The 144179-nt window shown below is 44.0% G+C and overlaps 2 protein-coding genes and 3 pseudogenes across 2 annotated transcripts; 4 read left to right on the forward strand and 1 right to left on the reverse strand.

The window, feature by feature from the left end:
• The first annotated feature begins 10332 nt into the window (after positions 1-10332).
• LOC136550809 (uncharacterized) lies at positions 10333-15087 on the forward strand. The gene is made up of 7 exons (XM_066542395.1): positions 10333-10867; positions 10969-11064; positions 12153-12193; positions 13188-13299; positions 13714-13794; positions 14480-14690; positions 14835-15087. Exons 1-6 carry the CDS (start codon positions 10613-10615, stop codon positions 14543-14545), a joined length of 651 nt encoding a protein of 216 aa, XP_066398492.1. The 5' UTR covers positions 10333-10612; the 3' UTR covers positions 14546-14690; positions 14835-15087.
• A 9340-nt stretch (positions 15088-24427) lies between these two features.
• On the forward strand, positions 24428-26771 carry LOC136550810 (putative F-box/FBD/LRR-repeat protein At4g00315). The gene is made up of 3 exons (XM_066542396.1): positions 24428-25531; positions 25641-25784; positions 25942-26771. Exons 1-3 carry the CDS (start codon positions 24467-24469, stop codon positions 26380-26382), a joined length of 1650 nt encoding a protein of 549 aa, XP_066398493.1. The 5' UTR covers positions 24428-24466; the 3' UTR covers positions 26383-26771.
• Positions 26772-35483: 8712 nt separating this feature from the next.
• Positions 35484-79775, forward strand: LOC136550811 (uncharacterized; annotated as a pseudogene).
• Positions 79776-84817: 5042 nt separating this feature from the next.
• On the reverse strand, positions 84818-87410 carry LOC136547906 (uncharacterized; annotated as a pseudogene).
• A 30342-nt stretch (positions 87411-117752) lies between these two features.
• Positions 117753-127428, forward strand: LOC136547907 (ABC transporter G family member 48-like; annotated as a pseudogene).
• Positions 127429-144179: the final 16751 nt, after the last annotated feature.

Raw genomic sequence — 144179 nt, forward strand, 5'->3', positions numbered from 1 at the left:
TTGTAAGTTGGGAACTCTGTGGTGGCACCTGTATACTCATCCATCATACCTGGAGGCTTATCAAGCACTACTCTGCGGATGAGAAACATGATCCAGTGAGCATAGGGAAGCTGCCTGTGACCCTTGAATCCCTCAGCTATTGTATCCTCCATCTCTGAAAGAAGGAGGTCCCAGATATCAAATACAGTCTGCTGCATCAGGGCATTGAGAAGCTAGAGCTATAAGCGAGTCAGGCCCTCCCTGTATCCCAACCTAGGAAGCAGTGTCCTCCTGATAATGGCCTCTAGCACTCTCACTGTAGGAGTCAAGTCACTAGGGTTCCTGCTCGACCCCTCACCAAAGGGCTCTTTGAAGCAATGTCACACTAAATCTGTAGGGGGCACCAACCCTCCATGAGGACGCCTGGGAGGCTCCTGCTGTCCATAACAAACCTCATGCATCCTGACAGGCTGATCCTGTAGCCTCAGTATCTCTCTGGCCCTCCCACTTGTCACTCTGTAGTCTCTGCCTCTGAAAGCAAAGTGAATAAATCTGTGATGTGGATCGATGAAGAGTGAAGCATAAAACTGACGAACCCAAGATGGTACATATATTCCAGTCCGTCCAATCAAATCTGTCAACCCTGGCAAATATGATAAGTAAGGCCGAATGTGCTCTCCGGCTGCTGCCATAATAGACTCTATGCGACAGACTCTCTGTGATCTAAACACTGCCCCACTGTTGAGATAAGCATTGTAGAAATCTTCCTGCAATGGCGTGTAGAAACCCTCAGCTGCTCTCTCATCCCTCCTCGGAGGAAACCAAACCTTAAACTCTACAAATCGCAGCCGCTGAACCTGTCTGGCCGTGGCGGCCCTCAAGTTAAGATGCACCACTGGAGGTGGACCCTGTGGTCTAGGTGGTGGACGTGATCCCCTCCGCTGTGTCGGCGGCCTCGGCGAGACTAGTACACGGGTCCGTCCAGAGCGGCGAAGCTGGGGTGCCAGCTCTGTCCCCTTGGCCTCCTGGGTCTGTTGTGCCTGCTCGCCCTCCTGAGTCTGCTGAACTGGCTCCTGCTCTGCTGACTGACCCTCCTCAATGGCAACCCGTCGTCCTGCAAACGTGGCGGTCCCAGCTGGACTACTGTGACGATGCTCAACCTCCTCAATCGTAGCTCTTACTGCTGGTGAAACCGGCTGATCTACAATGACAACTCCACTGCGGGCACCACCTCTCTCGGCATGGTCTGCTGCCTCTGCAACTGCTGCTGCTCTGGCTGTCTCTCTATCTGGGTACTTCCTCTTCTTGGATGTAGTCTTCTTTGTTGCCTTGCCTTTTGGATCTATAGGCTAGCGAGGCAGGGGCCTCCGATCATCATAGCCTGGACCACCTCCGACATTCTTGGTGCGAGCCATTTGATCTAACAAGATGATGAGCTATCACTGACCAAGATTAACTGTCAAACTGCCGCTTTCGAGGCTTAGCCTCGGTCCGTACTCGTGAGCTTGGCCCCGAGTTATCTGACAACTATCACACGAAACACAGTGGCACGACACGCTGCACGATAGAATAGATGGATATACAAATAAATACAATATATCTAATAGATGCGAAACCCTAATAGAGAAAGCAATGTAGATACGAACTTGAATCGAATGGCTTTCTACCTGACGAACGGCGATCCGAGAAAAGATGAGATGTCACGCGGGGGATCCTCGGAACCAAGCTAGGGTTAGGGTAAGCAGTGAATCAATGGCCCTGGCATAATGTGAAATCAATGCTTGATGAACTCAATCTAGGTCATGGGCAACTAAATGCGGGTTCAAAGGCACGTCCTTACTGAAGAAAACGACGGCGAGGAAGGCACTGCCTGGTGATGACCTGGAGAGGCGGCGCTCTGCTCGGGCTAGGGCACGATGACTTCGGCAAGAGGCGGAGCAGGGGCGCGGATAGGGCAGTGCGGCGGCACGGAGGGCGCAGTGCTACGATGGCACGGTGGCGTGCGGGGAGGCTCGGGCGGAGCTTGCTGCGCGGCGGCTGGCAGTGGAGGCAGGTGCTCGACGCGGGCTGTGCGGTGGCGAGCTGTGGAGGCGCAGGATGCGGCGGCAATGGCAGCTTGGGCTAGGTCATGGGGAAACAGGCATGGTACGGCCGAAATAAATAGATCCCCTGACGCGATAGAGAAGGAAACGAAAAAAGAGTCCTAAAGTCGCGCGAGATCCACTGACCGGACGCTCTGGTGGTAGCGACCGGACGCTACCACCCAGCGTCCGGTCGATTCTAGAGAGGTCCAATTCCTCTGGAATCGGGACCGGACGCGTCCGGTGGTCCATGACCGGACGCAGGCAGGGTCCAGTCAGTACTGCCTATTCTTCCTTCGATCGACCGGATGTTGAATCCCCTCCTGACCGGACGCACAAATGCAGCGTCCGGTCACTCCTTCGGCAGCAGTTCACCTCCTGTGAACTGACCGAACGCTGGACAGCAGCGTCCGGTGCAGCGTCCGGTGCACCTTTTCCAGTAAATCTTCAAACTTCCTTAGCGCTGCCTGTTCCCAATCAAGTCCCAACTTGAATAAGATCCAAATAAGCACCAATTGGGACTGATGTGAGTGACCTCTCTCAAACCCTCATATTTTTCAAAATATCTTGCCTTAGGCTATAATTCTTTTTAAGAAAATAGACAACAAGAGGGCAAATGGAACAAAATGATATAACAACATTCATGCATATGCAGTACTTGTAAGTAAATTTAGTTGCTTGTCAAGTTTGATCCAAGGTTAAGCTTCTTCACACGCTTTTTGGCGGTTATCTTAACCATGTTAGACAAGCCCTATATGCATTGCCACAAATCAAGCATGTTGTATATTACAATGAATGCAAGGGACAACACAAGCTCAGTTTTTAGTAAAGTTACTAAAATCAAGTACATTGAGCTCATTCCGCAATCTACAAAATGTAACCTCATCTAGCGGTTTAGTGAAGATATCCGCTAATTGATCTTCGGATCTTACACCTTCTAGTGATATATCATTTTTAGCAACATGATCTCTTAGAAAGTGATGGCGGATATCTATGTGCTTGGTGCGAGAGTGTTGAACCAGATTATTTGCAAGTTTTACCGCACTTTATTGTCGCACAAAAGAGGTACCTTTTCTAGAACTACACCATAGTCTAGCAAAGTTTGTTTCATGTATAGTATTTGTGCACAACAAGCACCCGCGGCAATGTATTCCGCTTCGGCGGTGGACAAAGCCATACTATTTTATTTCTTGGAGGACCAAGACACAAGTTATCTACCAAGCAAATGGCACCCTCCGGATGTGCTCTTTCTATCAACTTTGCATCCGGCGTAATCCGAATCGGAATAGCCAATTAATTCAAATAAAGCTCCTTTAGGATACCAAAGGCCAATACTTGGTGTGTGCTTAAGATACCTAAGGATTCTTTTTACGGCAATTAAATGTGTTTCCTTAGGACTAGCTTGAAATCTAGCACATATACACACACTAAACATGATGTCGGGCCTAGATGCGGTTAAATATAACAAGCTACCAATCATAGAACGGTATAGAGTTTGATCAACCGGGTTACCTCCCTCATCTAGGTCTAGATATCCATTTGTAGGCATTGGTATCTTGATTGGCTTACATTCATCCATCTTGAATCTCTTGAGAAGATCTTTTGTATATTTCTCTTGAGAGATGAAGATGCCTTCTTTCATTTGCTTGACTTGAAAACTAAGAAAGAATGTAAGCTCACCAATCATTGACATCTCGAACTCCTTCGACATCAATTCACCAAATTCTTTGCATGAGTCTTCATTTGATGATCCAAAGATGATATCATCAACATATACTTGACAAATGAAGATATGCCCATCAAGCTTCTTGGTGAATAGTGTGGTGTCGACCTTTCCAATGATGAAGCCCTTCTCAATAAGGAAGTCCCGAAGGCGCTCATACCAAGCTCTTGGGGCTTGCTTAAGCCTATATAGTGCCTTGGACAACCTATAAACATGATTAGGGTATCTAGGGTCTTCAAACCCGGGAGGTTGATCAACATAGACTAGTTCATTAATAAAACCATTTAAAAAGGCACTTTTCACATCCATTAGATATAGTTTCATTTCATAATGTGATGCATATACAAGAAGGATACGGATGGCTTCTAATCTTGCAACCGGTGCAAAGGTCTCTCCAAAATCCAAACCTTCAACTTGAGAGAACCCTTTTGCAACTAGTCTTGCCTTGTTCCTCACAACAACACCTTGATTATCTTGCTTGTTGCGGAACACCCACTTCGTTCCAATGACTCTTGCACCTTTTGGTCGCTCTTTAAGAGTCCAAACTTCATTGCGAGTGAAGTTGTTCAACTCTTTATGCATGGCATTGATCCAATCCGGATCTTTAAGAGCTTCTTCTACCTTTGTAGGCTCATAGCAAGAGACAAAAGAGTGATGGGCAATAAATGAAGTAAGTTTTTGAGATCGAGTCATTACACCCTTTGATGGACTCCCTATGATAAGATCTTGTGGATGATCTTATAGGAGAGGTGTATTTCTTTTATTGACCACTTGAGGAGGAGGTTGTGGAGCATCAACATCTTGTGCTTGTACCACCATTTGCTCATGGGAGATATGAGTATCTTCATTTTCTACTCTCCCATCTTTTTCACCATCTTGTGGCACACTTGATGAAGAAGGTTGGTTAATGACTTGTATATCATCTTCATCATCTTTTGGCTTGATGTCTCCTACCGGAATATTTTTCATAGCCTCCCTCAATGGTTCATCACCTACATCATCAAGATTCTCATGTGCTCCTTGGGAGCCGTTAGATTCATCAAATTCCACATCATATGTTTCTTCAACCAAGCTGGTTGCATGATTAAATACTCTATATACTTTGGACTTCAATGAGTAACCAATAAGAAAACATATATCACAACATCTTTGAAACTTCCCTAGGTGTTGCCACTTCTTGTAGATATAGCATTTGCAACCAAACACCCTAAAGAAGGAGACGTCCGGCTTCTTCCCATTGAGCAACTCATAAGGTGTCTTAACAAGGAACTTTTGAAGAAATAGGCGGTTGGATGCATAACATGCGGTGTTGATTGCTTCCGCCCATAGAGCTTCGGGGGTGTTGTACTCATCTAGCATTGTCCCTGCAAGAGTGATCAAAGTCCGGTTCTTCCTCTCAACTACACCATTTTGTTGAGGAGTATAGGTTGCGGAGACTTCATGTTTGATTCCAACTTCATTACAATAGGATTCAATATTTGTGTTGTCAAATTCTTTCCCATTGTCACTTCTAATCTTCTTGAGCTTCACTTCAAATTCATTTTGAGCTCTCTTGGCAAACTTCTTCAAGCAAGATGCAACTTCAGATTTGTCATGAAGAAAGAACACCCATGTATACCTTGAATAGTCATCCACAATCACAAGACAATAGAGATTTCCTCCCAAACTCTTGTATGTTGTTGGTCCAAATAAATCCATGTGTAGGAGTTCTAGCACTCTTGTGGTTGACATGAAAACTTTAGTTGGATGAGTGTTTGCAACTTGCTTGTCGGCTTAACATGCACTACAAAGCTTGTCCTTCTCAAACTTCATATCCTTCAACCCTCTCACCAAATCATTCTTCATAAGCTTCTTGAGTGAGCTCATCCCAACATGAGCAAGTCTTCTATGCCATAGCCACCCAAGTGTTGTTTTGGTGAATAGGCAAGTCTTCAAGTTTGCATCTTCGGAGGTGAAGTCAACTAGATATAAGTTGTTGTATCTAAATCTATTGAATATCACTTGATTGTCATCTACCTTGGATACAACAACTTCCTTCTCGGTGAATAAGCATTGAAAGCCAAGATCATACAATTGCCCAACGGATAGCAAGTTGAAGCTTAATGAAGCAACATAGAGCACATTGGAGATGGAATGATCATTTGATATTGCCACTTTGCCCAATCCTTTAACCTTGCCTTTTGAATTATCTCCAAATATTATTTTCTCTTGTCCATCTACCTCTTCATCTAGTGAGGTGAACATACGAGGATCACCGGTCATATGTTGAGTGCAACCACTATCAATAACCCAATGACTTCCACCGGTCTTGTAGTTCACCTACACACATGAGATTCAAACTTTAGGAATCCAAACTTATTGAGGGCCCTTCACCTTCTCAACAAGTGACTTAGCCACCCAAATCTTCTTAGGCCTACTTTTGTTGGGGGGTCCTAAGAACATGACTTTCATCTTTCCACTAGAATCTTTTCTAAGCATGTAGTGAGTATTGAAAGCAAAGGGTCTAGCATGCTTGGGCAAGGGTTGTGGTGGTGGAGTTTGACACTCATGAGCAAAGTGGCCTTCTTGTCCACACTCAAAACATCTCTTTGGCTTTGGCTTTGGCTTTGATTGTTGATTTTGAGCTTGGGCCTTCTTCTTCTCTACACTTGCCATATATCCAATGCCACTTCTATCCATCTTCATGACGGTATTCATGAGTAGCTCACTTTGAAGATGCTTGCCTCTAGCAAACTTGCTTAATCCCACCTTGAGATGCTCTTTCTTCATCTTGAGCTTCTTGTTCTCTTCCTTGAGAATATCATTGTTCTTCTCTTCCTTGAGTTTCTTGTTTTCTTCTTTGAGCTTCTCATTCTCAAGGATCAACTCTTTGTCATGATCAAGAGTTTCTAGCACAATGGTGTTGTGATTTTTCATCTCTTCAAGATCTTTCATGAGCTTCTCATTGTCACTCTTGAGCTTGACATACTCATCATAGTCATTACACTCAACCACTTACTTGCCTTTGCTACTAGATCTATGCTCAATGCTTTCATCAATTAAATCATCACATGAAGTAGCTATATCAATCTTGACAATATGGTTAGTAGCATCATGTGGCTCATTTGGTAAAAATTCTTGAGCAATAACAAGAGTATCATGATTGATCTTAAGAGTAGTGTATTCATCTTTTAGCTTGTTGTGGCTAGTGATGAGTTCATTGTGCACCCACTCAAGTTTATCATATTTGTCTTTAAGCTCTTTCTTGGAGAATTTGAGCTCCTTGAGTTTGGATGATATAGCATCATTAGTTTCTCAAAGCTCATCATTAGTCTTTTCCAATGTATCACACTTAGCTAAGAGTGAATCATTTTTAGCATCAAGCTTTTCATTTGTAGCTCTACTCTTTCTAATGATCTTAGTGTATTTTCTTAATATTTTGACAAGATCATCATATGTAGGTGAGTCATCATCATCGCTATCGCTATCATCATCACTAGCATGTTCATCATCACTACTATCATCACTTTTAGTTACCTTGCGTTCACCTTTGGCCATAAAGCATAGGTGTGTAGAGGATGATAGCGATGGTGGCGGTGAAGATACCAGATCAATAGCAATGGCGGCCGCCTTTTCATCGTCACTATCTTCATCGGATGATCCACTTGATGAATCTATGTCCATGAGCCAATCACCGACAATGTAGGCCTTTCCACCTTTCTTCTTCTTGTAGAAGTCCCTCTTTTTGCCATCTCTCTTCTTGTATGGCTTGTTCTTTTTCTTCTCATCTTCATCTTCATTGCTTGAGTCATCTTTCTTGCCCTTGTTCTTATTCTTGAACTTGTCTTTCTTGGGCTTTGTACATTGATGAGCTAGATGTCCAAGTTCGCCATAATTGTAGCAATCCATCTCGGAGATTGGCTTTCTTCTTGAGCTAGTGAAGAACTTCTTCTTCTTGCCGTCAAACTTGATGCCACTCTTGTTTAGCCTTTTTAGCATCTTGGCGGTCTTCTTCACCATGAGAGTAAGGCTTTCTTCATCATCTTCATCATTTGAGCTCTCATACTCAAGTCTTGATTTGTCCTTATCTTGGCTAGCTTTGAATGCTAAGTCCTTCTCTTTTTTCTTTGTAGAGGATGAGCCATCTTGTGGGGTGATGTGCATGTACATCTCATGAGCATTGATCTTTCTCAAGATTTGTGTCGGTGTAGCGGTAGAAAGATCATATTGGTGTAGCACGGTCACAATATGGCCATATTTGTCAATGGGGATGACACTTAAGATCTTTCTCACAACGTCGGATGACGACATTTGAGTAAGTCCAAGCCCATTGACTTTCTCTACAAGAACATTCAAACGTGAATACATCTCATTAGCACATTCTTTGAGAAGCATCTCAAATGAATTTAGCTTTTTAATCACAAGATGATAGCGTTTCTCACGCTCACTCTTAGTTCCCTCATGGAGCGCACAAACGTCCGACCATAGTGCATGTGCGTCTTTATGGTTCCTTACGCGGTTGAACACATCTTTGCAAAGACCTCTAAAGATGGTGTTGCGAGCCTTTGCATTCCATTTTTCATAGTTCACTTCATCGCCTTGAAGTTATGCGGGATTCTTAGGTGTTGGGAACCCTTGAGAGGCGGCTCTAAGTATTCCAACGTCTAGAGCTTCTAGGTATGCCTCCATGCGAATTTTCCAATATGGAAAATCATCCCCCTCGAAGATAGAAGGAGGTCCATCCCCATGAGACATCTTACTCTAAGCGGTTAAGCTTAAAAACATGAGTACGAGACTCTGATACCAATTGAAAGGATCAAGATGCCCAAGAGAGGGGGTGAATTGGGCTAATTCTAAATTTTCTTGCAATAATCAAATCCTACGGATAGCCCAATTAACCCCTTGTGCCTAGAAAAGTGTTTCTATCAAATTAACGCACAAAAGACTTGCAACCTATGTTCCAAACTTACTCTAGCATGACAATTCTATGAATGTAAAGACAAGTATTAAATTGCTCAAAGTAAATACTTAAAGTAAATGCTCAAAGTAAATGGAGAGAGAAACGCGGCGATGTTTTACCGAGGTATCGGAGAGTCGCCACTCCTCACTAGTCCTCGTTGAAGCACCCGCGCAAGGGTGTAGCTCCCCCTTGATCCGCGCAAGGATCAAGTGCTCTCTACGGGTTGATTCTTCGACACTCCGTCGCGGCAAATCACCCAAAGCCGCTCACAACTTGAGTTGGGTCACCCACAAGCTCCGCCGGGTGAACACCAAGCTCCCAATCACCACCAAGCCGTCTAGGTGATGGCGATCACCAAGAGTAACAAGCACGAACTCTCACTTGACCATGCGAAGCCTAATGTGAAGATGGATGCACACTTGTCTACTCTTGATTCACTAATGAGGTTTCACTCTTGGATTCTCAAATCACAAACACCTCACTAGGACCTTGCTCTTCTTGGCACTCACAAACTTGTTTCTCAGCTGTTGAAATAAGCAAAAGTACCTCCACACACGAGTGGAGCTTCTATTTATAAGGCAGCCTGAAAAACGAACCGTTATGAGCTTCTGCGGGGTGACCGGACGCTCCGGTCATGCTGACCGGACGCTCCGGTCAGTTCAACCCACGCAACAGTTTTCAAGTGATGACCGAACGCTGTCAGGGTCCGGTCAGTAATGACCGGACGCGTCCGGTCGCTCTTGGATGCTTACTGTACTCGACCGGACGTTGGATACTCAGGGTCCGGTCAGTATTGACCGGACGCGTCCGGTCACACTTTCTCAAGTCTGGACCCTTACTGGAGTCGACCGGACGCTGGCCCTCAGCGTTCGGTCACATTGACCTTTCAGCGTCCGGTCACACCAGACTTGTTCTCCTCGGTCAAATGAACTGACCGGACCCTGCGGCCAGCGTCCGGTCGCACCGGAGCCAACGTCCGGTCAGTATTTGACCCTCATTCACTTCCAACTCTCGATCATTTGTGAATGAAGTTTGCTCCATGAGATCAAACGGCTTCATAGGAGCTACCTAGAGCTAGTTTTAAACAAGTGTGCACCACACCTAACTCACTAGACTCAACTAGATCAAGCTACCCGTCCATACCCCCTTAATAGTACGACCAAAGGAAAAACAAAGTCCTAAACTAATCTAAGTGTCTCTCCAACTCCAATCGACACTTAGAAGTAGTCATACTTAACCTTGTCGTCCATCCTTTGAAAACCGAAACGATTTTCATCGTAGGGGCATGACCAACTCGATTGCCCAATCGATCTCCATTACCATGACCTCACTTAATTGCCTCTGCAAAACACACGTTAGTTATAGTAATATTGTATTGTCATTAATTACCGAAACCCTACTAGGGGCCTAGATGCTTTCAATCATGAGACGAACGTTTTAAGCCTAATTAGACCATGATTAAACACTAATTGCCAAATAAAAACAAAAGTGCTACAGTAGCCTAAAATCCAAAATTCACCCAACTAAACACCCTCTGATACCTTGTACCAACAGGCATTAGCGCTCGTGCAGTGGCCACGAGGCGAGCTCCCATCGGCTCTCCCCACTCCACCTCACCTCCTCACGTGTCCAACGTCTGGCCCCACGCCCTCACATTCTCTCACTCCCCTGCACCAGGTCCACCAGCACCGCAAGCTCCAGCCACCCAGCCAGCCCGTCTCCGTCCGTGCGCGCGGTCCACGGCAAAAACGCTTCGTTCTCCTCCGCTGCCCTTTATGCGCCGCGGCTGCCACGGCCCCCACCCTCCCCGTCGATTCCCCCCACGCCACTCGCCGTCCCGTGTTGGGCTCACCGAATCCAAGCCCACCGGAAGCGTCCAAACCCTAGCCCATGGCGAATGCGGCCTCCTCCGCGTCGTCGCCGGGGGCCGGGCCCTCCTCCTCCACCTCCACCTCCTCGCCGCATGCCAGCGGAGGCGGGGACGCGCACACGCCACGGCAGCGGCAGGGCCGGCCCGTGCGCGCCGGCTCCGACCCGATCCTCATCGTCTGCGGCTGCTTCAGCGTCGTCACGGCCGCCACCGCGCTGCTCTGCGTCGCCGTCAACGTCGTCTCCGCCGTCCAGTCCTTCCGCGCCGGCTCCGACGTGCGTGGCCCGCACGCCCCAGTGCTACTTTCCCCTTCTCCTCGTCGTCGCCCGCCCGCCCTGGGGGCTGCTGATTCGTTTGTTGAATTGCCCCTCCGCAGATATTCGGGGGCATATTCCGGTGCTACGCCGTCGTCTTCTCGCTCTTCGTCGCCGTCCTCGAGACCGAGTGGGGCTTCATCATCCGCTTCTGGAAGGTTGGTTGGTTGCTCCGCTTTCTGTCTCCGCCGTACAACCTACCGCTGGCTTGATTTGGATTGTGAGATACCGCGAATTCGTTGTGGTGTTGTTACCGACACGACAGGATTATTCAATTGCAGCCTGCTTGGTTGCTATCTGACTGATTGTGGAACTTTAGGTGATGTATACAATTCTACACAATTTAGTCAGGCACTTGGTACTGGTAGACTGCACTAAAGCAGTGAGCTTAGTATGCTACTCTGCTTCTCTCGTTACTGTGTTTGATATGAACATTTCCGTTCATTTGATATGAGTTGTCAATTGGAGCCTGATTGGTCGCTATCTGATTGATTTTGAAATGTTAGGTGATGTACAATTCTACACAATTTAGTCAATCGGGGCACTTGGTAGACTGCACCACTGTAGGGAGGTTTCTAGTAGTTTGCTACTCTGTTTGCCTAATTACTGTAAAAAGGGGCGTACCCAGTGCAGAGAGCTCCCGCTCTGTGCGGGGCCTGGGGAAGGGTGTCAGTGGCAAGCCTTACCCTCGCCTGTGCAATGCGAGGAGACCGCGACTCGAACCTGGGACCTTCCGGTCACAGGCGGTAAGACTCTGCCGCTTGCACCAGGCCCGCCCTAATTACTGTGTTTCATATAAAACATTTCCAATCATTTTGGTTAATTTATAAATCTTTAGTCAGTTAACATTTGCACTATCCTATTTGAGATGCTGCACATGTCTGATTTCTATGTGTAGTGCAACATAGGATTCGTTTTGGTTCAGTTTCCATGTCATGCTTACGATAATATTATTTGCTTCGTGTCAAGGAGCATACGGATGCCCAGCGTTTCACAAGATTTTAGGCAACTATTGTGTTTACCATTTATCAAAAAAAAAGTTGTGTTTACCAGGAAAGATAATTTTTATAAGTTTATTAGGTAGCAGTTTCTTCTGTTATGATGTTTTCATAATCGGCTTTTTACTGTTTCAGTCAATAAATGCATTTTGGTCCTTAGGTTCTGCAAATTAGTGAGGCTAGCTTAGTATTTTCTTGATTTTACTGCCTCGTTGATTTAGTGATGCCTTTAATTGTTATGTGATCAGATATTTGAATACTGGCCTGCACGGGGAATGCTCCAGATCTTGTAAGTATTCTTTATGACCATATGTTTCTGTTTCCTCTAATTTTGTTTCCAAAACTCGGCAATCAATCTGTGTATATTCATTTCAATGCACAATTGAGTAAACCACTTATGCTTGGTGCTCATCCAAATATAGGAAGTGTTTGTTATCCTTTTTTCTTTGGCAAGTAATACAACAAAATAGGCATCAGAGAAAGTTACAGATGTGACAGTGAGGCATTGATTTGTATTGTTCAGTTTAGTTGTTTTGTGAAATAAAAATTTATTTGCTTCCAATATCAACCAAAAACTTGGTTTCTCCATAAACCTGGACCAAGATTTGATGAGCAACAATGATCTTCATACATACATTAGTTTGGTATTAAGGCTAGTTCTGTGTTAATGTCAGTTGTGAGCAATTCCAACATTCATACAGTATTTCATCACTCTTATGCCATGTAAGTGCTATATCAATGTCAGTTTCATTCTTCTGTGGATGCATTATTATCCTCACATGTTCAGACCTCTCCTATCATTGTTAGCGTGCGCTGTTGTGAGAATACTTTTCTGGTTAATCGAATGTGCAATATCATCTTGGTTTTTCCTGAACCATGAAATGTCTCTCCTTTAATTCTAGGTTTTCGAAACATAACATAGTTTTCGACCTGGGTGATTACAAATGAAAGAATAATGTTACATGTACACACTTGGTTCGATGTTTGACAATACTGGGATGGAAAATTTTGGCAATCCAGTGTCCGGACCATAAGCTCAGAGCAATACTCTTGTTATCTAGCTTCTGTTAACCGGATTGACCTCTCCACATTCACATTACGTGCACCAAGTACTTGTGTCAATTACATGCAGCTGCATAACTGTTGAGATCATGAGCATTTTAGATTTTAAATTCCTTGCCTGCAAGAAGTGTCAAGAATACTGAGATTTGTTCTTGCACATGCTGAATTGTTCACATTCCTATTCCTCTGTTGATTTCCACCCTTTTTTTCGTTCCTGGCAGTGTTGCTGTCATGACGAAGGCATACCCAAGTATTGAAAGGAATGATCTGATTTTGCTCCAGGAGATTGCTAGCTACATGCTTCTTGCATGTGGAGCTGTCTATGTGATCTCGGTAATAGAAAATTTTGGATGTTCATGTGTTGAAAGACTGTAACTGCATTAATAATTCTGAAAGTTTGGGCATAACAATGTAAAATGGCTAAACATTAAAGCTCTTAGGACATTGATGCATTTATAATTTTCAGTCATCTTTGTTGGGGAAAAGTAGTACAGTTACTACCCAACCTGATTTCACAGGCTGCATAGCATTATGAACCTGTTGAATGCTTGTAGCACAGGCTAAAAATTTTAATACAAACACTCCCCAAAATATTATCATGATTATTCATGAAGTCCCTACCAGCTGTGTCTATCATAGGTTCATACCGCAGTATGATCTTATGATGTTATGAAACAAATTGTCAACATTGCCTTCTTTTATTGCATCGTCACAAATGTAGTTAACTGGAAAACTTTGAATATGTAGGGGATATTGTGCATTGGTGTCCTAAAACGTTCTAGGCAGCAGAAAGCGACATCACGGGATCAAGCAATCAAGGATCTGCAGGTAAGTATTCATACTTTTAAATGTGATAGCATGAAATCCAGTGATTGGATATTTCTGTGTTTTGGCCCATTGTCTTTCAGTCTGTAAGACCCCCTTTCTGCAGCTTGTAACTAAACTTACTCAGTGTGGCTTAGTTTGATCTTCAGTAGTTCAGTTACTCCACTTTTAGTGACTGCCATAAGATTATTCTTTTCCTGCAGTCCTGCTTGTTTTGCTTCCCATGGATAGTTCAGGAGAATCTGTAGCTGTAGCTTAAAACCAATTGTAGCTCGTTAGAAATATAAAAACCTGACTTATATAAAGATGGTGCCCCCTTTATCCCCTCAAAACAGCTGATCACCCTGTTTTGCAGTGTTTATCTTTGTTTAATTTAGAATACTATGTTATAAGTATTACCGAGCCATATGGCATCAAGTAAAGTATGTGTTCACCAGGGAACTGCTTCTGTTTTCTAAAAGAAAGTATACACAGCCAGACAGCCTGCAAAAAGGAAAATGAGGCTATAGACGACTATTCTTTTGTTGTTCATAGCCAGGCACTGTCTATTGGATAGTGTATTGCCAAAATCACTGCTTAGTTTTGATGTTAAGGGTACAGCCTAAATGGTACAGGCATAATCTGTGTTGTGTACACCATCACTGCCAGCTCATCTTTCCGCTTTTCCTCAATCTGTATGGTGTTTCAGGAGCTGGAGAAACGGAGAGAAGAACTTGAGGCCTTGTTACATGCTGAGCGGTCCGAGTTGGTCTGAAGGCTGACCACAGTGATCTAACAAGTTCTCTTCCAGTGTAGATAAATGTTTTTTTCCCCTGACGATAGCATACTGCTTGGTCCGGGCCATGAGTCATTCATCAGAAGTCACTTTGTTGTAGTGTATCTTCTTCTTTAGATCCTCTGTAAGTATGGATTCTTTGTTATGTTTATATCAAAGTTAACAGATTTGAAACTTATTATCTCTATTCTATTTTGCAGTTGCATGTTCCTCATATTTGACAGTTTGCATCATAGTGACATCTATCTTTTTTTTATTACTGATACAGGATCACAGATGTTTCTGTTGTTAATTAACGTCATGCTTTTAACGGTCAGGCCTTGCAGCTATCCTCATGGTTTCAGCTGAGTTGTGGGCTTCTGGTTTCAGAGCATTGTATTGATTTATCGTATGGGAATGTGTTGTTTCAGTTAGATCACAGCATGAGTTTGATGTAGAATGCTGACCTGCTGTTAAGCTTGTCTTGTATGTATTGCTGAATAATTCACCTGAATTTTACCCTTAATATTTGTTTTGACAGATGCACTGTAGTAACTCAATCCTAGCGCTATAAGTATGACATGTTTTCCTGTATATTATTTTCCCCAATTATTAGTGGGTGCTAAAATATTCTCATTTTCTATTAGAGGAACATGTTCTCATATACTTTCTCCGTCCCAAATTATAAGATATTTTGGCATTTCTAGATTCAGAGCTTTTACAATGCATCTAGACATAATATATATCTAGGTGCATAGCAAAAAGTTATGAATCTAGAAAAGTTAAAACGTCTTAGAAAAGCTAAAACGTCTTACAATTTGGAACGGAGGAAATAATTCTTATCTAAACCAAATTTGATGGCTGGCATCCGGTTCCTGTGAACTTGATCCAACGGCACATGGTCTACCCTACCCGACGCGATGGATCTGCCGAGCGACAACCTCCTGCTGTTGTCGACGCCACCTCTCCCTTGTTCGGCGCAGCTGGCCCTCACGGCTTGATGTTTCCCCGGCGTGGCAGCCCTGGCCGTTCTTGGCTCTTCGCCGGTGCGGGGGCGTGTGGGCCCTGCCTCCTTGCGTGCGCTGCCTCCCGCCACCGGCTCTCGTCTATTCAGCATGGGCAGACCTCTCCTAGTGGGGGCGTAGCTCTGCCCAAGGCGACGCGGTGGCCTTGCCCAGGCGGATCTCCCGACACCGCCGACACACCTCCCTGTCACGAGTTGGCTGGCCGAGTTCATCCGAGTTCGTTTGTGATGGAGAAAGAGAGGATGACTATGGGTCATATATGTCATTCTCTCCTATAATGGATTTGGGTGGCTTTGTTTTAGATAGTGCTGCCGGAGAAAACATCAAAAACTTGGTATTATCCTGATGGTTGGCTACCTAAACAGAAAAGTATGAGTCTATTTTAGGTAGCGTTGCTAGAGATGCTCTTATGCCTTACGTTGATGGTGTGTTTAATTTGGTCGACCTTACAGCTTTTTCAAAAGATCTTTCTTCCGTGATTTTGTCATGTCAGGATCTGTCAATCCCAAGAGGAAAAAAAAACACCACTAGAAATATCTAGGCGTGCATCTTTAGTACCATCCAAAATGTCAACCTATTTGGTTGTGCTTCACAGCAAATGGTTTACTTGGTTTAGCTATCTCAATTTCTTCCTTTTGGCTTTTGACTATGAAGAGGTAGCATGTATAAACCTGACAAAGTAACTATGCACTTTATATGGAATTTTCCCATCGTTATTAGACCCCAACAAATAGATCAGTTGAGAACAAAGACTCACGACAATTTCAGTTCATCAGAGATTGAGTTACAGGGAAAGACCATTTGCTTATGGTTTTGTCGTAAGTTCAAGAGGGAGGGACCCACCCACTGTTCTCTGACTGCCAAACCCTTAGCAGTGAATGATGTGAAATGATTCCTCACGCGGAGAGAATAGCAAAAACACCTTTAGTGCCGTCACCACAAGGATAGCTGAAACTCACTTTCGCTATGAATCGAATGGATGGCTATGGAGGTTTTGCTGTAAGCTCAAGAGGGAGGGACCCACTATCTCCACTCAACCCAGTACTGTGGTGGCAGTCTGAATCTCACGTACAGGGTGTTCGGCTGGTATGAACCGGCTGGTGCCGGAAACCAGCTGGCACAGGGAAAACCAGCCAGTACACATGCAGCCAACAGCACACCCAGCTCATTTCAAACACATGGCGCCAACAGCACATCCAGCCCAGGCAAAAAAAAAAAAAAATGGCGCCAACAGCTCTTCCATTCAATGGCGCCAAACCCAGCATCCATTCAAATAAAAATACAACATCTTGAATAACAGTCAACTTGGGGGCTACTAACAGTTCATTAGAAGCTAATCCATTACAAGTTCATTACACATAACTGATGCCTGCAAGCACTTATACAATAGTTCAAATTACACACAACAATTCAAATTACAATTCTTGCTCACAAATCATATAGACTGCAGGTTTCACAAAAATGAAGACTCGAATTCCGTCTTCTTGCCACCTCTGTCCTCCAAGGCAGGCAATCAACATTCCAACGAGATAGAGAACTTGCAGGAACCATGGCCTGAAGGAAATCAGGAGTAAAACAAGAATCCATGAGCACGACGTGTTAACCGATCAAGATGCATGGCACAAACAAGATGCTCAATTGGTTGCAAGGAAAGAACTGAGCAATGCATTATGATTGCAAAGGTGTTTGTCGAAGAACTGAGCAATGCATTATCACTGCTTTGTGACCCAACCTATGCAATTGCCACAAATGGTTTACATCTTATATTTCATGAACAATGTATGCTTAGCAAGTAGCGGTATAATTTCCAAACTTTAACATGGGAACAATAAACAAAACCTTTAACATGTCCATGAAAAGATGCTAATTATGTTCAGCAGATTCAGGTCATTGTAATATAGCAAAAAAAAACACACATGCAAACACAAACTACAATGTTTCAATTAATGGCTACCACTGCCAAAGCCAAGGTAGGATTGGTCGAAAACTAAGTCAAACATGCATCTAATTTACCGTGGTGCCAAAAAAACAACTCAAAACAACCTTGCATTTAGACAGACTTGTTTTCTCAAGGACGAGATAATTCCTTTGGATGTAGCAGCATATTCCACCCACTGAACTATGATACAATGAACATGCGTGGATAAACACATGCCTGTCTGTACTCAGTAATGCCCTAAGGACGAAGAGAGCAAAATCCCAGAAATGTAATTACTTTTTATATGAATTACCATTATGTACAAGAAATGCTAGGATAATTTTATATAATTATGGACAAAAACATATTACATTGAGTAAAGTCACAATGGCAAACAAACATGACAGTGGCAAAAAACAAAAGAGCTGGTACACTCAAAGATGATACATTGATAAAGTAAAGGTTAACAGTCCACTTGGGTACGTCAATGATAACAAAGATTTGGCAAAACAAAGCACCCATATTTTCCACTTCTTTTAATAGACTTCATTTCACCCAAATTCGTATCAATGCAACAAACAGGAGAATATTCACACTCACAAACACAACATAGTTGATAGTTAAATGGGCGCTGCCTCATGTTGAAAAGTAACATATACAAGAACCACGAATAATGCACCACCTATCAACACTGGTAACTAAACCTTTAACCCCCTCTTTAGACATGCATTCGAATCGAATTAATTAAACCATGAAACACCGAAAGTGTACAAAATGCAACTACACAGCCAAAAAGGAAACTATTCACAGAATGAGGATCACCTTTGCAAAGTAGCCTATGCAGCACCACAAGTGTCTCCTGGGCAACCTAAAACAAAAGAAGAACCCATCCTATATTAATGGCCACTAAGGGCAGCTGAAAGGTCCTTGTTTGGTTTTGGTAATTGAGTGACAACCTAGGTGGACTAATTGTGTTTATGTGAGATACACAGGTGATTAGTCCACAGGTACATGTGTGTGAGCAACATATGCCATGAAGGTGAAAATGGCTTGGAGATGTTACAAAGCTCACACATGTGATGATGAAGGAGCTTAAATGCACATGAGACATGACATTGAGTCATGTGATCAAGGTGGAGAAGATCAAGACAAGACTTGGCTTGATGGACCGGTTGCAAGCGTGAAGGGCAAGTCAAAGGCTTTGGAGTGATGGACCGCGTGGCGGTGAAGCTTGAGCAAGACTTGGCGCCGATGGACGATGGCAACGGTGAAGAGCAAGTAGAGTTAAGATCAATGAACCAATATGATCATGTGATGATATGAAGTGGATCATATCATTGTTGATCGTGTTGGTGCATGTGTTGCATCGACATTGAAGGAGATGGAATGGAATGCGCAAGGCAAAGGTATAACCTAGGGCATTTCATTTCACCGGTCATAGGTGTGTAGAGAAGTTTATGACCGGGTTTAGGATAGATGGCCGTACTATCAAGAGGGGCAAACTTGTTTGCATATTGGTCATCTAGTGCCACTCGAGTGATCTAACTTTGCATTGTCGCTAGGATCGAGTGGGGTGGCAAGTTGAGTGGCTAACATCCTTTGGGAAATGATTGTGAAAATGCTAACACATATACACATGGTGGTGTACACTTGGTGGTGTTGGCACATTTACAAAGGAAGTGGTGTTTGCAGGGTTGAGATGGGTTTGGGTTGGCGGGATTCGGCGCTTTCGCGAAAATGGAATGCCTATTTTCTATTGCGCCGGATGCAAATTCTTGTGGTTAGCACACTTGAGCAAGGGTGAAGAGAATGGAGAAGATGCTGGCGTCGGTCAACTGACCGGACGCTGGATCTGAATGCACCGGATGTTGGCAGGCTACGTCCGGTCGCGCTGACGTGGAGTGTAGCAGAAGCTGGAGTGTGATCGGACGCTGGCTGCGTCCGATCGCGTTCGATCGGACGCGTCCGGTCATGCTTGGGAGCTTACTGGAAACGACCGGACGCTGGGGGTCCAGCGTCCGGTCAGTTGAAGTTGCTGCGTCCAGTCAGGTCAAGTGACCGTTGGAATCGGGACACGTGGTCGTCTGCGAGCGACCGGACGCTGAGGTCCAGCGTCCGGTCAACACGACCGGAGTGTCTGGTCGGCCCGACCGTTGCCCAGTGAAGGGGTAACGGCTAGTTTAGCCCTTGGGGCTATAAATAGAAGTGGCCTTCGGTCATGGCTGGTGCTGAGCACCTCAAGGGACTTAGTGTCCATGCTTGTGAGTATTTGGGAGCCCTCCATCACACATATACTTGATAGTGATCATCCGATTGTGTGCGTGAGCGATTCTAGTGCGATTGCATCGTGAGGTTGCATCGAGTGGCACTAGGTGATCGAGTTGCAAGCCGGTGGTGCTTGTTACTCTTGGAGGTTGCCACCTCCTAGACGGCTTGGTGGTGGTCTTCGTCGAAGCGCGCAAGAAGCTTGTGCGGCGCTCTAGAGAAGTGCTTGTGAGGGGCATTGTGCTCGCCCCGCGGGAGCCGCGAAGAGCAACTCTAGTAAAGCGTGTCATTGAGCTACCCTCACTCAAGGGGTAGGTTCTTGCGGCGCCCGACGTGCGGGCTTAGCGAGTGATGCTAATTAGCCGCCGAACCACCAAGTGAGCGGTCGACACAACGGGAACTAGCGTGTTGGCAAACACGTAAACCTCGGGAGAAAAATCATCGTGTCAACCTTATTCTTCCCATTGGTTTGCATCCCCATTACACAAGCTTGCCATTACTTTTATACATATTAAGCTTGTGTAGTTGCTCTTGTAATTAGATAGCTTATGTAGCTTGCTAATTACCTTCTTGCTTGTGTAGCATAGAAGTAGCTCCCTTGCGTGGCTAATTTGGTTTTAGTAACCTTGTTAGTCACATTGCTTAGTTTGTGTAGCTAAGTATTTGCGCTCTCTAATTAGGCATTGGTTGCCTTATTATTGAGCATTGCTAGTGAGCTTAGTTTTCTTTGTGCTTTTGCTTACTAGCATGTGTAGGAGCTCCCTTGTTGCTTAAAGTACTAGTGACATATGTTTGTGTAACCTTGCTCCTAGAATTGTTTAGGAGAGCTCTAGCTAGCCCGGCACCTTTGTTGCATAATTGTTATCTTTGCAAGGTGCTAGTGAACATATATAGTGGGGTGTAGTCTTGGCTAGACCGTTAGTTTAAATTCCGCATTTGTATCGGTTAGCCGACGCGTTTAAGTTTTAGAAAAGACTATTCACCCCCCCTCTAGTCGCCATCTCGACCCTTCAGCAGCATAACCCAGTCTTTATGAATGGCACAAATACATGGGATGACACAAATTACCTTTGTTGCATCATTGCCCCTAGAGAGCCACATATATGTACTCCCTCACTAATGACATGGTGGAATTAGCATTGATCTGAACCCAATCCGACGGTGGGTATGTAGGCGAACCAACTCCAATCTCATGATTGCGTAAAAAATTGTGCAATACAAAGCATGACATAATAATCATCTTTTGCTTTTCCCTATGATAGAACGGTACTCCATTCAATATGTGCCAACGGGCTTTGAGAACCCCAAATGACCTTTCAACGACATTATGCAGGCTTGAATGAGTGAAGTTAAATTTCTCTTGTCTAGATAATGTGTCCATGTCTACACCCCTAAAATCATCCAGATGGTACCTTGTATTTTTGAATGGAGCCAAGTAGCCAGTGTCCAGCGCATATCCAGCGCCCACCAAATAGTAGCGTCCACGAACAAGATTTTCTCAACATAAAGCTAAATTTGCCACAAAATCTAAATCACTGCCAATATTGAAAGGGATAACATTAAGTAAAAGGGAGAACAATAAATTTAGATTTAACTGGCCTTATTGACTACTGAATCTTTCTGTAAATTTAAGCATGTTTAAATTGTCAGGCTCCTCTTTGGTGCACCCCTCACAGCTCCCACTGGTGGCACATTCTCCTTGTTGCTTGACGGTAACAGGGCCTGTCAAGCCAGCGGCTTGACAACACCTTTCCACAAGCATTCTATTGCTAAGCATATTCCTTCAACAAGTGTGAATGAAGACTCCTTGAGCTAGCATATTCCTTCAAATTCTTACATATGACACATGGACAGCACATGAAACCATCGCGTTTGTTTGCCTCGGCCACACGTAAGAAAGAATGCACGCCCTCAATGAACTCTTAGGAGCGACGATCAGCATTGTACATCCAATATCGTCTCATCTGCATTACATAACATACATACCATATTAAAACCTAGAACATAATTAGTTAATTATACGACATGCATGCCACCACACAAGGTATTAATTTATGAAAGTCTCGCTACAATGTAGATAATCCCAACTATCACTAAAAAACTAAAGCTAAAATGCACTTCAGCAGCATAAGGATTTCGCGACCAATCCCAACTAAAATAGACAAATCATGCGTTTGTTCAACATCTATGGGCTTCTTCCGCAGAATCACTGCCTCATCAGCCGCCGTAACCGCCTGTGCAAGAGAGTTTTGCACGTGTTCAACATACTCTTTCTCTCAGTACCAGCCTAAACATCCAGTGCCATCCCACTGAAATTAATCATCATGAAAATAAGTATAAATTAACCATAATCATCAAATGCGACAAAATAACTCACATTGCGATCCGGACACTTGTAGAAGATACAGCCCTTGTTGGGACACTCCTTCCTCACCCGGTACTCCATCACAATCTTCTCCTCACACTTGCCATATGCAATGAGAGAGAGGTCCGGCCTCAGTCGCTTTGTAACCCGATGAGAGGCTGAGGACCCGGAAGTAGTTGCCATCTACTCTCTATACTTATTTTTAATATAATATAAATTTCTCATTTTATAAACAAATAAAATTAAAAAAAACTCTAAAATTCTCTATATCTCTAAAGCATGAAGTGGGCTATGCATGCTAGAAATGAAAGGTCAATACTAGTTTTGAATAACTATTTTAACCTTCCTTCATCCAAATATACAAACTTTAAAGTGATTTTGAGCTTAAATGGCTTACAAATAAAAAAAAATCTACCATAAAAAACCCACATATATCTAGTCCACAAAATGAAATAAGCTACCGATGAAACATGAGAGTATAAAGTTGGTAACCTTTAGAACCAAAGAATCGATGGAGGAATGGAAGAAATCTTATGATCACCGAAGAAGAGAGGCCGGCGATGAAGCAAGAACACTGAGCTCGAAGTGGCTTGGACTCGGGGAGGAACAAGGGGTATATAGGAGGGGAACTGTAGTCCCAATTGTATACAGAAACTAGGACTAAATGTTCTTTTCTAGTCCCGGACGGAGCCTCCAGCCGGGAGTAGACTTTTACTCCCGGTTGGAAGTACAAACCGGGAGTAAAAGTGAACCTTTAGTCCCGGTTGGTAGCTCCAACCGGGACTAAAGGTCCCCTGCAGCAAAAGCCTGCCGCAGTAGCCGTTGGGCAGGGACCTTTAGTCCCGGTTGAAGCTACAAACCGGGACTAAAGGTCTGTCTACTCCCAGGCACGGAAAATACCGGGACTAAAGCCAAATTTCGAGGTGGGATCAAAGGTCGTTTCTCTACTAGTGCAAGAAGCTGATGCATGAGGCTTGGGATGTCACAATGAAGATCCAGTGCTTGGGTGTGAACCATGTCTAGACGAGTGCATAATCGTGGTCAAGGAGTTCTGAACAATCTTGTTCAAGGAGGGTGACTACGTTGTTCACTTCTCGATACGTCAGTGCAGGCTTGTCATGAACTTTGAAAGCCCTTTGGTTTTAGTAATTGAGTGACAACTAGTGGACTAATGTTTTCAATGGAGATGATTGAGCTAGGTCCACACAAGGAGTTGAGCAGGGCTAGGAGCATGGTGAAAGTTATCATGACAATGATGCAAGTCCTCAACCTTGGAGAGAAGAGAAAGAAATGGAGTTAGGAGCAAGCCTAAAGGCAAAGGTATATCAATAGAACTTTGTTTTTGCCGACCAATGTGCAATAGAGTGCACGATCAGGTTTAGAATAGACTCTTGTAATAATATTAAGAGGGAAACTCTAAAGCGGTTATGGTTGTCTAGTGCCACTTGGTGATATGCATGTGAATTAGACATAGTGACGGGGTTAGGAAGAAAGTGAAAATGCTTTGAAAATGTTTGAAAAAGCTAACTCATGTGCTTAAGGTGTTTGTGGTCCTTTGGGACAGGTAAATATCTCAAGAATCAAAAGCTTTTAGTTTAGACTAAAGACTTTTTTTTTATCTTAGATCGTGGACTTTAAAAATTTTCAACTTAAAACCACCAATGTGGAATTTGGTGGCGTCATCTGATTTTTGATAATTTCAAATATTAAATACAATTCCGAGTCTAAGTTGTACCAAGACGGCTTTCAAATAAAAACATACGAGTAAATGTTAATATTTGTTAGATTTAATTTTTGAAGCTGAACAATTGGCTATTAAAAAATTACAAAATCAACTAAAAGGTACAAGTAGTTCTTTCACAAAAGGTACAAGGTTATTAATCACTCAATGCTGAAAATACAAGTAATTCTTCTTTCCAAAATTCGTTGAAAATGCCACTGCATCTTTAAAGATGTAAAGTTACCTCCATAACCATGTTTTCTGTTGCTTTATGTTTCATTTCTTACATCTAACACAACAATAGTTCATTTCACACGGCGAAAATGTACGAGATCCTAATGCTTGTATCGCCTTATGTTTTTCTTTAATCTTTTTGCTCCCTTAAACTAACTTATCGAAATGGTTTTTTGAATGAACAAGACGTTTCCAGTATAAAAGACGAATTTATGAAGCCTGCTTTTGCACAAAAATAGCCTTGTGGATCGTCCAGTGCGTGATGGGCCTGATAGCGGTTGGTTTGGACATTTGGCCCAGCAACGCATGACCCTAGATACTTCCCTGCCACTCCGATCTAATCCACGCGTGGCTGTGCCCCTCCACTCCGCTCCGCTCCAGCGCGGCGGCGACCATGGAGGAGCAGCAGTTTCTCACGAGCATGGGCGTTAGCGTGAGCAACATGCGGAGCCACCTCCAGCGCGACGGCGTGGACGTCGACGTTCCCGACCCGGTGATGCTGGGCGCGGCCATGTTTCTCACGGCTGCGTACGACGCCATCCCCAACCCACCCGTGTCTCCCGCCGCGCCGCTCGCCTCCGCCGTCGCCGCGCAGGCCCCAGCCGACGGCGTCGACCGCATCAGCCTCCTCCCCGACGCGCTGCTCCGGATCGTCGTGTCGCGCCTCCCCGCCAAGGACGCCGCGCGCACCGCCGCGCTCGCCACGCGCTGGCGCGGCCTCTGGCGCTCCGCGCCTCTCGCCGTCGTCGACGCCCACATTCTCCCGCGCTGGATCTCGGCCGACCACATGATGCCCGGAGGCGAAGACGCCCTGTCCAGGGCCGTCGCCGTCGCGGTGTCCCGCGTCCTGGACGCGCACCCGGGCCCGTTCCACTGCGTCCACCTCTCCCGCTGCCACATGGCGTCGCACCAGGCCGAGATCGAGCGCTGGCTGGAGCTCCTCGGCGCCAAGGGCGTCCAAGAGCTCGTCTTTATCAACCGCCCGTGGCCGCTCGACCACCCTCTTCCACGTGCGCTCTTCGGCTGCGCCGCCATCACCCGCCTGCACCTGGGCTTGTGCAGGATCCCCAGCACCGTCGGGCTCCCGCGCGCCACGCGCTTCCCCCACCTCCAGGAGCTTGTCCTCAGCACGGTCGTCATCGAGGACCGAGACCTCCACTTCCTAATCGACCGGAGCCCTGTCCTGGAGGTCCTCACCATCACCACAAACCTGACCGGGAAGGCTCGAGTCCGGCTGATCAGCCGCAGCCTGCGGTGCGTGCAGGTGAGGATGTCTGCCCAAGTGGACATCACTGTGGTGGACGCTCCTCGTCTGGAGAGGCTGCTCATGTGGATGTTATCACCTGCCATAACCGGCAAGAGATGCTCAAGGATCAAGATTGGCCACGCACCCAACCTGTGCATGCTGGGACATTGCCAGCCGGGATTCGAACTGGAGATTGGCAACACCATCCTCAAGGTCCTAGTTTCAGCTTTTGCTTGTATATTTGTGTCAATAGAGTGTGCCATTTTTTGTTCTGATCTAAATTTCTGTTCCGGTGCTTTTTATTGCACATTTTGCATTGCAGGTGGGTACTAAAATGACCCCAAGCACCATGGTCCCAAGCGTCAAGATCTTGGCTCTGGAGGTGGGATTTGAAGTCCGCAATGAAGTCAAAATGATGCCTTGCTTTCTCAAATGTTTTCCCAACGTGGAGACGCTCCATGTCTTTGTAAGACTTGCCAGCCCTATCTCGTTTATTTGGCATCTAGCATTAATGGCACCAAAGCCAGCTTGCTAGCTTGTTTTAATAGGTTCTAGTTGTGTAACTATTGACTCAGAACAATAGTTAACTGACCTATCTATGCTTTGATTTGATCCGAATGCAGTCAGTGAATGATGACTCCAGTGGCAAGGTTGATCCCAAGTTCTGGAAGGGGAAGGAGGCTGGCTGTATTGATTGCGTCCAGAGGCATGTGAAGAAATTTGTCTTCCAAGAGTTTCGGGGTAAGAGAAGTGAGCTAGCGTTCCTCAAGTTCATTGCTGAGAGAGCGCAGGTCCTAGAGAAGATGGTGGTTATGGTGGCCTCAAAATGTTTCTCTTCACCAGATGCTGTCAATGCCAAGCTGAAGCCTCTGACTTCTGCAATATGGGCCAGTAAAGACTGTAAAGTGATTGTCGTCAAGAGTCCATCCTCTGATGGGGCATCCCCTGCTTGGTCTTTCAAAATAGCATCTAATTTTTCATGTAGAGACCCTTTTGATCTTCTGACCGCTAATGCTGAGCTCTACAGTGGTGCTTTTGTGCTTCAACATTCCAGCACTCTCTGAGTCTGCAGCCAACAACACGCAAGCTAAGCCAATGAAGATCGGGAAGGTTTCTGGTAGTATGATCGATGTAGGTGTTGAAATTAATTAGCAGTACTATTTCTCTTGCAAAAGCCTACTGTTGCCTGGAATTCTTTCTATCTGTGTGACATCAGCTGATATCTGCACTTTATTCTGATTTCTCTAGCAACATGTGGCCTTTTTTTTTGTGATACTATATTCAGTTCTGCAAAATTTGTTTCCGGATGTTTGTGGGAGTAATGGATATTTGGATAAATCTAAGCTTAACTATTGTGGTAGCCTCCGGCACTGGGTCTGCCCCTAAGCTTAACTATTGCTTCCTATCTAACTAGATTCCTGTGGAGAATTTTTTGAATCAGACATCCTGTATCCAGATTTATTCTGCCACAAGTTTCTTATATCATGCATTTATTGAAGCTAGGTTGATTAATTTTCCATGCATTTATGTTGTGATGTCGGTGTTCCTTAATTTGGTCAAGGCTTATATCAAAACTTTATGTTACCTTGCGATACGACAATGTAGTGTGTTTGTCCCCTTTTGTTCCTCTTGGTATGATACTTAGTCTGATACTAATGTTTTCCTATGTCATTTGCTTATGGCTACCATAGTTACAGATCTGTACAGTGAACTGAAACATGTTTACCGTGAAACTGCTGCATATGTAGTTTGCTGGCTCTGTGCATCCACAAGGCAGAGGTTGGCTACTGTATTCCAATTTCTAAAAAGAAATGGTTGCAGGAAGTGGATGAATGTGAAATCATTGGTTGCTTTGTTAATTCATTATTTGTGTAGTCCAGAGTCAGTCAAGTTCACATTTAAAAAATGCATTTTGCCATTGTTTCATGACATACTAATTTCCATCTGGAATCCTGCTTGATCTTTCACATTTCTTTGCAAGCCAATTGTCATAAGAGTTATCTATGTGCCGTTTTCCTGGTTCATTCTACAATGAATCCCATGATATTTCACAGCTGTCAAGTGTCACCGTCATATTGATTTTTTTTTTCATGATCATGTTGTGGCCCTGTGATAGCGATGCTAAATCTTTTATTCTTCTACTTTCAACTTTCAAGTGCATGAGATACATGGACCTGCTTAACCAGTTGCCGAGCCTTTTTTATTCCTTTTGCAGTTTTGCTTTGCATTAAATATTTAACCTCGAGTCAAATATTTTGGTTTGCCGTAGTGCAAAGCGCCAATGAGTAAAGACTGTGTTGTTCGTAAACTCAGGGCCTAGTCTCTGAGTTTTCTATTCAAGACTGTCAAGTCCTAAGACTTGTAAACAAGCTGTACAAGCTTCAAATTGGGTTCGTGTGACATTCAGAAGGTTGTAGGTGACAATCAGAACTTTCAGTTGAGATGGACTGGTGAACTTTCAGATGTTTGACAGAACTCAAAGACAATTTGGAAGTCACTGAGATCTTTAATTTTGAATAGATGAATACCAATTCAAGAACCGTGCACCACTGTAGTCATTTTTCTTTTCCTTTTCCTCTAACACATGGTTTATACTGCCGTATGTCCCTAGCCTGGCTGCAAGGCTGTTGGGTTCGTCCGTTTGTTTTCTCTAGCTGCCCGAACCATGTACGTCTAACCACTTACAATTTTCATTTCAAGCCAATGATTCAATTGAGTTCCAATAGTTTCAGCTGAAAGCTTAGAACTTTTAAGCAAGATCCAAAATCGTTCAACTTCGAATCAAGAGCTACTTATGGAGGTAAAAAACCTTTTGCTGCGGATCACGGACTTCCAAAATAACCACCAAAGTGGAATTTTGTGCTCAAGTGATTTTTTTTAGTTTCAAATATAAAACGATTATGATACTAGGTAGGATTGAGACGGTGGGGCGATGGTGGCGGCAGCTATGTCGGTCAAGCATAGCGTAGAGTAGAGGTTGATACGCGCCAATGAATAGCTGCTGAAGCCTGAAGGCCAAGCCCAATCGCTCGATGTCTCTTTGAGCGAACGTGTGCTACGCTGCGCGTGAACGCGTTGGGCTACTCACTGGCTCTCGCTGTGGTGGCTGTCAACTAAAAAGTTCGGTTTCCTAAAAGAAAAAACTAAAAAAGTTCGATAAATTCTTTAAAAAACTGTACCAGTAATTGGTGGAGGATATAGTGAGGAATCCCTCCATGCTCAAAAGACCCTAGAGTTTTAATTGTTTGGTGTCATTGAATTTTTTTTTGCTTCTCTCTCTTTTTTAAAGGGTAATTTGTTTTATCAACGATGTGTGGGTTCTGTAGGCTTTATTGCCACTGGTTTGTTTTGAGAGTGTTTGTTTCCAATTAAAAACGGATTTGTGGTCGTTCCACCGCAAAAATCGAAAAATCCCACCAAACGCCTTGCGAGAATTGACGATTCTTTTCATGGTGCGAGAAACAACCACCGTGAGAATGAACTACCACTCATGTTTTCTGTGCCATGGGCAGGAGTCCATGGTCACGGGCGGTAGACCGCGCGGCCACTAAACTATGGTAGACTTTGTATGTGCAGTTTCTGCTGATTTCGGCTGATTTAATAGTATTCTGTGTGAGAGAATAAGTTGAAACAAGCTGAAACAAGCTGTGAATGGAGCAGCCGAACACTCACATTAGTATCCATATGAAATGTACCATATCCAAATCCATAGATATGGTATCCACATCCGGACACTCAAATGTGGATATTATGATGTTGATATCCCTTCAAATCTTATCTGAAATATCTGTAACCAAATCCAAACAAGAGGTTACTGTAGTTATCCGTAGGTATCCAGTCTGTTTACACCCCTAGTGTTGGGGATTATTTTAATTTTTCTACTTTTTATCTTTTAATTTTTTTCTGTAGAATATATACCACTTGAAAAATTCCCATAAAGAATCGAGGAATCATGTACTGCCAACTTAATCGTCAAATCCATATGGACCTCCTAAAGAGTGAAGAATGATGTATCGCACATTTAATCGCCAAAACATATGTTCCTCCTAGTCTCCCACTCCGTGGTGAATTTATTTCACCCTCTGAGTGGGTGATTTATTCCTCAACCACGAAGTACAATCTAAAAGTCCATAACTTTCTTATTCGACCATGGATGTAGAAAAAATATATAAAGGGGGCTTGACCCGGTGGAGCTATAGGAGAGAGAGAGAGCGCAACAATAGGGTGAGAATATGGAAGAAGAGAGGAGAGAGAGATAAGTTGAGATGAAGACATGTCAACTATTTTTTGAAAGAGACTTCAATTTTTTGCAAAATTTATAGAAAATAGAAATAAAAGAATGTTGGCATGGGTTTATGACGGTGAAAGAAGGCCATTTATATGAGCAGTTGATAGAAATGCCGGCACCCAAGAAAGAAAAATGGGCCGTTATGGGCCATCCAAGCTTCACATGGAAATCAAGATGGGGACGCTGAGCTACCTGTATCGGTTTAGCCACTAAAGTCCTCCATTGCACTTCCTCGGTTATGCCTGTTCGGGCCCATGGCCCACAAGAAAGAGTCATGTACGCTTTCTCAATTAGGATAGCTTTTGGGCTAGCATCCCATAAGAAGACAAAACGAATGAAGAGATCCTAGGAAGCAACAAGACCTCAAAGGAAAAAAATGATTAAAGCACACAAAGGAAATAAATATGAGTTAATAGATAATAAGAAAAAATTGTCCTACAAAATAGAAATCAAATATTTTTTCTATGAAAAAAATTATATAAAAACATTGTGAAGAATGTTCTAGCTTGAAAATAAAAATGTTCCGGTCTAAATAGCAAGTATTCTAGAACTTCTAGACAAAAGTAGCTTAAAAAGATGATTCAACTTTAAGAGAAAAAACTTCTAAATTGTTTTTTTAGTTTAGGAGGAAAAAATGTTTGTTTTGGTTGTTACGCTGAACTGAGACAGGCTGAAGCCGGTTCTTGTTTGGTTTCGTGGATTTTTCTAGCCTGGGCGTGCAAACTGAGTGAGGGGGGGCGTCCGTGTGGGCCGCGCGCTGGCCCAGCTAAGCCAGGCTCGGCAGCCACCGAATCCTGCGTGCCCCTCCAACCAGGCCGTGGGCTGCATCTGCACGCACGGAGCTAGGCCGTGAGCGCAGCGCAGGCAACCAAACAAAACTTCTTGCAAATTGGAATGGAAAGAGTAAATAGAAAAATGATAGGTAGCGCTCTCCATGTGAAAAAGAATAGAAACATAAGAAAAAGTAGAAAAAAGAACCAGCATCACCAAGAAATAAAGAAACTCACCAAAAATTAGCAAATGCGCCTATATCTTTACGTCTCCACCTTGATGACAAAATAATTTATACAACGTTTAGACCTACAACAATACATATGAATATTTTACTAATTATTTTGGACCCAAAATGGTTCCAAAGGAAAAAAAAAAATCATAAATTACCAACTTTTAGATCACATTATGCTCGACAATTTTTTGTATAAATTTATCTTAAACCTAGTTCATATGAAATAGTTATGATCTTTTTTAAATGATGTGCATTAGGTGGATAAATTGCCCCTTCAGAGATTAACTCATATAAATCATCCATTGAATGAGCTTATCATTTCTCAAACCCCTCATCTTCCTCCTATCAGTGTGGGAGCACGCGGGCTTAACCCAACTCAAAGTAGACAACATGAGCAATAGACAACATTTTTCAATTTTTTTGGGGGAGTTGAAAATTTCGGAGCTTCCAGTATATCTCACACTATCATCTAGCCCACTTTTTTTTTTCTGAGAGCATTTCTTCCATTTTAATTTATTTGGTAGCCCGAATGGGCATAATATAAATTTCTATGTATACCATTTATAGGAGGACTAAAAAAATTACCCTTTTTGGTTCTATTAAAAATGCTACGCGTACAAGATGCATACAATACAACTATCATCGATCATCTATATCTATATCTATATCTATATCTATATCTATATCTATAATCATAAATCCCACTATAATTCTATCTTGACATGCAAGCCATCCACTATCACATCATTCACTAAAATTCATTGCGATCCTGTTGCCATGGCATGTATTGTACCTGATGACCCCCCAATCACTAGTAATTGACAACAAGAACACTATGACCACACATGCCACCATGGACCACAAGAATGTAGATACATCAGGGCTAAATCATAGATAAAGTGGGTCGATTAGTGAGCGGGAAAAGAGTGGGGGCTGTCACCACCACTAAAGGCCGATGGCAGCGACTGCCAACAATGCTGGGTACAGTAGCAATGAAAGGCTAGTGGAGATCTCACTTCACCGCTCTGTTCGCTTGAGCTTATTTGGCTGATAAGCCATGACTGAAAGTACTGTTGGTTGATTTGGTGTAAGAGAAAAATAATGTTCGTTGGCTAAAAAAGTACGGCTTATAAGCCAAACAAGCCCAAGCGAACAGGGTGCACACTCTCCAAGTAGCTAGTAACCAAATGACAACCAAAGCTATATCGAATGACCAAAGATGGCTCAAAATTGCAAAATGCTACTACCGCATGAAATGCTACTATCACTACTGAAACTAGGAGGCACTCGGCAAAGCTCCAAAAACACTCGGCAAAGGGTTTGCCGAGTGTAACACTCGGCAAACACAACTTGGCGTAGGTTTTAATGGCAAAGAGCTGTTTGCCAAGTGTCAATCGTCGAGCACTCGGCAAAGGCTTCGACGAGTGCCCCAAAAACACTCAGCAAACATTTTTTGAAAAAAATAAAAAAAACAAGCACCCTGCTCCGTCGGCCACCACCACCGCCCATGCCACTGCCTCCACCACCGCCGGCACGCCGCCGGGGAAGGAGGGGTTGCCGGGGAAAGGAGGGGGCGCCGGATCTGCGCCGCCACGCCTCCGGGAAAGGAGGGGCTGCCGGGGAAAGGAGGGGCGCCAGATCCGCGTCGCCACGCCGCCGGGAAAGGAGGGGGCGCCGGATCCGGGGAGTGGGCATCGGATCTGGTGAGGGGGGGCGCCGGGGAAAGGAGGGGCCGCCGAGGATGGAGGGGGCGCCGGGGAAAGGAGGGGCCGCCGGGGAAAGGAGGGGTCGCCGGGGAAGGAGGGGGCGCCGGGGAAAGGAGGGGCCGCAGGGGAAAGGAGGGGCGGTGGATCCGACGAGGGGGCCGCCGGGGAAAGGAGGAGCGGCCAGGAGAGTAGGAGAGGGAGGCGGCGCCGGCGGGAGGAGGGGCGCTGGGGGCCGGGAGGAGAGGGGGCGCTAGGCGCCGGGAGGAGAGGGGAAGAAGGGGTGGGGACGGGAGCGGGGTGGGGCGCTGGTGGGTTAAGTAGGATATTTTTTGTTTGCCAAGTGTCCTAGATCTGAGCACTCGGCAAAGTTTTTTTTTCATTTTTTTCTTCTCCTTCTTTCCTAGAAAAAAATATTTTATTTCTTTACCGATTGCAAAAAAGAAAACACTCGGCAAACCCTCTCTTTGCCGAGTTTTTTTTGACACTCGGCAAACCTCCTCTTTACCGAGTGCTTTTTTTGCCTAGTGTTTTTAGTGCAGCACTCGGCAAAGAACTTGTTCGCCGAGTGCCCGAAGGAATACATTCAACAAACATAAAAACACTCGGCAAATTTGACATTTCCGGTAGTGTATCATTCTGATTCAACAAACTTTTTCACAGCCCGTTGTGCTATATTGTTACTCTGGGAGTGGTCACCAGGGTGAATACGAGGAGACAAGAAGAAGAGTAAGATTTTGTGTGGAACACACCAATCGCCTCCATTATGGTGTCCTCTGCTGCGATATCGTCTCTCTCCTGCCACTTGAGACCACAGTGTCCCGTGTTAGTCATCTCTACAAGCCCCTGTCGCCTGTGCCGCCCCTCTAGTCGTGGGATCTCCTGCATCCTTTGCATGCATGCACCCGGCTCTATCCACTGCTTATATGTCCCCATGGACTAATTAATTACTCTAGTAAAGCTTGGTGACCGCTCCATTGTAGTCATGGATGAATGGCTCCGGTCCACCGCTATCGACAACCTCTAGGAGGAGCACGACTTTGAATTAGGGTTTCTGCCTTAGAGGAAAATAACAAAAACAATTTGAGGGTAGTGTGGGCCTAAAGTTATATATATATGGCCCTTTGATAATAGTTGTCAACTGATAGTTGAGGGCAGATGTAGAGCTCATTATTGATGGTGGCACTACTAGAGAACAGACTTTAGAACGATGTCCCAATTTAGCATTAGCTTCGGCATTTTTTGCCCCCGGGACTAAAGGACCCTTTAGTCCCGGTTGGTAATACCAACCGGGACTAAAGGTCCCTGCCCAACGGTCGTCCGCGGGGCAGGGGCCTTTAGTCCCGGCTGGTATTACCAACCGGGACTAAAGGTATGGTAATACCAGCCGGGACTAAAGCTTTTAGTCCCGGTTTGGGTGATGCCCCGGGAATAAAGATTAATCTTTAGTCCCGGTTTGGACCCCTAACCGGGACTAATAATCCCGGCCTATAATTCAGCTTATTTCTTCCTCCCCGAGCCTGAGCCATTCCATTCAAACTCACTGCCTCTGTTTTTCAGCTTGCTGTTGTTCTTGCTCTCTCCCCCTCCATTGGTGTTGCTCTTCGATTTTGGAGGTAACAAACTTAATCCTCTTATGTTTTATCAGTAGCTTATCTCATTTTGCGATGTAGATGCATGTGTAACTTTATATGTTGGACTTTATTATGATTTTATATGTAAACTTAGAAAATTGTAGAAAATCCGTACTAGTTGAACTTGCGGACCGTGTTCAAGTCGGCGAGCATGTTCTCTGCCGAGCGGTAACGGACGTCAAGGAGGAGCTTTGATTCTACGAGGGAGAGCGGCAACGGTCGTGGAAGACCGTGTTCCCTTTCTCGTAGAATCGGAGCTCTTCCTTGGCCTAGTACGGTGCCGTCTGGTGGAGAAATGCTCGCCGAGTTGATCACGTAAGCAAGGTCAACTAGTACGGATGGTTATTTATTGAAACATGTTTTTGAGCTATAATTTGATGGATATTTGATAACTTCAGACCTACAAATGTCATCTACAAATGTTACTATCCTCGGCAACCTAAACGTCCGCGAGCTCGCCGATATCGAGCAGGTCACTTAGAATTATTTTTTCCATGAAATGAACTACTTAGAAATCATGCCTTTTTTTAGAATTAAATTTTCCATGAAATGAAAAACTTAGTAAATAGTTAGAAAATTATAGAAAATCCGTACTAGTTGAACTTGCGGACCGTGTTCAGCTCGGCCAACATGTTCTCTGCCGAGCGGTAACGGACGTCAAGGAGGAACTTTGATGCTACGGGGGAGAGCTGCAACGGTCGTGGAAGACCATGTTCTCTTTCTCGTAGAATCGGAGCTCTTCCTTGGCCAAGTACGGTGCCGTCCGGTGGAGAAATGCTGGCCGAGATGATCACGTAAGCAAGGTCAACTAGTACGGGTGGTTATTTATTGAAACATGTGAAATCCGTACTAGTTTTGTTTAAATATATCATTTTAGAAAATATGAAATTTACACTAGTTTGCAAAAATAAGTATAGAAAGTAGATGACAACTGGTACCGGATCATCGGCCTCTTGTTCGGTTGCGAAACGACTGAGGCCAGAACTCCCTCTCATTATCTGCGGCAAGTGTAAGCAGAAGATTGTGATGGAGTACCGAGTCAAGAGACAGGGACCCAACAAGGGCCGTGTTTTCTACAAGTGCCCGGATCGCGATGTGAGTTTCTTACGCATTTTATCTTTATGGCTAATTGACCTGCTTTTCTTGAATATTTTTGACTAAATATTTTTTGGCTTTAATTACAGTGGGAGGGCAATGGATGCGATGGTTGGTACTGGGAGGAAGATTATGCTACATACGTGCAGAATTTGGGTGCGCTTGAGGTAGCGGCTGCTGCTGATGAGGCAGTGAGCCAGCAGGAGAAGCTTATTGATATTCAACAGAAGAATGATTTGTCTGTTTTAGTTGCGTACGATCACGAAATAATTATGTTACTGAAGTGCATTGTAGTTTTAGTTTGTTTAGTGATAGTTGGGATTGCTTACGTTGTAGCCAGACTTAGTTAATTAATCAACCGTGTGTGTGTCATTTATGTTGTGTAATAAAATACTAAATTATGTTCAAGGTTTTCATAATTTGTCGTATAATACAGATTATGTCACGCCATTGGATGTACAATGCCGATCGCCGCTCCCAAGACTTTATTGAGGGCTTGCACTATTTCTTAGGTGTGGCCGAGGCAAATAAGCGGGATGGTTTCATGTGCTGTCCATGTGCCCTATGTAAGAATTTAAAGGAATATTCAAGCTCAATGAGTCTTCATTCACATTTGCTTAAGTCAGGTTTCATGTCAAACTATATATGTTGGACTAAGCATGGAGAAAGCGGGGTCATGATGGAAGAAGGTGAAGGAGAAGATTTAGACATTGATGACATTATTGCTCAGTATGGTGCCTTTGATGATACTACAATGGGGGGAGATGAAGAAGAGGTAGCGGTAGAAGATGATCTCGGTGATGCTCTTGGCGATGCCATTCGTGATGCACAACAAGAATGGGAAAGTGAAAAAGAGAAAGTTAAGTTCGAGCGCATGCTTGAGGATCATAGGAAGTTGCTATACCCGACGGCCGAAGAGGGGCAAAAAAAGCTGGGTACAACACTAGAATTGCTACAATGGAAGGCAAAGAATGGTATATCCGACAAGGCATTTGGGAATTTATTGAACCTCATAAAGAAGATGCTTCCGAAGCCAAATGAATTGCCCACCACTACGTACGAAGCAAAAAAGGTTGTCTGCCCATTGGGATTAAAAATCCAGAAGATACATGCATGTCCTAATGACTGCATCCTCTACCATGGCAATGAATACGAGAATTTGGATGAATGCCCGGTATGTAAAGCATCGCGGTATAAGATCAGGCGCGATGATCCTGGTGACGTCGAGGGTGAACAACGTCCTAGAAAGAAAATCCCTGCCAAGGTTATGTGGTATGCTCCTATAATACCACGCTTAAAATGTTTGTTCAGAAATAAAGACCATGCAAAGTTGTTGCGGTGGTATAAAGAAGACCGTAAGGTAGACAATATGCTGAGACACCCAGCTGATGGATCCCAGTAGAGAGCGATAGACAGGGAATTTCCAGAGTTTGCAAATGAGGCTAGAAACTTAAGGTTCGCCTTAAGTACAGATGGTATGAATCCTTTTGGAGAGTAGAGCACTAGTCATAGCACTTGGCCAGTTACTCTATGTATCTACAACCTTCCTCCATGGTTATGTATGAAGCGGAAGTTCATTATGATGCCGATCCTCATCCAAGGTCCGAGGCAACCTGGCAACGATATTGATGTCTATCTGAAGCCATTAGTTGAAGAACTTCTAGTTTTATGGAACAAACCAGGTGTACGTGTCTGGGATGAGTACAAACAAGAACACTTTGACCTACGAGCAATGTTGTTCGTAACAATCAATGATTGGCCTGCTTTAAGTAATCTTTTAGGTCAGACAAACAAAGGATATAATGCATGCACACATTGTTTTGATGACCTTGACAGTATATATTTGAAAAGATGTCGAAAGGTCGTGTACCTTGGCCATCGTCGATTCCTTCCGTTGAATCACCAAGTAAGAAAGAAAGGGAAGCATTTTAAAGGTAAGCCAGACCATCGGAAGAAGCCTCATAACCGAACCGGGGAAGATGTACTCGCAATGGTCAAGGATGTGAAAGTAGTATTTGGAAAGGGACAAGGCAGTGAATCTGTTCCCAAAGATGCTAAGGGACACGCACCCATGTGGAAGAAGAAGTCCATCTTTTGGGAGCTACCCTATTGGCAAGTCCTAGAGGTCCGCAACGCAATCGACGTGATGCACCTAACAAAGAATCTTTGTGTGAACCTGTTAGGATTCATGGGTGTGTACGGGAAGCCAAAGGATTCACTTGAAGCACGCCAGGACTTGCAGGGCATGAAAGAACGAGACAATCTTCATCCAGAGAAGACAGATGATGGACGTCATTACTTAAGTCCTGCTAGCTACACGCTTAGCAAAGAAGAGAGGGACAACATGTTCGAATGTCTAAGCAGCATCAAGGTCCCATCGGGATTCTCCTCCAATATAAAGGGTATAATAAATGTGCCAGATAAGAAATTCCTAAACTTAAAGTCCCATGACTGCCACGTGCTTATGACGCAATTGCTTCCAGTTGCTTTAAGAGGAATTCTACCTCCACATGTACGTCTAGCCACCGTGAAGCTATGTGCATTCCTCAATGCAATTTCTCAGAAGGCAATCAATCCAGTGGAACTAGCTACTCTACAGAATGATGTGGTTCAATGTCTTGTCAGCTTTGAGTTGGTGTTCCCTCCATCCTTCTTTAATATCATGACACACATCCTAGTTCATTTGGTGAAGGAGATTAGTATTCTTGGACCTGTGTTCTTACATAACATGTTCCCCTTCGAGAGGTTTATGGGAGTCTTGAAGAAATATGTGAAAGTCCGTTCTAAGCCTGAAGGAAGCATTGCCCAGGGCTATGGAACAGAGGAGGTCATTGAGTTCTGTGTTGACTTTATTCCTGACCTTGCCCCGATTGGTGTTCCCGAATCACGACACGAGGGGCGACTTAGTGGTAAAGGAACTTTAGGGAAGAAAACATATATCGGCATGGAAGACGATTATTTCAATAAAGCACACTACACAGTTCTTCAGAACTCGTCATTGGTGTATCCGTACATCGAGATACATAAGGAGTTCTTACGATCCAAATTTCCAGGGAAGACTGAAGCTTGGATTAGGCGTCAGCACATGGAAAGTTTCAGTGGTTGGTTGCGAAAAGAATGTCAAGGCGATGACAATATTGATGAGCAACTGTATTTGTTGGCTAGGCAGCCATCGTGGCATATCCTCACATACCAAGAGTACGAGATAAATGGGAATACATTTTACACAGTTGCCCAAGATAAAAGGAGCACCAATCAAAATAGTGGTGTTCGCATAGATGGAACAGATCCAAATGGGAATATACAAACATATTATGGCCGCATAGAAGAGATATGGGAACTAGACTACGCACCTAATTTTAAAGTCCCTTTGTTCCGGTGCCAATGGGTGAAGCTGACCGGAGGAGGGGTAACAGTCGACAAAGAGTATGGAATGACAACAGTGGACCTCAACAATATTGGGTACAAAGAGGAACCATTCATCCTTGCTGCCGATGTGAGTCAGATGTTCTATGTGAAAGACATGTCTACAAAATCAAAGAGAGGAAAAAACGAAGACATCAACTCAATGATCAATGAGCCAAAGCGCCACATAATTCTTTCTGGGAAAATAAATATAGTGGGAATTGAAGACAAGTCAGACATGTCAGAAGATTACGAAAGAAATGTCCGAATTCCACCCTTCATAGTGAAGAAAGATCCAAGCATCATGTTAAATGATGAAGACACTCCATGGTTACGACAAGATCATAACCAAGGGTCATACGTCAAGAAGAAATTCACTGTTGTGCCCGCATGATACAACGATGCATGTTTAATATATTATGTTTTAGAGACGGATATTATGTAATATGTTATGACTTCACAATTGTAGATCTTGCTGAGATGATCAAACTTGGTATTCAGAGTTTTCGGGACCCTAGATTGTCTCAAATTGAAAAGTTTTGAATACCGAGTTTGTTAAGCTCATCAATATATACAATCCTTATATAGGCCATTTTTCATTTGAGAAAGCTTGAACAAAATGTAGTTCAAATTTCACAAGTGTGTGACATAGTTTTAGAAAGTATATATGAGATTCAAGAAGTTGTGACTAGTGTTTGATAAAAATTTCTCAAATGGGAAAATGAGCTATGTAACAATTGTAGATCTTTCTGAGATGATCAAACTTGGTATTCAGAGTTTTTTCATCTGAGGTCATTTAGTGTCTCATTTGAGCAAGTTTGACCAAGTCAAATTTGGTCAAATAAAAAAACAACACTTTGACTCTAGTATTATGAACTCTAAATGACTTCAAATTGAAAAGTTTTGAATACCAAGTTTGTTAAACTCAAAAATATCTACAATTGTTGTTTTGGTCAACTTTCCATTTGAGAAAGTTTGGACGGTTCAAATTTGTGATTTTTAAATTTCAACGCCTACAAACTAGTTTTCGGGACCCTAGATTGTCTCAAATTGAAAAGTTTTGAATACCGAGTTTGTTAAGCTCATCAATATATACAATCCTTATATAGGCCATTTTTCATTTGAGAAAGCTGTAGAACAAAAAATACTACATTTTCTCTATTTTTATAGGTTCAACAAAAAATTCCTGTCAATTTTGGTCAAAAACCGAGAAAAAATTGAAACATTGACGTTACAATAATGTGATAATAAATTTCCTATCGAATAATATTAGTTTTATTAATTTTAAGTTAGAAATATATTTTTGCATTAACAAAATACTTAGTATTAGTAACATTTATATTCTATATTCATAAAAGAAATTAAAAACTTTAGGTTACAAAATTTTCCTATTTACAATAAATAATTAGTTAATCAATAGTATTTTTTAAAATAAATATTGCAAAGTATTGAAGTTGCTATGGAATTAATTGATTAACCTAGTATTAAACAAAAACAAAATCCCAGGCCTTTCCAATTACGCTGGCGGGTTGGCAAATTTTTCAGGGCTTCAGTCCCGGCCCAGACCAAGAACCGGGACTAAAGGGTGGGCGGCAATTTCGGTGCCCGCTAAAAAATACCTTTAGTCCCGGCTGGCAACACGAGCCGAGACTAAAGGACATTTAGTCCCGGCTGGTAAGACCAACCGGGACTAAAGGGTTGGACCTTTAGTCCCGGTTGGTATTACCAGCCGGGACTAAATGCCCTTTAGTCCCGGCTGGTGTTACCAGCCGGGACTAAAGGGTCGCAGGCTATATATATCGAAGTCTGTTCTGTTCATCTTCGATCTCGCCTCCGTCGCTCAGCCGCCCGCCTGGCCGCGCCATCCGCCGTCGTCGAGCTCGTCTCTGCCGCGCCGCCGTCGTCGTCTACCCCCGCCCGGCCGCGCCATTCTCCAGGCCCGCATCGCGCATCCCGTCTCCGCCGCCGCACCCGACCCCACCATCCGTCGCCGACGCTTCCCGCGCGCCCACGCCGTACGGCCTCCGTCGATCGAACTCGATATGATCTGCTGCTCTCGATCGGCTTTTTTTTTAGATTTTTTTTACAAAGTCTCGGCTGTATGTTAGATTAAAATAAGTACATGTAGTTTATTGTTAGTTTTTAGTTATTTTTAGATAGTTTTTGATATATTAGATTTAAATGTATTAAAATTTAATTAGTATTTTATTTAGATAGTTTTTTTAGATAGTTTTTTATTATAGTTTTTGATATATGTTAGATTAAAATGTATTATCTTACTAGTTTATCTAATTTCATGTTAGATTTATTTAATTGGATTTAGTAATTATATATTCTATCTCTCTATATATATTATATCTAGAGATAGATTCTATATGTATACATATGTACTTAATTATTTCTATATGTATATATACATGTACTTATTTTCATGTGTTGAGAGAGAGAAAATTGTATCTAGAGAGACATTCTATGTGTATCACATGCATATCTAGAGATATATAGACATATGCACTTATTTCTATGTGTTGAGAGAGAGAGAAAATATATTGTATCATTCTATGTGTATATATATACATGTACTTATTTCCATGTTGATGAAATATTATGTGTTATTATATTTAATTGGATTTAGTAATTCTATATGTGTTATCACATGTACTTATATTATGTACCATAGTAATTCTATCTATGTGTTATCTTGAAGATACAAATGGCTGCTCCGAATGATAACTTGAGTGATGACATAATGGCGGATATTATCAACGCCGGCACCAATGTGGATGTAGATGACACGAGTCAGTACTTTGCTGATTATGAGGATATCCTGAATATGCCGGTGGTTGAAGATCAACAAATTGTCGCGCAAGAAAATACTGGCGAGGTATATTCGATTATCTATCATCTCTTATAGATGCATGCGTACGTATATTTGTTGTTAATCGTTGTGTTTCTACTCATGTAGCCGGTCTCTGGATCTACATCAACCACCGACAAAAGTAGGAAAGTCCGAGGGCCAAAAAAGCCATTAGAGGGCCGTTTCATAATATCAGAATTCGACACCGACACCGGCAAACCATTGGGACCACATGCTCAGACATATGTCAATCAATGTGGGTTCGTTGTAAGGGATAGGATCCCAGTTAGTGCTCGTAAATGGAAGCAGAAGATATCCGCTCCTAATGTTAGTTTTGTATCTGATCGTGACAAGAACCTAGCTTGGAGAGATATCACTCAACATTTCACATTACAAGCAGATGATGCTTTGAAGGAGCTAGTGAGGGATTGGACAATGAAGAAGATGGCAACATTGTTCCAGAGTTGGAAGAAGACATTGTATAAAAAGTTTATCTTGAAGAATGCTACGCCGAATTTCAATGCTAAGGCGTTTGTCAAGTTGGAGTCCCATTGGGATGCCTTTGTAGAATACAAGACATCCCAAGACAGTGAGGAACGTGTGATGAGGAATCGGCAGAATGCCCGACAGAAGCAATACCATCATCGCATGGGATCAGGTGGTTATAAGAGTGCTATTCCCAAGTGGCAGAACCTAGAAGCAGAGATTACTGCCAAGGGAATCATACCTGAAACAATAGAGAAGAACTGGCCTCAACGCGCGAAGAATTGGTTCTACGCTCATGGGGGAAGCCTAGACCTAGACACTAGCAAGCTAATTTTCGGCCAAAAAATTGAGAGAGCAACACAGAGACTAGCTCGTGCTAGGGAAGAAGCTGATAGTGGTGTTTTCAAGCCCAACAGAGAGAAGGATGAATTGACATATGCACTAGAGAATCCCGAACACGGTGGTCGAACAAGAGGCTATGGGGCGGTTCCGTGGCTACACGCATTCCCAGCAGACAAGGATACCTACAGAAGCCGCCAAAGAAAGAAGGATGAGGAGGCAGAACGAATCCGTGCATTGGAGCAATTTGTTGACGAGTCACGACAAGCATTGCTTGAATCACGTGAACGAGAAAAATCTCTTGAGGCAAGAATGCAGGAGGAGATCAAGAGGCAAGTGCAGCTAGCAATGAGTCAAATGCAATCGCAATCAACGCCAGGGAGTCACCATTAGCCCCGTTGGTTAGATGAAAAGTAGTTGTGCTTCTACGGAGCTGCCAGTTATTCAAGATGACGCTGGGTTGCGCTTCCCTGTTGATGACATTACCGAGCCTCTAACAACATGTGAGCTGCACATTCCAGATGGTAATAATGCATCAATCATGGTGGCTGTCGGGGTTGTATCTCCAATAGACCGAACGAAGACACCAAGAATCCATGGGTCAGTTATTCAACCTGGATATGCTAGCGTCTCGGTCGATAGAGTGCTCAAAGGTTACAGCAATGTTCCTCTTGACATTGAAGGCGGTGATGGGGAGAAGACACTAGGAGAAGCAGAAAAGACATTTATTCAATGGCGCAAACGCTTCATCATCATTCCTGGGGCGCCACCGCTTCCCCTACCTCACCCTAGGTACGAATGAAAGTGAATGAAATATTATTTTCCATTAATTTTCTATTGGCTTAAAAAATAATTGACACACAACTTGTTTTTGTAGCAGGGTCTCCCCCCAGCCTAGCCTAATCATTCATTCCCCATCTCATCACAGCGTCGCGGGGGGCGAGACGACTTCATCCCCACGACGATCGCCAACTCCTACACCGGCCCCATCGCCTCCACGACGATCTCCAACTCCTACACCGGCCCCACCGCCTCCACAACGATCTCCAACGCCTCCACGCCGGTCTCCACCAACACCGGCCACATCGCCTCCACGTCGGTCTCCAACACCGTCCCCACCCCCTCCACAACGACGCACTACAAAGATGTCTAAGGTCCCGGCGGCAAAGAAGACCCCGAGAAAAAGAGTTATTTCTCAAGAAATACTTTCTGAAAAAACTGATGAGCAAATAGCAGCTGAAGAAGACAAAAAAGTGAAAGATTTTTTTATAGATACCAAAAAGAAGAGTCAAGCGAAGCTTAAGGAGAAGCCGTACTTTTACCTACCACGAGAGGTGCTGAGGCAGAAGGTCGATGCTCACAAGAAAAAGATGATTGAACTTCGTAAGCCTTCGCCACTATCAGACTATGACCGCTCCCTCGTGAAGTCACATGATGCAGATAAGAAAAGGAAAAGAGCATCAGGGAAGGATGTCCCACAGCTCGGACAACAGAAGCAACCAATGCAAAATCTTGTTGTTGCTAATCAATATGGTTCCAACATAGAAGTCTATCGACCAGACAACTCTGGAGAAGTGTTGGTTCAAGCCCTTAATGCTTTTTTTCAAGATACTGGTTTAACCTTGGATCAATTGACGGGCAAAGCTCCAATCCAGAACCTGGAAGTTGATACCTGGAAGACTTATAAATATGGCAAAAGTCTGTACAACCCTGCGGCTCTGAATGAATTGGGTACGCAAATGTACTTGCTCAACAAGTGGTACATGCAGGCGTGTGGCAGGGGTGAGCAGTGGATCTTTGTCAGATTTAGAGACCATCATTACTTCCGTGGCGATGACATCTTACATATTAGTTTTGAAGAATTGCATCAACTATACCACATGGACGCTCTGGATAAATCAATCATTAGCTCCTTTTGTTTGTAAGTGATTCTTACTTTTATTTAATAAACTCACTTCCATGCGTACGTGTATATAATTATCCTCACATGTAACTTATATTTATATACAGATTCCAGATGTCAGAGCTCCAAAGAATACAAGACACCAGTGTTGGCTTCATTGATCCTTATATCATATTCAAAACCGGTATTATTGTCAAGGAGCGATGGGTATCTGAAGCACAGGAGAATATCATGATGTTCTTCGTGAAGCAGCACGACAAGACAACAATACTTTTCCCGTACAACTTTGAGTAAGTGTTAATAATAATGTAGTCTACACATTTTATGTAATATCAATACAACTTATATGCATGTACGTGTGTGTATAAACCAATGCAGTTTTCACTGGATACTCATTGTCATTGAGTTAAACTCAAGTCGGTTACTAATCTTTGACTCGTTGAGAAAAGAACAAGCACTATACCAAGATATGATAGACATTATCCAAGGGTAATTTTGATCTCTCGCGCACAACTATTATTGAATAGACTTTGCCATAATTTATTAACGATCGTACATTATTGGTCGCACAGGGTTTGGAAAGAGTTTATTCGGCAACATCGTAAGGATTGCAAGGCACCACTTAATGTAGTTGAAATACCAGTAAGTTGTACTATATACACTTCCCCACGTGTTTAATTACTATATCGTACTTCAATTTACGTGTGAGATGATGAGAATAATCTTCTTCTCGTACAGTGGTGTTTGCGGCAGGAACCAGGAAATAACTTGTGTGGATACTACGTTTGTGAATTTATCACTGCGCACATAAGAAGAACTCCTAAAGATGTCCTCAGAGTACGTATATATCAATTTTTATTTATTTTTAAATGAATATATATACATATATGTGTATTAATACTTTTCCTTTTATTTCAAATGCAAGACTGAATGGTTGAAACGAAGGGTCATGCAAAAAGACCATCTGAAAGCAGTTCAAGAGTCAATAGCAGGATATCTTCTAGAAAAAGTGCTAAATCCCAACGGCGAGTTCTACTTTGATCTTAAGGAAAAAATGATGTAAATTAAATGTTTATTGATATCGTTATTTTCGAGAACAAGATTATGAAAGTGTTGTATATATACATATATATATATCTATAATATATATAGTTTCATACTTTATTCGAATATAATAATGCTCAAGATGAGAATTAGATGTAATTATACGCATGCGTGTATTTATATTAGCAGCGTAGAATACGTACATAAAAACATATTATATATTAAACAAATACGTGTAACTGAACTGAAAACAAATTAAACAAAAAAAAAAGAAAAAGAAAAGGAACCTTTAGTCCCGGTTGGTGTTACCAACCGGGACTAAAGGATGCGCCAGGTTCGCTCGGCTAGAGGGCCTTTAGTCCCGGTTGGCGTTACCAACCAGGACTAAAGGTCCCTCTTTAGTCCCGGCTCGATGACCCGGGACTGAAGGTTCCACCTTTAGTCCCGGGATCGTTGTCCCGGCGCGGTAACTGGGACTAAAGGCTGTTACCGCCCGGGACAACAAGTCCATTCTGTAGTAGTGTGGCGACAAAAAGGTACGACGAGAGGGGACAAAATCTCCTACAACAAAAAAGAATAAAGCGTGGACACTTTTTGGTGCAACATTTATTTTGGGTCTACCTCTCCACGTGCGATCCCATGACATCTCCCGTATGTTGCGTCCTTTTGGTGCGATACCGCACCCCTCACTCTATCCCGTCCACCCTCACCACTGCCACCACCGCACGCACCCGCCCGGCTCCCGCGCTCGATCGTAACTTTCTTCGTGCCCGCGCGTTGATGCAGTTGCTACGGGATACACCGGTGACGAGGCTGGCTCCCTAAAAGCGCGCCTCGCCGACGCCGATCCAGGATGCCCGTGCCTCCGAGATCTTCACGGGCCACCGCGCCGCTTGGATGGATGCCGAGCATCGCCTCCAAGTCCACGCCGCCGTCGCCGCCGCCGGGGATGAGGCCACCTCCCTCCACGCGCGCCTTGCCGATGACGAGGCCGCGCCGCGCATCCCGCCTACGTCGCACAACACCAGGCTCAAAACCAAGGTACACACCATGTCACATTCCCTGCGTTCAACAAAAATATCTAATCAATTCGCCCATCTCAGCTTAACCCTATGCGAATCGCAGACTAATTGTGCTTCCGTTTCCTATTGCCCAGGCAGAATCGTTGATCGAGATGTTGCGGAAGCCGCGGAGCCTGAGCCTCCGCGCGCGACCAGCGGCTGTTGTTGCGGCGGAGTGACGGCCCCCTCCCAATCCCCCGTCCCCCACCTTGGTCGTGCGTGCCTGCATCCTTCTCTTCTTCAGCGAGATGAGCCGGCGCCGGTCGGCCGGCCACCAGCAAGGTTCACGAGCGATCGCTTGAGGAGGGCATTGTTGCGACAAGGTGGTGCGTTCTTGCTCTCAGCTCGCCTATTTTCCGTGCCAGTCTTCACCTAGGCATTTAGTGCAATTGGTTGGTCAGTTATGTGTGTTCTTTTTTACATTAGTGCTGGTGGAATTGCAGAATAGTGTATTTGAATGTTCGACCATGTGAATAAGAGAATCACTAACTAATGAAATATTACGCATCCGAAGCTATGTTTTGGGGGTTGAGACACAAAATAAGGTTGGGCACTTAATTATGGATCAAGGGTACCCAGCTTATATATTTCTGAATCTAAATTGTAGGTTCATATGTCAGTGTCATGAAATTGAAAACTGATAGTTGTAGCATAGGAGTAGGGCAGAATCATTTTCTAACTTTTCCGCTGCTATAGGTCACTTGATTATTTCTCCGTGGCATTATCCGGGCACACATATTTGTTTATTGGTTCCATTTTTGCCATGTAGGCAGATTGATGGCAATGGAGGGGACCTGTTTTATGCCATCCTTCGATGCAAGCGGAACTGCTTGCTGCTGTGCTGATCAACAACTCCCTGACCAAATCTTGGTAGCTTGGGACTGCATTGTTTGGTGCCATTTCAAAATACAGGAACATTTCAAGATTCATTTCTCCCATCACAGCCATCTACAAAGAACATAGGTCCATGTTGGAGCTTCAGCTCGTCTTCTGATGGCAATGGATACATGGCTGGGAACTTTAGCAAGAGTGACGAAGATTAGTTAATTCTACTGTGCTAGAAGCAGGTAATTCTTCACACAAGGTGGTCTGCTTTTATGTCACACCCAATTTTAAGGATAAAATGGGGTGCATAACCTTATGTGCGCCCAGAGATCAGTCACACACATAAGCCGACAAATTATGAATAGTATCATCTCCAATGTTTATTACATCACGAACAAGACAGAGTTATTACATAAGTATAGCACAAATAATATAAAGATCTATCGCGGAAGCTCCAATTCACAGGGACGTCGACTGGTTGACCACAAGTCTAGTAGTCCTCAGGGAAATCATCATTCTCTGGGTCATCTGTTACCCATCCGGGATTTTTATCCAAATAGTGAAAATAAACAAGCGTAAGTACATATCGTACTCAACAAGTGTAACACGGGGTTCATGAGGCTTAAAAGGCTAGACATAGGCTTAACAGCGGTCAGCTTTTAGTTGTCACAATTTTAGCTTATGAGTAGCATCAAAGTGTTTCAGTCCCCAAAGTAGAACACATGATCAAATGTAAACATGAGTAATGAATAGCATAAACAGATATTACTTAGTGATCATCTATTCCATAAATGTTCCAAGGCCGCTCGTGACCGTGAGCACGGTTGATATACCAGTTTTACACTCTGCAGAGGTTGTACACTTTCACTGTGAGTCATGATTCCCATATGCCCGGGTTTATAACTCCCAAAACACTTCCAAGGTGAGAAGGCAGGGGTCACTATGAAGCCTTTCAAAGGTTCGTCTAATAAGTTAGGGCCATTAGATTCACTCGGCAAACAGATATAGAGCCCCCCTTCCCGATGGCATATTAACACGCAGCCTATACACATAAGGCCAGAGGCCGCTCTATACCTAATTCGGCAAGCCATTCTTACGCCAATGAAGGTAACCACTAACAAGCTAGAAAAGGTCCTTATACTGAGCTAAAGCCAGAGCCATGTAGCTCTCACAGCTGTACTGTAAGTCTCGGATGATCACTTACAGATAAGTCCTTAGGGAGAGAAATCTGAAGCATTTAGAAAGTAGCTAAACACTCCAGCCCCCTGTTTCCATGTTGCTAAAAAATCACATTTTATGTTTATTGCATATACCATTAGTCAAGTTACAAGATCATGGTTTAACTGAGCTCTAGCAAAGCTACCCATATGCATAACCCATAGGTGACAAGGCAATAGTCCAATTCTAGGAAATTCCTGACAAGAAGACACATGCAATATGAATTTAATGATTTAAAGTGAATAGGAAACAAGGATGATCCCATGCTATACTTGCCTTGAGCAATGTACACCTGCTGGTCCTGCTCGGCAAAGTCGTACCCTTGATCCTCCGAGAACTGCTCACCGTCTATACTCGATAACCACAGCAACATACACGCATCCAGGAGCAATCATACAAAGCAAACAAGGCTACAGATTAGAATAGTACACCAACAGCAAAGAATCAAGATGAAAAGTTTAGAAAACGAATCTACGTCTCGCTATGAACACACAGACGCGAAGATCACAAAAATCGGATCTAAAACGGAAAAGTTATGGTTTAAACAAGATTTCCTATAGACAAATAATAGATTAGATCTAAGCTCGAATTATAAAAGTTGGAAACCTACTTTACAGTAGCATAAATGTGTAGATTACTTAATTACGAACCCAATGCAACTTGAACAGATGTAATCGGAGTTAAAACGAAGATTTTACGACTAAAACAAATTGAATGGCAAATCTGTAAATAATTGAAAACGTATTTCAGCCCATCCGAAAGAAAATACGCTTTCGAAAGAAAGAAACGTAAACTGTAAAATGCGCAAAGGACCGCGGGTTGAATCTGGAATATTTATAAGGGCGTATTTGAAAGATAGGCAGCGAAGGGGTATCTTCATTTATGAGCCGTTGGATTAGAAACCGACGGATGAGAATCGATCCAGCGGAAATAAATAAATAAAAAAAAGAAATCACCGGCACAGTACCGACGGCGGCTGGAATCACGGCGGCGCCATGGCTAGCTTGCTGGAGCTCACGGTACACGGCTTGCAGCGCACTCCACGTCGAAAGAAAAAGACAAAGGGAGAGAGGAAGGAACGGCGAACTCACCGGACCCGAGCACCGAGAGCGAGATGCAGTTGAGGCGGTCCGGCGCGAGTTGACAGCGGAGGTCGGCGACGGCGCTGGATCAGAGCTCGGCTGCAGCTGTTTGGCGAAGAAAACGGACGCTAGATGAGATAGGGGAGAGAGGAGGGGCGTGGCCGCTATTTATGGGGCGCGGGATGACTTGAGAATCATGGCACCGAGGCGTGGCAGGGTCGGACACGACGGCATCGACAGAGATGGTGTCCGGCTCAGCTATGACGCGAGGAAGAAGAGCCTAACCAGCGGGCCTGGCTGGTCAGCGGTGGGGAACGACACTTGCGCGATCAGCGGGAGCGGCAGGGAACGACGCTTGCGCGGAGCGATGCGTGGGCCGGCGGCAGCAGCGCTGGGCCGCGCGCTTCGCCAGGGAGAAAAGGAAAGCAGCGGCCTGGAAAGAAAATGGGCCACGCGGAAAGAAATGGAATGGGCCGTGGCAGTAGGCCTTCGGGCCGAAAAGAAGGAGGAGAAGAAAATTATTCTTTTCTTTTTCGGATTTTTCTTCAAAACAAATTCGAAATGCAATTTCAACTCAATTCAAAATCCGACTTCAACCAAGAAATTCAAAATAGTATGCAGTGGCATGTATGCACATTCATGGTTGTCAACCTATATTTGATTTTATTCCTAATAAAATTATTATTTCCTGAATTCAAATACCCATAAAATGCTTAACAAATCAATTTCCCCTATTTAAAAATGTTGTAAAATTTAGGGTGTTACAATTCTACCCCCCTTAAAATGAATCTCGTCCTCGAGATTCGGACGATGCTTACTCAAATAACTGTGGATATGTTTTCCTTAGATCATCTTCTCTTTCCCAAGTAGCCTCATCTACTGTATACCGATTCCACTGAACCTTGCACATCTTTATGACTCGGCTCCTTGTAACTCTTTCTGCTGTCTCCAAAATCCTTACTGGAAACTCCTCATAAGTGAGATCTTCCTTAACTGTAAGCTCTTCTAATGGTATCTGTTCCTTAGGTACACGCAAACACTTCTTTAGCTGAGATACATGGAACACATCGTGCACACCTGACAAACTCTCAGGCAATTCCAACTGATAAGCTACCTCTCCACGTCTCTCTAAAACCTTGAAAGGTCCAATATACCTTGGTGCTAACTTTTCCTTCATGTTAAACCTTCTCACACTTCTCATAGGTGACACCTTCAAGTACACATAATCACCTACTTCAAAAACCAATGCTCTTCTTCTAGTGTCGGCATAGCTCTTTTGTCGAGACTAAGCCACTCTCAAGTTATCCTGATCATCCTTACTTGCTCTTCTGCATCTCTCAAAACATCTGGTCCAAACACTTGAGTTTCTCCCGTTTGATTCCAAAACAACGAGGTTCTACACTTTCGTCCATACAAAGCTTCGAAAGGTGCCATATTGAGACTTTTCTGATAACTGTTGTTGTACGAGAACTCTACATAAGGCAAACTCTTGTCCCAACTTGTTCCATACTGCAACGCACAAGCCCTCAACATATCCTCCAATATCTGATTAATTCTCTTAGTTTGCCCATCTGTCTGAGGATGATATGCTGTACTAAAATTCAACTTGGTTCCCAACGAACTATGTACTTGCTGCCAAAAATGAGATGTAAATTGGGTACCTCGATCAGACACAATTTTCTTGGGAACCCCATGTAGACAAACTATTCTCTCCATATATAGCGCAGCCAATTGGGGTCCAGTATAGGTAGTCTTAACCAGTAAGAAGTGGGCAACCTTAGTTAACCGATCTACTATTACCCAGATTGAATCATAACCTCTCTGAGTACGTGGTAACCCAACTATAAAATCCATACCAACTTCTTCCCACTTCCACTCAGGTATCTTCATTGGTTGTAACAATCCTGCAGGTCTTTGATGTTCAGCCTTGACTCTCTGACAGGTATCACACAAAGCAACATATTCAGCAACATCTCTTTTGAGTCCGTACCACCAATACTTCTCTTTTAAATCCAAATACATCTTGGTACTTCCAGGATGAATAGAATAAGCACACTCATGGGCCTCACGAAGAATTGCCTCTCGTATAGCCTTATCCTCAAGCACACACAACCTTTTCCCAAACCACAGAGTTCCATTGTCATCCATACTAAAACCTGGTGCCTTACCAATCACTATGTTTTCTGCTATCTCCTTCAACTTTGCATCCTGTAACTGTCCCTTACGTATTTCTTGCTCCAATTTAGGCTCCAACACCAACTCCACTGCATTGGTAACAAAGCCTAAATTCAGTCGCTCAAATTCAGCACACAACTCACTTGACATCGATGTCACTTGCACCTCATTGACATAACTCTTCCTACTAAGAGCATCGGCAACAACGTTTGCCTTCCCAGGATGATAGTGTATCTCCAAATCATAATCTTTGATCAACTCTAACCATCGACGCTGTCTCATATTCAGATCTGTCTGAGTGAAAATGTACTTCAGACTTTTGTGATCAGTATAGATGTCACTCTTATGTCCAACGAGATAATGCCTTCATATCTTCAAAGCATGAACCACTGCTGCTAACTCCAAATCATGAGTAGGATAATTTAACTCATGCTTTTTCAACTGCCGAGATGCATAAGCCACTACTCTGCCTTCTTGCATAAGAACATATCCAAGTCCCTGACGGGATGCATCACAATAGATCAAAAAGCTTTTATTCAGGTCTGGCAAAGTTAACACTGGGGCTGTAGTCAACCTCTTCTTCAACTCTTTGAAGTTAGCCTGGCACTTCTCGGACCACACGAACTTAGCATTTTTCTCCAATAAGGCTGTCATTGGCTTAGCAAGCTTAGAGAAACCTTCAATGAACCTTCTGTAGTATCCGGCTAATCCCAAGAAACTACGTATCTATCCCACATCTGTTGGTGGCTTCCAATTCAGCACATCCTTCACCTTACCGGGATCTACTGCAATTCCACCGTTGGAGACAACATGACCCAGAAAAGAAACTTCCTTCAACTAAAATTCACACTTGCTTCGCTTGGCATACAACTTGTGTTCTCTGAGCTTCTGCAGCACCAACCTCAGATGTTCAGCGTGCTCTTCTTCTGTTTTGGAGAATATCAATATATCATCGATGAACACCACCACAAACTTATCCAAAAACTCCATGAACACCTTGTTCATCATGTACATAAAGTAGGCAGGTGCATTGGTCAAACCAAATGACATAACAGTGTACTCATATAAACCATACCTCGTAGTAAAAGCTGTCTTGGGTATATCTGTTGCACGAATCCTTAATTGATGGTAGCCAGAATGAAGATCAATCTTAGAGAAAACACAGGCACCTCTCAACTGATCAAACAAATCATCAATTCTAGGCAACGGATACTTGTTCTTGATAGTAACCTCATTGAGTGACCGATAATCAACACACATCCTCTGAGTACCATCCTTCTTGTCAACAAATATAACTGGTGCTCCCCAATGTGACGAACTAGGACGAATAAAACCTTTCTCCTGTAACTCCGTAATTTGTTTCTTAAGTTCTTCTAATTCTTTAACCCCCATTCTATATGGACGCTTAGCTATAGGTGCAGTTCCAGGTAATAATTCAATAATAAACTCAATATCACGGTCAGGCGGCATACCTGGCAAATCATCGGGGAACACATCTGGAAATTCATCCACCACTGGGTCCTCCTTGTTGCCGCTATCATCAAGCTGGTTCACTGTGGTGGTTGACTGTGCTTGTATTACAACATCAACACTGATTCTTTCTCCACTGGGTGCGGTCACAACAACTACCTTTTCTTTACACTGGATTACTGCTTGTTGTTGCTTCATCCAGTCCATACCCAAAATCACATCTATACCAGATGCTCTCAACACAATGGGGCTCACTTTAAACTCTACCCCCCTTAAGGATAGACTAGTCGGAAGACAACGATATGCAGCTTGCATACTTCCACCCGGTGAGTTTACTAACATGGGATTTTGCATGGCACATAATGGTATGCTATGGTTTCTAACAAATGCTTGTGATATGAATAAATGCGAAGCTCCAGAATCGAAAAGAACAGAAGCGGGGGTTGAGTTGACATTGAACATACCGAGCATGACTTCCGGTTCAGCAAGCGTCATCTCGGTAGACACATGATTCACCTTTCCCGTGTTGGGTGCTGGCTTCTGATAGCTGTTCTGCCTTTGAGGGGTTTGCTGATTGGGCTTCTCAGGGCAATTGTAAGAGAGGTGACCTTCTTTGCCACAACAGAAACACTTGCTGGGGGTGCTAGGGGCACTAGTCTTCATAGGAGTGTTGTTGGGCGCTCCCTGTCGTGGTGTCTGCTGACCACTCTGTTACTGAGGACGTTGATTGGCATTCTGCTGCTGGTTCTGGTTGCGCTGAGGATACTGACCACGATTCCATTGACTGGGTGGTCCCTAAAACCTCTGCTGGAAGCCTTGTTGAGAATTGGCACGTGGACGAGTATTGCTCCCAGAGGCCTATCCCTGAAGCCTCCTCTTCTTGGCCTCCATCTCCTTGCGCTTGTTGTCAATAACAATAGCGCGATTCACCAACGTCTAAAAGTTGGGGTAGGTGTTTGACATAAGCTGGAGCTGCAGACCATCATACAGACCTTTGAGAAAGCGGCGTTGCTTATCAGCATCATCAGCCACTTCATTCGGAGCATAACATGACAACTGAGCAAACTTGTCCCGGTACTCAGCGATAGACATGGATCCCTGCTTCAAAGCTCTAAATTCCTCTTGCTTGAGCTCTATCAGTCCCTCTGGTATGTGATAAGATCTGAAATTCTCTTTGAACTCCTGCCAGGTAACAGGAGGAGCGTTGGTAGGACGCCCATACTCGAATGACTCCCACCAGTCCTGAGCTTCTCCCTGAAGTTGTCCCGAAGCGTACAACACCTTCTGCTGATTATCACATTGAGCTATGTTGAGCTGCCTCTCTATTGCACGAAGCCAATCATCTGCTTCCAGTGGATCAGTGGCACGAGAGAACACCGGGGGACGGCCCTTCAAGAATTCACCACGCTTATCACGCGGTGCTCCACCACCCGGTTGATTCTGCTGATTCTGCACCAACATTTGCATGAGCTGCGTCTGTATTGCCAAGAGTTGTTCAATAGTCGGTGGTGGTGGTGTTGGATGTTGGGGAACACCTCCTCGACCTCGGCCTCTTCCTCTTCCAGACATCTGCTTATCAAATATTCAAAATTCAGAAACCCTCAAGTTATAATACATTCTGAAAATTTTCTGGACGAGTCTCAACAACAGCAGCTCTGTAAAACAGTCATATCTCGAGTTCTAGGAATCCAAATAGAGTGTACTTTATATGGTTGGAAAGCTTACGAAATTTTCTACAACTTTTATTCAGACCACTTTCCCAGATTCTGTCGTTAGGTTACTCAAAAACAGGATACAACCAAAACTGTTCCCAGATTCCAGACTGTGCAGTAACTTTAACTTGAAACAGAGATATCTCCCGAACCAGATCAGATATGGGGGTGATTCCAGAGGCATTGGAAAGGTAATTAAGTCTAGTTATTCCCACAACAATTTCATAATTTTTGGTCTTGCATATTTTATTCGGCATTAAGATAAAGGCAGACTGCTCCAAAAAACAGATTCCGAAAGAGCGAGATGTAAAAAACTCAACTATTTATTTATTGACTCAAACTTTAATATTCTTAAATACAAAACTTGCGGATATGCCCACAAAGTTCCAGCACACATTACAAAGATCCAACTCATGCATAAACAAAAGAACAAATCAACTAAACACGCAATGTCCACACCGCACTAAAAACTCGACCCAACTCGACTCACTCGTTCTACTATCGTGCTATTACATAAAGAGGGACTCCAACATCTAGGGGCGATACTTATGAGGAAGTTCCTCATACATCTTGGGCAAATTGAGGCACACCCTTTGTTCGTCTATCACTTGCTAGTGCCTCTTGATTGCTTTCTGCTGAGCCTTCAATTGATCCTCCAATCGGTGAATCCTTGACACAGACTCATAACCAAAGTGTACCATCGCTTCCGTGGTTGGATCCGTGCCCTGCGGGTCCATCATCGCCCAACCCAATTCTGGGTGTTGATGAGGAAGGAATCGATATTGATCATCCTTCATGACCTCGAATCGGCGACCACGGAGGCCTATGCAAGCTTCAGCGGCTGCATCTTCTATGTCGTCCTCCATGGTAGCGCGGTGACCATGGTGTGCGTAGTTTGAATCCAGCTAATATGCACCTTTCTGCTCATCCTTGATGGTGATGCACACCCTAACCTTCCAGTAGGTGTCTTCAAGAGGGTGGGTATGCTCTTCGCAAGCGTATTCTACAGCTGCATCCCAGTCACTGTAGTATGTCTGAAGCAGGCTCATGAGTCGGTGATGTGAAACGGAGTATTCACATCCCGGCTTATACCACACCTTTATTGTCCAACCCAATGGCGGGATCGGCTCATCCTCTTCAACAATGTCTTCATCTTCGTTTTCGGACAAGTCAACGATCTCAACTTCTTGAGGGTCATCCTGGGCTGGCTTAGGTGTGGACTTAGGCGTTGGCGGTGTTGGCGAATCTAATTCCTGTTCCTAAGGTTCTTCCTCCTCAGGATCCATGGACAAACCTTGTGGCGGGTAATACCCTCCAGTGCTCATGCGGGCAGTCTTGTGGGCACGAGGCATCTACAGAATTAGATTTAGTTAGGTCAGATTAGAAGCAGTAATTTTCATAATAGAATAAGGCAAAAGAAGCATAAAACTTTAGCAAATAACAAGGGTGAGATAGAAAGCATGAAATGAGTGAAGCAAAAGAAGCTAAAACGACCATTGCTAACTAGGCTTGCGTCCTACAGTCAACACGGCTCTGATACCAATCTGTCACACCCAATTTTAAGGATAAAATGGGGTGCATAACCTTATGTGCGCCCAGAGATCAGTCACACACATAAGCCGACAAATTATGAATAGTATCATCTCCAATGTTACATCACAAATATGACAGAGTTATTACATAAGTATAGCACAAATAATATAAAGATCTATCGCGGAAGCTCCAATTCACAGGGACGTCGACTGGTTGACCACAAGTCTAGTAGTCCTCAGGGAAATCATCATTCTCAGGGTCATCTGTTACCCATCCGGGATTTTTATCCAAATAGTGAAAATAAACAAGCGTAAGTACATGTCGTACTCAACAAGTGTAACACGGGGTTCATGAGGCTTAAAAGGCTAGACACAGGCTTAACAGCGGTCAACTTTTAGTTGTCACAATTTTAGCTTATGAGTAGCATCAAAGTGTTTCAGTCCCCAAAGTAGAACACATGATCAAATGTAAACATGAGTAATGAATAGCATAAACAGATATTACTTAGTGATCATCTATTCCATAAATGTTCCAAGGCCGCTCGTGACCGTGAGCACGGTTGATATACCAGTTTTACACTCTGCAGAGGTTGTACACTTTCACTGTGAGTCGTGATTCCCATATGCCCGGGTTTATAACTCCCAAAACACTTCCAAGGTGAGCAGGCAGGGGTCACTATGAAGCCTTTCAAAGGTTCGTCTAACAAGTTAGGGCCATTAGATTCACTCGGCAAACAGATATAGAGCCCCCCTTCCCGATGGCACATTGACACGCAGCCTATACACATAAGGCTAGAGGCCGCTCTATACTTGATTCGGCAAGCCATTCTTACGCCAATGAAGGTAACCACTAACAAGCTAGAAAAGGTCCTTATACTGAGCTAAAGCCAGAGCCATATAGCTCTCACAGCTGTACTGTAAGTCCCGGATGATCACTTACAGATAAGTCCTTAGGGAGAGGAATCTGAAGCATTTAGAAAGTAGCTAAACACTCCAGCCCCCTGTTTCCATGTTGCTAAAAAGTCACATTTTATGTTTATTGCATATACCATTAGTCAAGTTACAAGATCATGGTTTAACTGAGCTCTAGCAAAGCTACCCATATGCATAACCCATAGGTGACAAGGCAATAGTCCAATTCTAGGAAATTCCTGACAAGAAGACACATGCAATATGAATTTAATGATTTAAAGTGAATAGGAAACAAGGATGATCCCATGCTATACTTGCCTTGAGCAATATACACCTGCTGGTCCTGCTCGGCAAAGTCGTACCCTTGATCCTCCGAGAACTGCTCACCGTCTATACTCGATAACCACAGCAACATACACGCATCCAGGAGCAATCATACAAAGCAAACAAGGCTACAGATTAGAATAGTACACCAACAGCAAAGAATCAAGATGAAAAGTTTGGAAAACGAATCTACGTCTCGCTATGAACACACAGACGCGAAGATCACAAAAATCGGATCTAAAACGGAAAAGTTATGGTTTAAACAAGATTTCCTATAGACAAATAATAGATTAGATCTAAGCTCGAATTATAAAAGTTGGAAACCTACTTTACAGTAGCATAAATGTGTAGATTACTTAATTATGAACCCAACGCAACTTGAACGGATGTAATCGGAGTTAAAACGAAGATTTTACGACTAAAACAAATTGAATGGCAAATCTGTAAATAATTGAAAACGTATTTCAGCCCATCCGAAAGAAAATACGCTTTCAAAAGAAAGAAACGTAAACTGTAAAATGCGCAAAGGACCGCGGGTTGAATCTGGAATATTTATAAGGGCGTATTTGAAAGATAGGCAGCGAAGGGGTATCTTCATTTATGAGCCGTCAGATTAGAAACCGACGGATGAGAATCAATCCAGCGGAAAAAAAAAGAAATCGCCGGCACAGTACCGACGGCGGCTGGAATCACGGCGGCGCCATGGCTAGCTTGCTGGAGCTCATGGTACACGGCTTGCAGCGCACTCCACGTCGAAAGAAATAGACAAAGGGAGAGAGGAAGGAACGGCGAACTCACCGGACCCGAGCACCGAGAGCGAGAGGTAGTTGAGGCGGCCCGACGCGAGTTGACAGCGGAGGTCAGCGACGGCGCTGGATCGGAGCTCGGCTACGGCTGTTTGGCGAAGAAAACGGACGCTAGATGAGATAGGGGAGAGAGGAGGGGCGCGACCGCTATTTATGGGGCGCGGGATGACTTGAGAATCACGGCACCGAGGCGTGGCAGGGTCGGACATGACGGCATCGACGGAGATGGTGTCCGGCTCAGCTACGATGCGAGGAAGAAGAGCCTGACCAGTGGGCCCGGCTGGTCAGCGGCGGGGAACGACGCTTGCGCGATCAGCGGGAGCGGCTGGGCCGAGCGATGCGTGGGCCGGCGGCAGCAGCGCTGGGCCGCGCGCTTCGCCAGGGAGAAAAGGAAAGCAGCGGCCTGGAAAGAAAATGGGCCGCGCGAAAAGAAATGGAATGGGCCGCGGCCGTAGGCCTTCGGGCCGAAAAGAAGGAGAAGAAAATTATTCTTTTCTTTTTCGGATTTTTCTTCAAAACAAATTCGAAATGCAATTTCAACTCAATTCAAAATCCGACTTCAACCAAGAAATTCAAAATAGTATGCAGTGGCATGTATGCACATTCATGGTTGTCAACCTATATTTGATTTTGTTCCTAATAAAATTATTATTTCCTGAATTCAAATACCCATAAAATGCTTAACAAATCAATTTCCCCTATTTAAAAATGTTGTAAAATTTAGGGTGTTATATTTTATATGGAGAATGCCATGCTACATTCAAGTTTTACTTAGGCTTTGTTTATTTGCTACGCTGGACTTAATTTTTCGATGCGATCAGTTGCTTGACTTCTATGTTCTGCTCGTTTAGCACAAGTATCTTACTACGTGAATAAAAAATCTAAATGCTTCCCATTGCAGTTTGTAGTTTATATTGTAACTGTACTGAAATTTGAAGCCATTTTTTTATTGGTTTGTATTTCAAAATCCACTATTTTTTTCTCAAGAGTTGGAAATGACAAATGTATTTGAGCTGGATTTGGAATTCTCATATTTGGATATGGCAAGGACTCAGTTCGTTTGGATATGGCCTATCCGATTCTTTATTTGGTGTCCTTTCTAGATGCAGTAGATACCAAACCAATAGAACAACAATTTTTGAAAGAACGATTGGAGTAGTCAGTCAAACACAAATATTTTGCCACCCAAATTTAACATGGTGATTCAGCTAACTCAAAAAAAAAAAGAGCCTGACAATTGATGATTCCTATATTGCTGATGGTTTACAACTATTTAATGGGAGTACATCATTTTCTTTAACTACTATGTATCAGCCATCTCGAATATCACTAAGGCACTGGTCACCACTCACCAGTATTTGATCTCTAAAACTATTGCCTTTCAAACTTCAAATGGAAGGCACAAGCAGAGAACATTTGTGTTAGGTCATTCTTTTTTTAAGACCACAAGACATGTCATTCAACTGCAAGTGCAGTGAGTTATATTAGGATGTACTCCCTCTGTCCCAAAATAGATGACAATTGTCTAGATTGTAGATTCATAGCTAAAGTGTCATTTATTTTGAGACGGAGCGAGTAACTTAGTTGTCTGGTAGCTTGCACTTGAGTTAAAACTATACTTTGCAAGTATCATGAGGGCATGTTTCAAAAATCTGACATGCCATTGTTTCTGAATTACAGGCTACTCCCAGGGCTGGAGGATGACCATGCAGTTTCTTTGCACCCATACAACTTCCATGAAGCAGTGGGGTCCTAGGATCGTGTGACTAGGATGTCATATAGTGTGGAGGGGATGATCAAGGAGCAGAGCTTGTTTACGAGCGAGTGGTCGAGCATGGGATGATGCTTTGATGGTGTTGAAAATTTTAGACATGTAGAGGTTCACTGGAACTGGATAGTGCTCGAGAGGTAGTAAATTTGACAGCCATCAACCTCAATGAAGAGTTGATGCTTTTCTTTGCCAAGCAAATTTAAAAACATGTGTTATAAGGTGGACAAAACTTGATTTTGTGGTCTCCTGAGAAGATAGTTTTCCTTGTGATATGGTTTGAAGTTTACCCCAGAAAATTTCCCCTGAAATGGCATTATTTACTCTACTTGTGCGTTTATTTCCATGTGTATTAACATTTGCTTCTATTTTTATTGTAATTCATTTATCTGAACAATGTTTGAGGTGAGGGCACGGTTAAAGTTTTTAGTAGCTTTGCGATATTATCCGAAGCTATGAGATGATTAATGGCTTCCAATGATCCTTTCATTAATTTATTTTTCTATCTATGTTTAATTGTTTATTCAGTCTATTTTATAGGCACGCTGGTAGATAATGGATGACAAAATTCAAGCATCCATAATTTATCTCTTTGACTTTGAGCATGAGTTTTGTTTTATTTTTTAATTGATATATTGTCCTTTTGTTTTTACCGTAGCGTTAGCACGGGCATGCACGAAAAACGAAGATGTCTTTACACTACATAAATCTTTCAAGAACAACATGCATAGATTATTCTTGTATTGAATATTATATATATACAATCACCTAAATATTCTGATTAAACTACAAAATTTTTAATTAGGATACGAGGCAAGACATGCAAACAGATATTTCAAAACTACCTGTAGAGTCCAAAGAACTTAATAAATAAATCCTTCTGGAGGCTATGCAAATTCTCTTTAATCTTTCATTTAGTGTAGTTAGTGTTATCATAGTACCTGCATGTATTCATAGAAAATAAATCATATTATTAGGGCAGTACAAGGATTCCTCCAAAGATCAGGCAACTCCTTCAACCCTAGAAATTATATCAATTGATTGCTGAAGAGAACGATGTAAGGTAGAGATGCCAATATCCTTGAGGCAGATCATATAAAGGATGAGAGTCCCTCTATGAGATTGCTCATAAGAGACTCAAACTTATATCTGATCATGGTAATGTTGAATTGCTTTGCATCAAAAGCATCGACAATGATAAACGGGGATGTAGGTTTTATTATGCCTAGTGAAGGAAAACTCAACCTTGGCCTTCTCAGCTGCTTTTCTGAGCCTTTGCAGTGCTAACTTGTCCTTACTTAGATAGTCAAGAGGTGCACCATAAAATTATGCACCACTAAGAAAAAGTGTCACCATTGGTTGCCTTGACCTGAAAAATATGTCAAAATTAAGAATTACAACACCTAATTCAACATCTTGAAACATACACTCAAGTGGATACCTTATTCTACAATATATGTCTGTGTGGAATAGTCCCAAAGCCACACATATTTATACGGTGAGTATAACATACTTTGTTTTAAGATTTTGTGAGAGATTTTTTAAGGCGCGCAGTATTATCCATGTGACAGGTATTAATATTTACATATATACTCGAACCTGTGTGTACATAATTATATGGAGATGCAACGGAAATTATTCATGGATTTATTGGCGCATGAAAGAAATAGATATCAGAGAATTCTTTCTGCCGATACAAAATATTATCTTAGCCGTATCACGGAAAAATCTATACAGTAGAGTTTGCTCTCTGTGACTGTGTTAATTTTACGAACTTTGCTTTTTGAATTAAATGTCACTTTAACGTCGGTATTTAGGGCCTTTTTGGCACGGCACATGCCGGCTTCGGCTTCATCTATTTTGCTCAAATTGAGGCACTGTAGCATGAAGCCATTTTGTAAGCCGGGGTTAAAATAAACTAGAAGCCGGGAAAAGCCAGTTTTTCTGGCTTCACCGGCTTTGGCTTTACCGGTGAAGCCGTTTTGGATGAGCCGTGTCAAAGAGGGCTTTAATTTCACAATATTATTATCTTATCGTGTGATCCGTATGTTTTTAGTAAAAAAAAAAATTAGTTACCCCGTAGAAAAGCACGAGCACGCTAGCTGGTTGACATTAAAAGACCGTGTCACATTGAGAGTGACGGCGGCTCTTATTAAAGACCGAATAGGTAGTGCGTACTTGATACGCTATCAAACCGATGAAATGACCATGAAACCCTTACGTAGAAGCTGTCCTTTTCTGGGAGGCCATGTATCTGTAGTATGCCTTGTTTAGTAAGAGTACTAATATTATACAACTTCAGAGGCTCCTAGCTATACTGATGGAATGACTGCAGTCAGAGCTGTGTCAAAACGGCATATATACCATATGGCTTACAGCTCACGACATTCTATATCTACCGAGAAATAAATGTGAAATGGTACCGTGAGAGCCTGACCTGTCATCCCCCGATCCAGCAGCCTGTTCGCTTGCTCGTAAACGATCGTAAATTTCCAGCTAGGAACAGTGTTTTCCTCTCACACCAAACCAGCCTGCAGTAAATAATCCACGATCGTTTACGGCCTCCCGAACAGGCTGATCGCCCTCCCACCAGTCCCCACCTCTCGGCCTCTCAGCTCCGACTCCGATCCATGGACCCAGCGGCTCCGGCGACATCTCCGCCGTGAAGCGCACGCGCGCGAAGGACCCGTCCGACAACTCCGACTCAGCCGAGGACATGGATCGCCTCAGCCCGCTGCACGACGACATCCTCGCCAAGATCCTCTTGTCCGTCGACAGCTCTCCCGACGCCGTCCGGACTTGCGTTCTCTCCCGGCGCTGGCGCCCCCTGTGGAAGCTCCTCCCGGAGCTCCGCTTCCCCTTCTTCCCCGAGCCGGCCAGCATGTTCCGCGGCGCCCTCGACCGCCATGAGGTGCCTCACCGCCACCTCCAAGTCGAGGGCCACGGCCAAGGCGCCCTACCCAAGTCCATCGCGACCTGGCTCCCCGCCGCCGCGCGCCGCGTCTGCGCTGGGTAGCCTACTCAAACATATGATTGGTTGACTGCACTGTAGTAAGTGATAGTCCACTTTTGTGTAATGGAGGGAGTATGGAATACTTGAGCTGCTAGGGGAATAATGGAATGAAATATACTCTTGCATTTCTTGTCACACCAAGAGACTAACGAGCTGTTAGTTGCTCTAGGTTGCACTCAGCAAAGACCCTATTTTTTAGCCCTCGACAAAGAAAGTTGCACTCGGCAAAGACCCTGTTTCCGTAGTGTTTTATACTTGTTTGTTTCATTTAATGCATGTTTAACCATTGCAAATATATTTTATACGAGTGTCCTTATCAACACACTTTTCTTTAGTACCTGGGCTGGGAATATGTGTTGTCTCTTTTGGGTAACCGGCCTGTTTGAAGTATATGACAGTGGACAACAAGTTGAATGACATCCATTTGTCCAGACCCTAGGCTTATGACATCCATTTGTGCAGACCCTAGGCTTAATGACCTGGCATTGAAGCGATATCTCATCTGCCGGCTCAGGCACACCCGACACAGGTGAGCCAGCGGGGATTCTTTTAGTAGTGTTGACAACCTCTAGGACCAGTAGGGATTTTGATTATATGTGGCCTTGACTATATAATAACACTAACTGAAAAGTTTTGCAAAAGATAGGTATGGTGAGAGGGGACAATGACAAAAAAATGGCAAAAAAGCATTTGTGAGCAATGTGACCATAAGAGTGACAATAACACTACTACAACAATTTTAACCGAGGCGGGCAAAACAGATTAACCGAGGTGGGCATCACAACCGCCTCGGCCCAAAGGTCACGGTAAATCACTTTTTAATGAGGTGGTTATCCTGACTGCCTCGGTAAATCGTTTTAAAAAAATAAAAAATGAAAGCCACCGGCTAGCCTATTTTGGAGCCCACCGGTGAGCCCGCCTACTTCGCTCGACTGCCACTGCCGCCACATTCCGTGCGCCGCCGACGCGAGCTGGATCCGGCATCCCCGCACCGAGCAGCCGCCAGATCTGGCGTCCCCGCACCGCGCCGTCGCCAGGGGGAGGAGGGAGGGGGATCTCCCGTGCTGCCATCGTCGGAGGGAGGAGAGAGGGGGATCCCCCGCGCCGCCACCGGATCTGGCCAGGGAAGGAGGTCCCTTCCCCCGCGCCGCCGCCGCCGCTGGGACCGGATTTGGGGAGAGTCGGGCCAGGGGAGGAGGCCCCGTCCGCCGCGCCCCTCGCTCGCCTATCGTTGCTCTGCCACCATGACCCCGACCGGATCCAAGCGATTGAGAGAGGCCGCTAGAGGAGGTCACGCTGCCGCTCCACCGACGGGTGGCCGCGTCGCCGCTCCGCCCCTGTGCCCCCGTCGGGCCATGTCTCTGAGCCCTCACTGCTGTGTGAGAAGAGAGGTGAGGGAGAGAAGAGAGAGAGGCCAGTGAGGGGGAGAAGAGAGAGAGAGGCCGCGGAGGAGGCCGCGAGTGGCGCGCACTGAGGGTTGTGAGCGGTGGTGAGAAGAGAGAAAATTGAGCGGATTTGGGGGGCTAGGGTTTTGACCTGGCTTATATAATGTGACCGAGTTTTGGGCCCAGATGGGCTTCTAACTGGGCTCGGCCACATTAAAGGAGGCGGGCTTTTTAAGTGGTCCGCCTCCGAAAATGTAGTAGTGTAACCTTAACCATTACGATAATAATAGGCCCCGAGCGTCCGGATGGATGGACACTCCATCCCGAAACACGCGTGCTCCTGTCTTCTATGGCCCACTTCTGCCTCCCCACCCATCTTCTGCATAGTCGCTGCGCCCCATCCCGCCTTCTACGCGTCGCTGCGGCTGCCCCCACCTGTCCTCTACATCACTGCCACTCTCCACCCTACATTCTGCGTGTATAGCCCCGATCCATGGTTCGTCGCCTTCTACGCACCACCGAGCTCCACGTTGCTAGCGAGATCTGTGCCACCGGCGAGCACTGCCAGTGACCTCCACACACCGCCATCGAATTCTATGTGCCAACGAGCCTCCATTCGCCCAAGCAGAAGGAGGCATTGCTCTGAAAGCCAATGTTTCAAATATTTGAGGTGTTTCAAGCGCACGTTACAGGTGCTTCAGGAGCATGCTGCAGGTGTTGTGTTTATGGATGTTGCAACAATGATATTCTACATTTCAACAGTAATCCGAGCAAGTTTCATTAGTACATCGTCGGTGTTGCAGCGGTGGGCCCTAAGGGTGTTCGGATGGAAGCCAACGTCCTCTGCGCCCCACCCCCACCCCACGTCCTCTGCGTCATTGTCGCGCCTACCCCGCCCTTTGCACGCCTATGCCACCACTCCCACCCATCCTCTACGTTGCCACCGCAACCCACCCTGCCCTCTATGCGAGGTTGCCTACCTCCGTGCAGCGTCACATTCTACGCGATGCCGAGCACCGCATTGTCGGCGAGCTCCACGCCACCGAGATCAACGCCCGGACGCTCCGTCCTGAAAAGCACGTGCTCCTATCCTCGATGCGCCGCTGCCGCCGTCCCCACACATCCTCTACGTTGTGGATGGCCGCAAGGGTGTCCGGACGGAAACCAATGTCCGGATGTCCGGGCGCTAGTTCTTCCGTAACCATTAACGACTAAAAGTGTAGTACTTGATAGTTGATATGCAGTATAGATGAAATGACCATCACTACCGGAAACCGGCACTTTGCCGAGTGCCGGAAGCTTTGCCGAGTGTATTTTATCGGGCACTCGGCAAAGACGGCTTTGCCGAGTGTTTTTTTCGGCACTCGGCAAAGATGGCTTTGCCGAGTGTTTTTTTAGCACTCGGCAAAAATGTATTTTGCCGAGTGCCATTTTTCGGCACTCGGCAAAATGCGTCTTTGCCGAGTGCCTTTTTTCTAGCACTCGGCAAAGATGTATTTTGCCGAATGCCATTTTTTGGCACTCGGCAAAATACGTCTTTGCCGAGTGCCTTTTTTTGGCACTCGGCAAAGAGGCATTTTGCCGTGTGCATTTTTTTTTGCCCTCGGCAAATTATTTTTTCAAAGCAATTTTTGAGGCCTGAAATGAATTCAAATGAAAAACTTTTCAACTACAAAGTTTCATAACTTCTCAAGATCTACAAAGTTTATTTTTGTCATTTCTTCATTTGACAAAACGACAATAACGTTGTTCATAAAATCTACATCTCTCTCATATGTCTCATATTAGTTTCATGAAAATAGAAGAGGGATATATAAGATTTGTGAATAATGTTACTACCACTATGTCGGATGAACAAATGACCAAAATAAACTTTATAGATCTTGAGAAGTTATGAAATTTTGTAGTTGGCAACATTTTGATTTGAAACCATCTTGTCATGCAAAAACGACGTTTGAATTTGAAAATTTGAAAATTTGAATTTTTCAAAAGACCTCGGATGGAAAAACTTCCTAAACAAAAATTGTAGATCTCCAAAAGTTATGAAACTATGTAGTTGACAACTTTTTGATTTGAAATTATCTTATCATGCAAAACTACGTTTGAATCTCTCAAATTTAAAATTCGAATTTTTCAAACGACCTCGGATGGAAAAACTTTCTAAATTAAAATTGTAGATCTCGAAAAGTTATGAAACTTTATAGTTGACCGTTTTTTGATTTGAATTCGTTTAGGGCCTCAAACAAGCAATTTACTCTCGGTTTAGTATAATATATGAGGATAGATAACGGAATTTAGACACAAGTGACAGTGTAGTGCAGTGGTAGAGCAGCAGACACGCGAGGGAGAGGTCGTGAGTTCGAATCCCACCGGCCGCGTTAGCCGCGAATTTTGCGCAAAAAATGCAGCGACTTCGATGGCCGGTGGCGGCCTTCCCTGAATTTTTTTTTTGCTATTAGTTTTGGGTTTTTTTTTCACATTTTCATTTTGCCGAGTATAAATCCTTGCCGAGTGCTTTTCCGGCACTCGGCAAAGGCTTTGCCGAGTGCCCGACAAAAAGCACTCGGCAAAGGCTTCTTTGCCGATTAATGCTTTGCCGAGTGCCCTTTGTCGAGTGCGGCACTCGGCAAAGCCTTTGCCGAGTGTATTTCGGGCTTTGCCGAGTGCCGCAGACACTCGGCAAAGTGCCGGTTTCCAGTAGTGCATGAAACCCTTGACGTGTAAGGTGGCCAGGCGGCCATCTATCTCTAGACCATGAAACCTTGGATGTAGTAGCCCTTGTTGAAGCAATAGTAGTATTACAACTTCACAGCCTCCTACCTACTACTAGCTATAAACGGAATGACGATAGCAGCCAGATGGCTGACACAGCTCACTGCACAGCTCAGGCTTGTACTGTGAAATAATGGTAACCCGCGTGACTGACATGTGAGCCCACCACACCCAGCCCTAGCCAGATGGCTCACACAGCTCACACACCATCTGTCGTCTGGCAGCTTCTACTGCCGTGTGTGAACTGTGAACTTGTGAGCCCACCACTCCCAGCCCTAGCAGATCCAAATTGTCCCAACCTCTCCTGCTCTGGACCATGGAACCCAGCGGCGCCGGCGAGATCGCCGCCGCGAAGCCCCCGTCGGACACCGCCACGGGCGTCGATCGCCTCAGCACGCTGCCAGACGAAATCCTCGCCGAGATCCTCTTCTGCGTCAGCTCCCCCGACGCCGTCCGGACATGCGTCCTCTCCAAGCGTTGGCGCTCCGTGTGGAAGCTCCTCCCGGATCTGCACTTCCCCTTCTTCCCCGAGCCGGCCGGCAGCTTCCGCGAGGCCCTCCACGGCCATCGGGATCAGGTACCTGTCCGCCTCCGCGACCTCAAAGTCGAGGGCCACGGCCACGGCCTAGGCGGCCTACCCAGGTCCCTCGCGACCTGGCTCCCGGCCGCCGCGCGCTGCGTCTCCGGCTGCTTCACGCTGCTCATCAACGATGCTCCGACGAGAAACGCGCCGCATGAGGATGAGGCGGTGGCGATTGAGCTGCCCTGCTTCAAGCAAGCCACCTCGATCTCGATTGCCCTATGGTTCCGCGGCAGACTCGCCTTTCTTCCACCAGCCGTCGCTGGCGTATTCTCCCGCCTCACCGACCTCTGGCTTGAAGGCGTCCGGTTCCAGGACCCGTCAGCGCTCGGCGACGCCATCTCCTCGGCGTGGTGCCCGTGCCTGAAAACATTTCACATCTGCCACGGCCGTGGCCTGGAGAAGCTCGCCGTGAGCTCCACGTCTCTAGTGAAGCTGGACCTTCAGCGACTCCATGGCTTGAGGGAGCTCACCGTGGAGGCGCCGGAGCTCAAGGAGTTACAAGTGGTGGACTGCTTCACTCCGCCAGGGGCGAGGCAACTACCACCGCCGGTTATTTCCATTACAGCGCCTGGGCTGGTGGTGCTGGATTGGAAAGACACGATTACTCAAGACGCTATTGGTTTCGGCCACCGGTTGCCGCATCTCCGCTCACTGGGAACCTTCTTATTCTTTGTCTATGGAGATGATGACGCTGATAGATACAACCGTGATTGTCTGAGGATCTTGCAGGGCTTTCGGTCCATCCAAACTCTGACATTGATCCTGGCTGTGCTGGTTAGTTCGCTAATTAATCTTTTATTTGTTGGAATTGTGTTAATTTGTTATTATATATATAATATTGCAAACATGAAAGCATGATATAGCATTCTGGTGTACAGGTTCGAAAGAATTTTTGGATGCATGTGATACAAATATACAATAACTCCTAGAGCTAGCAGAATCCTAGCTATAGGGGGGAATATTTGATGGTGGTATTTGAGAATCAACCCAAGAATCCTCACCTTTAGCGCTTTCCTGCAGTCCCCTGCTGCTATCATGCATATTACACTACAGTTTATATGCCTTGAGATGGTTAGGGTTTTGTGGAAGCAAGTGAGCCACTGTTTCCTCAGCTAACAACAACGGCGTCTGTGAATTTAGCCTATATAGTTGGTTCTTTTTGTAAAATAATATTCCAGAAATAATAAACATATGTTAAAAAAAACTATTTCTGGAATTGACCACTATATAGCATTATTGAGCCGCCAATGCTTTTTGGCACCAATACAACGTTCAACCTAAGCACCCATCATTGAGCCTGCACTAACCCTGTGGTGTCAAAAATTAGTAATAGTTCCAGGGTGTGGTATATATGTATTCTTCTAGAAATACTTCTTGGTATTATAAGTTGTTTCTTGAAATATATTTGATTCGGCTTTTTAGTCTGATTAATTAATATGGACACACAGGACATAGATGACGACTATGAATATTTGATGGAAGGAATAACCATGCTCCCGGACCTTACAACTCTGCACCTCATTGTAATGTCATGTGGACATTGCTTTGGGGATAGCTCATTACATGTTCTCAGGATTTGTACTGGTATAAGAAAGCTGGTCCTGGAATTATCAAGTTTTCCCGAATTGAAGGTAAAGATGTGCTTTGCCTCTCTCTAGTTAGTCAAAAGAAGAAAAATATAGCCCCAGATGTACAACTTGTGTGGTAGGTGCTAGTAGGTCACAGATATCGTAAAATGCTCAGCTTGGTCAATTAAATTTCTTTAGATTGTATGTAATGATGACATGGATTGATTCAGCGTGACTAATGATCTTGAAGTAATTTGGTTGTCTCATAATTTGTTTTTAGATTCCTCTACTTTCATGGCATCCAAATTTTTAGTTGATCTCATCATGTTAATATGCTTTGTTGTTGTGTCAGGAACCATGCCTATCAGGCTGTATTTGTGGGCAGCAGTCAAACTGGCAAACTGAGGAGCTTGTGTTGGTTTTCCTACAAGAAATAGAAATCCAAGGATTTGGACAATCTGAACATGATATTGGATTTGTGGAGCAGCTATTTGGTTGGGCGACATCACTGACAAAGGCAACAATATTTTTTGATGAATCTGTCACTGAAGGCGTGGCCAAGGAGTTGTGCTGGATGTTTCAGTTCTTCCGTATGCCTAAATTACATATAGACTTTAGGTATCATAACAACAAGAAGGTGCTGTATGCTGCTGAAGAATAGGGCAAAGCCCGACGTTTATGAGAACCTTAATCAGCTTTTGCTTGTAGTATATGGACCATGGAGTATGCATGGAACGACTTATGTATAATACCTGTAGTGTAATTTTATTTCATCTTGGTACCAGCTCCAATGAATGCGAACAAGGTTGTAATGTCGATGTGTTGAGACTAGAAACAATCAGTATTATTTGAAATGATTCCAATCCTGAGAAGAATCTATTCTACTATCTGTTAGCTTTTGGCAGCCGGACAGATAGTAGAATAGTTATCAGTCTGTATAGTTGGGCTGTAAATATGTATCTTTTCTGCATAGTTATCAGTCTGTTTGAACTTTGAAATATACGGAGGTGGAAATATACAATCCCCGAAGTTTCAGTAGTTTTATTTGTATACTAAAAAAGAAATTATTTTAGCATAGAACAATCATAATTAGTTCCTCCATTCCAAATTATAAGACGTAAATTTTTGAATTTTCAAATGACCATGGATGGAGAAATGTCCTATATCAAAGTTGTAGTGCTAGACGAAATTTAAAACTTTGTAGTTGAAAGTTTTCTCATTTAAGATGGTTTATGAGTTAAAATATTGATTACAAGATTGGTACATATTACTACAAATAAACATCATCGTCGAATTAAACATAAGTAATTGTGTGGTGTGGTGGTAGGGGAAGGAACACGCGAGGAAGAGGTTGTGGGTTCGAATCTACATTTTCTTATTTTTATTAAACTCTAAATCATTTAAAAAAATCTGAAAATTATGTTTAGGGACAAATGATTTAAGTCAACCGCATCTGAAAATCGATTTTTAAGGACGGTTGTCTTAAGTCAACCACATCTGAAAATTAATTTTTGAGGCGGTTTTAAAACCCTCTCAAAATCACTTACTTTTACAATCGGTGGCATTGTAGTGGTTTTTCAAACCACCTATGAAAACCGATTTTAACCCCCTCTAAAAATATTTTCTGTACAGTAGTGGGCTTTTCTACAAAATAATTTGGAATGAGAGGAGTATTTGTTCTGCTATATAGTGTTAGCTTTTGATGATATATCTCAGGGTACTTGGGCAACAACATAATCTGATAATCTTAGGCCTGCTGCTTTTCTTATCTGATTGCAAGGATGTCGTCCTTGTTGTAGGCACAAACACTGCATGCTCATCAGACACAGAAGTCCAAGGGTGCTATAGCTGAATCTCCGTACACAAAGTAGAAATATATGATGAGTTGTGAGGATCTGAACTTGAAGTTATTTTGTGATCTGACTGTCCAATTGGGTGACAGTGCTAAAAGAATTTTACAATAAACATTGTCAAGGAACTAGCCACTACCAGTACCTTGTTATCAGATGCTCTCTGGAGATCATCGTGCACTATATATATAGCGTCCCTGGCTGCACTGAAAATTTGAAATTTCCTACAAATCTGAAGGGGACGACACCAACAACAACGTCCTGTCCATCATGCATGCAAAACGTCAACAGATTTACATGGCGCCTATTTTGCAGTACCAGCAGAGCACCGGGGCCGCTGCTCGCCAACTTCTACCCTGACTTCTCCTGTGTCGCACTATGCCAGGATAGACAACCACTGCCGAGTTGGAACCTTGCATCACTGCTGGAATTCGTGCCGGCAGAGGATACTGTCGGTTTGGCGACCCAATAGCGATAATAGTCTATCACCACTAGTACACACCAGGATTTGGAGGAGCGTTGGTGTGAGCCACTGTAGAGACGACTAGACCAGCAGTCCCTATGAAACTGCCTCTAGAAATCTAGTAGTATATATGACTAGTAATCGAGATACCCTTTTGCATCATATAGTATACTACTTGTGCGAAAACAGTTGTATATAGCCTACCATAACCATGCTTGATTCTGTCATGTATCGCACGCACCAAGTTTTGCATCGCACGCACCAAGTTTGCATCGCACGCACCAAGTTTTGCATGTATTCATTTTGGAAAATGAAAAAAAAGGAAGTTGGGTGTGATGAACCAACCTGTATATATATGACAAGTATGCTAAGCCCAATAATTAATACAGTACTATATGTTTTATACACGTGTTACATGCAGTTATTATGTGGCACTATCCTTATAGGTGGTGACTTCAACATTATCCGTGACCCCGAGGAGAAGAACAATGATAACTACAACAATAGGTGGCCTTTTCTTTTCAACTCGATTATTGATGCTTTTAATCTTAGAGAAAGGTGACCGGTACGAAATATACTTGGGCTAATTATTTACAATGACAGACTTTTGAGAAACTAGATAGAGTCTTGGCTTGTACTGATTTTGAGGCCAAGTTTCCGCATACCACTGTGCATGCTTTAACTAGAGAGATCTCAGATCATACCCCACTCTTACTGAACACATGGGACCCATCTATGAATCACCAACCACAATTGAAGTTTGAATTGGGCTGGCTGTTATGTGGATGGTTTCTGTGAAATGGTTAGAGAAATTTGGCAAAGCACAAATATAGGTGGAACTCCACTCGAAAGATGCATGGCATGCAAAAATTAGAAGATTGCACCAATACTTAAGGGGGTGGGCCAAAAACACTAGTGGTGCTTATAAGAAGGAACAAGTTATTACTAAACAAGCAAGACGAGTTGGATAAAAAGGCTAAATTAACACAACTAGAAGCTCACGAATTAGACCTTAAACATGTGCTTAATAAGAGGCTTGCTGAACTGCTAAGAGAAGAAGAGCTGAAATGGTACCAAAGATCAAAGGTTCAAAATCTTTTAGAGGGTGACGCAAATACAAAGTATTATCATTTGGTGGCTAATGGGAGACATCGGAAAACTCGTATTTTTCAGTTGGTAGTTGGGGATAGGATAATTTGCGGTGATGCTGAATTGAAGAAGCATATCACAACTTTTTACAATGATCTTTTTGGGCCGTCAGAGCAAACCAATGTTACGATTGACGAGTCCAAAAAAGAGGATATCCCCCAGGTCTCTGAACTGGAAAATGAGTTTTTAATACAAGAATTCTCAGATAGCAAGGTGAGACAGCCAATTTTTCAAATGGAGCACAACAAGGCCCCTGGCCCAGATGGTTTCCCACAAGAGTTTTATCAGGTCTTCTGGGACACAATAAAAGAAGACTTAATGGCTCTGTTTCGGGAATTCCACCAAGGCACGTTGCCACTTCATAGCCTCAATTTTTGAACAATAATTCTATTACCAAAGATGAATGACGCGACACAAATCCAACAATACAGACCTATATGTCTGTTGAATGTCTCCTTTAAATTTTTTACAAAGGTAGCCACCAATAGGATCACAAGTATAGCCCATAAAATTATTAGTCCGACGCAAACAGCTTTCATCCCAGGTAGAAATATCATGGAGGGGGCTGTTATTCTACATGAAACGCTACATGAGCTTCACACCAAAAAACAAGATGGTGTCATCTTTATGATTGATTTTGAAAAGGCTTAGGACAAAGTTAAATGGGATTTTTTACAACAAACTTTAAGAATGAAGGGTTTCTCGGACAAATGGTGTAATTGGATAGATAATTTCATAAAAGGAGATAATGTTAACATCAAAGTAAACGACCATTTAGGGTCTTACTTCCAAACAAAAAAAGGCCTATGCAAGGTGATCCACTGTCTCCTCTACTATTTAACATAGTGGTAGACATGTTGGCCATACTCATTGCTAGGGCAAAGGAAGAAGGCCTGGTAGAAGAGGTTATTCCACATCTTATACAAGATGGTTTGTCCATTTTATAGTATGCAGATGACACAATGATTTTGACAAAGCAATAAACACGAAGCTACTACTTTGTGTTTTTGAACAATTATCAAGCTTAAAAATCAACTTTCATAAGAGCGAAATCTTCTACTTTGGGAAAGCCAAAGAGCAGGAAGCCGAATACTCCCAATTGTTTGGATGTAAGACCGGAAGTCTCCTCTTTTGTTACCTGGGCATCCCTATGCATGTTAGAAAACTTAATAATAAGGATTGGAAGATGGTTGAGGATAGATTTGAGAAGAAACTGAGTGGTTGGAAGAGTAAGCTTTTAACGACGGGAGGCCGGTTAGTGCTCATAAATTTGGTATTGTCAAGTTTACCGATGTTCATGATGTCCTTTTTTGAAGTACCTAAAGGGGGTGCTGCAAAAAATGGATTTTTTTAGATCAAGATTTTTCTGGCAAAATGACCAACACAAGAAAAAGTAAGATTAGTAAAATTGGAAACTATTTGTCAACCAAAGTAACAAGGAGGTCTGGGTATACAGAACTTAGAAATACAAAATAAATGCTTGCTAAGTAAATGGCTGTTTAAGTTATGCAACGAACTAGGGGTTTGGCAGGATCTGTTGAGAAACAAATATTTGGGGAGCCAGTCACTTGGAGAAATCTCTAAGAAAGCAAGCGACTCACATTTTTGGAAAAGGGCTTTTGAGTGTAAAGGACCAGTTTCTTAGTCTTGGTTATTTCAGGCTATAAGATGGTTCAGGGCCGGCTCTATAGATTTCAGGGCCCTTGGACAATAGAAAAGCAAGGGCCCTTTAGGCCAAATTTTTTTTGCCACTTCTAATATGAGAAATCATATACTAGTACTAGTATGAGATAAGTGGGAGAATTTATATAGTTCATAAAACACAATGTTTATACAATAGAAGTAACTAAAAGAAAAATTAAATAACTAATATGATTACCTCAAATAAGAAAATAATGCTTCAGGGCTTGCTGAAAAAATGTCTTCGGGCATTTCTTGATGCAAAATCATTGAGAAAAATGTCGAGATCAATGTTGTCCAAGACATCCTTCTCAATACAACACATAGCCAAGCCATTCAATCTGTCTTGTAACATAGTTGACCTCAAATAATTTTTTAATAGTTTCAATTTGGAGAAATTTCTTTCAGCTGAGGCTACTGTTATAGGAACTGTTAAGAGAATTCGATAGGCAATAGACACATTCGGATAGCAATCTGTAGCCATCAGAAACTGTAGAATCTCGGTTGCTGACATTAAATCATCTGGCAAAGTCATTTGCAGCACTTGTAATTTAGAGAGAAAATCATTTAACTCAACATTAGACTTGTTTTCATGACAAAAAGTTTTGACAAAATTAGTACAACAATTCCGTAGCTCTGTATCAACGGCGCGACGTTTTCGGTGCTCAGACTTCAATACACGCTCCTTTTCCCATGGGCTTAGACGACGTGTGGGCCAAAAGAGTATATACAATATAGTAATACATATATACTAATATACATGAACTTTTTTGGGCCCCTGACGGCTTGGGCCCTTGGCCGTGGCTCCAGCCGCCTAGGCTCAGAGCGCCCTGAGATGGTTCTCAAATCAGATTTTGGGAAGATAAATGGCTTGGCAACCAACCTTTGAAGTTAAAGTATCCGGCCTTGTTTAATATTGTTCGTAGAAAACATGACAGTGTCGCGAATATTCTTTGGACCACACCCTTAAATGTCTCTTTTAGAAGAGCGTTAGTGGGAAGGAACTTGGAGAATTGGAACAGGATTCTCTCTTCGATAACAACATTGAACTTGCAGGAAGGTCGGGACACGTATATTTGGTCCTTACAGTCATCAGGTCTTTTTCTAATCTGCCTTAATTAGTAATGGGGTCAGAGTGTCTCAAGAAATTTGGGGTGCTAAATTACCAACAAAGGTTAAAATCTTCATGTGGTATTTGAAAAAAAGGTGTTATCTTAACTAAAGACAATATCATCAGAAGAAATTGGATTGGGGATAAGAATTGCAGCTTCTGTCCTAAACCGAGTCTATTCAACACCTTTTTTTTTTCCGATTGGGCTTACGCTAATTTCTTGTGGCAAGCTGCGCACTTAGTGTTTAGGATACCGAGACCAATAAGCATGTACGATATTAACTATCCTTTATCTAAAAAAAATTATGTGGCACTATCAGCGACCCTGTTTAACGGCATGGTAACCCGTCAATTCATCAACGCAGCGCGTCCGTCCGTATGTGATCGAAGCCGCTGTGTGGACGGCATTTCTGCGTACACTGGCCCGGTGTTGCGCCTTGCCACTGATGTTGGCCCTTTCGGCAACACGCGCCCAGATACACGACGACAACGTACGGTGTATACGTCGCGATTGTTACACTCCACCAAACCTACCTACACATTAGGACGGTCCGGCTGGCCAGCGACGTGCAGGAGCCAACGACGACGGCTGCGTGCCGGCTGCCCGCCACTACTAGAAAACAGACTTTTCATCCCGTCTCTATTTTTGCTTTTAGTCCCGGTATTTTTGTGTTCAGGACTAAAGGGACTATTAGTCCCGATTGTATCCTCAAACAAGGATACAAAGTTCCTGCCCCAAGTGTGTGGCGACGACAGGCAATAATTAGTCTCGGTTATAGCCCAGAGCCGGGACTAAATGTTATCCTTTAGTCCCGGCTGGACCTTTCAACCGGGAATAAATCTTTACTCCCGGCTTGAGGCTCCAGCTGAGACTAAAGGATGACCTTTAGTCCCGGCTCTGGGCTATAACCGGGATAAAATCTTTCTTGATAAAATAATATAGTCGCGCTGGACAAAAAAATGCGGCAGCCAGGCATTGAACCCACGACCTCATAGCCAAGGTCCAAACCACAGCGCACTAGCTAGCCATCTGAACTAAGTCACTTTCTCGACAAGAAAGCACCCAAACATTTATTTAATAAGAGAAAAGACCCTTTAATTGATTATATTCTTTTGTTAACTATACTTTGAATTTTCTAGTCCATGTGCTTTCTAGTGCCTGATTGATCTCATAACTTTTATTAGGGTTTCAAATGCCCAGTGTGAAGCCACCACCAAGTTCGAGATTTTTCTGAATTGGTTTGGTAATTTTTTCACTTTAATTGAATTTCCACGCGACTTCACCGATTAATTATACGTTGAACTGAGTCCACCCCGAAAAGATCCGGAATGGTGCCAAACTTTGCCAAATGGTCTCTTGTGCCCTAGGAGACAAATATTTGTGGAGGTTGATGCAAAATTATATTGTTTTGAATATGTAATTCGCCGTATTTCGTCTCACGCGGCACAAAGAAAAATGTAATAATAAAAATAATTATCAGAAAAACCTAAGATCTTGTGTGGGGCCATATTTTGGGTGTAAATGACTGCCAAAAAAATTTTAAGCCATTTCGACATAGGCGGAGTCGATGTGCTTCACAGAGGTATATAGAACCTTTCGTCGAACCCTATCTATACACCTAGGTTCTCTGGGATTCTGAGGTCCATATGCTTTCTAGTGCCGGATTGGGCTGAAACTTTTTCTTAAGACTTCAAATGCCTTATGTGTAGCCACCACCAAGTTTGAGATTTTTCTGAGGTGGTTTGGTACTTTTTTCACTTTAATTGAATTTTCACGCGAATTCACCGATTAATTATACATTGAACTGGGTCCACCCCCTAAATGATCCGGAATGGTGCCAAACTTTGCCAAATGGTCTATTGTGCCCTAGGAGACAAATATTTGTGGAGGTTGATGCAAAATTATATTGTTTTCAATATGTAATTCACCGTATTTCGTCTCACGCGGCACAAAGAAAAATGCAATAATAAAAATAATTATCAGAAAAATCTAAGATCTTGTGTGGGGCCATATTTTGGGTGTAAATGACTGCCAAAAAAATTTCAAGCCATTTCAACATAGGCGGTGTCGACGTGCTTCACAGAGGTATATAGAACCTTTCGTCGAACCCTATCTATACACCTAGGTTCTCTGGGACTCTGAAGTCCATTTGCTTTCCAGTGTCGGATTGGTCTCAAACTTTTTCTCAAGACTACAAATGCCCTGTGTGTAGCCACCACCAAGTTTGAGATTTTTTTGAGGTGGTTTGGTACTTTTTTTAACTTTAATTGAATTTCCGCCCGAACTCATCGATTAATTATACAATGATTAATGAAGAACCTAAAGATTTACGTTACAATTACGTGAAAACTAATTTTTTGTCGAAAACCAATAAATTTAATAATTTCAATTAAAGTCTACATTTTTGCATTAACGAAAATAGTGAGTATTAGTTGCATTATGTTCAACATTTATAATAAAAAACACAATAGTTTAGGTCACATATTTTTTTGTGTGCAGTAAATGAAAATAAAGTTTATTACTTTTTCTAAAAAAAATTATGCCTAGTATTGAATTTACTACGCAAATAATAAGACTTAAACATTTAAATACAAAATATATATAAAATAAACTGATCTGCTTAAAAGTTGGCGGGAAATGAAAATGTAGCCCACCTTTAGTCCCGGCTCCTGCCACTAGCTGGGACTAAAGGTGGGCTGCATTTGGCGGCCCGCCAAAAAATCCTTTAGTCCCGGCTCCTTCCAACAGCCAGGACTAAAGGTCCCCCTTTAGTCCCGGCTGGTGGCAGGAGCCGGGACTAAAGGTGCTTTAGTCCCGGGCGGTGGATGGAGCCGGGACTAAAGGTCCCTCTCCTATATACTGCCGCCTCCCTTCTCTCTTCCTCCTCATCGATCGTCTTCGTCTTCAGCGCATCCCTAGAGCTCCGCCGCCGCCGATTCGCCTCCCCGGCCACCCCCGACGCCGCCTTCCTCATCGGAGGGCACCCCGAGGCTCGCCCACCTTGCCGGAGTAGCCCCGACGCCGCGCCCCTCACCGAGGAGCCCCCGGCCGCCCGCGACGCCGCCGATTTCGCCTTCCCGGCCACCCCCGACGCCGCCTTCCTCATAGGAGGGCACCCCGACGCCCGCCCACCTCGCCGGAGTAGCCCCGACGCCTCGCCCCTCAAGGAGGAGCCCCTGGCTGCCCCCGACGCCGCGCGCGCGCCACGCCACCGCCGATTTTGCTTTCCTGGGCCACCCCGGCCCGACGCCGCGCCTTCTTCCTCACTGGAGGGCATCCCGACGCCCACCCACACCTCGCCGGAGTAGCCCCGACGACGCCACGCCCGGCCAGGAGCCCCCGTGCCTCGATCCAGCGCCGCTGTCCACCACCGCCCGTCGCCAACACTCCATTAATTCTAAACCGCCGGTATATATATATATTATATTTATTATATTTATGAATTATATTGACAAAATGTGTATTAATGTATATATGTATGAAATTATATATGTATAAAATGTGTATATATATATCAATTAATGTATATATGTATGAAATTATGTATGTATGAAATGTGTATATATATATATCAATTAATGTATATATGTATGAAATTAATGTGTATATATATATATATATATATATCAATTAATGTATACATGTATAATTTTTCCTTAGGAAAAAAATCAATTGTGTTATATTCTGATACCATGTGGCCTATACCCTTAACCCTAAACCACCCTAAACCCTAAACCACCCTAAACCCTAAACCCTAAACCACCCTAAACCCTCCCCGACCACCGACGCTGGCCGGCCGCCCCGCGCAGGCACCACCACCCTAAAATGTGTATGAAATGTCTATAAAACCCTAATTGCATAATTATTGTTTTATAATTGTTTAGGCTCTCTATGGCCAACCAAGAGATGATGACCTGGAGGCAGAAATGATGGATATTATCAACGCCGGCACTGAACATTGTGCCGATGTTGATAATGACCAGCAGGAAGACGACGGGAGTCAATACTTGAATGTCGATCATATTGTTGAGGAAATTGTTCATGAAGATAATTCCGGCGAGGTATATATTTCTCAATATATATACTAATATACTTTTTCTTTATCTCATATCTCAAATTGAAGACTCGTTGGTTGAAGGAAAAAACCCTGGACACACACCATCTCAAAGCAATCCAAGAGACAATAGGTGGATTTCTGAATGATTAGGTCTTAACTCCCGGCGGCGAGTTTTACTATGACCCAAATATGTGATGATGAAAGCCAAATTTCATATTGATCCAAAGAACATGTGATGATGAAATGTACAATTAATGCAAACTTTACATGTGACGATGAAATATAATATTATGTTTTAGTTTACTTTTACTTGTGTTGCTTGCGTGCATTGATCGAGCGAAAACTTTACAGTACGCGCGCGTATACGTATATTACTTTGCAGCGAATAATGCGTATTCGAAAACCAAATTAAAACAAAAAAGAATCATCAATTGAAATAAGCAGGAAAAGAAAAAAAAGACCCTTTGGTCCCGGTTGGTAATACCAACCTGGAATAAAGGGGCCAGCCCAGGCGCTGGCGTAGCTACCTTTTTAGTCCCGGTTGGTATCACCAACCGGGACTAAAGGTCCACTTCTATTCCCGGCTACTAACCCTTTATTCCTGAACTCCTATTCCCAGCTGCGTAACCGGGAATAAAAGGGGTTAGGAGCCGGGAATAGAAGCCCTTTTTTTACTAGTGCGCGGGAGGGACAACCAAGTCACTTGTCATCTTGCCATGGAGCCGCAATCACGAAACAGAGACACACGATCATTATAGTATATATATTAGTGTTTAATAAATGCTCGCATGCATGCATTGTATTTGTATGTCCATAGAGCAAGGATGGAGGACGAGTCATGCTATTAGGTGAAGCCACTAGTTTTAGCTCCACCACCCACTAGTTTGAAATGAGTATTTGGAACACTAAACGAATGTAAATGAAAAAGTTGCTGGCTATAAAGTTTTATAACTTTTCGAGATCTACAACTTTCATTTTGGTAGTTTATCCATCCGAAGTCGTTTACAAAATTTAAATTTCAAATTTGAGAAATTCAAACAAGGTTTTCCATGACAAGATGATTTCAAATGAAAAGTTGTCAACTACAAAGTTTCATAACTTTTTAAGATTTACAACTTTCGTTTTTCCTGTTTGTCCATCCGAGGTCGTTTAAAATATTCAAATTTCAAATTTTTGAAAATTCAAACGTAGTTTTCCTTGATAGGATGAATTCAAATCAAAAAGTTGTCAACTACAAAGTTTCATAACTTTTTGGGATCTACAAATTTCATTCTGGTAGTTTCTCCATCCTAGGTCATTTACAAAATTTGAATTTCAAATTTTAGAAATTTAAACGTAGTTTTCCTTGGCAAGATGATTTCAAATCAAAAAGTTGTCAACTACATAGTTTCGTAGCTTTCCCAAATCTACAATTTTTATTTTGGTCATTTGATCATTTATTCATCCGACATAGTGGTAGTAACATTGTTCACAAATGTTACATATCCCTCTTTTAATTTATGAAACTATAAGAGGGATATGTAACATTTTGTGAACAATGTTACAACCACTTTATCGATGAAGAAATGACCAAAATAAATGTTTTAAATCTTGATAAGTTCTACAACTTCTATGTTTATGATTTTTTTAGCTAAAATCATTTAGTGTTCCAAAATGATGTTTGAAGTTGCCATTTTTTTAAATTCAAAATTTAAATAGATAAAACACAGTCACATAAAAAGATGGATCAAATAATAGCTGTAAGAACATAATAAATTGATAGAGCATGATTTTAGAAAATTTTAGGGAAAAAATCATCAAATTGAAAGTTAGTATGAAGGAGAAAGACTAGTTACAAATTTTAGCCAGAGATTAAAAAGAGAAATAAGAGTTCTTTAACAATTTCAAAATTTAATTTCAAATAGCATTTGAAAGTAGTAAATGACTTCAAATGAAAATGTTGTCAACTACAAAGTTGCATAACTTTTCAAGATCTACAACTTTTGTTTTGGGCATTTCTCTATCCAAGGTCGTTTGAAAAATTCAAATTTTAAATTTTAGAAATCAAACGTAATTTTTGTTAAATATATTATTTTAAATGAAAATATTTGGACATCCAAACGATCTCAAATTAAAAAGTTTGAACTGCAAAGTTGTAGATCTCGTCGAGTACAACTTTGATATAAAGTTCTTCTTTATTATCACACCCGATTTTAAGGATAAAATAGGATGCATAATCTTATGTGCGCCCAGAGATCAGTCACACACATAAGCCGATAAATTATAGATAGTATCATCAAAAGTGTTTATTACATCATGAATAATATAAAATAGTCTTCGCATAAATACAACGGAAGTATAAAAGATAACTCTCTCGTAGAAACTCCACAGCACAGGGACGTCAACTGGTTGACCACAAGTCTAGTAATCCTTAGGAAAGTCATCATTACCATCGCAATCTGTTACCCATCTGGGATTTTTATCCAAATAATGAAAATAAATAAGTGTAAGTACATCTTGTACTCAACAAGTGTAACATGGAGTTCATGAGGCACAAAGGCTTGATACAGGTTTAACAACATTTAGCTTTTAGTTGTCATAATTTTAGCGTAAGAGTAGCAAAAAGATGTTTTAATCACAAAGTAAAACACATGACCAACATAAACATGAGTAATATATAGCAAAAAATTACTTAATAGTGATCATCTATTAAATAAGGGTTCTAAGGCCGCTCGTGACCATGGGCACGACTGTTATAACAGTTTTACACTCTGCAGAGGTTGTACACTTTCATCGTGAGTCGTGATACCCATATGCCCGGGTTTATAACTCCCAAAACACTTCCAAGGTGAGCAGGCAGGGTACACTATGAAGCCTTTCAAAGGTTCGTCTAACAAGTTAGGGCCGTAGGTTTCCAATTGGCAAGCAGATATAGGAACCCCCTGTCGAACTCACCATGGCAACTTAGAGCGACGAGGAGCGGATGGAAGCGGCGCGTGGCTTGGGACAGTGGGCGGCGGATGGAAGCGGAGTTCCTGTGAGCAACGACGACGTGGCATGAGCAAACCAGAGCGAGAAAAAGAAAAAGAAGAGGCTCTGCTTCGCAACCTCGATGCGAAGCTCGGAAATGGCTTGCGGTGGCGACGGAGCCACAAGGCGAGCACGGCGGCGTCGAGCTTCTACTCGGTGAGATCTAAGCAGTAGCGTGAGGGCTCAAGGTGGCGTGAGGGCTTGCGTTAGGGCTCGGTAGGGAGGCGGCAGACACAGAGCTGCTATTTAAGGGTGCCTCGGCGTGTGGTTCACGCCAAAACGCCGTGGAATCAGGGCAGTGGCGGACTCCGATCGGAATAGAGTCCGGTTCTAGGATGAGCACGAGTTGGGAGACGACGCCGACATGCCGGCTTGGGTGGCACTGACACAAGGCACGTGACCGCGGTGTCAACAAGGGAAGAGAGGGGAGCGGCGCCCGTACTGCTAGCTGAGCTGGCCTGCTTGCGTGGCCTGTGGAAGAAAGGGAAAGGGAGCGGGGTGCCGCCGCGGGAGGGAGAAATGGGCCGGCGGGGCGCACTGGGCTGCACGGGAAAAACAAGGCCAAGCGGGCCAGAATCAGTGAGAGGGAGAAAAAAAAGAAAGAAAAAATTCATTTTCTTTTTCTTGAACACATTTTCAAATCTAATTTAATTTCTTTTAAAATTTTGATCAAACTCAATCATCACAAAAAAATATGCAGCAACATGTTTGCACAAACATGTAACTAGACCTTATAGTTGATTTTAATTTTAACAAAAGTTATTATTTTTCTAAGTTTAAATGCTCACAAAATGCATAAATAAATCATTTTAAACTATTTTGAAAACATGCAAATTTTTGGGTGTTACATTCATCGAACATTATATGAGAAACTTATGAAGTTTTCTTGCAGTATATCACTGTCAGTTTAAGCCACGAACCGACAGTGATAGCATCAATGTCGGTTCTTGTCTAACACCGGCAGTGATGACCCAATATCACTGCCAGTTCTTGGCTAAAACTGAAGTGGTATGAACCAACAGTGAAGGCCCGAATATCAGTGTCGGTTGGTCCTATCACTGTCGGTTTTTGCAAAAAACCGACTGTGATGGGCTATCACTGTCGGTTTCTTAAAATCCGGAAGTGTTGAGGCCGGCAGTGATATCCAATTCGAGTAGTGACATATATAATATGCCGATACACTACCAGAAATAGCATGTAATCCTAGTGCAATAGGGTTTGCCGAGTGCAATCCATCTGGCACTCGGCAAACAAGCTCTTTGCCGAGTGCTGTAAAAAAACACTTGGCAAAATAATTGCACTCGGCAAACGAGGAAAAAAACACTCAACAAAGTTCGACACTCGGCAAACTAGAAACAAAACACTCGGCCAAAGTAGGCACTCGGCAAAGAAATATGTTTGCCGAGTGCAATTGTTTGGCACTCGACAAAGAAATATGTTTGCCAAGTGTCCTCGATCTGGTACTCGGCAAAGATGTGGCTTTGCCGAGTGTCCCGATCTGGCACTCGACAAACTCGCAACCTTATAAACTCAGAGCAGTGGCCGCACCGAACCCCGCCATAGAAGCAAGCGAAAGCGAGCCTGGGAACTCAGTTCGGACCTCGAAGTGGGAGGAGACTCACTGTACCCACAGCAGCAGCACATAGCTGGTGAGAAAGAGAGAGGGAGGAGACCCAAGATTTCTAAGAAGAGGCGAGCGACAGGCAGACACTACTACAGAATGTTACTGTAGGGGCGGTTCTAGAGCCTCTGTAGGGGTGGCTACGCCAGCCGCCCTTCTCAGGGTGTTCCTACAGAGGGTGCCTCTGTAGGGGCGGTTTCCTGACCGCCCCTGCAGTGCCCTCTGTAGGGGCGGCTGGTGTTTTCAGCCGCCCCTACAGTGCCATCTGTAAGGGCGGCTGGTAATATTAGCCGCCCCTGTAGTGGACTTCTGTAAGGGCGGCTGTATCACCAGCCGCCCCTGCTGTGTGTATTTGTAAGGGCAGTTCAATCAAGAACCGCCCCTACAGTGGATTTTCCAGCAAAAAAAAATAATTCAAATTTAAATCTGACCACATATATATATATATATAATTCAAATTCGAATCTGACCGGCACAAATATACATATATACATCCACAAACATAAGACCATCATCACAAATCATAATTCACAAAAGTCCATCATTACAACATAGTCCATTATGAAGTCCATCATTATAACATAGTACATTAAGATATCCACAAGTCCACAAGTCTGATCCAAATCATACCACAAGTCCACATTGTCATCAACGGCCTAGGGCTAACCTATCAATCTCCCAAAGGTGTTGGTACAGAGGATTACTACCTAAGTCGGAAAGAAGATGATGGTAAGTGCCTTTATGATACACAATCTGGTCCATTATAAAGTTGCAAAGGTCGCCGACCATCTCTAAGAGCTCGTCATCCTTGTATGGGTTCCTTCTCGTGTCTTTATCTTTCTCCAACTACAAGAGAACAAGTTTAGGTTTACTATATCACAACATATGCGAACTTTTCATACTACGAGCGAAGAGGTTCAAACTTACCAGATTGGGGTTTCTGTTGTAGCCACCGATGGTACTCATCATAATACATGTGTAGTATCCACAATGTAGACTCCCAGGCTTCTACTTGGGGCACTGTGTGTTTTGCATATGGAGATGTTAAGTAATGCTATTAATAGACACGTAATATATGAAGTACCAAAGTAAATGACACTTACCGCACATAGAGTTTTGACATACAACTTTTCCTTCCTATTTGGATGATGCCTCCCCTTATGTTCCTGGACATAGTGCCTGAATGCCCTGTTCCAATGGTTTTAGCAAATGTAACTTGTTAGTATCCCACATTGAACCTTATAAGTATGTATACAAACATAGTAGCTAAAATGAGGATTGTCAATATGTATACGTCTTGACAATCGTTATGAAGTCTTTGTATGTCTCGACTGGGAAATCCGCTGAATCAAAGACCCATGCCATGCTATGTGAGAGCCAGACGCCTATGCAAATCCAGTGATCGCTGCATGAATTTAGTCATAGAAGGAACACATAAGCTCTTTTGCATCGAACAAAGTAATTTGAACAAAGCTAAGTATACAATCGAACTTACTTGAAGTGGTATGGTATCCATATATTATCGTGTTGTTGAAGATTTTTAAAACATAGGGCAATGTATGCCGCAACCTTGAGGGACTCTTCCAATATTTTCTTATTCCTGATGTCCTCTTTCTTCTTAAGTGTCTTTCCAGCTCCTAGTTCTTTGCAATCTAATTTCCACTCTTTAGGGTAATTAAAATTTATTGATGCTATAGGTGAAGGGTCTATATACCCGTGTTTTAGAGCTGGCCTCTTTTTCACAAAGTCCGCTTGCATTCTACAAATCACGGCGCGGGTTAGTTATAACAAAATTAAAAGATTATATTCATATCATATCGAGAGGGCAAGGACTTACAGGCACCATATGCGAATCAGATTCATTTCTATTCGTCCGAGGTGGAAGCATGCCTGGATATCCTTAAACTCAACGGCAATTTGCCCACCTGGGGCTCCAAATGTGCCGACAGGGATCCATGCTTGTAAGATTTCTAGTTCTGTTATCTGAGCACGCAAGTACCAATCGTGGAACTTTCTCATTCCACGTGGCAAGCACTATATGACTCGGTTTGGTAGGAAGTTCTTGCCTTTTTCATATTTATCCGGGCAATCATTTGACCATTTGAGGTTATCAATAGCTGGATACTTGTTAAACCCTTTGTGCAGTTTGCTAGTGGTGCCCTCCTCAGTGGTGCCCTCCTCAGAAGCTGGTGCTCTGAATTCTTTTACTTGGTTCTTAGGCTTGAACTGGTCATGAGCCATCCACTTGTGCACCGACGAGACATCATTAATGCCCACATACGATGGCCTTATCTTGATTGGGATTTTGTTTCGAGCTTCCCATTCGGGCACGTCCTTGTCAACTTGTGCATCACCTGCTCTAGGGGCCACTTGTTCTTCACGTATCGGCTGTTCACGAGGCAATTGTTGTTCATGAGACACTTGTTGTTCATGTATCGGCTGTGCTTGTTGATAAGGATGTTGCATCTCATCATGCCTTTGCTCGGTACGAGCTGGAGAAGGACATGGCATGTCATCATGCCCATGCTCGATACGAGGTGGAGAAGGATGTGGCATGTCATCATGCCCTTGCTTGGTACGAGGTGGAGAAGTCTCTAGCGTGTGGTGGTCATGGTCATGGGCCAGTGAGTATACCTCCCCGTCCTCGACGGGTCGCTCCAGAGGATGAACTTCAGTCGGAGTTGGCAAAGACTCGGTCAATACAATGTCCCGTCTGTGCCAGAGGATGAACTGGTTCATGACGTCTCCGAGTAACACGAGCCCCTCGGGAGTAGGGTGTTCTATCTTCCAAGTCATGAACTCGGGCTTCACGGTATGCACCTCGACCCGAGTGTAGTCCTGCGGGATGTCTCTATTGTGCCACGTGCCGCCCGGAGGATGTGCCACGCCTGTTGCCACCTCAATGATCACGTTTTGCCTGCCCATCGGAACCACCAATTTGCAACTAGTTGGCGCCTGTATGCGATCGACGGGGGTTCCGGTTGCATTGGAACCTTGACTGCTGGGAACATCCGGAGGGCTGCCAACTACCGCCAGTTCTCTGGGCGGCCCCATTGGTGTCTGTGGCTCCATCGTAGACAGTCCTTTCTCCACCAACATCTTTTCAACTAGAGCCTTCACTTGGCGCTCAAGATTAGACTCTCGGTCTCTGCCATGTTTCTTGTACATGTGCCTCTCCTCTACGAATCCATGCTTCTAGGACATCCTCTTCCCTAGCCCCCTGGTGCGTCCTGTGTGCTCGGGGTTTCCCTAGGCAACGGTAAGCTCGTCCCTCTCTCTGGAAGGGTTGAATGCGCCCTTCTCCTTGTCTTCAGCAAGTTTCAGTATTTTTGATACTACCTCTCCGGTCTCCGGCTTAGCAAACTTGAGGCTACTACCGGATGAATCGACACTCCTCGCGTATATCCACTGTTTAAGGCATGGCTTCAACTTTGGCACTTCCGTATTCTCGGCAGCTTCGGCCTCTGCGTCCATCTTCCTAAAGACCTCTTGCTTGCCAGCGTAGCCACCGGGGCCTAGATGAGGGTAGTGTTGGTTCTTCTTCGCCTGCTCGCTGTTACGGGCACTGAGGGACAATGATGCCTCTGAAGTCTTCTCAGCCACGAGCTCCTCCCATTGACTAGGAGTTATGTTGCCATACTTGTGGAAAGGAGTTAACTTTTGTTGGATAAAGTTCTTGTTCAGCTCTGATCGCCAATGTCGGAAGCTCTGCCCCATTATCTTAAAAGCATTTTGTTTTACCAACTCGTGCATTCCCTCTAGAAACCTGAAGTTCTGCTTCAGCTTCTCTCATAGGTCTACCTTTTGGCTCATAGGTACAAGATTCTAGCTACGGATAGCTGGGTTCAACTTATCTCTAACTACAAACCCGATATGATTACGGAATTTCGCCCTGTATGTATATGGCTCAAGGATCTGCCTGTCTGGTCCGACCTCCGTTATCACATAGCATGCCTTGTCGTGATATTGGTTTGGCTTTCTAATCCCCCCTCGTTTCCTCTTTGGCTGGGCAGTCTCAGTCGTGGTTGTGTCCTGAGGTTGTGGAGCGGAGGCCTCATTGTGAGTACCTATGGCTCCTTCCTCTGATCTCCTTTGCCCCGCTACGTATTGTCCGGCAAGACGAGCCGGAGGCCGACGTCGTCTTTTCAGAGGTTGAGTAGGGACGACCTGTGTATCCGGCAGGTCAAAAGTGTTAGCAGAGGTAACATAAAGCCATAGCATTAGCCAAATTTACAAGCTACTAAGGCTTTATCCGTACCTCATCGTTCGGATCAAAATCCTTGTCCAACTCGTCCTCCGTTGGCCTCCGTCTGGGTTCTTGTGGGAAAGGATCCTCGGGACTTACATATCCCCCTGATGAGGTGTCGTCATCATCATCCTCTTCTTCGCCTTGGGCATCCTCTCCACCTTCTCTTCCCTGGGCTCCCCCCACTGGATCCTCATCATCGACAAGGTCCTCCTGAGTAAGCATCACTTCTAGACCCTTTTCTAACTCATTATCGAACTGCTCCTGAGTAAGCTGGTCATCTAGTTCTTGCTCTCCATGGGATGGCTGCTCATCATTCACGGGGCATCGGGATGCACTCTTTGATGTTCGCGACATTTCATGCCTTGTTCTAAGAGATGCAAGAAAAAAAGTAGTATAAGTAGTAGTACTAGTGGTAGAAGTAGTAGTACTAGTAGTACAAGTAGTAGTACTAGTACTAGTAGTAGTACTAGTAGTAGTAGTAGTACTTGTAGTAGTACTAGTAGTAGTAGTAGTACTTGTAGTAGTACTGGTAGTAGTAGTAGTACTAGTGGTACTAGTAGCGGCCCAGAGAATGATATCTCTGTAGTCTCCAATCACCATGTAAACCCAGGCTTTGCATTGCAGGAAACACAGCCTGAGCAGTTTGAGCACAATAACAGGACATAATATCTTGCTACATGCACCAGATGCCATATAAACAAAGCTTATATTATAAACCAACAAGAAAGCTATACAAACAAAGCTTATGGCAAGATGGACTAACACATTGTGGGACCCATATATTATATTTAAGCAACAGACTTGGTCACTGCCTCCTTCATCATGCCTGAAGCTATGGCATACAAGATCATTTTTTATATCAGGAGGGTAGGGTACCTCTTGATATTGGCAGGAATGACTACACAAAGGCATTTGCATACTCAAGTTCAAACAGCCCGCAAAATGAAAGTTTAGCCAATAACGTTTAGATCTGAAGTCTGTCATTCAATATGCACCCTCTGTAATTGATTATATTCAAATTTGCATGGCCATGCTTCTGTAGATCACGGAAGAGAATCATAGTTTTTATAATATGATTAGGAAAGAATGAATGGTCCAACTCCATCTTTTGACTACAGATCATCTGCTGGGTTTGTTTTACGAGCTGCAGACGTAGTATTTAGACTGCTGTGTTGTTGGGACCACTTAAAGTTAATGAAATATCTTTGTAACTGCTTTTTATCCGAGAATTTAATACATAGTCCAGAAATTATTAACATAGCCGAAAGGTTAAAAGGTACATATGAATGCTATGACGAAATTCTTCTTTATATAGTTTTCTTGTTGGTTGATTCCTCCCATGCGGCATGCTTCCACTGCAGTTGATTATAGTCATCCAAATAGTACTGTCAAACTTGTGGAAAATTTGTCAAGCCCAAATGCTTGAACTTTGTAGGATTATTGCAAAGCACTGCAGTGCAGCACAGCCAAACTTGATCCACTTTAGTCCATTCTAAAATATTCTTGCAAAGACAGGATGAAGCTAGGTAATATTTATTTTAATTTGATTTCTAACAGCTGTTCCATGATTTCCCTTATGATCTTTATTTAGCGCAGTAAACGACCACTATCATATAGAGAATTGATCAGACCATTTGAAAAATATAAAAATAACATTTTCTATGCAGTCGTCCAGGCTCTAGATATTTTAAGTTTTCATGCCTTACATGTTGTAAAATTACATCTTGTTGATATATTAAAATTGATTGAAACATTCTAGATGGGTATAATCTGTGACAAGTTGAATTGGTCTTCTGAAAATACTTCTATTTTCTGTGACATTTGTCTCGAGGAAAAGAGGGCAGGCAGTCATAGAAATGGATTCCTTACTAACAGGCGCTTATGTGAATATGGATAAGAATTCTAGACAATGGGATGCAAACATGTCCTAAGTCAGCGTGTACACTGGGCCCTAAGCAGACTATACTTCTTGCTTTTCGGAAAGCTAACCAAAAGCAGCAGGCTAATAATCATAGAAAAAGCTCAAAGTAAGGCTGCCTGCTAGCTAATCACTCCTCTGATCAGATATAGATGAAGAAAAGCACACACGGTATCTTTCCGCAAAGTTAAAGCTGCAGCTTAAAAAAATGCATGATTGCATTCTATATAGCTTGCACATATAAACCCAGCTTTTTGCGCGTATTCGGTGAGTTGGATCAGTCAGAGTAACGCGGCTAAGTAGTATACTCTGCGGCCAGCTGTGTCGGAGAGTGAGGCCAAACAAAGGGCTCAACTACATCGTGCCCCATGAATTCGACAATAATAAATGCTGGAGAATATAACATGCTAATAGATAGGCATCATCCAGGAAGCCCTCAAGCATTTTCGATATCTTCAGTTGATTAGGCTAATCGGCCTAAACTTTTTAAGATCCTTTGCATCTTGTTCTTTTGGGATCAGAGTAATCATAGCATAGTTAATTCTATCTAGATTCAGGTTATCAGCTTCAAAGCGTCTAACAAGGTTCATAAAATCATCATTAATATCCTCTCAGAAGGTTTGATAGAAAAGAAAAGGGAACCCATAAGGTCTAGGTGCACCTTCAGCATATGAGCCCAAGACTGCCACTCTAATTTCTTCTTCAGAGAAAGGACACTCTAACATCTCATTTTCTGATATAGTAACTAAATCCTCTGCTTCCTAGAAGGACTCATCCAAGCTAACACCCAAATCCTCTTCCTCTGCAAAGAGGATTTTATAAAACTCCACAGCATGATTTAGCATCAGCTGGGTGTCTTTCTATTTCTTTGATTAGCTACTGGCTGAAAATAGGCTGCGTTTCTGTAACCTGCTTAATCATTCTATCTCTAGATCTTTGTCTAGCCTTAGTTTCCTCTGTGCTCCAAATACTTTCTAACTGCTCAACAATAATCTCCATCCTTTCCTTATCTCCTTGTAACAGGTGACATGATTCTTGTCTAAGGACTAAGCTCTCATACTCCTTAAAGAGATCTTGCTTAAGCCTTCTCGGCTCAGCATTAATATTCCTAGCCCCGCCTCTTAGCTGCTTCGTAACTAAGGAATCTAATTTTAAATTGCCAAATCTCCATAGGGTCTGTGTAAACACAGGAAGTCTTCCAAATCTTTGTTACAATCTCCCTAAAATCTGGTTGGTCTAACCACCACTTCTCAAATCGAAAAATAGCAGGTTTCTTAGAGGTATTAATACCACAGTTCAAGATGAGAGGAACATGATCACTACTAGCTCTAGATTTGGCAGTAACAAAAGCTAAGGGGAAATTCCTCTCAAAATCAGTATTACAAAAGAATTTATGTACATTGTGGATACTACACATGTAATGATGATATACAGCAGTGAACTACTCTCCATCATATAGAATTGAACTGACTATCTCTGAAGGGAAATGCAGCAAACAGAACAACTGAAATACAGAAATAGATATTCCACTATGAATTAATTGCTTTCCAGGATGAAAGGACCATGCTTTTGTAAAAAAAGAAGAAGCAAAAACATGTTCTTTTGGGGGAATAGATTGATCAAATCTAACCAAATCAAATGAAATCAGTGGAACAGACCAAAACAATATGAAAAAAAAAACTCACTGGAGGACACAAAAAGGAAGCTTGCTATCAGACTTGATTATAGTCAAATGATAGTGAGCCTAAACTACCAAACAACCAACTTTTACAGTAGCTTTTCATCCTGTGCGTAATTGAGTGTCTTTCTTTTGCATCTAGTGGCCTAGTGTTGATTCAAAACCTCAATCTACAGAATCTAAACACCCAGGCCAAAATAGCATGGCTTGAGTTAGGCTCTTCACCACAAGTACAAATCAATGTGACAGTTGCGCTAAGCACCGAACATTGCTGACACTTGGTCTTTCTTTTGCATCTAATGGCCTAGTGTCCATTCAAAACCTGAATCTACAGAATCTAAATACCCAGGCCAAAATATCTATGTCAGTCTCAGTGACAGATGTACACATATAAGATATTTGGTCTACTCACAGGAATTCTAGAGGTACTATAAAGTAAAAACAGATCCAAATAGCAATTATACGATACTCTTACCTTCTTGCTGCCTTTTTTCCAGCCTCTCCTTTTCCAATTGCAATTTTACAGGGTCTATATTCTTCCCCTAGGGCATCAAAACAGTATATCAGCAAGAGCTGCATCAGTGCACAGAGATAAACTTGTCCTCTGCAAAGCCATAGCCAAATAGAAGACCACTAACAAGAGGAAACAATGGGGTAGAAATCAATACCCGGATGGGGACTGGAAGCCAAAGGAGGGTCGTGTGATGCAGGCACTCGGATTCAGATTAGGGCGCAGGCATGGCAATGGGGATTCGCAGTTGGAGGTTCGAAGCAGACCCACAGGAGGAGCGATGACTTCACGGTCGTCAACAACGGCGGCGGGGGCCTGGCCCCCTGGGTGCGGCGGTGGCCTGCCCCCCAGGCGCGCGGACCCTAGGCGCGACGGCGCCGCCCAGCCTGGGAGCAGCGGTGGTCGCTAGGTGGAGCCGAGTCGAGTTGCCGGCGGTCCACGAGGGGGGATAGAAGGGAGGAGGTCGAGGCCGCACCGAGGAGCACTCCCAAACCCTAGCCGCCGTCGCGGCCTGGGGAACGGCGGTGGATGGGGCGGGGACGGCGATTGGGGTCAGTGAGACGGTGGAGGAGGCGGTGGAGGGGTCAGGGAGGGGGAGGCGACGGCGGTGCAGGTGCGGCGGCGCCGACGGCGAAATTGGGCAGCGTGACGGCACTGTAGTATACCTCAGCGCCCAACACTTAGCGCCCACGGGGCCGACACGGTTATATACCTCAGCGCCACTGTAGGGGCGGCTAAGGTTATAAGCCGCCCCTACAGCACACAGAACCACTGTAGGGGCGGCTGAGGTTATAAGCCGCCCCTACAGTTGATTTTTTTTTCAAAATTCTAATAAAAATGAATTATTCACATGTAAATAATAAATAATACAGTATAAAATTTAATAATTATTTTTTTATATATATATATTTACATATACAATAACTAAAACAACTACAACAGTTTAAAATTGCAAAATGTAACCTTTAAAAATGGGAAAAAAATTAAATTTTAAAAAATTAAAATCAAAACTACTAAAATAATTTTGAGACAACAAATGATCTTAAATGAAAATTTGATAAACACCAAAGTTGTAGAGGTCATGAAGATCTACAACTTTTATTTTGGTCAACTTGTCATTTGACAAAATTTGAACCTTTCAAATTTGAAATTTAAAAAAATGACAAGTTCGAACCAAAATTTGAGACCCAAAATGATTTCAACATAAAAAGTGATGAATACTAAAGTTGTTCAACTCATTAATATGTACAACTTTTATTTTAGTCATCTTGTCATTTGACAAAATTCGAACCTTTCAAATTTGAAATTTTAAAAAATGATAAGTTCGAACCAAAATTTTAGACCCAAAATAATTTCAACATAAAAAGTGATGAATACCAAAGTTGTTCAACTCATGAATATCTACAACTTTTATTTTGGTCATTTTTTCATTTGACAAATTCTTAGCATACATTGTTCATTAATCTTACACATGTCTCATATAGTTTATAAAACCTTATGAGAGATGTGTCACATTTGTGAACAATGTCATTACCACTTTATCATATGAAGAAATGATCAATACAAAAGTTGTAGATCTTGATGAGTTATTCAACTTTGGTATTTATCACTTTTTCAGCTGAAATCATTTGGGGTACCAAAATCTTGTCTGAAGTTGCATTTTTTTAAAATTCAAAATTTAAATTGCTCAAACTTTTCATATGTATATATTGACAAAACCAACAAAATAAATTGATAGAGAATGATTTTAGAAAATTTTAGGAAAAAAATCATCAGATTTAGGGTTAGTATGAGGAAGAAAAACTAGTTACAAAGTTGACCCACAGATTAAAAAAAAATCACACTGTTCACTATGATCATGTAAGGATCATCTAGAACAGTGTGATTTCTCTTTTTAATCCATGGGTAAACTTTGTAACTAGTTTTTATCTCTCATACTAACTCCAAATGTGATGGTTTCTTTTCCTAAAAATTTCTAAAATCATGCTTCAGCATTTAAGTTTGATCAAACTTGGATGTGACAATGTTTTACATATTTTAAAATTTGAAATTTGAAATTTGACAAGTTCAAACCAAATTTTCAAACCCTAAATGATTTCAGATGTAAAAGTGATGAATACAAAAGTTGTTCAACTCATCAAGATCTACAACTTTTATTTTGGTTATCTTGTCATTTGACAAAATTTGAACATTTCAAATTTGAAATTTTAAAAAATGACAAGTTCGAACCAAAATTTGAGACCCAAATTGATTTTAACATAAAAAGTGATGAATACCAAAGTTGTTCAACTCATTAATATCTACAACTTTTATTTTAGTCATCTTGTCATTTGACAAAATTTGAACCTTTCAAATTTGAAATTTGAAAAAATGACAAGTTCGAACCAAAATTTGAGACTCAAATTGATTTCAACATAAAAAGTGATGAATACCAAAGTTGTTCAACTCATTAATATCTACAACTTTTATTTTAGTCATCTTGTCATTTGACAAAATTTGAACCTTTCAAATTTGAAATTTAAAAAAATAACAAGTTCGAACCAAAATTTGGACCCCCAAATCAATTCAACTGAAAAAGTAATGAATACCAAAGTTGAATAACTCATGGAGATCTATAACTTTTATTTTGGTAATTTCATAATTTGTTAAATTCTTAGTACACATTGTTCACACAAACATACATGAATGTAGTCTCACACACACATGCATAAATGTTGTCTCACACACATACATAAATGTAGTCTCACACACATATACATGAATGTAGTCTTACGAACACTGACACACTTACATAAACTAGCTAGCCCACCGTGACAACTTTCCCCTTGACACCTTTTCGTTCCCATGGCAATACATCTTTGGGCAGGTTCTTTTCCACAGCCTCGATCTTCTTACAAAAGTCTGTGAATAGCGGCATCTCATCACACTTATTGTAAGCTTCAACATCGTCCATGCCATCAACTCCGATGATATGTTGTTTTCCAGAGGCCACCACGTGCTTTGTCTTCTTCTTTGAGGGGAGGTTACTTTGCGGGTCGGGCATATAGAAGACTTGCACGACTCGTTCAGCGAGCACCCAAGGGTCATCCTGGTAGCCTACATTCTGGAGGTCGATGACTCTCTGTCCGATCTCATTTAATTGATGTTGCTTGATCCAGCGGCATCGAAACAGGGCCACCTTTATATCCCTTCCATAGTCAAGTTCCCATATATCTTCAATTATGCCAAAGTACAGCACCTTTCGCCCCACTCCGTCGAGAGCCTCTATTCGGACGCCGCTGTTCTGATTCACAGATTTCCTGTCCTTTGTGTCGGTATAGTATGTGTACCCATTGATGTCATAAGCATTCCAAGACGTCACCTGTTTCAATGGCTTGGCTGCCAACCTACTGATGGTAATAGAATCTATGGTTTCTCCAGGCTGTATGTTCTGGTCCTTCAACCATGATGTTAGGCGTTGCTTATGCTGTTTCATGACCCAATCATCTGAACAGCCATTCCTCTCGGCCATAATGATAGCCATGTGTTCATCAATGTACGGTTGCATCACTGCCATACTCTGCAAGACACTGTAATGCGCCCGACTCACCTCTCTGTATTCATTGTCGAGGAACACTTTCCTACCACTTGTGCCCTTCCCAGCTAGCCTTCCCTTGTGACGAGAATCGGGATTACCAATCCCTCTCTGTACTTTTAGCCACTCTTGGCAGCACTCGACGACTTCTTCGGAATTGTAACCCTCTATCATGGAGCTCTCTAGGTGTGTTCAGTTATGCACGTATCGGCTTAGAACCGACATGAACCGCTCATAGGACCACATTTCATGCAAGAAGCTAGGGCCAAACGCCTCGATCTGATGAACCAGGTGAATCATGAGATGTACCATTATATCAAAAAAAGTGGGAGGTAAACACATCTCTAGCTGGTTCTGGGTCTCCACCATGAATTCATGTAGGTCACTCAGCTCTTGCCTGCGAATCGTCTTCTGTGAGATCTTCGAAAAGAAGTAGCACATGCGGGTGATGGCCATCTTTAGGAACTCTGGCTTTATAGCCCTGATTGCAATTGGTAGGAACACTATCAGCATCACATGACAATCGTGAGCCTTACAGTATGTTAATGATAGGTCCTTCATCGACACTAGCTTCTTCGGGGTCGCCGAAAACCCAGTCGGCACTCTGAACCCCCTAAGGAAATTGCATATAGCTCTCCTCTCGTCTAGGGTTAGGTTGAAGCTAGCCGCGGGAAGACTGTACTTGCCATTATCTTGCTGTACCGGCCAAAGCTCCCGCATCACGTTCAGTTGCACCATGTCTTTCCGTGATCTGAGACCATCCTTTGACTTGCCCGTGTCCATCAAGGTAGCCATGAGACTCTTAAAGACATTCTTCTACACGTGCATCGCATCAATGGCATGGGGGACCTCCAAGTCTGGCCAATAAGGCAGGTACTGAAAGAAGATCGATTCCTTCTTGAATGGTACACCTTCGATGGGAGGTGTGCTTCTATCTCTAATCGTTCCATCTGGATTCTTCTTTCCATAGACAACGTGTATGTTTTGGACCATTCTGAACACATGTTCTCCATTACGACGTCTCTCTGGAGGGGGTTCATCCTCCGGGATGTTGTCATAGTATCTTAGGTACAATTTGCCATGGTACTTGTGACCTGTCTTTAAGAAGCGCCGGTTCCTTATGTAAACTATCTTCCTGGATCCATCTAGGAACACCCATTTAGTACCATCCAAACAGACTAAGCATCCAGTCTTGCCTTTGAACTATCCAGACAAAGCAAACAGCGTAGTGTAATCATTGGTAGTAACAAATATTATTGCTTTGCATATAAAGTCCTCTCGCCGGAACGCATCGTACATCGGCTCCCCATACCTCCATAGCCTCTCCATTTCTTGCATCAGAGGCTCCAAGAACACGTCTATATCAATGCCTGGTTGTTTAGGGCTGGAGATAAGAATGGTGAGGAGAAGGTACTTCCTCTTCTGACACAAATATGTTGGGAGGTTGTACATGGTCAAGATGACTTGCCATGTGCTATGGTCGGTCATCCTCTCATTGAAGGGATTCATTCCATCGATGCTCAAGCCGAACCGTACATTCCGTGGGTCATCACTAAATTCTGCTTTGTACTTGGCATCGAACGCTTGCCACTGGCTACAATCGGCTGGGTGTGCGATCGTATCATCATCCATCTTGCGCTCATCATCCCACCATGTCATCAGTGCGACTTCCTTAGGGTTTAGGAACATACGCCTCAAGCGGTCGGTCACTAGCAAGTACCATATAACCAGGGCATGAATTCTTCTCTTATTTACATCGTTGCCTAATGGAGTTTCCTCTGGGGTTGAGATTCTTGCACCACCTTCTTCCCACCCTTCTTCCTCTTTCCTGTGGAGGCTTCCACCCCACTTTGAAGGTCATTGTTCTTGTACCGACTAGCCCCACACCTAGGACATGTATCTAAAGTCTCGAACGATGTGCCATGCCGAAAAAGGATACAGTGGTTGGGGCATGCATGGATTTTTTCAACCCCCAATGTGAGTGGACTTATAACCTTCTTCGCTTGGTATGTGTTGGCGGGAACTATGTTCGGCTGTGGGAGCAACCGTGACATGAGGCACAACAGATCATTGAAACTGCAGTCCGGCCAGCCGTACTTAGCCTTCAGGATGAGTAGCTCAAGCACAAAACGTAGCAGTGTGAAGTATGTCGGACAGCCCTTCTCAGCATCATACACGGTCTTCTTCGATGCTTTTGTCACCCTCTCAAGATTTTCTAGACCTCTTTTGCTCTTTTCTAATATTTCTGGTCCAAAGGCCCCAAGCATTTCGTCCAAGTTGTCACCGTCATCTGCATCCCCCTCACGTGCTTCGCCATCATTGCTGACACCACCAGCATCATCACCACCTTGTTCATTGCCAAAGCCACCACCTTGTTGATTGCCATAGTCACGATCCATTTGTTGCTCAAGATCGTCTGTGAATCAGGACAAGTATGCTCGGGTTTCAGCTTCATCAGCTAGATCATCGTCGCTGTCATCAACAACCACTGTTTCACCGTGATGAATCCACACTGTGTAGTCCGGAACAAATCCTCTCCTAATCAAATGTTCTTTGATGGTACTCACATCTCGAAATGCAATAAGGTTCTTGCAATCTTTGCAGGGACAAATAATCGTGTCACTATTCTCTTTCAACATCGCTGCATGCTTCTCTGCGGCTTTGATGAATTTGTCCACCTCATCACGGAAAAGAGCGTCGTGTCTTAACGAACCATACATCCAAGAGTTCCTGTAGTCCATCTTATAGAAACAAAACAACCAAAAAAAGAATATTACTCGAGAATAATTGTATATACCTGAGACACGCACCATGGTAGTAGAGGATAGTTAATTAATTGACTATTAATGCATAAATATTTTAAAATATAAATTAATAGGTTCAAATAAACAATTTCAAAGAAAACAATTAGCAACATTTAATATTTCATCCACTACCTTTCATGCAAACTCCATTCCAATTTTATGGTAGAGGATAATTAATTAATGGCCTATTTATCCATAACAAATTATAAACATACATTATAGAAAGGAATCAAAATAAATATTAAATGATAATTAGTAGCCATGGTAGAGGATATTTTACACATTAGCAACAATTAAAATCTTACACATTCACCTACATGCAAACCCTAGTCACATAAAAAAAATTGAAAAAGAATAAAAAAACAAAATCCTAGATCTACATATAGGGTTTCTTGACACATGCATCAAACTTCACTAATACTACACTAAAATCAACAAAGATGTACTAACAAAGGGTGCAATCTTACTTCCCTACCTAATTTACCCTAGTATAGTGAAAATTAGGGTCCAATTTCACTCATAACTAGCTCAAGCTCCATGGAAGAGAGAGAAAACCAAAAATCAAATTACTTATTAACCATCGAATTAAACTTCAAATAAAGAGTTGTAGAAGCATTTCCTTACCTTTTAGAGCCTCTTCATCAAAGGATTTGAGATCAAAACCTTCCCCCTTAGTAGAGCAATTTTTAGGAGGAGCCAAAGGCCTCCCGACCTTTTTTTTGGGTAGAAGAGTATGTCCCGAGGTGGAAGAAGGGGTGGCTGCTATTTATTCGTGCGCCGTCAGTAGGGGCGGCTGGTGATTCAGCCGCCCCTACAGTAGAACAGCAGGGGCGGCTGGTGGCAGCCGCCCCTACAAAATGGTCACTGCAGGGGCGGCTGGTGATTGAGCCGCCCCTACAGATCAGCCCTAACTGTAGGGGCGGCTCAGGTTACCAGCCGCCCCTATAGTGCCATCTGTAGGGGCGGCTGGGCTGCTGGGGCCCGAGGACGCCCACTGTAGGGGCGCCCCCAACCTCAACCGTCCCTACAGTAAAAATATCCTCGTTCCTACTGTGCCAATCTGGCGTAGTGAGAGGCAGAGGTGAGCACTCAGCAGCGTCCTTCAATCCCGTTTCTTTTCCTTCCTCATGGGAAAAATGCAGGCTGTTCTTCTTGTTGTCTATTGTTGCCCTCCCCGCTCGCCGCATCGAGTGTTGTCTGTCTAGGATGGGAGCTCAAGAACGGCCCCCTTGTTCTCCATGCCTGCTTCCGTTTATCCTCTGCCCCATTTTTTCCCTCTTTCTTGCTCTGTCTATCTGAATGGTTTGGTTTGATGCTTGTCATGTTTTTTTTGGATATTTCTAGGTAACATTGAGTTGTTTTGGCCCCTCCTGTCAACTGATTTCTTCTTATGCATTTATGCCGTCTTCTAGCTATATTTATACTTTCTTATTACTATATTTATAATGATTTTTTCAGTATAATTTATTGAATAAGGTGATATAATTTGGAAATAACACAAATATATATCAATTTTTTTAAAAAAAATCAATTTTTTCTGTAGATTCCAGATATCAGAGAAATATATATATCAAATTGTTCATAAATATCATGAAATTGTTCACAAACTTACAAATTTACAAATTTTTCTATAGCGAGAAGCATGCATGACGAACTGATCACGCAGCAGCTAACTGCATGCGATGTGTCCTGGATGGATCACGCAGCAGCTAACTGCATGCGATGTGTCCTGGATCGATCTCCTGCGTGCACGCGCCTAGCTAGCTGGCATGGCGGCCGCTGCTCCACTTTCGCCGCGTACTACGCATGCATGGATGATGGATGCATACATCTAACAAAGTCGGACGCATTGGATGGCCTGGGCCATCGGCGGACGGCAAGCGAACGGCTTAAAAATCAGTTGATACAAGCTCCTAAATTTACCAGTTGATAGATAGCAATACTGTTTTTTTGGGATGCGCTTTGCTCTCAGATTCAAAGTTTGGGTTTTCTTTTCTCTTACTGCTCAGCTCAGTTTCATCTGTCATTCGTCCTGTGTTCTTGCTCCCACACCCACCCCCTGCTGGAACAAGCGAGTAGCGAGTCCTTCCTGTCGAGGAAGGGGTTGCGTTCCGGCAACTGATGATATGCTGCGGCGGCGGGCGTGGTGGCGGCAGCGGCGGGGGGAGCCGCAGGCGGGCAGCGGTGTTTTTTTTTATATATTTTGAAAAGTCTGTGCCAAGTGTCGATTTTAGCACTCGGCAAAGTCTTTACCGAGTGCTCGACAAAAAACACTCGACAAAGACAGCTTTGCCGAGTACGGTTAGTGTAACACTCGGCAAAGGCTTTGCCGAGTGTTTTTTAGGCTTTGTCGTGTGCCCAGGGCACACGGCAAAGCTACTGTTTCTGATAGTGATACATATATGCAGCACATGGGCAGCAGTCAGCAGACTAGCAGTTGAAGTCTAAACAATTACGGTCGTCAAGCAAGAAAGCGAGCTACACCTGCGCGCACCCTGCACGCAGAACCTTATATATATTCAATCAAAGCATTCAAGCTGCGCTGCTGCAGCTGCATGCATATGGTAATCAGAGTGCTAGATATATAGGTAGTAGCTAGCAGGAGTTCATCGATCATTCATCGTATAATCGGCATCGGCACGCGGTGGCGGCGCGCCGTGACGACGGCGCTGCATGGCGTCGTCTAGCCGCCGGAGCCTGAGCTGGGGCGGCTCCTCCTCCTCCATCTCGCTCTCGCAGTCCTTCCGGCAGATGGACGCGGCGGACGACAACTTCGGGCGCGCACAGTCGGAGCACGACCACCACGATTAGGAGGAGGAGGACTTGCGCTGGGTGGCGCTCGAGAAAATCTTGCCGGCGCCTCTTGGAGCGCCTCTTCCAGGACGACGGCGAGCGGTTCCTTCGCCGGCTTAGGGAGCGAATCGACAAGTACGTGTATGCATGCATCCAAACACTGAAGCTAGAGCTAGAGGCTGGAGCGAGCTGCTACATCATCGATAAGCATATGCATGCAGGGTTGGCATAGAGCTCCCGACCATCGGGGTTCGGTACGAGCAGCTGACGGTGGAGGCTCAAGTCATCGCCGCCGCCCCACGCTCTGGAAAGCCGCCGCCAATTTTCTCCAGGTTAATTACCAGCTGCTTTTTCCTGATGATGAGCACTCTCCATTGCACCCACTAGAGACTACTAGCTTATTATTATTCCAGTACAGTATCTTTATCAAATCAACGTGCCTTGTTTGGTTGGGAGACACTCATGGATGGGATGGTCTCCCGTCTCCTATCTGGTGTTTGCTTGAGAGAGGACGAGACTATTTTTTTTTTGGTCTTGAGATACCAAAATTAGAATCAGACACCAAACGTGTGGGAGCCATGCCAGTCAGTCTCTTTTCTCTTTCTTTCTTTCTTTCTTTCTTTCTTTCTTTTTTCTTCCTCTTCTATCTTCCTTTCCTACGGACGGATCGAGACGCCCGCATATAGCCGCACACGCGTGGAACCGAGGGCAGAGCTCGCTCGCACGGCCACATGCACACGGCGAGGCCGGAGGTGAAGCTCACCCACACGTCTGCACACGATGGGGCCAGGGGTGGAGCTCACCAGCACAGCAGCGTGCGATGTAAAGTCAGCGAAGGAGCCATGGTGCAGTATTTTCCGTCACCGAAACCAAACACTACCAGTGTTTGACGGACATACCCGTTCTCAAGAGGAAAATGGTATTTAGAATACATATATCATCATACATACAAACATATACATAATCTGCAATACTACAGAATCATTTTCTTCAATGCTTTTTTCACCACCGTTAAAATCTATGATGATGCATTACCATCATCGGTTTGTTAAGAATTGACGGTAAAAATACTTTACACAGCTATATCGTAATAAAATCAGCAGTGATAATGGTTTTCACCATCTGCCTATGCCGGCCTTGAACCAGCGGTAAAAAACAGGGTTTTTTCTATCACTTCAAGGCACGGGTCAGCGACGAAAATTAGGGTCAATTATTGTAACATCCTAAAATTTGCTTCTCTTAAAATAGAGCTAAAATGATTTAATTTTGTATTTTTATGCTCATGAAAATATGGGGAAATAATAATTTTTCTTTAGATTAAAATTTATCTTAAGGTAGAAACGTGTTTGTTGCATTCATGTCAGTCGCACCTTGTGTTTCTATGTGCAAAATGTGTTTTTTTTAAATACGTTTAGAAGACGAATATCTATCTCTACGAATTATCCAGCTTCTTTCTAGAATTTAATTCTTACCTCCTTCACCTTAATCTTTACGTTCCAAGTTCCCAACAATCTTTTCATGAGCCCCAAATATTTTATTTGGGTTCATCATGTTCCAAAGTATTTCTGAGAATTTTCCCCAAATTTTCGGAGGTCTCGGAGTATTTTTCGTGGCTTAAATATCAATTCTGGATTTTTCTAGAATTATTTTATTCGTGAAATTAAGTAATTCCAAAAATAAAGAATATATCTCATTTTCCAACCAACTCTCGAAGCCCATGTGCAATAATCCTAATAAATCTCAAAGGCCCATGCATTTATTTACTAATAGGATTTAATGATTATTTAGGCCCATTAGTAAATGTGGAGGGTGCAACATCAATTAGTACCATATTGCTAGTTGATGTAGATGTGGGGAGTTTTTCTCCCTATAAATATGTACCAACCCCTTGGGTAAAACACACAAAAACTACCGTAAGGGAAACCCCTAGTTTGGAAAATTCCCCGTGTAGTAAATTAGATTTTTCTTCTCCTTCTCTCAACGTCGCTGTCGCCGCCGCGCTGCCCGACGCCATCGACCCACCATCGACCGCAAGAAGGCCCTAGGTGAGTTCATCGTCTTCTCCTCTTATTTCCTATGCTCTCGTCTTGTCGAACTGTGGCCTCTAGGGCCCAAACCAAATGCTCCGGGAGTTTCTCGTCGTCGGTAATGGAGCTCCGCCGCATCGGTTTTCTTCTCCGGCTGGTGACTCTCTCTCCCCCTCCTTTCTAATTTGGGCCATCCAGATTCAATCCAACGGTCCAAGATCGCCCATAGCCCTTCGCCGGGTTGATTTGCAAAAGAGCCCCTGTAGATTCGCGTAATATAACCCACAGTCCATGGCGCACTTCCAGAATACGTTTTCCTATTCCGAAAGTGTAGTTTCTTTGTAGTAGATTTAGAATACGTTTTCTTTTTTAAAAAGCGTAAAATCCCTCTATTCGATTTAAAATATGTTTTCTTCTTTTGAAAATGTAGTTTGTTCGGTTAGATCCAAAATACGCTTTCAACTATCTACAGTTTTGCTACTAGTCTTATTTAGGCTATAAAATCTTTGTTTTAACTCCGTTTTGATCCATTCAAGTTGTGTTAGATTCGTAATTGAGTAATCTACATGTTCATCCTTCTGTTAAATATATTTTCAACTTTTGAAATTCGAGGTTAGATTTAATCTATTATTTTATTAAAGGAAATCTTGTTTAATTCATAACTTTTTTGTTATAGCTCCGATTAGAGTGCTTTTCGCGTCTGTGTGTTCGTAGCGAGACGTAGATTCGTTTTACAAACTTTTTATCTTGATTTTATGTTCGATGTATTGTTCTAATTTAGATCTATTGTTTACTTCGTGTATGATTGCATGGATGCTTGTGTGGTGCTTTTATGATCATGTCCAGTCGGTGAACTTTACGTTGGTGATATAAAAGAAGTTGGTGATCTAGAAGAAGTCCTTTAGATGTTACAATTCAATAGAAGAATAATTTGAGTTTAAGGCAAGTATAGCATGGGATCTTCCTTGTTGTCCTATTCACTTTAATAATTTAATCATATGCATATGTCTACCTTGACAACAGTAGTAATTTTCCTAGCTATTTGATATCCTAGATTCCTTGATTCCTATGGTTTATTGCCTTGGGTAGTATGATGCTAGTGCTCAACTAAAGTCATGATCTGTAACTTGACTAATGATATATGCAATAAACATTAAAAGATGCTTTTTAGCAACATAGAACAAGGGGGCTAGAGCATTGGGCTATTTTATGGTGCTCTAGATTTCTCTTCCAAAGGACTTATCTATAAGCGAACATTCGGGACATACAATATAGCTGTGAGGGCTACATGGCTTTAGCTTTAGCTTAGTATGAGGACCTTTTCTAGCTTGTTAGTGGTTACCTTTATGGCACAAGAGGGGCTTCGATAGGTATGATCTCGGCCTGCCAAGAGGCTGCACTTTGGTTTCTTGGTATTTTGTTAGTCACTCCTTGGAGGGGGGGGGGGGGTTAATGCTTATTGATGGGAAAACCTTAGCGGCCCTAACTTGTTAGACGAACCTTTGAAAGGCTTCATAGTGAACCTTTGAAAGACTTCATAGTGAACCCTGCTGACCTTCCTTGGTAGTGGGTCCACAGATTGGTCGCCTCGGGTGAAAGGATAAATCACGACTCACAGTGAAATTGTACAAGCTCTGTAGAGTGTAAAACTGTTATAATAGTCATGCTCCTGATCACGAGCGGCCTTGGACCCTTACAGAATAGATGAAGAATATGGATGATACCGATAATGAAGATGCACAATAATGATTACTGTTTATGTTGTTCATTATTCATGTTTATCTGATCATGTGTTTATATGGGCTTGTGAATAAACTCGTTGCCACCCAATTGCTAAAAGATGACTCATTAAAAGTTAATTGCAGTTATACCAGTGTCAATCTTTTAAGCCTCATGAACCTCATGTTATATTTGTTGAGTACGACATGTACTTACGCTCGCTTTACTTTTTAAATCTTTGGAAAAATCCCGGATAGGTACCAGATTGCTAGAGTTTGGAGGAATTAGGCTTGTGATCAACCAGTTAGTTGTCCCTATGGAATTTGAGTCTTCACCCAAAGATCGGAGTTGTCTTTCCGCTGTTTGTTGTTTAAAGTTATATCCTTTATACTAAATATGTTATATATTAAACATTGTCTATTGATATTACCTTTATTTGTAGCTATATGTGAGATTTGACTTTCTGGGCTCACATATGGTGTGTATCTGGTTTTGTCCTTAAAATCGGGTGCTACAATTATATAAACGTTGATCCCTAGGTAGTCGCTGTCTCTATGCCGTGTTCGTTTCGCTGAAAAGCCAGACTGAAAAGTACTGTTCGCTGATTTCTTATGAGAGAAAAACATTGTTCTATGACTGATAAGCCAGGCTGATAAGTTCGAGCGATCATGGAAGTATGTTACTGTATAGTGCAAAATTCAAAATAGCATGATGATGACCATTTCTATATGTAGTATAGCTGTATAGGTACGGTATATAGGTGCGTAGGCCTGGTTGAACCAGCTCGTTCGCATATGTGTTTCTTATGTATATATATGTGTGCATTTTGCTTTCACCAGTTCAACGGGGTACGCACGTACGTACGTGCTTGATCATCAATACAGTACCAATCAACATTGAATCAAAACAAAAAAGTACCAATCAACACAAGTCAAACTGACAACGTGTGTGTACCTGCTGCCATTTGTTTTCCCGATGTTATCCGTAGTTTGTGCGCTTACACAACGATTCACGATTTTTTCCCCAAAAAAAGAGATTAAGAAGCATCTCGATGAGGGCCGCTACATGCATGGAAAATACTAGTAAGAGATCTTCTGACTTCTGTCACAACTCACGATCATAAGTGGACAAACCAGTACTCAAAGATTGGAATTATAGAATTTTATGAGTCTTTAAAAGAGGTCATGGAACTCGATACTTAACTATAACGTGTGGAGGGTATGAAAATTAAAAATGTGATATATTTACGAGTAATTTTTTTTTGTTTGCATGGGAGAAAAAAATCTATGAAAATTATATTTCAATTTGATACAGGATTACTAGGATATTATCATATTATTGTCAATATTAACTTATATTATAGATGTCAGGATGATCATCGTAAAACAAATTTTAATTTTTAAATTTAATAGAAAGATAAAAATATTGACCGATACGTAACATTCATGTTCTCATTTTTCATGAATATCAATAGCTTATTTTTTCCGGTTGTAACACATGAGTATATTTACTAATAAAAGAAAAATATAAAGAGACTCTTGCAAGTTGTCTTCTTCCTTAAAAAACATATTACTCGGAAGAGATTAAAAACATAGTAAATGTTTATTAGTTGATGATCACAATATCCACTCGCCACCGTGGACTCACACTTTAGGACATACGTACTAAATATATAATTCATTGGCCCAAAAATTAATTAAATTACGCATGTAGGATGTGTGTGATGTTTGGATTTATAGGCGTATGCGTGCATGACTGTATATATTTGGCAAAACAATTACTGAAAACATACTACATGTTTGGATCAATTTTGAATGATATTAATTAGATAAATTATGCAATAACTGCAGATTATAGATTGATTATAACATTCCAACCAATAAATTATATCTCATAATTTATCTCAAACCTATTATATATAGGTACCCAGAAGACCAAATTAGTCCTATAATAATCTAACACCTATATTCATGGATCCAAACAACCTAAACTTTTATATGATATAGTCTAAATTATTGTAATCCCTCTCCGCAATCAAAATTGTAAATTACAATAAACCTAAATGTGATATACGCCATGGTGCACGGCTAATATGCTGTTGAAACTTTATATTACTTTTTTTAGTATCTTAACCAGTGCTATGGTCGGTCATCCTCTCATTGAAGGGATTCATTCCATCGATGCTCAAGCCGAACCGTACATTCCGTGGGTCATCACTAAATTCTGCTTTGTACTTGGCATCGAACGCTTGCCACTGGCTACAATCGGCTGGGTGTGCGATCGTATCATCATCCATCTTGCGCTCATCATCCCACCATGTCATCAGTGCGACTTCCTTAGGGTTTAGGAACATACGCCTCAAGCGGTCGGTCACTAGCAAGTACCATATAACCAGGGCATGAATTCTTCTCTTATTTACATCGTTGCCTAATGGAGTTTCCTCTGGGGTTGAGATTCTTGCACCACCTTCTTCCCACCCTTCTTCCTCTTTCCTGTGGAGGCTTCCACCCCACTTTGAAGGTCATTGTTCTTGTACCGACTAGCCCCACACCTAGGACATGTATCTAAAGTCTCGAACGATGTGCCATGCCGAAAAAGGATACAGTGGTTGGGGCATGCATGGATTTTTTCAACCCCCAATGTGAGTGGACTTATAACCTTCTTCGCTTGGTATGTGTTGGCGGGAACTATGTTCGGCTGTGGGAGCAACCGTGACATGAGGCACAACAGATCATTGAAACTGCAGTCCGGCCAGCCGTACTTAGCCTTCAGGATGAGTAGCTCAAGCACAAAACGTAGCAGTGTGAAGTATGTCGGACAGCCCTTCTCAGCATCATACACGGTCTTCTTCGATGCTTTTGTCACCCTCTCAAGATTTTCTAGACCTCTTTTGCTCTTTTCTAATATTTCTGGTCCAAAGGCCCCAAGCATTTCGTCCAAGTTGTCACCGTCATCTGCATCCCCCTCACGTGCTTCGCCATCATTGCTGACACCACCAGCATCATCACCACCTTGTTCATTGCCAAAGCCACCACCTTGTTGATTGCCATAGTCACGATCCATTTGTTGCTCAAGATCGTCTGTGAATCAGGACAAGTATGCTCGGGTTTCAGCTTCATCAGCTAGATCATCGTCGCTGTCATCAACAACCACTGTTTCACCGTGATGAATCCACACTGTGTAGTCCGGAACAAATCCTCTCCTAATCAAATGTTCTTTGATGGTACTCACATCTCGAAATGCAATAAGGTTCTTGCAATCTTTGCAGGGACAAATAATCGTGTCACTATTCTCTTTCAACATCGCTGCATGCTTCTCTGCGGCTTTGATGAATTTGTCCACCTCATCACGGAAAAGAGCGTCGTGTCTTAACGAACCATACATCCAAGAGTTCCTGTAGTCCATCTTATAGAAACAAAACAACCAAAAAAAGAATATTACTCGAGAATAATTGTATATACCTGAGACACGCACCATGGTAGTAGAGGATAGTTAATTAATTGACTATTAATGCATAAATATTTTAAAATATAAATTAATAGGTTCAAATAAACAATTTCAAAGAAAACAATTAGCAACATTTAATATTTCATCCACTACCTTTCATGCAAACTCCATTCCAATTTTATGGTAGAGGATAATTAATTAATGGCCTATTTATCCATAACAAATTATAAACATACATTATAGAAAGGAATCAAAATAAATATTAAATGATAATTAGTAGCCATGGTAGAGGATATTTTACACATTAGCAACAATTAAAATCTTACACATTCACCTACATGCAAACCCTAGTCACATAAAAAAAATTGAAAAAGAATAAAAAAACAAAATCCTAGATCTACATATAGGGTTTCTTGACACATGCATCAAACTTCACTAATACTACACTAAAATCAACAAAGATGTACTAACAAAGGGTGCAATCTTACTTCCCTACCTAATTTACCCTAGTATAGTGAAAATTAGGGTCCAATTTCACTCATAACTAGCTCAAGCTCCATGGAAGAGAGAGAAAACCAAAAATCAAATTACTTATTAACCATCGAATTAAACTTCAAATAAAGAGTTGTAGAAGCATTTCCTTACCTTTTAGAGCCTCTTCATCAAAGGATTTGAGATCAAAACCTTCCCCCTTAGTAGAGCAATTTTTAGGAGGAGCCAAAGGCCTCCCGACCTTTTTTTTGGGTAGAAGAGTATGTCCCGAGGTGGAAGAAGGGGTGGCTGCTATTTATTCGTGCGCCGTCAGTAGGGGCGGCTGGTGATTCAGCCGCCCCTACAGTAGAACAGCAGGGGCGGCTGGTGGCAGCCGCCCCTACAAAATGGTCACTGCAGGGGCGGCTGGTGATTGAGCCGCCCCTACAGATCAGCCCTAACTGTAGGGGCGGCTCAGGTTACCAGCCGCCCCTATAGTGCCATCTGTAGGGGCGGCTGGGCTGCTGGGGCCCGAGGACGCCCACTGTAGGGGCGCCCCCAACCTCAACCGTCCCTACAGTAAAAATATCCTCGTTCCTACTGTGCCAATCTGGCGTAGTGAGAGGCAGAGGTGAGCACTCAGCAGCGTCCTTCAATCCCGTTTCTTTTCCTTCCTCATGGGAAAAATGCAGGCTGTTCTTCTTGTTGTCTATTGTTGCCCTCCCCGCTCGCCGCATCGAGTGTTGTCTGTCTAGGATGGGAGCTCAAGAACGGCCCCCTTGTTCTCCATGCCTGCTTCCGTTTATCCTCTGCCCCATTTTTTCCCTCTTTCTTGCTCTGTCTATCTGAATGGTTTGGTTTGATGCTTGTCATGTTTTTTTTGGATATTTCTAGGTAACATTGAGTTGTTTTGGCCCCTCCTGTCAACTGATTTCTTCTTATGCATTTATGCCGTCTTCTAGCTATATTTATACTTTCTTATTACTATATTTATAATGATTTTTTCAGTATAATTTATTGAATAAGGTGATATAATTTGGAAATAACACAAATATATATCAATTTTTTTAAAAAAATCAATTTTTTCTGTAGATTCCAGATATCAGAGAAATATATATATCAAATTGTTCATAAATATCATGAAATTGTTCACAAACTTACAAATTTACAAATTTTTCTATAGCGAGAAGCATGCATGACGAACTGATCACGCAGCAGCTAACTGCATGCGATGTGTCCTGGATGGATCACGCAGCAGCTAACTGCATGCGATGTGTCCTGGATCGATCTCCTGCGTGCACGCGCCTAGCTAGCTGGCATGGCGGCCGCTGCTCCACTTTCGCCGCGTACTACGCATGCATGGATGATGGATGCATACATCTAACAAAGTCGGACGCATTGGATGGCCTGGGCCATCGGCGGACGGCAAGCGAACGGCTTAAAAATCAGTTGATACAAGCTCCTAAATTTACCAGTTGATAGATAGCAATACTGTTTTTTTGGGATGCGCTTTGCTCTCAGATTCAAAGTTTGGGTTTTCTTTTCTCTTACTGCTCAGCTCAGTTTCATCTGTCATTCGTCCTGTGTTCTTGCTCCCACACCCACCCCCTGCTGGAACAAGCGAGTAGCGAGTCCTTCCTGTCGAGGAAGGGGTTGCGTTCCGGCAACTGATGATATGCTGCGGCGGCGGGCGTGGTGGCGGCAGCGGCGGGGGGAGCCGCAGGCGGGCAGCGGTGTTTTTTTTTATATATTTTGAAAAGTCTGTGCCAAGTGTCGATTTTAGCACTCGGCAAAGTCTTTACCGAGTGCTCGACAAAAAACACTCGACAAAGACAGCTTTGCCGAGTACGGTTAGTGTAACACTCGGCAAAGGCTTTGCCGAGTGTTTTTTAGGCTTTGTCGTGTGCCCAGGGCACACGGCAAAGCTACTGTTTCTGATAGTGATACATATATGCAGCACATGGGCAGCAGTCAGCAGACTAGCAGTTGAAGTCTAAACAATTACGGTCGTCAAGCAAGAAAGCGAGCTACACCTGCGCGCACCCTGCACGCAGAACCTTATATATATTCAATCAAAGCATTCAAGCTGCGCTGCTGCAGCTGCATGCATATGGTAATCAGAGTGCTAGATATATAGGTAGTAGCTAGCAGGAGTTCATCGATCATTCATCGTATAATCGGCATCGGCACGCGGTGGCGGCGCGCCGTGACGACGGCGCTGCATGGCGTCGTCTAGCCGCCGGAGCCTGAGCTGGGGCGGCTCCTCCTCCTCCATCTCGCTCTCGCAGTCCTTCCGGCAGATGGACGCGGCGGACGACAACTTCGGGCGCGCACAGTCGGAGCACGACCACCACGATTAGGAGGAGGAGGACTTGCGCTGGGTGGCGCTCGAGAAAATCTTGCCGGCGCCTCTTGGAGCGCCTCTTCCAGGACGACGGCGAGCGGTTCCTTCGCCGGCTTAGGGAGCGAATCGACAAGTACGTGTATGCATGCATCCAAACACTGAAGCTAGAGCTAGAGGCTGGAGCGAGCTGCTACATCATCGATAAGCATATGCATGCAGGGTTGGCATAGAGCTCCCGACCATCGGGGTTCGGTACGAGCAGCTGACGGTGGAGGCTCAAGTCATCGCCGCCGCCCCACGCTCTGGAAAGCCGCCGCCAATTTTCTCCAGGTTAATTACCAGCTGCTTTTTCCTGATGATGAGCACTCTCCATTGCACCCACTAGAGACTACTAGCTTATTATTATTCCAGTACAGTATCTTTATCAAATCAACGTGCCTTGTTTGGTTGGGAGACACTCATGGATGGGATGGTCTCCCGTCTCCTATCTGGTGTTTGCTTGAGAGAGGACGAGACTATTTTTTTTTTGGTCTTGAGATACCAAAATTAGAATCAGACACCAAACGTGTGGGAGCCATGCCAGTCAGTCTCTTTTCTCTTTCTTTCTTTCTTTCTTTCTTTCTTTCTTTTTTCTTCCTCTTCTATCTTCCTTTCCTACGGACGGATCGAGACGCCCGCATATAGCCGCACACGCGTGGAACCGAGGGCAGAGCTCGCTCGCACGGCCACATGCACACGGCGAGGCCGGAGGTGAAGCTCACCCACACGTCTGCACACGATGGGGCCAGGGGTGGAGCTCACCAGCACAGCAGCGTGCGATGTAAAGTCAGCGAAGGAGCCATGGTGCAGTATTTTCCGTCACCGAAACCAAACACTACCAGTGTTTGACGGACATACCCGTTCTCAAGAGGAAAATGGTATTTAGAATACATATATCATCATACATACAAACATATACATAATCTGCAATACTACAGAATCATTTTCTTCAATGCTTTTTTCACCACCGTTAAAATCTATGATGATGCATTACCATCATCGGTTTGTTAAGAATTGACGGTAAAAATACTTTACACAGCTATATCGTAATAAAATCAGCAGTGATAATGGTTTTCACCATCTGCCTATGCCGGCCTTGAACCAGCGGTAAAAAACAGGGTTTTTTCTATCACTTCAAGGCACGGGTCAGCGACGAAAATTAGGGTCAATTATTGTAACATCCTAAAATTTGCTTCTCTTAAAATAGAGCTAAAATGATTTAATTTTGTATTTTTATGCTCATGAAAATATGGGGAAATAATAATTTTTCTTTAGATTAAAATTTATCTTAAGGTAGAAACGTGTTTGTTGCATTCATGTCAGTCGCACCTTGTGTTTCTATGTGCAAAATGTGTTTTTTTTAAATACGTTTAGAAGACGAATATCTATCTCTACGAATTATCCAGCTTCTTTCTAGAATTTAATTCTTACCTCCTTCACCTTAATCTTTACGTTCCAAGTTCCCAACAATCTTTTCATGAGCCCCAAATATTTTATTTGGGTTCATCATGTTCCAAAGTATTTCTGAGAATTTTCCCCAAATTTTCGGAGGTCTCGGAGTATTTTTCGTGGCTTAAATATCAATTCTGGATTTTTCTAGAATTATTTTATTCGTGAAATTAAGTAATTCCAAAAATAAAGAATATATCTCATTTTCCAACCAACTCTCGAAGCCCATGTGCAATAATCCTAATAAATCTCAAAGGCCCATGCATTTATTTACTAATAGGATTTAATGATTATTTAGGCCCATTAGTAAATGTGGAGGGTGCAACATCAATTAGTACCATATTGCTAGTTGATGTAGATGTGGGGAGTTTTTCTCCCTATAAATATGTACCAACCCCTTGGGTAAAACACACAAAAACTACCGTAAGGGAAACCCCTAGTTTGGAAAATTCCCCGTGTAGTAAATTAGATTTTTCTTCTCCTTCTCTCAACGTCGCTGTCGCCGCCGCGCTGCCCGACGCCATCGACCCACCATCGACCGCAAGAAGGCCCTAGGTGAGTTCATCGTCTTCTCCTCTTATTTCCTATGCTCTCGTCTTGTCGAACTGTGGCCTCTAGGGCCCAAACCAAATGCTCCGGGAGTTTCTCGTCGTCGGTAATGGAGCTCCGCCGCATCGGTTTTCTTCTCCGGCTGGTGACTCTCTCTCCCCCTCCTTTCTAATTTGGGCCATCCAGATTCAATCCAACGGTCCAAGATCGCCCATAGCCCTTCGCCGGGTTGATTTGCAAAAGAGCCCCTGTAGATTCGCGTAATATAACCCACAGTCCATGGCGCACTTCCAGAATACGTTTTCCTATTCCGAAAGTGTAGTTTCTTTGTAGTAGATTTAGAATACGTTTTCTTTTTTAAAAAGCGTAAAATCCCTCTATTCGATTTAAAATATGTTTTCTTCTTTTGAAAATGTAGTTTGTTCGGTTAGATCCAAAATACGCTTTCAACTATCTACAGTTTTGCTACTAGTCTTATTTAGGCTATAAAATCTTTGTTTTAACTCCGTTTTGATCCATTCAAGTTGTGTTAGATTCGTAATTGAGTAATCTACATGTTCATCCTTCTGTTAAATATATTTTCAACTTTTGAAATTCGAGGTTAGATTTAATCTATTATTTTATTAAAGGAAATCTTGTTTAATTCATAACTTTTTTGTTATAGCTCCGATTAGAGTGCTTTTCGCGTCTGTGTGTTCGTAGCGAGACGTAGATTCGTTTTACAAACTTTTTATCTTGATTTTATGTTCGATGTATTGTTCTAATTTAGATCTATTGTTTACTTCGTGTATGATTGCATGGATGCTTGTGTGGTGCTTTTATGATCATGTCCAGTCGGTGAACTTTACGTTGGTGATATAAAAGAAGTTGGTGATCTAGAAGAAGTCCTTTAGATGTTACAATTCAATAGAAGAATAATTTGAGTTTAAGGCAAGTATAGCATGGGATCTTCCTTGTTGTCCTATTCACTTTAATAATTTAATCATATGCATATGTCTACCTTGACAACAGTAGTAATTTTCCTAGCTATTTGATATCCTAGATTCCTTGATTCCTATGGTTTATTGCCTTGGGTAGTATGATGCTAGTGCTCAACTAAAGTCATGATCTGTAACTTGACTAATGATATATGCAATAAACATTAAAAGATGCTTTTTAGCAACATAGAACAAGGGGGCTAGAGCATTGGGCTATTTTATGGTGCTCTAGATTTCTCTTCCAAAGGACTTATCTATAAGCGAACATTCGGGACATACAATATAGCTGTGAGGGCTACATGGCTTTAGCTTTAGCTTAGTATGAGGACCTTTTCTAGCTTGTTAGTGGTTACCTTTATGGCACAAGAGGGGCTTCGATAGGTATGATCTCGGCCTGCCAAGAGGCTGCACTTTGGTTTCTTGGTATTTTGTTAGTCACTCCTTGGAGGGGGGGGGGGGGTTAATGCTTATTGATGGGAAAACCTTAGCGGCCCTAACTTGTTAGACGAACCTTTGAAAGGCTTCATAGTGAACCTTTGAAAGACTTCATAGTGAACCCTGCTGACCTTCCTTGGTAGTGGGTCCACAGATTGGTCGCCTCGGGTGAAAGGATAAATCACGACTCACAGTGAAATTGTACAAGCTCTGTAGAGTGTAAAACTGTTATAATAGTCATGCTCCTGATCACGAGCGGCCTTGGACCCTTACAGAATAGATGAAGAATATGGATGATACCGATAATGAAGATGCACAATAATGATTACTGTTTATGTTGTTCATTATTCATGTTTATCTGATCATGTGTTTATATGGGCTTGTGAATAAACTCGTTGCCACCCAATTGCTAAAAGATGACTCATTAAAAGTTAATTGCAGTTATACCAGTGTCAATCTTTTAAGCCTCATGAACCTCATGTTATATTTGTTGAGTACGACATGTACTTACGCTCGCTTTACTTTTTAAATCTTTGGAAAAATCCCGGATAGGTACCAGATTGCTAGAGTTTGGAGGAATTAGGCTTGTGATCAACCAGTTAGTTGTCCCTATGGAATTTGAGTCTTCACCCAAAGATCGGAGTTGTCTTTCCGCTGTTTGTTGTTTAAAGTTATATCCTTTATACTAAATATGTTATATATTAAACATTGTCTATTGATATTACCTTTATTTGTAGCTATATGTGAGATTTGACTTTCTGGGCTCACATATGGTGTGTATCTGGTTTTGTCCTTAAAATCGGGTGCTACAATTATATAAACGTTGATCCCTAGGTAGTCGCTGTCTCTATGCCGTGTTCGTTTCGCTGAAAAGCCAGACTGAAAAGTACTGTTCGCTGATTTCTTATGAGAGAAAAACATTGTTCTATGACTGATAAGCCAGGCTGATAAGTTCGAGCGATCATGGAAGTATGTTACTGTATAGTGCAAAATTCAAAATAGCATGATGATGACCATTTCTATATGTAGTATAGCTGTATAGGTACGGTATATAGGTGCGTAGGCCTGGTTGAACCAGCTCGTTCGCATATGTGTTTCTTATGTATATATATGTGTGCATTTTGCTTTCACCAGTTCAACGGGGTACGCACGTACGTACGTGCTTGATCATCAATACAGTACCAATCAACATTGAATCAAAACAAAAAAGTACCAATCAACACAAGTCAAACTGACAACGTGTGTGTACCTGCTGCCATTTGTTTTCCCGATGTTATCCGTAGTTTGTGCGCTTACACAACGATTCACGATTTTTTCCCCAAAAAAAGAGATTAAGAAGCATCTCGATGAGGGCCGCTACATGCATGGAAAATACTAGTAAGAGATCTTCTGACTTCTGTCACAACTCACGATCATAAGTGGACAAACCAGTACTCAAAGATTGGAATTATAGAATTTTATGAGTCTTTAAAAGAGGTCATGGAACTCGATACTTAACTATAACGTGTGGAGGGTATGAAAATTAAAAATGTGATATATTTACGAGTAATTTTTTTTTGTTTGCATGGGAGAAAAAAATCTATGAAAATTATATTTCAATTTGATACAGGATTACTAGGATATTATCATATTATTGTCAATATTAACTTATATTATAGATGTCAGGATGATCATCGTAAAACAAATTTTAATTTTTAAATTTAATAGAAAGATAAAAATATTGACCGATACGTAACATTCATGTTCTCATTTTTCATGAATATCAATAGCTTATTTTTTCCGGTTGTAACACATGAGTATATTTACTAATAAAAGAAAAATATAAAGAGACTCTTGCAAGTTGTCTTCTTCCTTAAAAAACATATTACTCGGAAGAGATTAAAAACATAGTAAATGTTTATTAGTTGATGATCACAATATCCACTCGCCACCGTGGACTCACACTTTAGGACATACGTACTAAATATATAATTCATTGGCCCAAAAATTAATTAAATTACGCATGTAGGATGTGTGTGATGTTTGGATTTATAGGCGTATGCGTGCATGACTGTATATATTTGGCAAAACAATTACTGAAAACATACTACATGTTTGGATCAATTTTGAATGATATTAATTAGATAAATTATGCAATAACTGCAGATTATAGATTGATTATAACATTCCAACCAATAAATTATATCTCATAATTTATCTCAAACCTATTATATATAGGTACCCAGAAGACCAAATTAGTCCTATAATAATCTAACACCTATATTCATGGATCCAAACAACCTAAACTTTTATATGATATAGTCTAAATTATTGTAATCCCTCTCCGCAATCAAAATTGTAAATTACAATAAACCTAAATGTGATATACGCCATGGTGCACGGCTAATATGCTGTTGAAACTTTATATTACTTTTTTTAGTATCTTAACCACCTCAAATGTAAAAACTCAAAACTATAAAGTTATAGATTTTATTGGGACCTACAACTTTGATATAGAAAGTATCTTCATTTGACACCATACAAAAAAAGATATAATTTTGCTAATGCGACAACTCAAGGTGGTGATGTCGAGAGAGCAGCTGTTGATGAAGCGCAACTCCTTCATCTACATTTTCAAGGTCACCCAGAGCTGATCATCATTGCACTCATGTCCATGACTGTGTTCCTCAGAACAGAGATGCCCCATGGGCAGATTCCTGATGGCACCAAATTCTTTGGGGCTCTGTCTTATGGTTTAATAACGATAATGTTCAATGGGTTTGCTGAGATACAATTGACCATAAAGAAGCTTCCTGTATTCTACAAACACAGGGATTTCTTATTCTTCCCTGCATGGACCTTAGGAGTGGCAAACATAATCTTAAAAGTTCCTCTCTCACTCGTGGAAGCAGCAGTATGGGTTGTTCTCACATACTATGTGATGGGCTTTGCACCTGCTGCAGGAAGGTATCCATATATGATCCTTGAACCAACTTTCATCATTTATTTACATAGTCGGATTTTGTCATTTTGATATTTTGGGACACTGCAGTAGCTTCATGAGTCATCTCTCTGTTGGTATATAGGTTCTTTTGTCAGTTTATAGCTTTCTTTGCGACACACCAAATGGCAATGGCTTTATTCCGGTTTCTTGGTGCTATTTTGAAAACAATGGTTGTGGCCAATACTTTTGGGTCGCTTGTGCTGATCATTATTTTTGTCTTTGGAGGATTTGTCATCCGTAGAGGTAAGTATGTTTTCATTCATTTTTTTTGTTTCTGTAGGCACGCGAAATCATTGGCTATGTATATCCATTTGTGGATATAGAGGCCAAATTTCTATCCATTATCTAAAAAAAAGGCACGCGAAATCAGCAAAATCCTGTCATTTATATGGATGGAAGTAACCTTTGACCTTTGATTATGATATCAACAGATGACATCAAACCTTGGTGGATCTGGGGTTACTGGGCATCACCTATGATGTATAGCCAAAATGCAATATCTATCAACGAATTCCTTGCTAGTAGGTGGGCTATTGTATGTTTTTTCTATGAACCTACTTGTTTTCTTCTTATTGAGGCTCAGATGACAACAGGACTCTATATACTAATCTTGAAAAGGTGATTTTAATTTTGGATTAATGATTGCCTTTTTACTACAGCCAAACAATGACACGACTATTGACGCACCAACAGTAGGCAAAGCAATTCTAAAATCGAAAGGCTTGTTTACTGGAGAAAGGGGATTTTAGCTTTCCATCGTAGCCCTTATAGGATTCATTATTTTATTCAACATGCTCTACCTTTGGGCCCTTACATATTCAAGTCATAAGCACTATTATTTTTTCTTCTTGTATTTATGGTGGACACTTTGGTAAGCCAGGAACTTATTCTTTATATGTTTCGTTCCTTCCAGCTAGTAGTGGCTCCAATGCCATAGCTTCTGACGAAGGTGAAGACAGTGTAATGAAATGGTACTGAAAGGAAGAAGCAAAGATGCAAGAAACAAAGATGAAATATCCCAAGCTGTATACAGCGATCCAGGTGCCAATGCATGTAGCTTTCATGTTTTAATCTCTTTTACTTGTACATACATATATATTAGACTGCTACATCCTCTAAAACGTTCTTTTGTCTAGTCTGTTGTTGGACTTTTCTTGTTTCAATTTACAAGCATTAATGCTTTATGCATATCTTCATATCCTATTTTTGCAGGCGCTAATGGAGCAACAAACACACTAGATCAGTCACGTGTCAATTTGCCTTTCCAGCCTCTTTCACTTAATTTGCTTTAACCATGTAAACTATTATGTTGACATGCCTTCAGTAAGTAAATATATAAAAACTTAAAGGCAGACATGAATTAGAAAATAGATTCTATCTAAAACCAAAATATCTGATATTCAGATCTTGTTTTTCAGGAAATGAAGGAACAAGGATTCACAGAAAGCCGTCTACAGCTGCTCTCTGATATCAGTGGTGCTTTTAGGCCAGGGGTTCTGACAGCATTAGTTGGTGTGAGTGGAGCTGGAAAGACCACTTTAATGGATGTCCTGGCAGGAAGGAAAACTAGTGGAGCTATTGAAGGAGATATTACCCTGTCTGGTTACCCCAAAAAACAAGAAACTTTTGCCCGGATTAGTGGTTATTGTGAACAGACTGAGGCCTTGTTTAGTTCCAAAAAGTTTTCCCAAAAAGTGCTACAGTAGCCATCACATCGAATCTTGCGATACGTGCATGGAGCATTAAATGTAGACGAAAAAAACTAATTGCACAGTTTGGTTGGAAATCGCGAGACGAACGTTTTGAGCCTAATTAGTCCATGATTGAACACTAATTGCAAAATAAAAACGAAAGTGCTACAGTAGCCAAATTTCTAAATTTCACCCAACTAAACAAGGCCTGATATCCATTCTCCAAATGTTACTGTATTGAATCCATCACCTACTCTGCCTGGCTGCGTCTTTCCTCAGACATTGATGATGGTACGAAAAAGGTAAAGGCAACCAGCAAGCTCTTCTCACTGAATTAAATATACTCTGTTTTATATATATTTGAAATTCCAAACAGCAATTGTGTCTGACCAAGTTATTTAAAATTCAACCACTTAGATGTTTGTGGAGGAAATGATGGCCATTGTAGAGCTTGATGTGTTGCATGATGCACTTGTGGGTCTCCCTGGAGTTAGTGGGTTATCGACTGAGCAAAGATAAAGGCTGACAATTGCTGTGGAGCTGGTAGCGAACCCTTCAATCATCTTCATGGATGAGCCAACTTCTGGTCTTGACGCTCGAGCTGTAGCAGTTGTCATGCGTACAGTGAGAAATACGGTTAACACTGGGCGTACTGTGGTTTGCACAAATCATCAGCCCAGCATTGACATATTTGAGTCTTTTGATGAGGTCCTCTCTCTCAAAACTCTCTATGTGTGCATCTAGAAACCATTTAATGTTTTAGTTTTTACTAATGTGATATCATCACAACTAACTGGTTTGTTTTCCAGCTTCTGCTTTTGAAACGTGGAGGTCAAGTTATTTATGCTGGTGAACTTGGTCGCCACTCTCACAAACTAGTCGAATATTTTGATGTCAGATCTTTGTTCTTAAATGTATGTGTTTGGGGATCAAGAAGTTTTTAGATGTTTCTCAAGTGGAATGCATAACTTGCTCACAAATATGACCAGTAATGCAAAGACAAAATAAGGCATGAACTCCATGCTGGTGTACCAAAGTGGGCATTTTAACCTTTGTTGATCTCATTTCCTGCAGGTAATTCCAGGTGTTCCAAAGATCACGGAAGGATATAATCCTGCTACATGGGTGCTGGAAGTTAGCTCTCCTCTATCTAAGGCTCGACTGAACATCAATTTTGCTGAAATTTATGCTAGCTTTGTGCTTTATAGGTAACGACCCTCAATTTTTCGAAAAGGCCATTCTTTATCGCTGATTTGTTCTACCAATCCTTGTTTTTCAAAGGAAAAAAATTACTGAAAGAGAGTGAAAAATGGGCTCTGTTGTCATTTTACTTGCTACATTCATATTATTGTTTGTTTTCTTGGGGAGCATGGTTTTGCAATGCTTGTCCATTGAGGGATAAAAAAATTGGTTCCTATGGCATCTAGCTATGATATGTTTGGTTATCTGCTACCAACTTCCTAGATTAAATGATTCATTGGTTTGTGCTAGTAATGGTCTTGGACAAAAATTGTGAAATGCAGTGATATAGTTTAATTTTTATACTATTGACACATATTTCTTCCTTCATAACTATGACCAGGAAAAATCAAGAGCTTATCAAGGAGTTGAGTATTTCCCCACCAGACTACCAGGATTTGTCATTTCCTACAAAATATTCGCAGAAGTTCTATGGTCAATGCATTGCAAACTTTTGGAAGCAATACCGTTCCTATTGGAAGAATCCACACTACAATGCCTTGCGCTATCTGATGACATTTCTCTTGGGCCTTCTATTTGGTACAGTATTTTGGCAAAAAGGAAAGAACATGTACGGCCCTAGCTACTTTGATGCTGTAGTTGAAACTAAAATTGTTGGAATGATTCAATGTTAGCTTTTATGGTGGCAATAATACTTTTATGTTTTTGATTTATGATACACAGAGATTCACAACAAGATTTGTATAATCTACTTGGAGTGACTTTCACTGCTACCTTGTTTCTTGGGGGTTCAAATTGCATCACGGTTCAGCCTGTTGTATCGATTGAGCGAGCAGTTTTCTACCGTGAAAAGGCAGCGGGGATGTACTCTCCATTGTCCTATGCATTTGCTCAGGTAACCTTTAAGGCTTTAACCGTCTTGGTAACACTACCGGATTCACCTTCTTTGCCGAGTGCCTCAGGCGCTCGGCAAAGGCCGATATATACACTCGGCAAAGCCTTTGCCGAGTGTTACACTCGACAAAGGGCGCTTGGTAAACAGTTTATCGGCAAAGACCTCTTTGTCGAGTGCACTTTATCGGGCATTCGGCAAAGACTTTGCCGAGTGCTAATCTGACACTTGGCAAAGAAAAGTTGCTGTGACGGCGAGCGCCACCGTGACGGCGGCTTTGCCGAGTGTCAAGGTCAAGCACTCGGCAAAGGTCGCCACTTTGCCGAGCGCCATTGACTCAGACACTCGGCAAAGGTGGCCACTGTGCCGAGTGCCACCGTCAAGACACTCGGCAAACAGGCGACCTTTGCGAGTGCCTGGCCCGTGGTACTCGGCAAATCTGTGATGTTTGCCGAGTGCAATGGTCTTTGCACTCGGCAAAGCATGTTCCCCGGTAGTCACTTTGCCGAGTGTCATGGCCATTGCACTCGGCAAAGTGACTGAAAACAGCCTTTTTATTTGTTTTTTACATCCCATCCAAACAAGCAGAAGATATATATAACAAACATCACCAACATCACATATATATCATCAACAACACATATATATCACCAACACCACATATATATCACAAACATCACATATATATCACAAACGTCACATGTCTCACAATATATCACAAATAAGTTCACAAGTAATTGAAGTGCTCCATCATCTACAACCACAATTGCAAATAGAAGTACCATTAACAACCACAAGTATCATCACCAAGATGGCCAATGAGACTGATTTGGTGAAGTATTCGCTGAAGCATAAGGATCATTCGATGCCGCCGATTGATTCTGCACAAAGGAGAAGAGATTACATGTGTGAGACAAGATAAATATATACCATACATGAATAAAACTTTCATACTCCACTAGGTTTGACCGTAAGCATGAATATACAAACTAAAACATTTATACTCATAGGAGTAGAATAGTGAGGAGGTGGAGGTGGAGCGAATAGCGAAGGTGGTGGAACTACACCCGTAGCAGCGCCAAGACTTTGCATGTACTGAAGAACCTCTGCCTTCCTCCGCTGCTCGGCCTCCCGCTTGGCCTCCACCCTCTCCATCTTCGCCTGCATCTGCTCCCATATCCTCCTCTCTTGTTTCAGCTGGGCCTACAATATATTCACCCCAATGTTACAATAATGCAAAGGAAATGTATGAAAAAACCAATGAACGATGAATAAACCAGGAATAACCTCGAGTGCCTCCACCCGGTGGTGGATAGCAAATTTTACTCGCTCCTTTAGCAGCCACGCCAAATGCCCGTTCCAAGAAAGCATCGGTCTTGTCGATCCATTCATTGGTGACCTGACCCTGACTTGCATGGCCCATGTACATCCACTCACGGTCCTCCATTCTCTAACATATATAGCGGCGAGTAATATAAACATCAATTGCATCTACATGACGTTCCTACTATCTAATAGGTGAGGATAGGTACTAATCCCACGCGAGGATCCGTAGATGAGGTTAGTTTCCATGCTCTACTCCTATCCGAGACAGAATTTCGGCAACACTTCCCCACTGTTCTCCAAATACACGTCATGCCAGGGAGAGTGTGTATCCGGAGAACAACAGGGAGATGATGCCGAAACTCTGTCTCGGATCGGAGCAGACCATGGAAACTAACCCCACGTACGCATCTGCGGGCTGTCCAAAAAACATGGACAATTCGAAAGAGATACGGTTTTAGATATGGAAATATCTGCATATTTCCAACCGTATCTCTTTCGAATGAGAGATGCCTAACTGGGTTACGTGATCTACGACCATGATACGGAAAGAGGGGTTATACCTAGGGTGGTGGTGGAGTCAGGCTAGTGGGGCCGTGGCGGGTCAGTGCAGTGGCGAGGCGACGCGGTGCAGACAGACCCGCAGCTGCTAGGAAGGTGATCGGGGTCACCGAGGTACTCCGACTCCGCTCCGATGGGCTCTTCTCTGCAAAAAAAAGAAACATAAAACTATCAATATAAAATTTCAGCAGCACCTCCCCTGCACGGTGAGGTTTCCAAAATCTACAAGAAAACCAATGGCACGATGGTCGACATGCACATATATATGAATGGCATGATGGCCGACATGCATAAGATTATATCCAACCACATATATATAACAATGTCACAGCCACTCCTACGACTCCTACAACTACCACCACTGCTACTCTACCACTACTACTACTGCAACTACTAGTAATACTACGACAACGACGGTAGGGCATACCCAGTGGGCATCGTAGGGCGGCGGTGGTGAAGGGGCTAGGGCGCTGGTGGACAAGGCGCCGGCTAGGGAAGCGCCGGGGACGTGGCAACGGCGGCCGGGGCGCCTCCTCCTCCTCCTCCTTCCTCCTTCCTCCTTCTTCCTCCTCTTCCTTCTCTTCCTCCTTCTTCCTCCTTTCCTCCTCTCCTCCTCCTCTCTTTCTCCTCCTCCTCCGGCGGCGCGGGCGGCGGCGGTGGCGCTAGCGCGGTCAGCTGTCTGCGTGCGTGTGTGCGGTGTGTGTGGGCCAGCTGGGCCAACGGGGTTAAATCCCCCCTTTGCCGAGTGCCCTCGATCTGGCACTAGGCAAAGAATTTTTTTATTTTTTTTAATTCTCTGCCGAGTGCTACCTAGCCTGGCACTCGGCAAAGAGGTTTTTTTTTAAAAAAAAAATCTTTTCCGAGTGCCGCCGATCTGGCACTCGGCAAAGTATTTTTTTTAATTTTTTTTAAATTCTTTGCCGAGTGCCACCCGGCCTGGCACTCGGAAAATAGTGGTTTTTTAAAAAAATTAAAATTCTTTGTCGAGTGCCAGCCGTCCTGGCACTCGGCAAAGAGGCTCCTTTGCCAAGCGTCAAACGCAGACACTCGGCAAACCATTTTTATTTTTTTTTCTTCCTACCCCCAAACTTTTTCTGTAGTCCTCATACAATACCTGGTACTCAATGTTCTAATGTGGCACATTTCTCGGACTTTTTCTATATTTCTTTAATTTATTTCATTTAATTGAATTTTCTTAGATAATTCAAATTATAACTGCTAGTCATTCGAATAATGAAAAAAATAAAAGGGAAAATGATATTCATGTTATTTAGTATAATGTGAGGCCGTATCTAGGAACAGACCACCAATTTTGAACATCTTGTTCACGAAACATTACCACAAACTTGCTGTCGAGTTGTTTGTAAATTCTATAAAAAGCAAACGAAGACCAAAAATCTTGAAACTTGTCGAGATGTCATGATATCATATGTGGAGGCTGTGATAAAAAAATTGACGAGGTTTCGCGCAAGTTTGTCACGTACGATGCTTACCACCTCATCGGCCTCTTCACGAAATCATGAAACTTCTTCGCAGATTCTTCGGTTTGCAAGCATCGTACGTGACAATTTGCGCGAAACCTTCTCAAATTTTTATCACAGCCTCCACATATGATATCATGACATCTTGACAAGTTTCATGATTTTCAGACTTCGTTTACTTTTTATAGAATTTAAAAACAACTCGATCGCAAGTTCGTGGTCATGTTTCGTGAACAAGATGTTCAGAATTGGTGGTTTGTTCCTGGATATGGCCTCACATTATACTAAATAACATTAATATCATTTTTCCATTTATTTTTTTCATTATTCGAATGACTAGCAGTTATAATTTGAATTATCCAAGAAAATTCAATAAAATGAAATAAATTAAAGAAATATAGAAAAGTCCGAGAAATGTGCCACATTGGAACATGGAGTACTAGGTATTGTATGAGGACTGTAGAAAAAGTTTGGAGGTCAAAAGTGAAAAAAATATTGTTTGCCGAGTGTTAAAAAATGACACTCGGCAAATCACTGCTTTTGCCGAGTGTTAGGAGAAGACACTCGGCAAAGGGTTAAAGGCGACTACCGGCCGTCAACGGCGGCGGCCCTTTGCCGAGTGTTCTGGTTTGCCAAGTGCCCGACACTCGGCAAACCTGGTCTTTGCCGAGTGTTATTGTTTGCCGAGTGCTCGGCACTCGGCAAACCACCTCTTTGACGAGTGCCAGTTGTTTGCCCGAGTGCTTTCTCTCTGGCACTTGGCAAATAGCCTCTTTGCCGAGCGCCCGATAAAAAGCACCCGGCAAAGTCTGGGACACTCGGTAAAGAAGCTGTCTTCGGTAGTGTAATATGATAGTCACTTAGAGTGAAATATAATCACTTTGGATGCATTGAACTTGTTTCAAATAAGTCTTGGAGCCCATGCTTATAATAGTGTCCCTCGCAGTTTTTATACTGTTATAATATAATTATAATATCCAAATGTGGCCAACAATTATTAAAGAAAAATGTGGGACTATAAAATTCAGTAATGGACAGCAAGGTGTACTTGCTAAATGAAGAATAATTTTATTGACTGAGAGAGAGTAAAAGGGAATGAAATTTCTTTTGTTTAGTTTTAATGAAATAGCCCCTTTTATCTCATTATGACATAACATAGGTCGCACAAGAATGTGGATGTGAGCATCTTATCTGTGAGCTATCACTAAATCCATCCATTTACGACTTTATTTGGCATTTGGTTTTGGCAGGCATGTGTGGAGGTCATCTACAACATCTTCCAAGGGATTCTGTACACAGTCCTTATATATGCGATGATCGGATATGATTGGAAAGCGGATAAATTCTTCTATTTCCTGTTTTTCATCACTGCAAGCTTCAACTACTTCACATTGTTTGGCATGATGATGGTAGAATCCACTCCCAGCATTGCTCGCAAACATTCTCGCCACGTTTGCACTACCCCTTTGGAACCTCTTTGCTGGAATCTTCATCTTTAGACTGGTGAGCAAGCTACTCGTCTAGGCTTAAGCTGTTTGCGTTTGCTGTCCAAATTGAATGAGACGCTAATCTTATGAGCTATGCGACTGTTGCAGGCAATACCGATTTGGTGGAGGTGGTACTACTGGGCGAACCCTCTCTCGTGGACTGTCTATGGCGTTATTGCGTCTCAATTTGGCGAGAACAACGGTGAACTTTTGGTTCCGGGTGGGAGCCCCGTGGTGGTGAAGCAGTTCTTAAAGGATAATCTTGGCATCCGGCATGACTTCCTCAGCTATGTTGTGCTCGTCCATTTCGCCTACATCATTGCATTCTTCTTCGTCTTCGGTTATTCCATCATGTTCTTCAACTTCCAGAAATGCTAGCTCCACGGGCCATGGAATCATTTGTAGCAGGTGTCATAAATTCTAGTTCTACTTAAAACAAGTGCAGTTGAAATAGTGTCATTATGAGGCTTTAGGAGTTACCACTGCTTTGGGAATCCTATATGGAAGTAGCAATATATTCCTCTTGTTTTTTCACAGGTACTACAGGGAAAATATAAAAAACTGACTATAAGTGATTAAGATTTGGGCAAGTATCCTTTTTTGATAGTGTCGGGTTCATAAACCCGGGGTCCCTCAGGGACCGGCTTCCACGCCGGGGCTCGGCCCATACAGGCAGCACACAAACTCATGGGCCGGCCCAAGAGTCTAAAACAACGCGCCGGAAGGGCGGTCCAGTCACCGACTGGAAGGTCTTTACGAAGAAGTATGGCGCCCACTCGTCAACTACTTCGGCCCACCTCTCCGACCAAAGCGCTCACTTCAGACTCCAGCCGCCTCAGGACGACCTCTCCGATTGGAAGGCCTAGCCCAAAGCGCTACTTCCGACTCCGACCCCGCGTCGACCGACCGGGGGCACAGAAACCCTGCTCACCGCTCTTCTCCGACTGGCGCGGCCAGAACCGACTGGGGCCATCCGACCGGGGATGCCCGCTCGGAAGGAGCCAGGGGCGAAACAGAGAAAGCAAGCCAGGGTGCGTAAGTCAAACCACGATACCAAGGACCATACCCTGTACACCTACATAAATAGTACTCTGCAACCACCCTGACACAAACAGTATTGTAGGCACCGACATTTTCCTCTACAGTATTGTGGATGCCGTTAAAACTCCTGTACGGTAAGGCCCCCCACATGCCTCCGGGTACCGATAGTGTTGTGGGCGCCAGGATTTACCGTATGGGGTGAACGTGGTGACACTCCTCACATGCCTCTAGGCATCAAACAGTATCTACAGGTACCGACGTCTACCATTCCTGAAGAAGGCAAACAAAACCTCCCACATGCATCTGACATTCTATAGTAACATCAACAGTGTTGTAGGCGCCTACCATTATCTTGTACCCACCGACATAGGCAACAACGCTCAGTAGCATACGTACCCTCACTTGTAAAGACATCCCCTTTATCTATAAAAGGGGATGCGCTCCCTCCGACAAAGGAGATGCTTTTTTCTCTCTGAGGCCCCCTTCGAAGAGCCTTTCTCAGATTCATTAGGTCAACCAAGTTCTCTAGTCCACAACCACAGAACCACCAGGTTCAGACCTCAAGCACACGCTTGAACACTTAGCTCATAGCGTAGCTCTAGTCGCTCTCGGCCCTACCGACCGGAGCCGACCGGACCTCTTGTATACCCCATCTTTCTCCTTCTCGGTTGTAACCCCACTGCGAACTTTGAGCACCTGGGCTAAGGAATAAAATCACTGACCGACCCAAACTGGACGTAGGGCACGTTGCCTGAACTAGTATAAACCTTGTGTCATTGAGTGCTAGGCCACATCCGATCACAACGTACGGCAAAACTACAAATATTTACTAGTTGGTCACATTCTGCACCGACAGTTGGCGCCGTCCATGGGGAGGACGTTGTACGTTCAACACTTTTTTGGTCATCGGATGGCCCACTTTTCCACCACCCTCGCAGTGGCGGGCTCAGGCGATACTATTCGCTTCAGCTCGCTAGAGTTTCCCACACTCTCACTAGCTGGGATGCGGGTCCCGATCGTCTTCGAGCCATCCCAGGACTTCCTCTCCGAAAGTTTGGACTTCATCGTCGATCGGCTCGGCGAACTGCACCTCTGCAAGGAGGCTCACGTCCCAGCACCCATCGGAGGGGTGCCCTCCATCAACTCCGGGACGCACGACTTCGACGACGCGGCATCTGCGCTTCTTTCCGAGCAAACTCTCTGCTGAAACCCCATTGTAAGTAATATGCGTACTGTTATTTACTCTTTATTTACTATCCCCCACTGATCACCCGGAGGGACTATATCGTCCACGCCACAAACACCGTACAATCGGTTCCCCTACGGCCTCGCGTCCTTCGCGGATGCGTACGCTCGGGGGCTCCGAAGGATGCTGGTGCCATCCCCCCTTGCAACCAAATTCGTGGGAACGGCAGGCTACGCTCCTGCCGTTTTCCACGAACTCCCGGATGATGAGGGCGAGAGCGATGGTTCTAGCATCGGCGACGTGGCACCTCGCCACTATCCATCCCGGGAGTGCGCTATGGCGAATGCTCCGGGACAGCCGCCGGTGGTTGTGGAGTCTGCGCAGACTCACACCCCTCTGGACCCACGCACGGGGCCCTCGCTTCTGTGTGAGCGCACACCGAGGAATTACGACAACGGTGGTAGAACCAGCTACCGCCTGCGCCGGCACATTTGGTGCAGCGCATCGCGCCGCACGCACATCACTCGCCGGGTGGCACCCGAGGCCATGCCCGCCAGGTCCAACACGACATCGTGAATGAGGGGAATGATCCCCCACAGTTCGCTCGGGCTAGCCAAAACATTACCGCTATGGCGATGCTTCTGCGCAACGTTCCCGAGCCTATCGACCCCCGGGAGCGGGAGGTCTACCGGAACCTCCAGGTTCTGGTAGAAGTCGCTGTCATTCAACAGGCAGAAAGCTCCGCATCACGACTCTAACACACGCCCTCCCTCCCCACCGGGGAACAGGGACGCGCCAGATGGATCGCTCCATTCGCTCACCGCTACAGCCACCAGCTGTGGCCCAAGGGGCGGCCGCCGCATCACGGTCCGACCTGGCGCCTGCCCCGCACCGACCGCCGGTGCATGAACGGACTGGTTCGCACCAGGACGCTCGCAGCATCGTCAGCAACCAGCATTAGGTCTAGCACGATGATGAGCCCCACCGGGCGGCGGTAGGAGTAGGCAACACAGGTCCCGGCCGGACCATCGAGGGGAGTGGTGAAACACGTCCTAGGCGCGGTCGCCGACCGGACAGCAGGAGTCCCAGCCCTAAGGGCCTGAGACCATGGGCCTTCGGTCGACATATCTAAAGAGCGCCGTTCCCATGACGTTTCCGACCACCCACCAACATCACCAAATACTTCGGGGAGACAAACCCAGGTATTTGGCTCGAAGACTTCCGGCTCGCCTGCCGGGCCGGAGGAGTGGATGATGATATTTCATCATTTAGTATCTTCCCATTTGCGTGGGGGAGCATGTTCGGGCATGGCTTGAATTCCTCCCATACGACAGCATCCGCGACTAGGCAGACCTCAAGAGGGTCTTCGTCGGAAATTTCTAGGGGACGTATGTCCACCCTGGAAACTCCTGGGACCTCAAGAGCTGCAAGCAGAAGCCCAGTGAGTCTCTATGGGATTATATCCGCAGGTTCTCCCAATGATGCAACTCCCACCCTAATGTCGTCGATGCGGACGTCATCAGCACATTCCTCTCCGGGACGAACTGCGAGTCCCTGATCCATAAGCTTGGCTGCCTGAAGCCCTGTACCACCCGCGACCTGCTTGACGTCGCCACTAACCACACCTCTGGCAAGGAGGTGGTCAGAGCGGTCTTCAGTGGAGGCCAGGACAAAGTCAAGGCCAAGCGTGCGGACCAAGATGAGGGCCCCTCCACACAGAGGGGCAAGAAGAACAAAAAGGATCGGCATCGATCGGACAACACCACAATGGTCGCCGCGGCTGATCGCACGGGCAAGCAGCCCCAACAGGGGCTACCTGACCACTTTAACAAGCTCATGGACAGTCCATGCACCAACCATGCCTACTCCGTCAATCACCTCTTGTAGGACTGTGAGCTCCTCAAACGTTTTCTCTGACAGGCCGGCGGGCCAAAGGAGGGAGACGGCAAAGAGCTGGCAGCCAAGAAAGGAGGCGTGGCAGGCAAGGATGGAGATGGCTTCCCCGAACTTGAGGAGTGCATCATGATCTTCAGCGGGTTCGGCACCATCTGGACAAAACGCCAGCACAAGGTGCGTTATAGGGAGGCATACGCCGCTGAGACAGCCATCCCCTCCTTCCTCAGCTGGTCGGAATCTCCGATCACCTTCGATCGGAGGGACAATCCCTCCCATGTCGCAAGGCCAGGATGCTACCTGCTCGTTGTTGACCCCATCGTCCACAACAAGCATCTCACCAAAGTGCTGATGGACGGAGGCAGCGGCCACAACATCCTATACATCGACAACCTCGATGCCATGCGCATCCCCCGATCGAAGCTCCGCCTAGTGGGCCCCCCCTTCCACGGGGTAATCCCAGGAGCGCAGGCATACCCGCTCAGACAGATCAATCTGCCCGTCATGTTCGGCAGCCGGTCCAACTTCCGCTCGGAGGTCCTCACCTTCGAGGTGGTAGACTTTCTAGGGTCCTACCATGCCATCTTGGGGAGGCCATGCTACACAAGATTCATGGCAATCCCCAACTACACCTATCTCAAGCTGAAGATGTCGGGACCAAATGGCATCATCACCGTGAGTAGCGCCTTCCCGCACGCCTTCATGTGCGACCGTGAGCACTACAAGCTCGCCACTGCGGTCGTCAACTCATCCGAACTCTGGCGGCTCGGGGAGTCATCAACCCCAGCAGTCCCAGACTACAACAAACCGACTTCCTTGACGGCCTTCCGCCCACTCAAGGAAACCAAGGCGGTAGGTATCGACCCCGCTGACCAAACCAAAACACTGCGGATCGGGACCCAGCTCCCGGCCAAATATGAATGCAAGCTCATTGACTTCCTACGCACCAATCACGATGTCTTCGCATGGCAGCCTTCTGACACGCCTACCTTGGGAGGTCGCCGAGCATGCTCTACGCCTCGTCCTAGGCTTGAAGCCCGCCAAGCAGTGCCTGTGTCACTTCGATGATGAGAGACGCAGGGCCATAGGCGAGGAGATCGCTAAACTCCTGGCAGCTAGGTTCATTAGAGAGGTATTCCACTCCGAATGGCTTGCCAATCCCATTCTTGTTAAAAAGAAGACCAGGAAGTGGAGAATATGCGTTGATTATACTGGCCTCAACAAAGCATGTCCAAAGGACCACTTTCCCTTGCCACGCATAGACCAGATAGTCGACTCCACCTTGGCTTGGGAGATCCTCTCCTTTCTGGATGCCTACTCAGGCTATCACCAGATTGCGATGAAAGAATCCGATCAGCTCGCAACCTCGTTCATCACCCCGTATGGTTCGTACTGCTACGTGACCATGCCTTTTGGCCTAAAGAATGCTAGCACCACCTACCAAAGGTGCATGCAGCATTGGTTCACCGACCAAATCGACCTACTCGATCAGCCTAATCAGGCCGAGTGGCCAAAACTAATGATTGCCATCTACGTTGATGACATCATGGTCAAAACGGCTCAAGCTCACGACCTGATCACAAACTTGGCCGCAACATTCGTGAACCTCCAAAGGTTCAACATCAAGCTGAATCCCAAAAAATGTGTTTTTGGGGTTCCGAAGGGGAAGCTGCTTGGATACATCGTGTTCGAGCGCGGCATCGAGGCCAACCTCGAAAAGATCACGGCCATTTCCAACATGGGCCCCATATTCAACGTCAAGGGCGTACAAAGGCTCACCGGCTGTCTGGCTACCCTAAGCCGCTTCATCTCTCGGCTCGACGAACGGGGGATGCCGCTCTACAAGCTCCTCAAAAAGACGGACGCCTTCGTTTGGACTGAGGAAGCCCAGTAGGCTCTGGAAAGCCTCAAAGCGTCCCTGATGTTGGCCCTGATCCTCGTCACTCCCGAAATGGGGAGAACCCCTCCTCCTGTACATCGTGGCAAGCAACCATGTCGTGAGTGCCGCCTTGGTCGTCGAAAGGGAGGAACCAGGACACCAGCTCAAAGTCCAGCGACCCATATACTTCGTCGGGGAGGTACTCACTGACCCAAAGCTCTGGTACCCCTAGGTCCAGAAACTCCTGTACGCCGTGCTAATGGCGACCAGGAAGCTCCTACACTACTTCACCAACCACGAAATTGCGGTCATCACATCATACCCACTCGGAGACATCATCCGCAACTACGACGCCACGGGACGAATCTCCAAGTGGGCGCTCGAACTCATGGGCCATGACATCAAATATACCCCTCGCACCGCTATTAAGTCTCAGGCTCTCACAGATTTTGTCGCCGAATGGATGGAGGTCCAGCTACCGACCCTGGACGTCACCCACAAGTACTAGACAATGTACTTCGACGGGTCCGTAATGGCGCCCGGCTTGGGGGCTGGGGTGGTTCTGATCTCCCCGGACAGGAGTAGGCTCCGCTACGCCATCCACCTCCACTTTTTAGCTTCAAACAACGCCGTGGAATACGAGGCCCTTATCAATGGACTACGCATCACCATTGAGCTCGGTGCTATGCGACTCTACGTTCGCGGTGACTCGGAGTTAGTCGTTGATCAGGTTATGAAGGAGTCCTCCTACAAAAGCCCCCTCATGACAGCATACTGCCAAGAGGTGCGCAAGATCAAAGACAAATTCTAGGGGATCGAACTGCATCACGTCCCTCGAAGAGACAACGATACCACCGATTTCCTCACAAAACTGGCTGCCAGGCGGGATCCGTCCCCGAGCGGGGTCTTCATCAACGATGTCCACGAGCTGTCCACCCGCATGCCAGAAAGTTCAATCCAAACACACCCCGATGCCCAACCGATGCTCGGGGGCTCTGACCCCAACGCCAAACCAGCGTGCAGGGGCTCTGATCCCAGTACCTCTATGACGACGTCACCCGCAAACGTCACGGTATTGGCACTCAATCAAACCGACTGGCGAGTGCTTCTACTCGCCTACCTCCTTGAGGAGGTCCTCCCGCCCAAAAGGACCGAAGCTCGATGGATCGCTCGATGCACCAAGACCTTCGTCGCGCTCGGTGACGAGCTCTACAAACGGAGTCCATCAGGGGTACTCATGAAGTGTATCTCCACCAACCAGGGAAGGCAGCTCCTCCTCGAGGTCCATGCCAGGATTTGTGGACATCACATAGCCCCAAGGTCGCTGGTCGGAAAAGCCTTTCGCCAAGGTTTTTACTGGCCCACCGTGCTATGAGATGCAGAGGAGGTCGTCCGCAGGTGTGAAGGATGCCAGTTCTATGCTCGACAAACCCATTTGCCGACACATGAGCTCCAAACCATTCCCATCACCTGGCCATTCGTGGTCTGGGGCCTCGACATGGTGGGACCCCTCAAGAAGGGCCCAGGCGGTTTCACTCACCTACTCGTAGCAGTCGACAAGTCCACCAAATGGATAGAGGCCAAGCCCATCACCAACATCCGCTCGGAGGAGGCAGTCAAGTTCTTCCTCGACATCATCTACTGGTTTGGCGTTCCTAATTGTTTCATCACTGACCATGGGACTAACTTCACCGGAAAGAAGTTTCAAGACTTCAGCAATGGACACAGCATCAGGATCGACTAGGTTTCGATCGGACATCCATGAACTAACGGTCAGGTCAAACGTGCTAATGGCATGGTCCTCCAAGGACTTAAGTCACGCATCTTCGACTGACTCAACAAGTACACCGGGCGATGGGTTGCAGAGGTCCCAGCGATCCTTTGGAGCCTAAGAACGACCACAAATCGATCCACAGGGTTCACACCCTTCTTCCTAGCCTACAGAGCTAAGGCAGTATTACCCTACGACCTCGACCACGGCACCCCAAGAGTGAAGGCTTTCGACCGTGACCGAGCCATAGAGGCTCAGCAAGATGCAGTCGACCTACTCGAAGAGGCCCGTGAAACGACCGTCATCTGCTCCGCTCGCTACCAGCAAACTCTCCGCAGGTATCACGAAAGGAAGATCAGAGGGAGGATACTCGAAGTCGGCAATCTTGTACTCCGGAGGACCCAATCGACGAAGGAAAAACACAAGCTCTCTCCACCATGGGAAGGGCCCTATATGGTGACTGAAGTAATCCAACCGGGCGCCTACCGACTGGAGGACAACAACGGCAATGTTCTCACTAACACTTGGAACATTGAACAAAACCATCGGGCTTCCGAAGTCGATCGAACGGCTCGGAAAGACACACCGAGACACAGGTAGGAAGCAAAGGGACGCCCCATGTAGGCCATGCCAACTCCGTCACGAATGATAGGTATGGGTCCCGGTCAGACATTTCCAACTAAAGCTCTCCGAACCCCGTCACTCAAGTCATCAAGGTAAAAAACACAAACCCCCTCTATTTCCTTATAATCATTTCATACATTCATACGCGCATTCATTCCATACGCCCGTGCCTCCCGAACGATTCGGGCCCTGAACCGCCCGGGGGCTCAGGAACTAAGCATCGCACGTGCAGCGAAATGCATCACAATGCTCCGTGTTGCGTCATGAAGCGGTGGTTGCCTCATTCGACATGAGCAACCAATAGAGTCAGGAGAGAAAATCATAGATGAGCCCCGTGCAGCCCTCGCCCGGTCTGGCAGACTGGGTCATCTCAACCTTCTCGTTCGATCCTAAACCTTTCGCCAGGCCCACAGAATCTCCATCGAGGGGAGGCCGTTAGGCCACCTGGGTCGGTCTCCGAAACGACCTAGGCATCTGCCGGGTAGCAGGTAAAGGAGTAGTGGAATGTCACAAGAGGGCTATGCCGACCCCGTCACGAACGACGAACCAGGATTCCGCTCGATCACACCCGTTAGCGAACTCACCGAGTGCGTCACTTGAGCCCGAGCGATCGGGACAAGTGACAAAACTCAGCACCTCCAGTTGTGAGGAACCGAGGATGGGGTAACGCACATAACTCACACCGACCCCTAATAAAGCCCGGCAAGGCTCGGGGGCTCAAGACACAAAACACCTGGGTCTGCGACCCCGATCTCGCCCCATCCGACTACGCTTCCGACTGCACTCCAAGCGCCTGGGTCCGCGACCCCGATCTCGCCCCGCGACTCCGACTCACCCGATCCCACGGCGCGCACTGACGCCAGGATCAGTAAGCTCTGTCTCGTCCAAACTAACTACCTCACCCGATCCCACGACGCGCACCGACGCCAGGATCCGCGAGCTCCCTCTCACCCAGTCTCTCGAGCGACTAAAACACCTTAGCTGCACAACGACGCCCTGGCTAGAACAAACTCCATCTCAAACTAAAACCACGCACATACGCCCGCTAAGCCAAACACCCCCAGACGGTTCTACCCGAACCGCCTGGGGGCTTGGGGGCTACACCCGCGGGTGCGCTCGCGCGCACCCACCGACAAAACGGAAACCTCCCCCACTGACAGCACAGGAAAACCCCCCAGACGGTTCTGCCTGAACCGCCCGAGGGCTCAGGGCTACACCCGCGGGTGCGCTCGCGCGCACCCGCCGGCAAAACAAAAATCCTCCGGACGATTCTGCCCGAATCACCCAGAGGCTCAGGGGCTCCTATCGGGTTCATAAACCTGGGGTCCCTAAGGGACCAGCTTCCACGCCGAGGCTCGGCCCAAACAGGCAGCACACAAACTCATGGGCCGGCCCAAGAGTCTAAAACTGGACGTAGGGCACGTTGCCTGAACCAGTATAAACCCTGTGTCATTGAGTGCTAGGCCACATCCGATCACAACGTAAGGCAAAACTACAAATATTTACTAGTTGGTCACATTCTGCACCGACAGATAGATTCCATACTTGGACTGGTGACCAATGGTGAGCAAGCCCTAATTAAGTCTAAGAAAAAAAACAATCTTAATGAGTAGGGGCATGTAATAAGATTTGGTCACTTTTTTCATAGAATGATACCAGGACGTACGTTTTGTAGTTTAACATTTTATATACATAATAAAAAGAAGAAATCATGCATATTAGCACAGAGCAATAGAATTCTGCAATCGGCTAGCTTTTGTATAAAGTATCGAGTTGAGTTTCCTCTCGTCTTACCTGACTGAACAATGTCAGTTAGCTATGGTTATGGTCTCGGCACACTGCAGCAGGCTCTAATTGGGCTGGCCAGCTGATGTTAATGGGCTGGGCTGGGCTGGATATTCCCTGACGGATGCAATACAACATGACCATTTCGGGTCGACTGAATGAACACTGTGTTCCAATTCCAACTCTCCCTCGTTGGCAGCCACCACGCCGCCGCCCGCCATGGAAGAAGATGACCACATCAGCTGCCTCCCGGACGCCGTCCTCGGTGAGATCGTCTCCCTCCTGCGCACCAATGAAGGCGGCCGCACACAGCCCATCGCCTCCCAGTGGCGCAACATCTGGCGCTCCGCCCCCCTCAACCTCGATCTCCACGACCAGCCCCCTATCAAGCGCTGCATCCCGCTGGCCCATGTCCCTGGCATCTTCTCCTCACACCGGGGCCCCCGGCCGACGCTTCTCCATCCCCAGGAACTACTTCGAGAATGAGAGCTCAACTGCCACTACAGCTCCTCGACGGCCTCCAAGAGCTCGACTTCCACTATGGCTCTATGTGGTACTTGCGTCTGAGGATAAGATCAACATCTCCGCCACCATCGCCGCCGCTGCCATCTCGAGTTCTCGTCCACCCTCGTGTCGCCAGCTTCGGCGACTGCGGTTTCGTACATGAAAACAGCATCAGCGACCTTCACTTACCGCTTCTCAGGCAGTAAGCCTTATGAGTGTCCAAATTCCCGAGAGCTCTCTGTATGCCTTGCTCGCTGCTTGCCCTGTCTTGCAGAGCTTGATGCTAACTCAGAGCATCAGCTGCCTGTGGTAAACCCCATGCTGAAGTTTGGGACCTCTGTTTTTAAGGTACCGCCTCTCTAAATCCTTGTCCTCTCACATTCTTCATTGAGGGGATCCAGTTATCTTTGCCCTTAGTATTTATTTTGTGCTTACTAATTAATGCAGGGATCGTGTGTTGTTAACTCGACAATGGTGCTGCCCAGTGTCAAAGGTCTAGCTTTAACGCATATCAACGTTAGTTTGGATAAGGTCCTTGACTCCTTGCCTTCATGAAATGCTTTCCCTGCCTGGAGAACATATACATCAAGATGTCAACAATTTACTCTCGGGTGATTAAACATACTCTATAATAGTGTCCATCAGCATTCTTTTTCCAATTACTACTATTGCATCGATGCTTATTCTAAAGGTTTCTATATTCCTTCTGCCTTCTTCAGTTAATGCCAGAGGTAACAAATGAATGGCGTCACAAATAACCAGAGCTTTATTGGTACCCTTGGCATCCATCTAAAGAACATTGTGTTTTTTTCTTTCTCGATCACGCAAAGGTTTGCACGTCTCTGTATTAAGGTAGAGAAAATGTTTAATACAACATGCCATAGCGGCGCCCTAGGGGTCAGAAGAATTGTATATGAACACTTAGACCCACCCTAGTGTACTGATCAACCCGAAAAGAGGCGCTGGCTAGGTCTATGCCCGGGAAGCCGAGCGGCGGCGGTGCCGCTTGCGCGCCCCCACGTTTTTGTCCGGCGGGAACAACTCACGAAGCGCCTGCATGTTACCGGGGTCACCGCTGTAGATTTCTTCATACGCCTTCATGGACGACGTAGACGGAGACGACATCCCGCTGGTTTGTCCCACGCGCTTCAAGACAAGGTGCTCACCTCGCTTGGACGCCGGGATAAGCGACAGGCTCTGCGCCGCTATCTACTAACTCCTCTTGGGGAGCACGGGCAGTGCACGTCCGTTGTGGGATGTATCATCTCTGGGCAGCTCCAGGGGAGGTGGCTGCCTCGCCTTTGTCACTCACTCGATGAAGCGCTTGAGGCGTCCGTCGGTGAGGTCGTCTGAGGCGACGGAGTGCGGTTGATGGCGTCTGTGGCGTCCACGACCGTCGCGTCTCCCAAGGTGGCAGCCCCCAACAGCGCTGGGTCAGGGTGCGCCTCGACATCCACGATGTCGGGCTGTCCCCCCTGTGATAGCGTGACCTGTGATGGCCCCTGCATAGGCGACAATAGAGGCGAGTCCGTCGCCACTTGGCAGTCTTCCCCGGAGAATGGATGTCCACCAGCGATGCATCCATGCCCTGAGAGGCGGCTGTTGTAGCAGTCAAGCACCCAAGCGCTGCCTGGTGCTCCTGTTGGGGGGCTCACGACAAGCGAGGCGGCCAGCTCCTCAATCATGGGGTCGACCCATGCGGGAGGCCCCACGCACATGCACAGCCCAACGCTAGCGGATCTGGCTCGGGGAAGCAGCGGCAGCGGTGTTGTCGTCAAAGTCTGCCGGCACGCCCAAGCTAATGTCCCTCGTCGGCTTACTCCGGCGTCACTACCTTCGTCCTCGGATTCCGTTGGTGCCCCCAGCACGGCCCCATCCGGGCTCGGTGGACCGCCACGGGGCACATGCCGGGAGGCCAGTGGGTTGCCGCCACGAGCAGAGTGCCATGGCTGGTCAATACCCTTCGCCGCCGATGTCGCGGCACGCCTTGGGCGCTTGCAGTCCTTGGCGAGATGGCTGAAGTTATGGTAGCGCTGGCATCGTCGTGGCAACAGGCAAGTCGCTACTCGGTGCGAGTAGGAAAGGCAGTTGAAACACCTGCTATGAAGCTCTACGAGGATCCTCCTGATCTACAGAAGGTGCTTTGTGCCACAGCGAGGATCGGTCGAGACGCCCGTCGGTCGCATCTCCTGCCAGCGAAAGATCTCTCGCCACCGATCGACGTCGAGGGCAGAGACCTGTCCATGGCGGCCAAGGTATTGGAAGACAGGGATGCGCCCATCCACCAGCCGAGGAGGCATGCCGCACACCAGCTGGGGCGTGTGGTCGGATGCGATTCCTCAGCCTTCGCCTAGGTTCTTGTCGTTCTGCATCCGCTCCACCACGGCCCAGAACCGTGACCAAATGAGTTTGGGCGTGCGGCCAGGTGAAAGCTCTAGTTTGGTTTTGGTGAATTGATGAAACCCTAAGTGCTAACCAAGTTTATCAAGTGATCATGAGATAGGTAGCACACTTCAAGTGGAGAAGCTAATGAAGATCATAACATGAAAATGGTGATGGCATGGCGATGATCAAGGGCTTAAACTTGAAAAGAAGAAAGAGAAAAAACAAAAAGCTCAAGGCAAAGGTATAATTTGTAGGAGCTATTTTGTTTTAGTGATCAAGACACTTAGAGAGTGTGATCACATTTAGGTTTGATAGCCATACTATTAAGAGGAGTGAAACTCGTATAGGAATGCGGTTATCAAAGTGCCATTAGATGCTCTAACTCATTGCATATGCATTTAGGATCTAGCGGAGTGCTAACACCCTTGAAAATGTTTGTGAAAATATGCTAACACATGTGCACATGGTGATACACTTGGTGGTTAGCACAATTGAGCAAGGGTGAAGAAGACAGAGGAGATGCCAGCGTCGATCCAGTGACCGGACACAGGATCTGAATGCACCGGACGCTGATTGCCTGCGTCCGGTCACACTGACCTAGCGGTACAGTAGCTAGGGTACTCCACCAGACGCTGGGCTGTGTCCGGTCGAGGTGGACCGAACGCGTCCGGTCGAGGAAAAACGGATTTGGACCCTTACTGTGCTCGACCGGACGCTGAGGCTCCAGGGTCCGGTCAGAGCGCAGTGTGCCCAGTGAAGGGGTATAACGGCACTATTTCGTGGGGGCTTCTATTTAAGCCCCATGGCCGGCTTTGGCTCATATCTTTGGCCATTTTCATTGACATAGCAACCTTGTGAGCTAAGCCAAAGCCCTCCCACTCATCTCCATCATTGATTCATCATCATAGTGAGATTGGGAGTGATCCAAGTGCATTGCTTGAGTGATTGCATCTAGAGGCACTTGGTGTTCGTGTTTCGCTGTGGATTTCGCTTGTTACTCTTGGTGGTTGCCGCCACCTAGATGGCTTGGAGCAGCGAGGATCATCGAGTGGAGGGTGGTGATTGTCCCCGGCTCCGATCGTGGTGATTGTGAGGGGTTCTTGACCTTTCCCCGGTGGAGAGCCAAAAGGTACTCTAGTGGATTGCTCGTGGCTTGTGTGATCCTCATCTTGTGTTGGTTGTGCGGCACCCTATTGAGGGTTTGGCGTGTGAAGCCAATTAGCGCGTGAACCTCCAAGTGAGTGAATCGCCACAACGAGGAGTAGCTTGCCGGCAAGCAAGTGAACCTCAGTAAAAATCATTGTGTTCATCATTTGATTCCAAGGTGATTGGCCTTCATTGTTATTCATCTTTGTGATTGATTGGTTCCTTCCTCGACAAGGCGGTATAACCTTCTTGATCACTATCTTTACTTTATCGCAAACTAGTTGTCAAGCTCTTTAGTGTAACTAGTTGTGAGAGCTTGTTTGCTTGGTTAGTGTGGCTCTTTAGTTAGTCTTTGAGAGCACACTAACATAGGGTAGCATCATAGTTATTGTGTGAATAGATACTATCTAAACTAGAATTGCGGTAGGTGGCTTGCATTTTGAGTAGGCTAGCGCAACACTTGCTTCGCCTCATAATTGTCTAACCATTTTGTTAAGTGTTGTTGTAGAAATTTTATTAGGCTATTCACCCCCCCTCTAGCCATTAGGACCTTTCAAGTGGTATCAGAGCCGAGGTCGCCGTTATTTGAGGCTTAACAACCTTCGGTGTTAAAATGGCTCAAATCAACAACACCAAGAAGCCACCCCAATTTGATGGCTCAAATTATTCTTATTGGAAGTCAAAGATGACCACATATATCAAGTCAATCAATAGAAAGGTATGGAAGGTGGTAGAAACCAAAATTGAGATTGAGGATCCAGAAAATCCCACCGCCGCCGAATAAGTGCTTCTCCAAAATAATGACATTGCTCTAAGTGCCATTCATGATGCAATTGATGTGAGAACATTTGAGCAAATCAAGAATATTGAGATGGCTCATGAAGCTTGCAAGAAATTGGAAGAATCATTTGAGGGCACTCAAGCCGTGAAGGGTGCAAAGGCATATATTTTCAAAGAGAAGTTTGCCAGCTTCAAGATGAAGGAAGATGAGAGTGTGCCGGACATGTTCCATCGGATGGAAGTGATTGTCAATGATCTCAAAGCACTTGGTGAGAAGATAGAGGACAAGGACTTCTCCAATAAGTTCTTGAGACGTTTGCCCGCAAGATTTGGCATGTTGGTCACCTTACTAGTGAGAACCAGTTTGAACACAATGACACCAAACCAAATCTTGGGAGATATCATGACCGATGATGCTTATAGAGATGATGATGAGAAGGAAGAAAAGAGGGAGAAGAAAGATGAGAAGAAGGATGACAAGAAGAAGAGTATGGCATTCAAAGCCACATCATCCAAGGGCAAAGCTAAGCAAGAAACATCAAGTGAAGAAGATGAATCATGGGATGATGATGATGATGAGAAGATGGCTCTATTTGTCAAGAGATTTGGCAAGTTCATGGTGAAGAAGGGCTACCGTGCTAGAAGAAAGAAGTCTTCATCGAAGAACAAAGAAGAGTCAAGAAGGTGCTTCAAGTGTGGAAGCAAAGATCATCTTGTTGCTCAATGCCCATACAATAGTGACAATGATGATGACAACAACAAGAACAAGAAGAAGGACAAGAAGGAAAAGAAAGAGAAGAAGGGCAAGATGGCATTCAAGAAGAAGAAGGGTGGTTCATATGTAGTCACTTGGGATAGTGATGCTTCCTCAAGTGATGATGATGATGATAGTGATGATAACAAGACCACCAAGAAGAAGGTTCTTGCAAGCATTGCCATCAATGAGAAGCTTTCTCTCTTCGAATCTTCATCATGCTTCATGGCTAAGGCCACTAAGGTACAATCTTGTGATGATAAAAGCGATGAAGAATATGATGATGATAATGAACATAAAAATGAAAATGATAGTGATAGTGATGATGATGAACCTACTAAGGATAAATTATTTGACATGCTAGAAGATGCTAAGGAACACTTTGACATCAAGAGAAGGGAATGCAAGAGCTTGAATAAGGAGGTAAAAGCCCTTAAGCAAGCCCTTGATGAGCTCAAGGCAACTCATGAGAGGCTAGAGGAAGCCCATGAGAAGCTTGGCAAGGCTCACAAAAAGCTTGAAAAGGCTCATTCCACTTTGTTTAATGAACAAGATAAAAAGAAGCATGTTGAAACTTGTAATGTAGGTTTAACTTGTGATATAATTGATGAATCACTATCTATGCCTATCATTGTTGCTCCTACTAACCCTTCTTGTAGCACTTCCACTTCTACCTCATCTAGTAGTGATGGTCTCACTTTGTGACACCTCACTAGTAGTTGAGAATGAGAACCTCAAGAAGGAGGTCAATAAGCTCACTCACACCTTAGCTAAAGCTTATGGTGGTGAGGACCGCTTGCTTATGTGCTTGGGTAGCCAAAGAGCTTCTCTCTACAAAGAGGGATTGGGCTATACCCCCAAGAGAGGCAAAGCGGCCTTTGCTCCTCACAAGACTAGTTTTGTGAAGAACAACGGTCGGTTTTGCACTAGTTGCAAGCAAGTGGGTCACAAAGAGCAAGAATGCAAAAACAAGAGCAAAAATGCTAATGTATCCTCCATTAAGCTTGATTCATGCTATATGCTTACTAAGGGTACAAATGGTGTGAAGGCTAAGTTCATTGGTAAACCATGGATGGGCTCAAAGAAGAAAGCCATTTGGGTACCAAAGAGCTTAGTAACTAATCTTCAAGGACCCAAGCAAGTTTGGGTACCTAAAAATAATTGATCTTCTTTTGTAGGTCAATTACAAAGCCGGAGGAAGGCATTGGGTTCTTGATAGTGGGTGCACTCAACACATGACCGGTGATGCAAGAATGTTCAACTCAATCAACACCAATGGCAACGATGGTTATGATAGTATCACATTTGGTGACAATGGCAAAGGCAAGGTCAAAGGGCTTGGTAAGATTGCAATATCCAATGACATGAGCATATCCAATGTGTTGCTAGTAGAGAGCTTGAACTTCAATTTGCTATCCGTGGCTCAATTGTGTGATCTTGGATTCAAATGCATATTTGGGGTAGATGATGTAGAGATCATAAGTGTAGATGGCTCTAACTTGATCTTTGAAGGCTTTAGATATGAGAACCTATACTTGGTTGATTTCAATGCTAGTGAAGCTAGATTATCTACATGCTTGTTCACTAAGTCTAGCATGGGTTGG

This window comes from Miscanthus floridulus, chromosome 4 (genome assembly GCF_019320115.1).
Source record: "Miscanthus floridulus cultivar M001 chromosome 4, ASM1932011v1, whole genome shotgun sequence".
NCBI lineage: Eukaryota > Viridiplantae > Streptophyta > Magnoliopsida > Poales > Poaceae > Miscanthus > Miscanthus floridulus.

Excerpts from the sequence above, each read along its gene's own strand:
- LOC136550809 (XM_066542395.1), top strand. The coding sequence starts at position 10,613 with ATGGCGAATGCGGCCTCCTCCGCGTCGTCGCCGGGGGCCGGGCCCTCC. Across the intron at positions 10,868-10,968 it reads CCTTCCGCGCCGGCTCCGAC|ATATTCGGGGGCATATTCCG; the intron begins GTGCGTGGCCCG and ends GCCCCTCCGCAG. Across the intron at positions 13,300-13,713 it reads GAGCTGTCTATGTGATCTCG|GGGATATTGTGCATTGGTGT; the intron begins GTAATAGAAAAT and ends TTGAATATGTAG.
- LOC136550810 (XM_066542396.1), top strand. The coding sequence starts at position 24,467 with ATGGAGGAGCAGCAGTTTCTCACGAGCATGGGCGTTAGCGTGAGCAAC. Across the intron at positions 25,532-25,640 it reads TTGGCAACACCATCCTCAAG|GTGGGTACTAAAATGACCCC; the intron begins GTCCTAGTTTCA and ends TTTGCATTGCAG. Across the intron at positions 25,785-25,941 it reads TGGAGACGCTCCATGTCTTT|TCAGTGAATGATGACTCCAG; the intron begins GTAAGACTTGCC and ends ATCCGAATGCAG.